This window comes from Athene noctua, chromosome 1 (assembly GCF_965140245.1).
Source record: "Athene noctua chromosome 1, bAthNoc1.hap1.1, whole genome shotgun sequence".
NCBI lineage: Eukaryota > Metazoa > Chordata > Aves > Strigiformes > Strigidae > Athene > Athene noctua.
In genome coordinates this window covers 122,482,846-122,591,425 of record NC_134037.1, presented here as the reverse complement: position 1 = coordinate 122,591,425, position 108,580 = coordinate 122,482,846, and the positions used below count along the sequence as shown (strand labels likewise).

Genomic DNA, 108,580 nt, shown 5'->3' with positions numbered 1-108,580 from the left:
GGACAGAGCTGTCCCTTCTTCACCTTGCTTTCTGCTTCTTGCTTCAGTTATTAACTTTTTCTATGTTTGTGTACCTTGCTGGCAGCAAGTCAGTGTCCTTGTGTATCATGCAACCATTTACTTGTACGTTTCCATCATATTTAATTCTTGTAAATCAAAATATCATGGAAGTTTTGGATGCTCTGTGAATCACTAGCTTCATAAAAAAACCTGACTGCTTCACAGTGTTGTACAATACATAGAGTGGATTCTTAATCCTAGAGAGTTTTCACAGGACAGTGGCAGTTGTTCAGAGTATTTTTGTTTGAGGGGATGCAAATATTACAGAGCTGATATGGACTTGCATCTTCTTTGGTTTTCAGATTAATTTTACTCTTACCTGTGTCACTTTGTTGACTGAAGTCACATGTCCTAGATAGTTTGCCGTTAAGTAAAATGGGACTGAGGAATCCAGTTTCAGGCTTAATATTGAAACTAACTAGTTTGCCTTGCTGGGTCAGGACTGAATATTTAACTAGCACTGTCAGAAGACTTGGGAAATAAAGAATAACAAACGTTCTGCTTAGTGCTCTGTCATGATTTCCTAAAAAACATAAAATCTCTAGTCCTGTCACCCTCATCTTACACTTTCTCTGCATTCAAAAGATTTTCTGTATTTCAAGGGATTTGTGGAAATAATTTTGAAATTATGTTGGTGTTTCCTACCTGTCATGGTATTCAGAGCTTCAAGAGTTTGTCTTAGGCAAAATCTATCAAACTGAGTATTTCCAGGCAGTACTGTATAGGGGCCAGCCAGAGGTAAAGTACACCTTAAGGATTTCTGTGGTGGCTACAACCCCACTCATCGTTTCTCAGGTTTTCCTTATTATTTTGTTGGACTGAACTCTAAATGACTAATAAAGTCCTTTTGTTGTTTTGGACAGTTAAGGGTGAAAATCAAAGCTGGTACATAGCAATGATATTTTTTTTATGTATGTTACTCCTTTAATAATGAGCTCAAATCTCAGCAGCCATTCTCGCTTTTAAAACTCTGCAGAAGCACACTCTGTGTGTTGGACCATGAATAGCAGGTGGATTTCGGTTAGCGTAGGATGTCTTGCATCACTGCAGAGTCTTTAGATAGCCATGAAAAAAAGAACTGCGTTCACTCAGACTTCTGCACTGTCAACACGTTCGCCAGCCAGACTCAACTAAGATGAACCTTTTATCAGTAGAGATGACTGAAAGAAGATAGCCCTCTGCCAGTTCAGTTTCTCCCTCCAACATATGGATACTGATTCTTGATCAAACTACCCGAATACAGTTCTTTTTCTATAACTACACCTTTGTGTGTCTTCTCTGCTGAGTCTGTAAGCTTTTTGGGGTGGCGAAAGGCTGTGCGTGCCTGTACCAAAGGGATGCTGACTTCAGTAGGAGCCTTGAGGTGCTGCTGGGATACAAGTGCTGTTGGTGCAGAGTATTTGATGGGCAGGGAGAACATCTGGCTGGCACCTAATGCGTAACAAGTCAGACACTTTCCTGCAGTAAACTGCTACTGGCTTAAGCTGAACTAAGGTATTTTTAGTTCTCCTGATTGGCTTTAAATGGAAGTATTTTAAAGGGAATTATAACCAAATATTTTGAATAAGTTGTCAAGATACTTTGGTAGAGTTTTCTCCTTCCCCCAGATTGCTTTTCTGGGTTTAACTTTTACTACCGAGTATAATCAGAACTATTCTAGAGTAATTTCATAATACAGTAATATGCAGTCTATAGGTTTCCAACTTAGTATCAACTGAGCCCCTGATCTTTGCTCACTCACGTAACTATCCGTGTTTTCAGTGGTCTCGGCTATCACGTCCTTACTGTCCATCCACTTTCTGTGTCTTTAAATGAGGTGACTGCAGAGCAGAACGCTATTGCAGGGATGTGGCTTGAATTCCCCATGTCCTCACATCCACCCCAGCAGCTCTGCTTCATGATGTGTGTGTTTTATTGTGTCCATTTTCAGCTTTGATTTCTTGACCTCTGCACCCTCCTCTGGCCTCAGCCCTTTCCTTTTCTCCAGATGTCTGATTTACCAGTGCTTCTCATGTGTGTTTAGGGGTTTAAAACCTAATTATACTTTAGTCTGAGGGCAAATAGGCTTTCTCTATTTTTCACCTCAAGGCCCACAGAGAGTCAGTGAATATGGGTTGACTTCTGAGGGAAAGGCCGTAAGGATTGCCCGAAAGAAGCAGCAGTTCATTAAATTTTATGTTTCTGGTTAATTTCCCCTCATCTTCTAATTTAATCCAAGAAACAGAAATGTGTGATGGCCAGTGAAAATACATTTTCAGATAACGGCTTAAGGCTGAATATTAGAATTACAGCTGCCGTTTCTTCAAAATTAGCTTTTCAGCCTGTGTTTTCATGGAGTTTATAAACTGACTCTAGAGCCACCTAAGCTTTTAGGGGTCCCGCAGAGTATCAAAAGTAGTTAATAAAATACTGTCATCAGTTGGATTTATTGTTGATACAGTAAAGTCAGAAGTATTGTATAGTAAAGTCAACATAGGTAAGGTTTCTTAAAGATACTTTGCTCGCGTTTGCGTGCTGTTGGTTTTAATACCCGAGAATACCCTTAGTGCAGTGGGATTTATGCATATTCATGCTTTAGAGGTCTAATCAACCCCCCCATGAATGTGGTAAAGAACCATTTTGTTCCTTTTAATGAACTTTTGATCAGAATTTGGATAGAAAACATGCTGTGTTGTAAGCAGAACTTACAGCTGCTTGTATTTAAATTAACACTTAGCAAATTAATTTAGGACTGCCTATAGTGAAGATTACTAAACCATTTCAGATATAGTATTTAATTTTAACTTTCTTACACCAACTTGAGTCATTCTGGATTTTAGATTAAATAACTCAGCACTGGATAGTTGTCCTAGGTGGGGTGAGGGAAATTGCTTCTTCTGCCTTCTTTTTAAAGCACAGGTTATAAAAGCTTCAGTTAAGAGAAAAACAACAACAACAACAACAACAACAACCAAAAAAAAAAGGAAAACCAAGCATAAAAACATTTCAGTAGTTTTAATTAATTAAATTTGGGGTAGAAGGGAAGGAGAGTTGTTTTGCCTGTGTGTGAGGACTTCTGAGTTACTGCCTTCCTGTGCTTGTATGTCTGTCCTCAGCTGTCCAAACATCTTGGTTGCATCAACCTACAGAGACATTTTAGATCTTTTTGGATAGACAATCCAAAAAATTCCCCTGGCAACACGCATGCTGCATTCTGGGGGTGTCAGGGCTGAGCAAGACTTTCTTGCAGGCATCCCTCCGGATGACACTGGCACCATGCTCAGCTATGGAGTAGAAAGCAGGAGGCTGTTTCTTCTCTGCTTCTCCTGCTGAAATCGTGGAGGAGAGAGCCTGACTGCAAGCCGAGGGGTGGCAAACATGCAGATGGAGGGATGTGTGAAGCAAGTGAAATGAGGGACAGGACTGAAGGCAAGCTAATTCAGCACAAAAAAAAAACAGCAAGGGAACAAGCAATTGGGTGCTGTGAGATGTAGGAGGGAGTGAGGAGAGCTGAGAGAAGCCAGTGGAGAAGGGAACAGAGGTTCCACTGGAGTAGAAGGGTGGAAGGAGCTGTGGTCTGGTAGATGTGGAGAAAAGACAGTTCAAGTCTGGGACTCTCCTATGAAATACCACCCCACCCCACCCCAGCACTGTTTTTAAACAAAGGCAGCAACTGAGCCCTGATCCCCTCGTTACTACTTTTCACTTTCAGCAGACAGCTGTGAAGCCTACCAGGCAAATGAGCACCCCCTCCATCTGCTACCCACTGCTCAACCAAATTGTTTATTCCACTATGTGCAGGTTTTGGATGGGCAACAGTGATCTCAGAATAGATCCTGAATGTGTGGGAGTCAGCATGGTCCCACATAATAATTTATTTTTATTTCCTTCACGGCTATCTTGTGCGGTGGGGTGTTTTTTGTTTTGTTTTGGGTTTTTTTTAATTACAGAAAAACTTTTGAAAGCAAACTCATTAAAACTGCTTGGTATTTTATAACAGAAACATAATCTCTCTGAATGCTGTTACAGAGAGGATCTGACACTATATGTCAAGTGCTTTGCAAAATAAATCAGCTAGAACCTACCCTCCTCACCCCCATCGAACCAGCCCAACGCCCTAACATCTCAGCAGGGTTTATCTCCCATGTCTGCATTTCTTGTAGTTATTTGCAGGTTTTAAAATACTGTGTTCTACTAACTTCCAAACAAATTGTCCTCATCTCTCTTTAGAAAGGCAACAAAATGGCTCAGAAGACAGCAGTCACATCCTGCACACCTACACCCACAGGCACACATAGCAGCAGTGCCTATATTTAAACTGTCTCTAATACACATAATTTGCCTTATTACTAGGTACTCATCTCTTCCCTTTTCAATGCCTTTACAATAAAAGCTTTATACACACATATGTACACACAGGAGAAGAAAGAGGGAGGAAAAAAAAGTGTAGGAACTGATCCATCTGCCTCTAGATTCCTCAAATAAAAGTCTTGAACGATCTCTCCAGATTCAAAGCCAAGGCCTGTGGAGATTATCAGTTACTCATGTGACACAAAGTATTTTGAAGAATAGTTGTCATCCATATTTCTAGATATAAAGTCTATCAGTAATAATTGTGTCATGTGGCACAGGCATCTAAGAGGGTGCTTTACAGTTTGCCATGCAAACTTCTGCGTATTTAGTTTTCTTCAGAAATAAAAGTTGTGTTGTATTTAACCTATGTGAGCTAATAAGACTCCTGTAAAAAAAAAAAAAAAGGCAACTCAGAGTTGTTTTTTAGAGTTATCATTTTCTGTTATTTACTTTAATACCACCAAAGCTTCAAGGAATATTCATCAATTATTTTTCACTCTGTACCTTTAGATCAAGTCCATCTGCTTTTCGTAAGATGTTCTCTATCAAATCACAAGGTGTTGTGTGTAATCTGTAGTTTCTTGCATTTTTGCCAATCTGGACAGCTGTAACACTCTATTTTGAGTTTAGAAGCTGTGTGCTTATGCTAAGGTTGAAAATCATTAGCATCCTGAAAGTTTTAGTGTTTCTTGAGATAAGCTACCTTGATATTTATTTAGCTTTTCCAGTTTTCTTTCTTAGTTTCTCACTGCTGAAATCAAGCCAGGTATTTAATGAAGGTGATGATTTTTTAATATTTTTTTTATGAGATATTATACTACTTAAGAATTATGTTCTGTTGAGGAATAACATTCAAATATCCTTCCTTGGGATTATTTTCATATTTCCATTTCCAAGATAGTCTAGGAAAGGAGAAGAATGCATGATATGAAAGAACTTATTAACTGTGGATTTGCAGAGCTCAACAGAAGTTTGTCCTTTAGTTGGACTACAGTTTTTAAGCAAAATTTTAAGTAATTCAACTAGGTAGTACATTCAGCTGTGGCACTTGAGAATATGAAGAAACCTTTTCCCTATGACCACCTCAAACCAACTTGCTGTGTTCCAAACTCTTGGTGAAATGCCATTGAAAGTTTAGAAATAAGTGATACCTCATGAAGCTTTGTGTCTTTGAGCACCCTCACTTTTTCCTTTTTTTTTTTCTCTCTCAAACCTGGATTTCTAGCTGCTACAGAGATGAAAGAAATTACTGATTGGAAAATATAACACGTTCAAAGGGAAATTTCTTACCAGGAAAAGAATGCTTAGCCTCTAGAAAAAAATAGGTGTGTTTTTTTCCGTGATCAATGTGTCTGTTTTATCTTACAGGAGTTGTAATTCCAGCTCCTTGCTGTGTCCCTTTCCTTCAAGTGAGCCTTACCCCAAAAGCAGGTTACTGAGCACTATGCTTGTTCAACCTCAGGAAATGCCTGCAATATATCATAGGAAACAGGGGCTGACCAGAGGGGGAAATATGAAAAAAAAAGTAAATGCCACATTTGAGGCAATGTTCTGTCTAAAACCTCTGGGGTTTTTTGGTTTTTTTTTCTATTGAGTGAACTGCTCTATCAGGGATTTGGTGTGCACTAAACAACCAACAGAAGCGGATTGTCCTAATAAAAAACTGCATGTGGTTGAGCCTTTCTTGAATTTTGAGATAGATTAATCCTAGAAAAGTTAACTTTCAAAATCATCAGAGAAATGCAATATATTAAACTTATTTACTTAAGTCATTTTCAGCCAGGTCCTGAGAAACCCTGCATACGGTGGAGGAGGATACAAAGATGAATGTAATGAAACATTTCAATATTTCTATCCTTTGAACTACCCATTTAGCAAAAAGTTCTGGCAGTTTGCTTTTTGATCTTTGTTCAAGACAGAAACAGATGTCAAAACATAGTGATTTCCTTCACAGCAATGGCTTACATTTTTGGTCAGTTATAATGATTTTTGAAGCATGATCTTCTTCAGATAGGGTGTGTTCTTGTCAAACAGATGGGAATAATACCTCCATTAATATCTTCATTAGTTTCTTACACATTTCTTGCCCTTCTCAAATATCCTTATATTTTTATGTTCCCATATTGATGCATTTTCCAGTACAATTATTGCCCTCCTTCATTAGGCTTTGACATTGCAGAATGACAGTGCTGTCACAAATACTAGAATCCCTGAACGAACAGGATTGGAAATGGTCGGTAGATTAAAGATGTTTGCTTGAAGTTTACTCTTTGATTTGAAGTAGTGGGGGAAAATATTTTGCATAAATTAATTTTTAATAGATACTAAAAATAAAAGGCTGCTAAAGAAAATATAGCTTGTCTACATTATCATGCGATTATAATTATGCAAGCATTTATGTTCTTTGTGTATTTTGACTTAGGGCCATGTGAGACACATGAGTGAACTGTCACTCATGCAGAGTTAATTATAGTTTGTCCATATAGGGAAAAAAACCCTGGGAAAATATGATAACACTTTTCATTGGCAGTAAACACTAGTAGTCGTTAGTCATTTGAGAAAATTATTCTTAGCAGAATACACAAACTCTGTATTTCAAAGTGTTCCCTGAAAAGAGGTGTACTAGCACATGGCTAGATCCACTACAGGAATAGATTTTTATTCTAGGGAACTGTATCCTTCTGTACCGTAACATTTATTTTATTTTTCCTTTCCATTGAACAAGAGAATATATTTTGATTCAGTGTTTGGCAATCCAAGCTGGGTTATTTAAAATAATATTCACTTGGAATGTGCTGATGTAAAATGCCATTTTTAGAGTAGTTACTTTTATACAGTATTGCAAACAGACATCTATAGTTTCCCACGTGTAACACAGAACCAGTTTGTAATGAGTGCTTAGAATTTGCTCTTCTCCTTTTCCCCAGATAAGTGGCAAATAACTAGTTAACAAATGGATAAAGCAAGCATGGATTCTGAGATCTATAATTTTTAATAATTTTTAAACTAGCTACAAAATGTCAATCACTTCACAAACTGACAGGAGACATAAGGAATTTCATATTACATGCTGTAAATTATATTTATCTCACAGTTTATCTAGAGTTCATTCATTTAGGTTTTTTTATTATTTTTTAATTAAGTCAGCTACTAAACATCTCAGCGATTTGGTGTGCATAGCTCTAGGTAAGCAACAGAGAACTGTACCGATAACAAACCACATGGGGATAGCGACTAGTAAGAGAGAGCCTTATAAAAATTAAATTTCTTTGCACCATTTCATATGGTATTCGTTTCCTCCAAAAGATAGTCTTCAAAAGCAGCAGACAAACCCAATATATTACACTTATTTCTTTTTGTCTTTGACATATTTTCAGCCAAGCTTTTATTTTGCTGGCAATGGCTAAATGGTGAGTGCCAAATCCCTCTTTTTTTCATAATTAAAAAAAATGATCATGATTAATAACTATATATATATCAACAAGAAAAAAGTGGCACAACTGCAAACTTGCTGGTATAACATAGTCCCAAAAGAGTCCGAATACTGAGCATGCTTTTGTTGTCATTGTTGGTGTGCTACTGCCATGGGAAAATTCTTGTTTAAGTAGGAATCTAAAAGTCTATTTATTCCTCATGCATAAATGCATAAATCACATCACTTTTTAGTGCAATGCTTGTTATAGTAATATAATTCCACATTGTCTAATCATGAAATCATAACAACAGATAATGGCAATGAAGAACTGAGGACAGCAGGTTTAAGTGCTTAAACATCATGATACCCAAAGACAGGAGCATGGCAGTAGCTCTGTGGAATGTCACAGTTTTACAAGAACAATACTGTATATTTAAAGGTTAACAGCACGTTTAGCATTCCAACAGTGTTGTCATTCAGCAAACATCATTAAAAAAAAAAAAAAAAAAAAAAAAAGGAGAGGGGGAGAAAGGAAAGGAATCCAAAACAGAAACAAGGAAGGGAAAAATCCCAAAAAACATCATAGTGAGCTATAGCCATCAAATCAGCACTATGTACAACCTTTGGAAAGAAAGATATCTAGAAAAAAATAATTACAAGTATCATTTTTGGAAAGCTGACAAACTACACAGGACAACATTTACAATGGGGCTGATATGTGCATGTGTGCAAACCTAGTAGGTAAATACCATGATAAAAGCATGAAGGTACTGCCCTGTTGGACAGCATTAAAAGGAAATGCACTTCACTGCATTTAACCACTGCCCAGCATCTTTGTTGCACGCTGGTTGGCTTCATCAATCCTGGTTTTGTTGGAATCGGCCTAGGGAAACACAAAGGAAAGAAACAGATTAATACAGGTCAGAAAGAGAACATCCACAACACGTTGTGGACACTTCTCTAGTGTTGGCTAGGTCAGGGGAAAAAAGAAAGAAGCTTGAAAATACCAGAGAGCTGTTTTTTGTAAGTGGTGTTAGGGACCCAAAAAGAGATTACAGATTTACTGGTTTTGTGAAACTTCAGATAGCCTTTGGGTAGAGCTTTTATGTTTGTATTCAGCTTCACTGAACTCTTGTAAATGCTGTGCCAGACCTGTAGCTGGTGCTATTGATACTGCTAGTGGTATTGATGGTAATGGATGACAGGATGAGAACTGATGATGTGCACCTGGATTTCACTGGTGAAAAGCTTTAGTGCTCTCTGAGATTCAGTGGACCTATGCTCTGTTCTAATTTAGATCACCAGGCATGCAGGCAAAACTAAAATTTTGGTCAGTGTAGAGAATTGCTGGAGCAGGGGAGCTAAATCACCTGATGTGGGGAATGCTGACAAAGATAGATTTATTTGAAAATACATTGGTCTGGATCTCTTTGTTCTACACGTGGAAGGAAAGGAATAGGTAGGAGTGATGCCATTATTCGTCTCTCTCAACAAAGTTCACCAGTGTACTTGCAAGAGAGAGTAACCTCTCTCATTGGGCAGCAGCATAAACAGGAATTAAGAAAAGGCAGGGATTCTACCATTACTTGAAGCAATCAGTTTAGTCCAGCGTAGGCCGAACAGTTAACTTCACTGTCTTCTGTGGGGTAACACCATGATTACAAAATTCTGTTAATAAAATGGCACCAATTTGGAGGTTTAGCTGTTGTCTTTGAATGGGAAGACGCTTTGACCATGGCTTTCTGTAGCTCTGCAGAAGTCAGTTTTGGAGACTAAAGACATTGTTTTAACTGACAAAAATCGGCAAAGCTCCATTCAAGCCCATGTTGCTACACCTACTTATGCTAGCAGAGGGACTAGATAGAAAATGTTTTCAATTTTTTAAAACAGACCTGTGGGAAAGGTGAGAATTATGTTACTGCTTTAAAAGCATGAACTCAAATAGCAAACTCTTTTCTGTGGTTTGACGGCTCCATTTTGTTAGCTTTGATGATTGTTCCCACTTCTCTGGGGTGTATCCAAATTGTACAGCTTTATTTTAAATCTCCAATTTGCAAAAACAGAATGGTGAAGCAACTTTCTTACACACCTTTAAAAACCCTTTAAAAATGGTTATACTGATGTGCAATAAATCATTCTTAAATATCTTGGGCTTTTCTCCATAATTATTTTGGCAAATGCTATGTAGATGTGTATTTTTGGTACAACAGCATGAGCCAGATCTTCAACAAGAGTAAATCAACATAACTACTCATTATAAGCCACACTATTTTAGCCATGAGTTTGACCTTGTCTACCACAGCACAGTTTTTTGTGCTTTTGCCAAAAGTCTACCTAAAAAATGTTTGGAAACAGTTACGTTTGTCATGACATACATGAATATTGATTGAAAATTGATGAAACATAATGTTCCTAAACAGGAATACTAAGGTCTAACTCTGGTGGATGATGTTGCATTGAAGTCAAGTGGGAGTCTTTGTACAGATCTTCCCACCTAGGTCAAGACAGAATGTTTTGAGCCCCTCCTACTTTCCTCCCAGACTCCTTTTTAGGGACAGGGTCCTCTGATGATGATGTCTGGGCCATTTGACCTACTAGTCACATAATCATTTAGGTTTTGTCCTGTCTCTCTGATCTGTGGGAAGGATAAAGCCTTTTATTCATTGCTATCACTATTACTATGGATAGATCAGATTACATCCCTGCATTATGAGATTGCTCTGGTTTGGATGCATGCATCCCGTTTAACATAAATGCTTTAGGAGCATTTGGGTTAGCTTTGTGACACATCCCAACTTTTGCAACATGTGCCAGCCCAGAATCTTTCTAATGATCATAATTGACCAAAAGCACAGTACTCCAGCTGGTCAGGAAAAGAAAACAACTCTAGCAATGCTGTATGCCCACTGCCAGCTAGGGACGATGGTCTCTCGGCATATTTCATTCCAAAAGGGGTGTGTATGCATTTGTGGTTTCAGTATCATCCAGCTAACTGTCATTTCTGTCTCTTATAGAGGGCTTTCCTAATATATTGTGTTTCTTTTTCTAGTATGTCATTACTGTGTGTCCCTATTCTGAGAAATATGTCAGATTTTCACTAAGACTGAAAGCTGTCTTGGTTTCGTGCTTCTTTCATGTCGATTCCTCTGTGTACACTGCAGGTCCATTTTTCAGAAATGTGTCACTGTTCTTTAGCCAAGGGCTCTGCCTGATGAGGCCTGCCTGTGAGGCTGGATTTAATGAATCACATTAGCATGCAATGTTGTTTTTCTCTTGCTGCTTGAAATGCCTAACTCTGTTAGAGGACTGCATAGATGTGGAAAGCCAGTCCCCTCAGTTAACCAACTGCTCTCAGCATGCACCGCCTAGAGATTTGGCCCATGTGCTTCATGTCCGCACAAGGCCTGGTCAATGTTTTCAAAATCTAGATGTTTGCAAGCTTGAACCGATAGAAGAACAGTCACTTGTTAAGCTTGCTGTGCTTTGTGATAGTATCCTGCAGGCACAGATAGGACGCAGCTGATTTCCATCCACAGGGCATGTTCCTACCACTACGTTATATCATGAGTAGGGTAGCTGGTAACATGTAGTAGTGCATGTCCCCATACTTGCTCTGAGAAAATAACATATGTTCTAGGCTTCTTATTTAAAGGTAGTTATGATGGTAGGCTGTATAATCTTCCAGTCCCTTCTTGTATTGTAAATAGATGTGCTGCTTTCTCGTGTTGAATAGCAGCAGTAAATTCTTCCCCCCCAATGCTCCTATTTTCCCCAGAAATCTGAAATGCTGCAGATGGCATCACAGTAATACAGTGTATTTTCCAACAGTCAAACTAACAGATGCAGCTTTGTAAAACAAAACTTTTGACCAACGCAAAGCCGTGTGCTCTGCCACGTCATGTGACTGTCTGTCTGTCAGAGTTGAACTTCCCATCTTTAAGACAACATATACTTCACCCATTTCTTTCAGGAATCAAACTCCAATAAGGAAATCTATCTGAGTGAATCTCTCAGGGCAGTATTTTCTTTATTTTTTTTCACTAGGCTCTGATGTAGTTAATTCACATGAAAAATAGGCATGGGCATCCTGCTCGTGTGAGAAGAATGTCTAAAAGGGTTCAGGAATACAGCCTCTACCGCTAAAGGTCATCATTAAGTCTAAGCAGGACATATAAGTCCCTGGGTTAGATCCTCAGGTTGTGTAAATCTCAGCTGAAGTGTTGTATTGATTTTACACCAGATGAAGATTGAGCCTCTTATGCCACTTCAGCCTGGCTGTGCCTGTGCCTGGAGCTCTGCCAGTATGTATGCAGATGGCTTACAGATCTTGGGATCTGAGGATGGCAGTGAGTTCCCTGCTGGCTTTGGAGGGTGCTGTTATCTGCTTCAGAAATCTGCAATGCAGGTCTGGCACTGGAACGGTGCTCTCTGCCTTTTTAGATGGTGATTTTGCTACAGTAATGCTGAGCCCCAGTGTGTGTGTGTATCTATATGTACACATATACACACGCACCCCAAGAGAGCTGGTAGATCTCTGTAAAAATGTGGTTATAAGTAGGCAGCGTGACAAGGCTGGCTGCACTCTTACCATACAGCAAAGCCTGGCTTAATAAATCCCTATCCTCTTCTGAGGACTGGTCTTCCAAACAGGTGATCCAATTCTCAAGCACTCGTGGAATTTCCAAGGGAAGGAAAGCCCAAGAAAGCTGAAAACTTGCCAGGAAGCACCAGGGCATTCAGACACAAGCCCTGCGATTCTGCACAGCTCAGGGTATTTCTCCTTTCCCAAAGCTGTTGCAAAAGGATCCTTGATTTGTGCTAAGGGGTCCCCTCACTAGCTGTGTGGATTCAACCCGACCTACACCAAAGGTTACTGAAGATCCACAGCAGCACGCTCTGCTGTGGCCCAGTGATTGGGAAGGAGGAGAGGAGCTTTAGCAGCTATTTCTGTCCCTTGTCCTTCTCTGAGCTGAAGAAAAATGACAGCATGCACAGCCTGTGCTTGCAGAAGGGAAAATGCAGCCCCTTTTGTGGTCCTCGTAGAAATGTCATCGCTTACCTTCTCCATGATCCTGTCAATCTGGCGATTCTGTGTGTCAATCTCGTTGCCCATATCCAGGGCCATGTGACGTAAGTTGCCAATGATGCCGCTGACCTGCTCGAGGTTCTCATCCATTTCATTTTCCCGGGCATCGTTTGTTACCCTAGGATCAAAAAACCAATTCTTTGAAGCAGAGACAGAGGAGGTTCTCCCTGAAACTTTGATTCACCCAAAACCTCCCCTGCGTCCTCCTTAGCTTGTCACCTGAGGAGCATGCTGCTGTGTTTAGCTTTGAGGAAAAGGGATTTTCAGCTAGCCTGAAAAACATTAATTTTTTGGTTGTTGAGACTGTCTGCATTCATCACTGCTCTGTTTATACTGCTCATGTCTGCTGCTCCTAGAAGTGTTGCTGTCTGAGCTTGTTTGTACCACACATGGCACCTCTCTGCTGGTCATGGTCCTCAAACAAAGAATGAAAAGTATGTGGGAAACGCTGGAGGGTGGTGGAATTCAAGCTATACCTGCTCCCCTCCTTGAACTACACATAGCTAATGGATACTGTCCAATCCTTGTACACTTGGGGCTCACTGAAATATTGAGGAAGAGCTGCCTCAGCTGTGAAAATCCAGACTTAACATCCTATTTAGTTAAATGTATTTCTGGTAAATGACAGAAGCAGCTTCTCTCCGATTTACTGACTTTAGTAAAGATTCTTTGTCTCTCATTCCTAGCACCATTTTTTTTCAGTTACTTTTTTTAGTTTTTAGAAGAAAAAACTTCCGCTTGAGCCAAGACCCAGTTCAACACTCCAGTGGCTGGAAAAGTATATGGTGACTGAAACTGAGAAAAGCAAGGTCCATGGGTTCCACTCAGAAAATCACTACCTTAAGCCTCTTGTGCAATTTGGGTTCACGTAGGTGCCAAAAGGGCGCTACAGTCTATTTGCAGAACGATTATGGTGCAGCATAACTTCCTTCTCTGCTATTCTGTTACCATGCCCCAATCTTCATTTTGGTGGGGCTGCTATCCAGAAATTTAAAAAAAAAAAAAAAAAAGTGAATGGCAGACCCAGCAAACTTAAATAGCAACTCCATCCCATGCTCCAGATTGCATGACAGTATTGTTTCTCTCACACTGATTTCCCTTTATCACAGCAGCCAAAAAAATAAGTGGATAATAGTTTTTGGAAAGATAATTACTTATTAATCCAGTGTCCTTAATCTTCAGAGATCAAAGCTTTGCCTACTGGTATGCCTTTATCCACTCAGCTGATAGCATTGTCATCTAAATACATGCTCTATAAGCACTGTAATCAGTATGTACTTATTGCTGGATCCCTACATATTGCTGAAAGTTTGCAGTTTGGTTGCCATTAGTAGAGCTGTGTGTTTCAACTGGCTTTCATTTGAGTGCACAGGGGTTGCCACTAAAGCATCAATGTTTCTCCATAGTTGTGGCTTTACAGCAGCTGAGGAATAGGGCATCGTTCCCCATTCAATGAGGTTTTCTGGACAGTCACGAGCAGGGAAGTAGTATACCTCTAGTTAAAAGTGTGCTTCTAGTTCTGCACTTGGCTCGGTGCTTTGGCAGGGACCCTGAGGCTTTTTTCTTTTTGAAAAGAAAGGAAGGGGTGCTGGATGCTTTGGTACATCTTCTGGCAAGGATGGATAACGTGCACTACATATCTTGAGATGTAATAATAATAAACTCCTGTTTATCTGACACTTCATTTCTGAAGCATTTGACAACGGTCATTAATGAGACCCATAATAAGGCCCCCAGGAAAAGTGCATTGCTCATGCCAGGAAGCTGGAGTGCAGAGGACAGTGCTGACTGGCCATGACAGTCTGCAACCTCACATTGCTGCTGTGAAGTAAATAAATAGATATTATCTCTATTTTATTATTGCCCAAATCTGGGCAGTCTTAGGGAGGAAGGCTTAGGGCCAAGTTTTCAAGCATCTTCTGGTTCTCAGGGCTAAGATCCTTACTTCCATGATTTCCAACACTGTAACCATCCTTTGCACTAGCTCAGGTAAGCACCCACAGGATTAGGGGAAGTCAGAGGACACAGTAAAGCCTTTAGTACCTGTCTTAATCACCATCAGGCTATGAGCACCCGCCACACTGGAAAACACTGGCTCCATCACAGTACCCAGCACTACCGAAGGAGTTAATGAGCATCACAGAACTCATGACCATATGGAAGAAATCTAAATATATCAGTGACAAGGAGAATAGAGAGAAAACAGTGGATAAAAAGGCTCACCTGCGGATAAAGCCACCACTGATGGCCATCTGCTCCCGCTCATCTACGACACGTGCAGGCTGGCTGGCTACAACACCATCCTGATTATTGCCCCAGGCTTTTTTGTAAGCATCACTTGATTTAAGCCTATGCAAAAAAGATGATGAGTAACAAAGCATCAAGTGGACAAGGACAAATGCAAAACTCTTTACTTCTCCAAGCTAAAAGCTGAATCAAGCAAATGAGTTTTCAGATAGAGGGTCATTGTTTGTATACCGATATATCATAATCCTGAATAAAAGGAGGGTTTTGGGTTTTGGTTTTTTACTTTACTGCCACAACAACTGTGATGGTCAGAGGTTTTGTTTCCAATAGGGTGAATTGCAATTGTCAAGTCTACAACACTGCACACAGGTTCTCGGATGTTGACTTAGTTTTCAGAAAGAAGGAAAAAAAAAAAAAGTAAAAAGAAAAAGAGAAGAAATACAGATAAGTAGAAAACATTGTTTCATTTCAGTGACACATACGATTTGACATCAAACACAGAGAACGTACTGGCAGACAGACATAAAAACAAAACTGCCAAGTATAGTGTGTACATCACATCACAGCAACACACCCTTAGAGATAGACTGATTTGGCTAGACTAACATTTTACCATGCAGAAGATTGGGTTTCTGTTGATATTTTTTTAACAAGTATGTGGCATAATAGGCATTTAAAGCCACTAACCTTTCCCAAAATGATTTGGGGATGATTTTATCATAAACTTCATAGGGCTCATTAGTTTTTTCAAATAATATATCGGTACTTGAAAATAGTAATCATACATCGACAGTTGATGTACAAACCTTTATCCACAGAGACAAAAAGTAAAATAGGCAGAAGTGAAATGAATGCAGGAGAAAAGAGAAGATACGAGCAATCTAGCATCAGAAAGGGAAATCTTTCTACATTTTTCTTCATGCACCAGCTACAGGCATGAATAAGAAGTGAAGCATTCTCACTAAGCACAGTTGCCCCAATAGTTCATCATACTCTTAATGCATCAGCAGTAACAGCCTTCACAATAAGCAAGACACAGGCAAAAATGGATCATCACTTCCTTCAGGAGCTTTAAACCACAGGACTTTAAAATAGCCTATCAACTTGTTACATTTGTTGTTTATGACAGTTACATTCACTTTCAGAGAGCCATTTTTGACTGAGCTGCCATGGATAGAAAATTAAAATCCAGGCATACCTTCAGTGGCAGATTAGCATGTGCAGCGTATTTAGGGTTGCTGTCACTGGGGTTGTCAGATGAGATTGAACACTTCAACAGGAGAGTGTGAGTGTTTAGGGTCTGTAGGTATAAGTTCTTGATTTTATTCTGGACATGGAGCAATTTCCAACAAAGCTGTTGGGAACTGCAAATCTCCATGGTTCCCCTGTTCTTTGATCAGCTCCAATCAGTCATAGAAACAGCCCTGTGGCTTGAATTTTGGGGGACAAACTGAACGTGCTTCTGCAGGATTTGGAAAGGACACAACAAAGCCATCCCTGATGTTATGTTCTCTCCATGCCCCCTGAAGCAGCTCAGCTTCTATTGAGCCTGAAGATGTGTTGCATGCTCCAATATAGAATTAAAACGTGGATGAAAAGAGGATCTTTCCTACTCATCTTTTTTGTTGCTTATTTCCTACTAAAGTTTGTGAAGACTTAATAAGATGATGGTTGGCTTGTTTGTTCTTAGTTCTCTGAAACTATACATCAGCTCTGGCATTTCTAGAAAGGAGTAAAAGTAGTTCTCTTGCTGCACATACAGCTTTAGACCTGTGCAGCTTTGAGAGTGAGACAGTCTCTGTGTTTGAGGTGAATGATTTTATACACCCAGAATTTGATCTCTGTTTTCTTGTGGACTTGCTATTAAAGTCGACAGGTGGAGTCTGGGTCTGCTCATGGTCAGTAGCAGTTGTCTTTTGAATGCAGCCTGGTCAAAGTTTCATGCCATAGGCATTTTGGGTCTCCTAAGAATGTAGGATCAAGCCTTGTTGTATTTACTCTGTGTATCGTAGTTATGTGTGAAATGGTTAAGCTTTTAAAAATATATGCCATTATCCTACCACCAGCCAGAGGAGCATTAGGGCACCAGGGTGATACTGATGCCCAGAATTGTATGGATTTCTCTTCCTCCCATGCTTCACTTCTCAGAATATCATCTTATTTGTACCAGTTGAGACCTGGCACAGTGATTCAAGGAACAGTCTCTAAAAGCATTGTTCATTCATACTCTGTTTCTGAACACATTGACTGATTAGCAATGATACTTTAGGAAATCTCTCTGCAGACTGCAGAGGTCAGAATACTGCCTTAAAGCAGGGAAGAGACACCTTTAAAAGTGCACGCCCCCCACATCGAATGTGTGCAGTATCCTTCTGTTCTTGCATCTATTGATTCTCTGATACTGCAATACTGTGATCATAGTGAATGTTTCAAGACCATGTGTCAGGTGCTAACCTCATCCATGCCACAGGTCTGGCTGTCAGTTCTGAGCAGCCTTTCCTACAGTACAGAATATTAAAGCTGCTCTAAAAAGTGACAATTCCTGGAAAATACATCAGAATGTTTTGTACTTCAAGGGTAAACTTTTAATGTAGGCATTATGCCAGGTTTCTCCAGGAGAAGCAAGCCAGGACAGTGTTCCTTTTAAAGTCACAACACTCTTTTTAGAGTGTGGGAGATGTAAAGTTTCCGTGGTATGCTCTTGTACCTGCAGCACTTTTCTGCACTGGGTCCTCTGGTGCAGGATAGCAGGGCTAAAGCCTGTATCGGAGCTGATACCAACTGCAGGCAGTCCCACTGACAAAGGCTCTGTGTGTGTGTAGCTCTTTCCATTCCTCCTTACCTCTCCCATTGTGCACACCAAGGCAGTAGTACACCTACTCTGGGCAAAACGTTTACCCCAGCAAAGTGTTCATGGCTTGGTACACAAGAGCAAAATGTATTTTTTTAAAAAAATGTTTTAAAATTTTTTTTTAAAGCCGAGGCAGTATCTTCATTGTGTCCCAAGGGAATTAACTTCAAAAATAAATGGTGACTGATGAGGCAGAAAGCCAGTCCTACTATTCCCGTTTCTGACAAAATACCCACTGAACTCCATGACAGCTCTTTTTCCCTGGGACTTGATCATCATGGTAGAATCAGGCCCTGGCTGTGAAGACAAAGTATCTGTGCCACGCAGAAAGGCAGTATTATATTATGATACTGCAGAACCACTGCACTGCTTTGTTTCCTGCAGTCTCTGGCCAACCATTTATGATTGTTTTCACTGTAACCTAGTTGCATGCCTACTCCCCTGCCCGCTGGATTTGCCATTCCTCAAGGACTTCTGGTTGGTCCACTTTGTCCCCCATTTCCTACACCCACATAACCGCACATCACATTTTCATTTGGCATTTAAAACAAGCTTTGCATTACTTGGAGGACGGTTTCGTTCAAGTGTGATGGCATGCAAGCAAATCCAATGCATTTCAACATTTCTGCTTAGTGTACGTGCTACCCAAATGAGAGAAATTTGGCATGTTCAGATTTTCTCCAATTTGTCGCCTATGGCAGGATGAAAACCATTTCAAGTTGGGTTCCAATTGTGAAACGTCATTTCTCTTTCAAAATCTTGTCAAGGACTATTTCTGTTGAACAATGAAAAAAGGTGTGATTTTTTTCACCCATAATTTTGAGTACTGTTTATTAAGACCTCTTCTGCATTTTTTTTCAACTGTTTTGTTTATGAAACTTGCTTGTGAAAATATGTTTCAAAATTTAGGGTCTCCAAGAACAAGGTAGCCCCAGTGGTTTTGTTTGCTGGAAAATGGAACCAGTCAGTACACTTTGTGTAAAATGTTGAAACTTTTACCATTAAAAGGTGTCAACAGTGAAGCTTTCACTGCAGTATGCCTGATTTTAATGCATCTACAGTAATTCCCAGTCAGTTGTCTATGCTATGAGATGAATGCATTTGAACCAGAATCGTTCTTTCTGCATGCCACATGCTCATCCTGTCCATGTGCCTAGCAAGGATGAGCTTCACAAGGCCTTTGGGATCAGCCTTAAGTGCTCAAAGAGATGAGGCAGGCAGCACCTACTTGTTACATGGACAGACACAAAGACCACAGAATTTTCCTAGGTCCGTCAAATTCTTTTCTGCTTCTTTCATGTCCTTATTGATTTGGTCCATTCCCTCTTCGATGCGTTCCAGTTGTTCTGATTAAACACAAGTATTTTATCCCCACAGAATGAAGCAGATGGAAAAGGACAAAGAAAAAAAAGACAAAAACTTCAGACATTCACTGTGACAAAAAACTGGACACCACATAGCAGAGCCGGTACCCAGTACCTACTTGTTACAAGGACATATGAAAAGGCCACAGCATTTCCCTAAATCTTTTAAATTTTTCTCGGCCTCCTTCATGTCTTGGTTGATATGGTTCATGCCTTCTTCAACACGATCGAGTTGTTCTGGTCAGGACAAAGGGATGACAGTGTGGAATGAATTGTATTTTTGTTTTTTTGCTTTTGTCTTCAACAGAATATGAAAAATGACCATGTAGAACCGAGTTAAAAATGACATTACAATGCATTAATCTGAACTGATGCATTGTTGAAAGGATGTATGCTGCACGAATGCCAAAGATGGTTTTTACTAATATGGGAAGAGTAAAACAAAGGAGGAAGATGTTTGAAATATATTAATTTAAACAAGATGTAATGATGTAGAAAGGAAGGGTTATAAACTTCAAGGTCTAGAAACATAATACAGTACATCCACTTACTAAGACACCAATGACATCCAAGAGAAAGAAAGATAGTGTTATTATTTTGCATTTATGTATGTTAATACAAGAGAAAAGTTGTCCTTCCATGGAAAATACTTCAGTTACTTACACTTAGAAATGCCTTGGAATTAGGTGATTTAGGACAGCATAATTGCTTCGATTAGTAAGTGAGCGAGCTTGTGGTAATGGTACTAGAGATGGAGTGAGCTGTTAAGATCTGTGTCCAAGTACTCATTTTTCCAGAGGCTGAGGAAACTGAGACCTGCTACTTTGATTGGCACTGGATATTAATCTCTAATCTGAGTATGGCCTCAGGGCTGGTTTTCTTACTGGTATGGATACTTCAAATCAGGATTAACCCCAGTGAACACAGAGCAATTGCAACCACCCCAGGAGCCTGATGCTCACTGAAAGAGGACGGCTGGCTGTGACATTCATTGCCTCTGTCCCTGAGGGACCTTATAAAAACAAGCACTGGGGGAAGACTCCTGTTTTCAGTGGGGTCACTTCTGCTTTGCTCCAGGACAAGTTACAAAGCACCAAGCCCAGTAACCAGCCGTATATAGACACCATCTCTCCGCTGGCATCAAACAGAATTTGGCTTATTTTAGCCTAAGGCTGATGATGATGTAGGGTTTTCTTAGTGACTTGGTAGCTCAGAATAATTTAATGTGTTAATTTTTTCACTGTTGAAGCTGGGAAAAACAGCCTAGAGAAACAGAATGCCACAATGTAAAACTGTAAACGTATGTAAACAGATATGGATCCAGTGGGATCAGGGGTCTTAATGTGGAGTCTGCAGTATTGACAGCATTTTATAAGCCTCACCATTTCTTTCATGAAGGATATACCCAAATAAATATGACACAGGATGAGAAAGTTACTTGGAGTGGCATTTCAATCCATTAAAAATTGTAGCTGTACCTAAAGAGGTAAAGTAAAGCAATCACAGTAAAACACAAATACATCCCTATTCCCAATATTGAATAAAAAAAAAAGAAACACAGAATTAGACCTGAGAGGAAAGGAACTAAGAGAGTACTGGTTATAGGAGGAATTTAATGTCATCCCTGATGTTAACTAAGTCCAATCCAGAAAGGAAAAGAAAAAAAATAGAAAGGTATTTCAGAAAAACAGTCATGTGCATGTTGACATCACCAAAAAACACCTCTTGATGACTTTGGGAACATGAATAGGCCTAATTTCTTGCTTGGGTTTCTAATAACAAATGAGTTTTAGATTTTCAAAGCTTTCTGGGGGATTTGGATACCCAATTCCCATTAAAATTAATTTTATTTAATTAATTTTAATGGGAAATGGGTATCTCATCCCTTGAGGGTCTTGAAAATCCTGGCCTAAATTATTTAAGCTGAAATAATTTGACTATTGAAGTTGTGTTCTTTGTTTAATTCTTGCATGAGGCTGGGCTTTGAGAAGGAGAGGTGCCATGTCAGTATTACAAGATGCATCTGCTTTTCAGCAGTCAGTTCTCATTATCTTCAGCTGGATGTGGCTCCTGACACCACAGTGGTTATTGATCCCAAATTCAAGGATACAGTTAGAGGATCAGAGTTCCCTGGGGCTATCCTCTAAAAGGGGCACGTATAATGTGAGCAAAGGATTGCGGAGCTAATAAAGAAACCTGAGAAAAACTGCTGACCCAAGAACAAGAAATACAAGGTTGGATTGTTTTAATGCACGTTGTAATTTTACGTTTTGGTTGGGAGGCTTTAGCAGAAGCTTTGGTTCATGTTTGTAGCCACAGATTGTCAATCTCATCAGAAATATGAGTACGTGGTAGAAGGTGATGCTCCTCTAAGTGCTCCTGCTGCTCGCTCACTCGGAGTCCTGCCTGCTCCTGTATAGTGGGGCAACACTTGCTCTGGGAAGCAGCTGTAGGAGTATAAGCTGTTTTTTAAGCTGGTTCATGCTGCAGGGGGGGGATTGCTGCATTTCTGTTGCAGATTCCCACCTCCTGCTTGTGAGGGCTGTGTTTGCAGAGTCTGGCTGGTTTTCAGGGGTCTCAGTTAAAAGGAAGTTATTTCCACATGGGTATTTTAACACTGGGAGGGACAAGAGGTACTGACCTTTCTTCCACTGATTTTGTTGCCTGCTTTTCTCTAACCTTGGCTGACCAGTAGAAAATGCCAGGTGTAGACTGCAGGCATCAGTTCTAGATCTGGTACCACTGGTGATTTTCAGTCTAAGTACGTTTCCTTGCTCAGATGCACATTCTCTGAAGCCAGGTATGTAGTAGGGCCTTTTGAACTTTCTTTCCCTGTTTCCTATTCTGCCTGAACAGATGAGTGCTAATTGAAGAGTGTATTTGACATGACTCAAAGACTTTCATATAAATTATAGCTCGCTCCAGGAACCTGACTTAATTTATCCTGCTTCAGGATTTGTGTGTGATGCCTGTGCTATTTCTGAATAGAAAAGGGAACCACAACTAATTTATCTTCCATTAAAGGAAACCTCATCAGTGTAAAAAGCCCATGTTGTATTTGTAGCCCACAAGTCTAGACAGCTGGCTGCTGGTCCTAAAACCATTTGCTAGTTGCTAATATAGTGGGCTGGATTGTTAACTGGTTTAAACTGGCATGGTTATGCTGGCTTCATGGAGCAACACCAATTTACACCCGTCAAAGATCTGGTCCCACAGGCAAGGAAATAGATTCATGAGTCTAACCACAATTATCGAGGCATAAATATGATGGAGGAATTAACTTAATGGGGTCACTCTGGATTTGTTTTGGTGTAACTGATATTAAAATCTGGCCCAGAATTAATCATTGCTGGTAAGAAATCAGATGGCTATCAAAAGGTTAATTTAATGTCTGTTTTCATAGACCTTTCCTGTTCCAACCATGCGTATTGTATTAAAGGTTTTAGGGAAGACAATCTGCTGGCATACACTGCCATGAACCTACACAAATTCACACTTGCAGAAGATCATGTCCTTTATCTCCCATTTAAAGAAGCACTTCAAGGTCAGAGTATAAACATCTTTTGATGGTTCGTAGCAGTATTCTTGGGATATACTACATCTATATGTACATTTATATCTCATCTATGATATATAAGAGGATTGGCATTGTTTGGAAGCAGAATATATATCAGTGCTATGTTTCACTGAGATTTCCTTCATCTTTTTTTTTTTTTTCCCAGGAAGCTCTGCTGATTATTAGCCCTTTTAGCAAATCAATACCCTTTTACATCTGAGAATGCCACTTTGATTCAAACACAGTGGCCATATATCTTCCAGATCTTACAGCAAACATGGTATATCTTAGGATATAAACAGTTTTGACTTGTATTGTTATACTTGTGAATTACTTCTGTATTAAAACCAGAGACAACTGAGGGACCATGAGTTAGCCCTGTTAGTTTTACCATATCATTGTGGCCCTTTGCCAGTGGGTCTTTGCCAGGATCTTCCATAACAGCCTGGCAAATCCCCACTCTGTGACTGATCTGGGGAAGTGGCTGGGAGAGGGAAGGTGTAGCACAAGTATCCCATGGCTGCTCCTGTGGTCTTAACATCTTAACACAGCGTTGTATGCAGGACCAGGGCAGGGCAAGTATGGAGTTGCTCCATCTTTGTATCCCCCTCTGTGATTTATAACAACTGTTCCTCGACTAGTGTCCAGAATCTGTGGCCTGTGCTTGAATGTCAGTTAAATGCCTGTGGAGAAGGGAACTTGCTCCTTTGCCTGGAGTATTGTGCAATGAAGCAATTTCCACAAAGGACAATTTTAATTAGAAGGAAAAAAAAAAAAAAGTACATCTCAGAACACATTGTAATCATAATTGCATACAAGAGGGCCGAATCTGAAAGCCAGTCAGCAGATTAACTACTTCCAGTGATATTCAGTGATCCCATTTTCCATAAAGGAGAATCATATTGGAGCACAGGACATTTCTAGGACAGCCTTTTCAGAAATCCTGAGTCTTGACCTAGCTCTGCTCTGAAAGGCATTGCTGAGCACAGGTACGAATGGAAGAAAGCTGGCAGGGAGTACCCATGAGCCCACGTGTAGCTGTGCTAAAAATAACAGTAGACGAAGCACAACCTGCTTTTGTGGGGGGTTAATTTGTCTTTTCCTCTGCACTACACTTTCAACATAATTAATACCACTTTCTCTATAGAATCTGGAATAGTTGATGGTTACTGATTTTGTTGCTAATTAGCAAACCATTTTTTACTGTGATCAGCTCAGCTCATAGGTGTTGTTGGAGCACCTCTAGCAGCTCTGCTTTTGGCATCTCACTGCCTATCAATTTTTATGATAGCTGTTGAATAGGAGATAAGCTGGGGAAGGGGCCTATGCAAGTGGCCATAACTTTGATGAAAAGGAATGGTAATTATCTTTGTATGTACTACGGTTGTTTCTCCAGTGCCATAGAAACAGGTCAGCCGTAACTCATACAAAGCTAAAACTTGCAACTCCTTCAAAAACAGTAGAGGTCAGTTAGCATGGGTACCATCACACAGTGCCAACACTTTTGCTTGTGGGGTTGCTCAGTTATTCCAAAGTTTTGTCTCCATACTTGATCTGGAGTACAGATCTGCTGGGTAGATTAAGCTGCTCCCAATGTTCACTGGCATTGCTGGCTGTGCATTTGCTGTTGCTGTAGTGCAGGGAGAAAAATTCAATTGCATTGACATTTTCTTTGTGGCTTATCAAAGTTGTGGCTCTATCTTGTCTTAGATGAAAAATGGCTGTACTGCTACTGTTATTGAAAAGTTTCTCAGCTCACCCTGTTTTGAATACAAGAATGAAATTCTTCTGTAATAATCTGCGTGAGGACATCATCACACCAAAAAAAATGTCCTTGAGGGTCCAAGTCTCTCTGCCTGTTGATACTCCCAGGTGATGAGAGTTTACTTTGGATGAAGAGAGATACCACTCTGGGACCCCTCCTGTGTCAGAAACTCAGGTTTATCTTCATAGCCCCACTTTGTACTATCAGTTTAATTTCTAGAGGCTGCTTTGAACAAACATGCATCCAAATATTAACATTTTTCTAAGTTAGCATGTTTCAAAGACATATTCAACAAACCAGAGCAACAGCCACTGCTCAATAATCCTTTGCAGCATGACATTTTTAATCTAAAATGTAAACATTTTAGTTTAAAGCATTATGTATACATTTAAATATAAATAATTAATTAAGGAAGCTTGACTTAAGGCCAGGTTTAAAAAATCGTAAGCATTATGGATGCACACGGGGTCTGGGAAAGACTTCTCACTGATGGAAAAAATCTCAACAAGGAGAATCTAACGCTTAGCTCCTTCCTGTGGGCTTCCTAGGGGAAGAACTGTGTTGAATTGTTTTGGGTAGCAATACCTGCCTCAAAAAAATAACAACTCTTGGTATTGCAGAGGGACTACTGCAAAAGTCCCCTCAGACTCCCAGTGACTTCAAAGGGCACTGGAGGAGGTATCTAGTTTTTATGGCTGTCCCATTCTCTGTGAAACAGGAATAACGAAACCTCTTGTGAAACTCTACATCTCTGTAGGGTCATAACAGACTCTGTGGTCCCCTGCGCAGCCAGATGTCCTAAACATTTAAGTAACAGGAGCTAGCCAGACTGGCTTTACTGTATAAATACCTAGTATTGTAAAATTATTTTGACTTATTTCCTTTTATGATCCCAAAGACTTCTGCTTATTGATATCTGGAAATGAGTTCTGCTTTGCGTTACTTAGATTGAGATCGGCTCAAAGACGTTTTTCTTGTAAGGTCTGTTTAACTTCAAAGCAAGCAATTTTGTAAGGAAACCTAGAAATAGAGCTTCAAGCAACTGCAGAGATTAGATATTCTGCTTGCCACCCACTGGAAAGATCAATGTCATGTTTTTTGTATATTTAACACCTAATAATCTTAAGTGACTTGTGCAGTCAGCTGAAAGGAGATCACGTGGAATTGTTAGCAAATTATTTCCTGAATCTGATAATCTGCTGAGACATCCCTAAATTGCACACATTGTGCTAATTACAAAGGGTTCAAAGTCATCATTAGCATATTTTGCCCAATAATATAATGTCTTTTATCACTAAAATGAAAATAATCAGGAATTATTAGCCCTACATATGTCTAAAATGGACAAAACTTAATTAAACATTTAGCATAGTACAGTGGTTACAATATTCCCAGGGTTTGTAGTATTGTTAGGCTGTTTTCCTTGAGAAACCCATACTGTATAGTCACAAACTAAATTTACTGAACCACTTAAGGCATGACCATAACCAATTTAAAGAGGCTTTTAAATTGTCTAATTCTTTCCTGCAAGTATCGACTACCTGCATCTCTGGCCATACAATATACATTTCAGGTTTCACTGTCGATAAGAGTTTAATACTGAGTTCCCTGGACTCCAAAGAGGTCTCAGATCCAGTCTCAGCCCCTCAGCTCACACAGACCATCCTTCCTAGCATGACTAGAGTTGGTCGGACAACTTTTGTGTACAGGGGTTTAGCAATAATAGAATGCCAAAGTAAAAAACAAAATTCAGGATTAAAACCAAAATGAAAACACCCAGTAATCTGTAGAGAAATAACAGTTAAAGAATGGAAACATACTTTCCCAACACTAAACACAAGGGAAGTTACAGGAACCACTGAAGTTTTTGCTGATCTGCCTGTGAATTACATTGCAAGACACACCTGGGTATTTATGGACTTCTTTATTTATGGACAATATTTGTGATTTATTTTAATTGTATAACTCACTTCTAAGACAAAACACATTATTTAGGCAGGTGCCATATCTGTTTCAATATGAGTAATTTCTGGTTTTCTGTATTCAGTGATAGTTCTTTTATTGCTGTTATTCAGGAAAAAAAAATTTTGAAGACAAAATATTCTCTCTAATATTTTTCTTGTCAAGAGAAATTGATGTGACAAAATTTGGTTAGGTTAAATTCTTTTCCCTAAAGGGGGAGGTTGGGGTGGAAGCAATGAGACATACATCAAAAAGCAAATCGGAGAAAATACTTTCTGTTTAGGTCCTGTTTCATTCATTTTAGTGCCAGAGAGGCAGGGACATTACAGATGAAAAAGGCCTGTCAGGTTCTGCAGTTCGTTTCCCAACAATGCCATACCTTTGCTTACAATCGTTGTCTGGGCTTGATGAGTAATACAGCATTACCTCTGTAGAAAACACTATACAGTTTTGTATCATGCCACATAGTAAATAATAACAAGGGCTTTTGGGGCGGGCAGTTTGATATAGAGAAGCAGAAATTTGTACTCTGTTGATTTAACTTCTATTTGTAGACACGATTTTGCTGATGCTGTGGGTCTGCAGTAAATTAAGATTTATTAGTTTTGTTGGGGAGGGGGCGGGGAAGCTACCTTCTTTGTAGTATTACGAAGGACAAAAATGTAATTTCCTGGAATGTATTGCATATATCTAGCTCTGGCTTTGTCACTGTCATGCACAGACAGGGACTCATCTAAGCTTGAAAGCTCCTATATGGTCAATTGGAACGAGCTGATCGTTTCATAGCTTTTAATGTTAAATTCTTGTTATCCTCACTGACATTTCTATACGAAAAGCAACTGAAATTTCACAAACTAGACCTGCTTTACCTTCTTTTCATATGCATTTTATTGCATGCCTTTGCCTTGTGGCTAAAACAAGTGAGAAAATTACATAGCACCTGTAAATAATGTTGGATTTTACACTTAAGGAGGCAAATCTTCTCATCGTGTAGCTGGATCTTGACCCAAAGCTTGCTGAAAAAAATGATGATTTGGATGGTTCAGGCTGCAGAGCTCTTTGACATTAATAGGATACAGATCAAAAGAAGTACAGACTCTTATGCAGTTATTGTACGTTCCTCTGTCAGACAACGAAACTAAAGACAAAGAGGTATGGGATTTCTCATGCACAACCACACATATTTTATGGCCCTCATTTTCAGGATTGCACACAGTTAGTACAGTACTTTGAGAATGGTTATACTTCCTTACTGAAGCAATCTGAACTTACCTCCTTGCTCATCCAACATAACCAAAGTCCTGATACCAGCATCTTTACTCTACATCCCAATAGTGGTAGCAAGGTAAGGACGGAGAGGGGGAGAAGAAAGAGAGAGAGAGAGAGAGAGAGAAATCAGTGAGGGAACATTCAGCCCTAGGTATGGGACATAGGAAGACAAAAGAAAAACAGTGAAAGGAATGACAAGGTCATAGGGGCTGGTGGCATAGTCCTAAGACCTTATGTGCCTGGACACTGTATAAGGAACTGAATACCCTCAATTGTACCATCAAGTCCTTCAGGATTCACTGGGTTACTGAACTACTTCAGAAAGCACAAAATCCTGGACCTTGAGATTAAAATAATCACTTTACACAGTAGTAATTTCTAAAAAGAGAGGGTTCATCTGTGAGTTCTTTGAAGCAGAAGGGAAGAAGGGGGGTGTTGACATTGCAGGTGTATCTTTATCTCACAGGAGAAATTCCCAAGGAAAATAGATATGACACAAACATGTTTGGGAAGGAGGCACGGTAGTTAGTACACAGCCCTTGCAACACAGAAATCAGAAAGCTTATGTACTTGGGAAATAATTTTAAAGCAGGCTAATATTTAATAGGATTAAGCTATACTTTTTGGCTCAGAGATCTAATAGATATGGGTTTGAGCCAAGTTTTAATTCAGCCAACAGACACCTTTATCACCAACAGACTTTGGACCGAGCTTGAAGGTAGGGTTTTTAAAACACCTTCATGCTGAATGTGCCCCTGCACCCACAGGTTAGTGGGAGTCTTATCACCTTTGCTGGATACACAATTTGAGCAAAGCTGAGCAATTCAGAGCTCCCACCTGCCTAAAGCAGCAGCCAGGCACCTTTCACAAGTACAATTTTCGCATGTGTTATCATCACTCTGGGATGTGATCAGGTGTCTCGGGTTTCTGGGTGCCTGTGATACTAAGCTACATCACAGATCAGATTAGCTCCTTTTTAATTACGAAGGGGAAACTAGCTCCATTCTGCTTGGAGCAGTGATAACATCTGTGAATAATTAATGGCCTGAACGATCTCCTGACTGATGCATTTCAGTAACAGATGAAGTAAGTCCTCTGCAGCCTGACAGCTTGCCAGTAGAGTCACCTGGACATGTGCAGCAGTAATTTAGGTGCTTCCATGAACATAAAACCAACTATACCCCTGTGAAGCCGATAAAGTTGGTGTCAATTTTGGAGAGGGCAGGGCAGATACCCACAGTTGCACAGAAATCTGAGGAACAGAAACCTGGAGTCCTGACTGATCTCATGCTTTTCAGGCCATCCTCCCCCAGCTTGAGGCAAATTAAGGACTTCATATTATCCTTCCTCCCACCTGCCCTGCTCACTGCCATGGCTCATCTCTTCTTGTGGGAGCAGTGACGTCTCTCTGGGTGTCAGCTGCCCGGTCTGTGCTTGCAGGGTGCTCCCAGGCAGGCTGGCAGCACGCTGCCCACATTGGCTGGGCTACCAGCCTGACTCTTGCCACACTCAAGGGCTGTCTGGCTGGTGCAGCTGGTGCTTCTCCGCTTTGCTTCAAGAGGATCCTGCTCAGCTCAAGAGGGACGCAAGATACCTCTTGTTATGCTCTCATCTGCCTCTCTTTACACTCCCATGCTCATCTTGAATGTCTACGTCACTGCAGAAACTGGGAAAAACATCAGATGTGTGCAGCCTGGTTCACTCCCTTTTCTTTAAAAATCCCTGTGTGTGTTGCCAGGTGGAGAGAAAAAGCCTCCTGCCTCTTCTCATGGTCTGCTGTGCCCTACTGCCCTTGGGTCAGCTATCTACCAGGTACCCACTGCTGCTCTTTCCCTTCAAGCTCATACCACATTTACTTTGTATCCCAGCTGACTTTTATTTTTGCAACCTTTAGAAACTTAGGGTCCAAGGGTCATCTTAGTTTTGACTTTTTAAAGTAAGGAAATCATTTTTAATTATCTTACATCTTCTGTGAAGCAGGTGTCAGAGCTGCTAAACACTGGATGGGCAATAGCTTTTTATTGTGCTCCTGGTACCCAGGAATATCTTACCCCAGAAGATTTATATGTATTTTAAAAAACATACCTCATGCAAGCACGAGAAGGCTGCTTGGGTCCTGTGTCATCTTGTGTTTGAGTAACTATGGTGCAGTCTCACATGGGACCTTTCTAAATATTTGGCTCAGAAATCTACAGTCGGTGGTGTGATAGTTGGTGGCTTTCAATGAGCCAAACATAGTCAGGCTGAGAAATGTTTACTGCCCCTTAACCCTCTGACCTTATTTTCCTGCTGTTTTTAACATCTGAGCAAACCGCCTTTATGCAGCTAAGATGTACAGTGACCTGAATAAGACCTATGCTGAGAGACAAATTCAGCAATTAGATCTTATGGTTTGTATTTCATATTAAATCCTTGCACAGAGTGAAAGAAGTGCAGTTTTCTTTTACTTACCTGACCATAAGTGCCATTAATTTTATCAGGCATACTGTATCTGTTAAGAGCAGCCTGGCACAGTATTAATACTGATGTGAAAATATTAAGGTGTGTGCATTGAATATACTTGTCTGCATCTGAGGTCTAATCCAAAGCATATTGAAACTAATAAAAAGATGGTCACTGACCAAGATGAGAGGTGATTCAGACATTGTGACAATCTCCTCCTGTTCCAACTTTCTATTAAGCATCAAGTTTCTGTTTTATTCACAAAAAAATTATCTTTGTAAAGCCAATTTTTTAAGAAAATGACATTTGTACATTTAAAACATATTTAGACTTTCCTAAAAGTTCAGTATTTCCATTGTGACTGACCCTTTAGATAACTCAAAACCAAACATGTCTGTAAGACTGAACTATTCTAAAACTATGCTTATCATCCAGATGTCTGAGCAGGAGAGAAATGCTCAGTAACTGACCCTCAGTGACAATGGACTGTGGCACCTCTGGAAACTACAAAACCTCTTAATTTAAAGGAATATAGAAGAAGAAATGTGCCAAAAAAAGTTTGGGGTCCAAACACAGACAACGTTGGCATTTTCTGCACTAAAAGTATCACAGGAACTCCTCTTGGTCTTAGCAGGAGCAGGTGTCAGCAGACACACTTGAACTGGTTGCTTAGAGAGTGTGTTAACAGGAGGTGATGAAAGCTGTGTTTGTCAAGTGCCAGCCCAGAAGAGTATGTTTTACAGCAACCGATGATCATAAAACCTTGATAACAGGCTCCTAGAAAAGCCACAGTCACGTGAGGGGCCCAGTGACCAATGTTTTGATTTGTCTGGTCCCGAGGGCTCAGGAAGGGTTCCCACCCACATCCAGTGCTCACCAACATCAGTGAGATCCTACGTGGGGAGCCATGAATGGGTAGAACTAGTGAGGTCCATCTTATTATGAAAACGTGCTAACAGTACACTTTCCCCAGGATTAAAGCCTTCCTTTCTTCCTGTGCAATGGAGGAATTTCTTAAGACCCTAAAGTCTTGCACAGGCAAGCCTCTGTTTAGCTTCTAGCAAAATAAGGATTCTCAAAAGATGGGATGCTTAGGGTAGTTCAGGCCAGAGAGAAGAAAAATGCAGCTTTTGTATGACCCTACAGAGTTCATGGAGCACATGCCCCTTTAATGCAGCTCTTAAATCTTTTACAGCCTTCTCTCTCCAGAGTTACTTCTGACTCTCCTTGTCTTCTTGTTGCACTTGAGAGGAGAATTTGGACTGCTGGATTTTGCCACCGTATAGCAAACATCTCACACTCTTGCCCTTTAGAAGAAAATAGCACAGCATGAATTGCTTTTGTTGAGGCATTAAACTGACAGCTCTGAAATTCCTCAGTTTATCAGTAAAGTAGGTATACCACAGATAGTAAAATATATAATCTTTTCCACTCAGCCATGACTCTAGGAATGAGCAGGTCAACTGGCATGTCCCCCTAGACTTTGATTTTCATGGAGATTGCTGTGGCTTGCCAACTGTTTTTCTAAAAAAATCTGCTCAACTTTGCATTCAAGATGACCCCTTAGAGCAGGAGGCCACCACTTTTGACTTTAAAATCAATCACATTAGGTGAAACAGCACAATGAATATAGACCCCATAAAGTTTATGAAAGTCAATGTCCTTCAGCCTTTCAGTAGTGCTAAACTCTGGTGCTGAGATAAAAGCAAACCAGGAATGAGTACTAATTTGGATTCAACATGTTTTCTATGAATCATATGCCCAGGTTCTCCACTGGGCTGCTGGCTAAGCCACTGATCAGAAAGCCAGAATATATGATTTTAAAACTCTGGGCTTAATTCAGCTCTTAGGTATCTGTCAGTGCTTCAGTGAAGCCAGTTTAACCACATAACTGGGAACCCTTTTGGAGACTTTAATGTATATTATCCTCAAGCTTCTGTAACAGCTTTTTAAAACCTTTTTTCTTATGAGGGTCTCACTCAGGACAAGGCCGCAGCAAAAAGTTCAATGAAATTTGCCCAGCACTTTCAAGGGGAAATTCATTGCTCTATCATTTCTTGTTACTGCTGTTATGTCACTTGATTTCCCAAGGTGGGATTAAAACTAGGAAGAGAACTGGGATGGGTTTTGAAAGGACCCAACAGTCCCTCCAGGAACGCAGTGTGTTGTGTCTCATCCATGCCTGCTACAAACGGCAGCTGCTCCAACTCTGATTTAGCTTGAAGGGTGATTTTCGTAACAGTATAAAGGAATGATATATCAGAGAATCTAAATTTTAGAAATTGCTTTCTCTGCATTTCAGGAGACACCCTGAAAAACAGATACACACTCTCAGTTATGTGAAGAACACATAAACTTCCACTTTGATGAAGAATTTGGCTTCAATCGATATGGATCATAGAGTTTGTTTTGAATAAATTAATGCAGACAGTTATGTATCAGGACAGTCTGACATTGCTAGCACTTTCCAGAGATACTGAAGAGAAGTGTCAACACCCTAAAGACAAAAATGTGTTTTACATAGTCAAAGGGGTCTAATCCTGCATAGGAAAAACTGAGACCAGAATTATGAAGCACATTGCCCTGTGCCAGATATGTATTTCTGTGGAATTAAATATATTAAAACACTCTTCTGAATAGAATAGTTCCAATAGCTAATGATGTCAAGTTAGATTTGACAAGCTTTGGACCAAACCCTAAATTAATAAAATATTTTTTCTTTTATTCTTCAAACTAAGGAACATTTGACTATGATACTAATGTCAGGGGAAACTCACTTGCCAATCACAAATGAAGTTAGTTAGTAAAATGGCCTATTGCATGTTCAGCGTCCTGCGTAGAGCAGCATCGTGAGGTTATCAAACATTTATAGCTTTCCTATTTCAGCTTTGATATGCTAGTAAATTTGACTCTAACCCCCCAGCATATGAGAGGAGAAGATAGTCCTGTCTGGTTTTAAATGTACAAAACAGCCCTTTTGTCTGTACATGTTGCTAAGTGCTTTCTTGCTGGGCTTTCTGCAGTACTGATCCTGTTGATATTCTTTCCCTTGCTGCATCATAACTAGAAACCATCTTTTTTTTTCATCCTACAATGATAAATTTAAAGGCCATGGTGGTTCCACCGGAATATGGTATTAGACTCACTACTTCTTCTTGCCTTACTCCTTACCTTGCAGATGTTATTCTGTATTTCACAAATTTGGCTCAGAGGTAAAAAGCTTGAACAAGAAGATAAGAAGGTCAGCTACAAACTGTGTATTTAGTCTCCCTTCTTCTGCCTCAGTTCATTTTATGTTTTGGCCCAAATATTGCACAGCATCATCATAAAATACAGGTATTTATAGCACTGTCTAGCTGAGTAGCTCAAATGAGCATTGCTCAGTGTAGACCTAACTGTGTTGCAGGGGTATGCTGAGCACCACAGAGCAAACTGATTTTTGTAATCTGCCATCCCAGTACGTAGCTGCCTTGGGGCAAAGCAGTGTCTATTTTGCAAAAAGCCACTCACCACGTCTTCTTGCTTCGCCTGTTGTGCTAGGACTGATACAATCAGCTTTTTGAAAAGTTGGGTTATAAAAATAAGAAGCAGTAACAGATTTGGTTTTCCTTGCTGACGTTCCCTGGGAACAGCACCAGGGCTTAGTCCCAAACTCAGACTAGTCTTCTTGGGTAAGGAGGGCACTATCCTTTGGGGATATAGGTTTTGTCCCCCAGGTGATGACCTACATTTCAGCATTACAGTTGCCTTGTACTGCTGTAGGGCTTCCCGGGTGGATAGCACTCTTCTGTCTCTATAGTGGAGCCAAGTCAGTCTGTTTATTCTGTATTTTCCTGCTATCTAACAGAGCAGAGCCAACCATAAGATTACATATATATGTATGTAGTAATAATGCTTAAACATGGATGCATCCTTTTCCTGAGTAAGAAGTAACAGATTTGCTGTATCAAGAAAACAGAGTAAAAAGCATTCTTTCACTGGGAAAGAATATTTTCTATCTCTTCCCACTAGACAGGTTCTGCTAAGCAAGAGAGTCTAATTGGATTTTTTGGGTCTATTAAATCAGAGCAGTGCAAGTTCAATTTCAAAGACACTCATAGTTTGTCTTTTCAGTATAAAATCTCTCACTCCCTAAATGCTGCATTCTTTTAAAAGTAGCTAGGAAATGGGGTCAGAATAATCAACCAACTGTTTAGACCACAGAAGAATTTTAAAGGTCTTTTGTAGTCACATTAGTGAAAATAATATTCAGTTCATTTTAGAAGAATTCCCTTGACTACTTAGTGCTAGTTTTAGAAACTTCTCTATTTGGACAGGAAGATATTGTAGCATCTGAATAAAAGCCAGGTCCGGAGAGACGCTGAGCTCTTCCAAGGAGCGCTAGAGTCCTACATAAATTCACTGGTAAATTCAGCAGTCCCAGTTCTCCTCCCACTTTGCCATTTGCTGTGATTTAATACTGAAATTCCAGTGGCATTCACAATATGCTAGTTCAATATGTTAGGAAGACTCAAGCAGTGCATAGGTCACACAAATACGGCTCAGGAGAGACAGGGCTGATATTTACTGATGGCTTGGCCCCGAGCAAATCGTTTCCCTTTCCCGCACCTCTCTTTCTTCCCACTCATCATCTGCCTTGTCTGTTTAGATCACAGGCACTTTGGGGCAGCAGGCTCTCCTGCCTTGCGCTTGTGGAGGTACCCATGTGAGACTCTCTTCCATGTCGTTGAACTGATTTCAGCAGGGTCTGCATCCAGCATAGAGTTGACATAAAGTGATGGTTAGAAATGGCATGTCCAGGGAATTGAACAGCAAAAAGGGACAGATTGCTTGTGAGACAAGAGCATGTTTCAGCTGCAAGGGGCCCAGATCTGAACTGTTTGTGGAGGAGAAGAAATGCTGACTATGCTCAATGACCCATCTGTCTGTCTGTACACAGAAATTTAATTTTGTCTCCACTGGACTCCATTGATCTCCACATTCATGATTGATTTCAAGGCCATGAAGCCTACGGCTGGGCTTGTGCTTGTTCCTGAATGTGGGACCTGATGAAATTTTTTTCCCGTTGTCTCTGCTGGACACTCTTCTGGTTGTCAGGAGTACTGGCACTGTCAGCGCTGATGACCCTGATTAAAAATGTCACCAGCTCCAGAGCCAAGGCTTGCATGATGTCTGAAAATAATATATCCTGTCTGAAAATAATATATCCTGTCAGGCGGGAGCAAAGTCTGCCACCACCTGATGGCTGAACACTAAACCAAACTGAGTTTGGGAATTTCCAACTTTTAAGCCCCTTCGAGGGTGAAATGAAGCCTGACTCAATTGTTTTTTCCCTTCTGGCAGTGACCCCTCCAGGTAGGTATAAGCCATGAGGACTGAGCCTGGGTCCTCTTCCTTAGCACCATAGAAAATCAAAGGACTTCCCTTCCCAAAGCTGTTAGTCTAGGACATCTCATGAGCCTTGAAATCCTAGTAAACCTTTCACAGATACATAAAGAAGTGGCATTTAAATGCTGTGGTGACTGATGCTCTATAAATAACCGCAAGCGTTTATGGAGAGGGAGGTATTTAAAGACAACACCTTCCCCACTTGCAGTGTTATGGCAGGGACATCAGAGCTATGTCAGCTCAAGGCTCCAGGAGCTCTGCAGCAAACTCAGCCATTTGTCCCTGACTCCAAGTCACCTTCAGAGCCAGTTTCCTTGGTTTGTCTCGAATAGCCTCTCTCAACGGATATTCAGGTATGGCAAAACAGTGCTGCAGCATCTGCCCTGCAGTGTGACACTTGGCAACTAGGGCACAGTGTCTTGAATGACCCTCACAAGGGGTAAGGATAAAGGGGGGCAGAGTGGCATATAAAGCCATGGCCATGCCCTAACAGCCTGAGTTAAATAAAAAACAACACACTTCCAGTGTCAGTCTCTCCATCACCTTTGCTTACAACAGAAGTGCAAATAAAATGCAAGTCCTTACCTCTTCAACAAGCTGCAGCATTCGACGGGTGCTCTCAAGGGACTGAGAAAAACAGAGGAAGAGACACTTAGATTTGGCAAGATACAGTTTCCAACACTAATGTGGAGGCTCATGCTGACAGTATTATTTTTCCTACGCTCTTTGCCTTCCCTCAGAATCAAACATGAGCAGGGTACTGGTGATCTCTTCATCCCCAGCTCTCTGTTATGGCTTGCGAATGCAGCAGTTCCCACCCCATCTCAAGGCAGCTGCAGTCTCTAAGGCTTGTGCTCCCGTTGCTCACACACTGTGGCAGTGGTGCTTGGAACAGCTGCTGTTCCACTTTAAAAATAAAGTCTGTGGTTTTCAGCTAAGACTTTTCAGAGACCTAATTGGTGGCTTTTAACATTTAATAGGTTTGGCAAATTGAAGGAATCCTCAGAAAATATTAAATTGCTGCTTTTTTTCTCTGAGGCCAGTCAAATTGATGCAGACTCTAATACCTAAACCAAACTCACGATCAATAAATGCCTTAATCTAGACTAAACATGACATTAAATTTTACCCCGGCTCATTTCTTTTCCAATTCTGCTTTCAGTGTAAAGCTGACAGAAAACAGAATCAGCCCTAGAAATCCTCTGCCGGATCAGCTCGTACTTCTGGATGTGTCTCTTGGGCCCACCCCAACCCCATGTTTCGAGTTGAGCTATCAGTCTCACTTCATCAGCAAGCTGGTCGGCACGCCGCTGCATTTCTTCCAACTCATTGCGCATATCAGCGTCTTCCGCCATTTTAGCTGTGGGTGTGTTTGTGGAAGCTGCAGACCAAGGATTTGCGCTTAGCTGCTTGTGAACCTGGAAGACAGCGACAAGGGAAAGAAACAAGTGTGGTTAGGCTCCCTGACTCACTGAATTGTGCTTAAATGTCAGTCCCACAGAAGTGCTTTTATCACATGAGTGCCCTCACCCAAACTCTTTTGTTCTGGATAGCAATTACTATAGAGTAGAGAGCACGTAGGATTGTTCAAGGTGGTGCTTTATTCCTGTATTATTAATCACTCTTGAGGAACCAGGATGTAGCCTTGTCATGTTCTTGGAGGAAAATCCTTCCTTTTTTCTTAACTTTTCAGATGCTATTCATATCGAAGCTGGAGACTCAGGAGGTGTTAATTGCTACCAGAAACAGTCTTGAGACCAATTCCTTCTTCTCTAGAATTAAAGGCCTTAACATGAAGGAGGTCAAGGTTAAGCCTATGCCACTCATGTCCTGTATTTCAGCTACATCACTTGGAGGGCTGGACCCTCAGCTAATACATCTGCAATGAAATTAAAGACAATGAAACTTTGCAGATTTTTATCAGCTAATGACTCGCCCACCATGCTATAGTTTAGACTCTAAAATAATAGCTAGACTGGGAGAAGTTGTTTACCTGGGAGAATCCTTCATTTCAGAGGAAGTGACAGCAGGACCTAACTGGTATTTTCAACTTCTCCCCAAACTGGGTCAGATTCTGATTCTGGTTATCCCTATCAGTACAGAATGACACCACTGAGCTCATCCTAACCAGAGACCAGGATGTAGCCCATTAATCCTCACTTGGGTAGGGTTTGTTTTTTGTTATAAATTCATGCTAGCTCTGATTACTGAGCATGACTTGATTAAGAAAGGTGGGTCCTCCTACCATCTGTCAGGTCTTTATAATGACAACACTGGCTTATTTCTTTGCTTGATTCAAGCATGGCACGTAGCAAATTACTGCTCACTGAATGTTAGATTTGTTCATTGCAGGAAAACCTAATCCCAGGTGCATAGGAGGTGGGGAAGTTGTGGGGGACTGCAAATAAACAGCCATAACACACATGCCATCACGCTCAATTACAGAAAGAGGACAAAAGCAGCCCCTTTCAGCAAAGCTGCTCCAAGAAGACAAAATCCCAGGGACTGTTTTCTGTCCTGTCTTTGTGATACGTGTGGCCTTTATGAAACAAAATAAGTCAGGGCAGAGCTTGGCTCTAACATTTTAACAATAAAACCTGTTTAAATGGAAGTTGTTATCTATCGGCGATGAATCTGTTCCTCACTTTGACAGTGCTCTTCATCAGGACATCAGGAGTATGGGCTGAACAGTACAGCTGGGTGGCAGGGATATTTCCTGGATCACACTCTGTTTGCTTAAAAAGGCATAAGGAAAGCAGACAGCCTCTTGCATTTCCTCTGCAGCTTCAACATCATAATTGCTGTTTTTTCTTATCTAAGAGGGAATATGTGACCTTCATGCTTTCACGTTAGCTGTGCCTTCACTCATGGCTGCTTTTCCTCTTTGAAGCTACATCAGGAAGAAATCTGTCTCAGAGAGTCAGCCCTGCAGCTACTGGCATGGCATCGTACTTTCATCACTGAGCACAACACCACATCCTTGTCAGAGGGATACTGGCATTTTGCGATGGGTCACACACATGTTTAGGAGCCCAAATCTATGCTGGAGTAGAAACCCACCCAATTCTGCCAGCTGCATGGTCACAGCAGCATGAAGGATCAAGCTTAAGCAACTCATCTGCAGCCTCAGCTGATGCAAACTCTGAGCTTAATTTCATGGCTAATATTCAGACTGATATCAGACACTTCAAGGATGCTCACAAACAGCAGTAAATAAGCTTTATAAAAAATGGCCCACTCTGAGGTTTAGGAGGAAAAGATGAACCAGGACTTGATCTTCTCCCAAAGTGCATGTGAAAGTGTGGGGATACTCTCAAGGACACCCCAACCTTCTCACCATGCTGCTTGGCACTCATGTTGCCCTTTGTGGCACATCACGCTCCAGGAAGACAGTGCTTCTGATCAGCAAATGGAGCATGCTCAGCTGGGATTAAAAGAAGTTATTTTGGTAAAGAACTGTTCTCTGAACTACCGCCCCACCTGTCCCAGGCTGGCACTAGCATTGCCCACCGCTTCAAAAAATGTGGGGTTTTTTCCCAGATTGAGGCAAAACTCAGCATTTAAATATTTCTGACACAGCCTCTGTGATGGAATATCAGGATTAAGACCATGAACCTAGTTTTAGAATATCTAGTTAAAATATTCTCTTCTGCCCGGATCTGTTGCTACACTTGTTCTGGCAGAACAGCAGCACTGAGCTTTAGCAAAAATCAGGATAATTTAAACATGGCTTTGGTACTCAGCTAATCAGTATATACATCTAGCTGTGAGGGGCAGGAAGCTGGTTCTGTGTTATGTCTATCTGGTAGCATCTTACTAGCTGTGAAGTGGGAGGTGATGCATCAGTGAGAGGATGTGATGCTAACAGGGGATTTGGTTCAGTCTCTAAGCATATCCAGTGTGAGCAGAATGATTACAGAACTGTAAGCGAGAGAAGGAGAGATGAGCACTTCTATTGACAATAATGAATAATAACAGTCTGTTTGTCAGTCACTGCAGATAACAAAAACTGCACAGAAAATTCAGTTCTCAAGTAGATTCCAGCCTGACTTTTGATCTTTTTACTTATTCATTTTTGATCATGAGTTGGTGGTACTGGGTGGTGCAAAAATGAAACAAAGTGGAGAAACTGGTGATTTTTTTTTAGAGTTATCCTTCTCAGTTAGTTAGAACCATCAGTTGGCATCTTAGTGAGAGATGCATCCTATTTTGCATCAAACTAAAAAAATGTCAGAGGTTGTAACTGGGGAGTGTTTTGTATCAAGTGATCAAACCTGACAGGTTTATTGAGATTGTTTGGTATTTGTAAAGCACTTAGAATGGATTGAGAAATAGCAAAAAGCATTCTATCAGACAAGTCATTTTACATCAAGTTTTAGTCATAAATAAAAGTGCCCCGCAGCAGTGCTGATTCAACTTTATTTAATGGAAAACTATGCGCAAAAATCAATAAAGGTTACTGATATGCACACAGTATGAGAAACTACATATATTTTGCAGATAGCTGGGAATGGGATTAATTTTTTTGCAGATTTTGCAGTTTAAAATATGGAATATGACAGATTAGAGATAGGATTTTCCTTGAAAAGCCCCATTTAGGCTGAAATTCCATTCCAGTGTCATGAATTTCCAACAACAGGCCTTCTTATTAATAAAATCCTGTAGGGAGCAGATATATTTAGGGAAATATTTCTCTACAGTACAAATGAACAGTTCTCCCTCTATGGTGTTTCTGAGAAACACCTATATATAGTCCTATTGATGTATTAAAACATTAAAACTGAATGATTACAGGAATGGCCAAGAAAAGGTAAACCATAACAAATTTGCTCACTGATTACTGGACAGACTTTCAAAAGCGTAAGGTGTTAGTCTGTCTTGGGCCCACTGAAACCTGCTCTTGTTTTAGGAGAACGGGAACAGGCCAAAGATACTCTCGAGGACTTCAGTTAATAAAGTCCTTGTGGAATTTATATTTTTTATAATAGTTGATATTTTGTATTCTGTTGTCATTCAAGCTGATTTGAACAAAGTATCAAAATCCTGTAATTGCCTTAAGAACCTCTAATATATCTTAAGAACCTCTAATATCTGGAAATAAACTCTTCAAAATGTACTCTCTACTTTCAATGTAAACTACGTTTTATTTTGCCTGCAGAGACGACAGATCAGAAAACCAAAAATGTGATGTAATACATTAAGCTCTTTAGGTCCAAAACTTTGATTAAAAAAAAAGAAAAAGTTGTTACAGAAGTTACAGCTATTTGCAGACACTCAGTCAATTTGTGTTTATACTTGCAAGCTCAAAATTTCACAGGGAACTTGGTTTTTCCATTTTAGAAAAGGGAAAGGAAATCCTCTGGGTTCACACACAAACATACACGGTGCTCTCTTAAAAGGAGCCAAAAGTCCAAATGTTGCTAAAAAAACCCTGTGTACGTCATGTACCAAGCTGTGCTCTGTGTCTTCTAGACAACACAAATAACTTCAGGGACTTGGGTGACTTAAATTAAATTCCCTGCGAGCCAGTCTTCTACGTTACACCAGTGTTTGTACAGAAGCACAACAGACCAAGGGTTAAAGAAAAATACAAAAAGACTGGCTAATGGAAATGCATTGCCTATTATACTTTGAATTCTGCATCTGCTATTTTAGTAGTGCACAGATGCCATAAAGAATCTCATAGTGAGAACATTATATATCCTCATGGAGTTACACTGAAGTCTAAGAGAGACCTACATACGTCCCCAGAGGAAGAGAGATACGAGTGACCTTTGAAAGCAAATATTTGCTTCACAGTGATGAAACACTTCAATGCAATAAATACAGGAAAATGAAAATGCTGCAATTTACTGTGATGACGGCAACACTGCAATAAAATGTTCTTTTTTAAGCACTCTCCCTGTTATTAAAGGACACATCTATTCTTCCTGTGGATATTTGTAGCCAGAGGATGACTGCATTGGCGTATTCTACTAAAAAAGTCAGAGTCGGTCAACACCACACTTTATGCTTCTTACTTGTAGGATTGAAAGAGCATTACCACAGTGGTGTGGCATTAGTAGAGCCACAGAAAACCCAAAGAGAGGCTTTGGATCAAGCATCTTGGGATGGATGTTGAACCATTTGTAGCTGGAAGTTGGGTTGCAGTTATTCTCCTTTCATTTTTAATCTGGTCTTTGGCAGAAGGAGAAACACAAACTGTCAAAGGGGGAGATGAAGTTCAGGTACAGATGAAGGGGGTCATCCTTGCTCCCCAGTATTGCCTTGTAGCCATTCAGTTGGCTCCCTGAGCACTGTGCAAGGCATGTTCAGCTTCAACGGGGCCAGGCATAAGGTGGCTCTGGGGCCGTATAGCATCCTCCTGTCAAGGTGCACACCCTTTTCCCTGCTGCACCTCCGCACCAGCTATCACTGCTACCTAGAGCTCAGCTGCCCAGCACATTGGTTATGTCTTTCACCGCCTTCACCAGACTTCCCTAGATAGGCTTTTTGCAGCTGGGTTATAAGAAATGCGCTGGTGTTAACACAAAAATTCAGTCTAAACCAAAACCTGCCTACTACCACCAGTAGGGAATTAAATGACATCAAAAGTGAGAAACTGTTGCAAAAGGATGCTTAGATACCAATAGCTGGGTGTGTTGCTGACACCAGCAGGTTCCCTCTGAAATTGTGTTGAGGATGTAGTGTTCGAAGGTGGATCCCAACAGAAATCCAAGAAAGGCATGTGCTGCCCACAGTTGGTGTGACAAACAGCAGCTGGTGAGAAATTATTTGAGGGAGTTGCGAGCATAGTTTTTATAGATTGTGGGCCCTCAGCAATAGCCTTCATAAGCTCTAACTCTTCTGGGTTTCGACTTCTGTCATCTCCATTTAACCCAGAGCTCATGACAATTAATGCCATCTATAACGGAAATGTTTCTTGCTTTTGCTCTTATTGTGTTTTAATTGATCTGAAAGCACTTAGAGAACAAATCAGCTAATTTTGTAATGAAAAATCCTATTTAAAGATTTTATGCTATTGCATAAAATGTAACAATGAAAAGTTACTCAAATTTGTTATTTAGATTTAAATTTTAAATAGCTCTGAAATAAAATCTTGAGGAAAGGCTGCTTTTTGTATCAATTCTGCAGCACAGCCTATTGCCTGGATCTAATTTATTCACAAGATTTTCAGCAAAGTTCTCATTTCCAAAGAAACACCTTTGTTTGGTTTGAATCACTGATTGAGCCAAAAGGCTGCGTCTGTGTTTCTGAAGGGTATGTTAGCATTATCCTGCAGCACAGACACCTCATCTCTCTTCTGTTGCTGTCCCACAGTGTGCTGCTTGTAAGCCTTTGGGCCCAGCTTCGCAGCCCAGGCTGATGGAGTACAGTGATAACCAATTTCACTCTGATTTTTCTCTGATATTCAGTAAAGAATAATACCTACTGGTGAGGGTTTGTTGAGGAGTGGCTTTGGAAAAGACAGGGGCTGAGATACTGCAAATCTGAATTCAGGAGAAGCAGGCAATTCCTAGTTTGTCACTGTCTTCCTGCATCACCTTAGACAACTTATTTTACTCTCAGAGCTTGCTTGTGTTGCCTGAAGATAGATCTCTAGAGCTATGTGAGATGCTGTAGTTATTTGGTTTCCTGCTGCTGGCTATATCTGTCAGTGTGCAGAAGTCTTAGATACCCATTGATGGGACTGCTTGTCTGTATTTAACAACTGAATCTGTCTCACCATCTACACCATATGGATAAAATTCTTCTCCTTCCTCCCTTGTTCTTTCTCCCCCCTACTTAAATTGCAGGTGTTTCAAGGCATTTGCCAGTCAGAGAGGCACCTGGAGGTGTTGATCGACAGCCAGATGAACATGAGCCAGCAGTGTGCCCAGGTGGCCAAGAAGGCCAATGGCATCCTGGCTTGTGTCAGCAATAGCATGGCCAGCAGGGACAGGGAAGGGATCTTACCCCTGTACTCGGCACTGGTGAGGCTGCACCTCGATTCCTGTGTTCAGTTTTGGGCCCCTCCCTACAAAAAGGACATTGAATGACTCGAGCGTGTCCAGAGAAGGGCAACGGAGCTGGTGCAGGGTCTGGAGCACAGGTCTGATGGGGAGCGGCTGAGGGAACTGGGGGGGTTTAGTCTGGAGAAGAGGAGGCTGAGGGGAGACCTCATCACCCTCTACAGCTCCCTGAAAGGAGGGTGCAGAGAGCTGGGCATGAGTCTCTTGAACCAAGGAACAAGCGCCAGGACAAGAGGGAATGGCCTCAAGCTGCACCAGGGCAGGGTTAGACTGGCTCTTGGGAAGTATTTACTTCCAGAAGGGGTTGTTGGGCATTGGAATGGGCTGCCCAGGGCAGGGGTGGAGTCCCCATCCCTGGAGGGGTTTTTAAGAGTCAGGTTGATGTAGGGCTGAGGGATCTGGTAGAGTTGGGAACTGTCAGTGCTGGGTTAACGGTTGGACTGGATGATCTTCAGGGTCCTTTCCAACCTAGATGATTCTGTGATTCTGTGAACAGCACTTGGTCTGGGGATGCGTGTGGTGCAGGACAAAGGGGGCTTTGGGGTAAATGCTAGTGAACGTGACATCAGAATCTCATGCTACATCTCTGTGTCAGAACCCACACCTAGCTGGAACAAGAACTCTCCAGAGCCCAGTTTTCTTATGGGCTTGCGTTGCTATAATAACAAAAAGCTCAATAAAATTATTTCTTAGTTTGAATGCAATTATGCAACATAAATGTGCTACCAGGGGAATTACTTCTTGTAAACGTGGGCACCTCAACCCCTGGTCATTAGTGAGTAAATGAGCATGATTGTGCGTATACACAGTTGCGGTGCAGCAGACAAGTTGTGTTGACACAACTGCTCCCTGCCTCCAGTTTCTGCAAATAGGGAGGTTATGAGCAATACATCCCACACTTCTCCCCCAGACACTGCAGCCAGGGGCAATCGCAGGTGGAAAAAGTTGCCTTTGAGATCTTAGAGGAAAAACAGGCAGGCATAAAAGAAATGCCTGGAGCCACCCCATCCCAGTATAAAGCAAGTCATTGTTGTCCTGTCGGCTGTCAGACAATACCGCTGTTTTATGAGGCTCCAACGCGTGCACGTTGCTTTATCAGGCTCCTGCACAGAAAAAAATAAAAGCACGGAGCAGCCATTTTGTAACAATTTCACTTCAGAGCCATAACAACTTGACTTTCTACCCATTTTGCTGCTAACAAAACCGCTTTAGAAAATAAACCTTTCAATGTGTTATCTCTTTGCAGTCATTTCTACAGCTATGTACCCACACGTTTTTCCTTTTTTTCTTCCTTTCCAACAGCAACAGAAAAACATTGTGGGCAAAAATGTTTGTTTTGTTTGTCTGGGAAAGCAACCAGCCAGAGTGGTGGGGGGTGAAGAAAGAAACCCTCTGTCCAGGAGTGGGGATCTCATCTGGAGGGAGCTCCCAGCAGCTCCGAGGGCACCAAGCAGAGGCCTGGGCTGGACAGGCTGGTTGGGAGTCTGTTATTACAGGTAGCTGCTTCATACAGCTTCATTTATAATTTAGCAAGCTATGTCCTATGATTCCATAAGTTTATTGTGTTCCCAGTAGTTCTGAGTCCAGATCCTTGCCTCTCCAGTATCCAGAAAATATTTCACTTCTAGCACAAATTAATTCACAGCCTGAAAATAGCAGCTTGTTCCCATGCCTTGTCCTGTGGCTTAAATAGTTTCTCTCCTTCCCCTCGCTCTCCTCTCTCTCTGAGATATATAAACAGCAATCATAGTCTTTCACAGCATTTCTTACGACATGAAAGATCAGACTCGGTTAGTCCTTTCTTGGTAGATGGACTGTTTGCTGCCCTGATCATCCTAGCAGCTGTTGATGATCCAGTTTGAATTAGTCTTCTCTGGAAAAGGGTGGCTGGCATTTCACAGGGTATTTTAAATTATTATATAGGCTTTGCTCAAAGGGATTAGTGTTTCCCCATCCCTTCAGGAGGTACCTGCTCCAAAATATCCTATAACCTCACTTGCCATTTGTATAGCTGGATCTTGGTGGCTCAGGACAAGAAATCCAGGTATTAGTAGAGAGGATTAAAGAAAATGTCTTGACTCGTAACAAAGCTATTTACATTCTGTGGCCAGAACCTGGGAGGAAAACAAAAGGCATCTGCTTAGCTGGAGGATGAGATTTCTAACTGTGTCATGATTTTCAGTGAAATTCACACCCTAAATTTGTTCAGGTCTTCCTCAAAATATTCACTCACCATCACTGCAGCAATGACAGGCACCCAGCCTCTCTTCTCTCTGATTATATTCCAATTATATTCCATTATATATATATGCTGCTCCTAAGACATTAAATCTGATTAATGGCCAATTTTAGAATCTAGGGGTGAAAGTCACACCACATTTCAAGTTGGAGGAAGTTTCACTGCTGCCATTAGTGGGGTCAGGCTTGCAGGTGGGGCTACCTGCCAGAAATGTGCTGGTAGATGCCAGCAGTGTGTGGAGAGTGAACAGCAGAGCATGGAAGGGGAGGTTGTTTGTGTGCAAACGTAAAACAGGAGTGCTTGGCGTCTTAAATGCTTTTGTTCCAGATTTTCCTGGGGCTCCACCTGCCCCCTTCTGTTTCGCTTAGAAAAATAGATGGATAGAATAAATATAAATATAAATATAAATATAAATATAAATATAAATATAAATATAAATATAAATATAAATATAAATATAAGATAAAATTGAGTTACTGCAAGACATTTAGTGAGGGATTCAGGAGACAGCAAGAAATAAGAAAACTGCATGGCAGATTTTCCTGGGGAGCATAAAGGGCATTCCTACCAGACTGTATGAGGCCTGTTGCATTTGCTGTTCCTAGCTTTGTAGAAAGAAACTGTTCCCTCTACACGGTCTTCTCAACTGCAGAGACCTCATGGTCCAGCCCCCTGGCTCCGTATACATACCCAAGCCTCTTCCACATCTCCTGATTTAAGTTAATCGTCACCTCTGATGAGCATCCCAAATCAAAATGACCTTTTAGGGTGGGGGCAGGGTTCAAACCTGTGATGGGGAAACCAATGTGGGGCAAAGGCAGGCACAGATTTACCAGGAAGCTGACTGGGACCTGCATCCACCCCCAGCACCAAAGGTGTTCAGCACCCATCTGCACCAAAGTGTTATTGCTCCTTTTCCACACAGTTTAAAAGTTCCTCATGGATCACGACTGCGAAGTGCTGAGGTTTTGCGGGTGGTATGAGGCACCTACTTTCAGTGGGCTCCAGGAAAGGGGTCGGTCACAGCCTGGGAAGTCAGTGGGCAGTAAGCAACAGCCTGTTCTCTCACATGTCTCCCAATGAGGCTAGGTCAATCTGATTCAACCTTATAAAGTCACTGTAATACAGAAGATTAACTGTGTCTGTGCCTGTTAACTATGAGTGAGTGTTTGTGAGGCAGAGGTGCTTCAGCTACATAACAGGTAATGCAGCATGAAAAAATTACAGTAACCACCCTGTCTGCTCATTCTTTTGCTTAGTCCTGCCAGTGGGGGTGTCTTACATATCAGTGCGGTTGGCAACCAACTGGCTGCTGTTGGTCTGTGTCCGTGGGTGAAGGGTCTCTCTTGGTACCTTCATAAATCAAGAGGAGCAGACCTGGTGGCAACAGAAGAAGCAAGCTGAGCTTCTGCAAGAGACCATTAGATATGTGTAGTTGTTCAAAAGGCCTTACTCCACATTGCCTCAACCCTTTCTAAGTGTTCTCTGCCTTTGCAAAGTCAGTATAAAATGCCACCAAGTCAGAAGTTACACACACCTATATTACATGCAGATCACATTAATGGCAGAAAATGCAAGCCAGTAGAGATCACCCTCGAATTTTTTATAATGATCCAAGAAAGCAGACAGACAACTGAAGAACGACTTTTTCAGGCTAAATGAATGATGAAAAGGAAACCCACAAACTGGAGAACGATTTTTTTAGGCTAAAAATATAGAAAGGAAACCCACAATTATTACAGGAATAAAAGAGAGCACATTTGCATTGGCCTCTGTCACAAAGTAGAGATAATTTCTGCTGCATTTTGTGGAAGTCTGCAAGTCAGGAGGAAATTTTGTGGTAACTTTATTTAATTTTAAAGGTTGTTTTTTTTTTAATTGAATGGAACAGTGAATAACTGTTATTAAAACAACTGTGAAACTCTTCATTTGTATGTTAAAAATTGGTGCTATCCCTTCTTTACTAATCCTGATGCTTTTAGGACTGACTGAGACAATCTGTGAGTTTAACTGGCGCTTTTACAAACTTAGTATGGAACGGCTGATGATTCTGGTAGATGGGAAAATACAGGAAAAGATTTTGTGGCAAAAGAACTATAACTCAGTATTTTAGTTTAAAAGATTGGCAGTGACATAGTTAACACCATCAGCATCAATTTTGCCATAGCTCTGATTGCAAAGGTGTTCCCCTTATGATGTTTGTTGCGGGCTGTCAGCAGACTCAGGCAGACAGCGTTTCATTTCTTTCTGTGTGCGTTTTATTTGCAAGATTTCTTTGCAGTCCAGGTCTCACACCTACCCCTGCCCCTGAGCTCTATTACACCAGTAAGGACTTATTTTTCCCATGCTGAACAGAACGATAACTGTGCTTTTGTTGAATTGAACGATGCACAAGACCCACTCCTTCACTCCTTCTCAGTGTTTGGTCTTAGTTTTATGCTCTTTTTACCCTTCCAGCACCACCTTGTAAGTGCAGTATTGCTTTGCCAGCAGAGCATGCACACGCTTGGCTGCTGGGCCAAAGGGCTGTGGCTTCACTGTGGCTTTTGTGGGCAGGTTTCATGGGCTTTCAGCACATTTGCGTGGGCACTGAGGCAAACGTGCGATGCCAAAGGACACCACCTTCTATCAAGAGTTGGTCGTGTAGATTCTGGCTTATACAGCTGTGACCTTAACTTTAACAGAAATGAATGAAAGACAATTAATGCAGCTATTGCTACATATAAACATTTTAACAGGAGAGTAAAATTCTATATGCTACAATCATGAGGGTAGAAGGAATGTAAATAGAGAACTTTCCCCTACTGACACGTATTTGCAGTAAACAGAGTAATTAATTATGTCTATAATATTCATCCTTTCATTTCTGCCTGATGGTGAAAATGTGGCCATGTTTCAATCAATGAAGTGATATTTTTAGCAGAAATCTTCTTTAACTAAGTCGCCAGAGTCAAATCAGCAGCTGACAAAATATAAGCGCTATGAAACTGGGCTTGTGGTGTTATTTGTAGAATGGGATTTTTAGCTGAAGAAGGGCAATATTTTTCAGCTATGAGGGACAGAAAAAAAGATGCTTAAGAACAGATCTCATTGTTTTTGAGAGTCTTGGTTATCACTGATTATTCATGTTATTTTCTTATCCAAATTAAAGAGCCTTATCTTTAAAGAAACAATTTAATTATCCATATATCCATATATCAACTTGTCTGTCTATCCATCTTTCTGTTCATTATATCCTACAGTGTCTGAAGCAGGTAGAAAGAAGGAAGGGAGCTTGTCAGCTTGAGGTTTTCCCTTGTGCATGCAGCCATTTGTGGTGAGAGCACTGTCATGTGGAAATGCAACACCATAAAGAAAATAGAAAAGGCACAAGAGATTATAGGCCTGTGTCAAAGCGCCGTCACCTCAAGGATCTGCTATCCAAAATGTGTCTGAAAGGAGCTCAGGAGACCACCTGCACCTCCTCACTACTGCCAGTGGATTTTCTCTAGGGCAACAAAGTTTTAATAATGGATAAGCAAAAAAAAAAAAAAAAAAAAAAAAAAAGATTGACCTTTCTGAGGGCACTCCGAGCTATCCCTGAGGACCAACAGCCACGCTTAGGGCTCAGGGCTCACTTTCTGCACTGTCAACGGCAGCCCAGCCCTACCCCTGGTTCCATCCACTCTACTTTGTGCTGTAGTCTCCACTGGGAACTTAAACTGTGGAAGTAGGACTTAAAGCTGAAGAAAGTGCATGATCTTTTGAAAAACTGACTTCCTTTCAAAAAAAGAAAAAAAAATAGCTAGAGCCACATTATAAAAATAAAGGCCCCTACTTGGTTTTTAACTACCCTAATTTCCTGTTTATATATAGGTGATGCACAGATAGACACGTGAGTACGTAAAATGCAGCTGGCACAATATAAGGACACAGCGGAGTATCTTTTTTAAGTGCTGTTTATATGGCAAAAAGGCCCAGGAACCCAATTTTAAATGAATAAACCTTTTCAGATCTAAATGTTATTATTTCAAGGCTCTTTTACAGAGTCACAATGACAAAAAATTCTGCTGCTATTAAACAGCTCATCTTCCTGAAGTGAAGCTGGACCCTCGACCAGCACACTCCCCAGAACCTGCACTACTGCAGATGCTGTTCAGGGAAGGGAGAGCATCTGGCTGCTCCCTTCACTGGGCAAAACTGGGAGATTAAATAGGAAGATCCTAGTGTCGTATCCACTGTTCATTACTGGTGAATATTTATACCAAAACCAATAAATTTGGAACGACTGTTTAAGATGTGTACTTACAATGCACTTACCCTTGTACAAGTCAAATATTGAAAGCATCTGACATTTCTAGGCTAAGTAACAAATTATATTAGCCACAGGAATGCATAATAGCACCCCACGGATATGCAAAATTTATTCAGTCATTTTCAAAGGCCACCACTGCTTTCTGATTCACACCTACAACTAATTCCTGGCTGCTACTCATTTCCCAGGAATCAGTAATACAAATTCGAAGAGGCCAATGGCACATATGCACCTTGGCTTTCCCTGGTGCAGGGTATGAGAACTCTTCATTTTTTATTACAGGCTCACGAGACTGATTTAGAAACCTCTCTTTCTTCTGAAGTCCATTTCAGCCTTCACAGGCTGATGAAAAAACACCCAGCATGCTCCTCCAGTGAACATTACCCAGACTTGCAGGCGACGATTTGGCTGTATTAATACAATAGCACAACTTCTATTCTTATTTTTTCTCCTTTCTTTTTTTTGTTGACCAGCCAATTCAACAACAGGCTAGATAGTGCCTCAAGGGCATCTCTTCTAACCACGTGATCAACAGATTAACAGAGAGGCTGCAAAATCCTTTCCGCTCAAACTGTTTTAACAGAGGATCAAAATCTTTCTCTCTGCATGGGGATTTGTATTTAGCTAGTTCTTTTTATTGTTTGTACATGTTTGTGAAGGAATTAAGGCCTGCAAGGGCAAGTAAGATGGTCTGGTTTGGTTTCTAACCTTTTCCTTTCAATTTTTGTATGGGAGTAGAATATTTTCCAGTTCCTTGTGGGAATGTTGCCCCTTCCCTGGGTCTTACGGTTGCATCGTCATCGGTTGAATCTCATCAGCCCACAGATGATGGGCCTGAAAGGTCAGAACTTAAAACATTATGCAAAAGCTCCCCCTTTTCCCTGCTGCAGTTTGTGTTCTCATTAAGGGAGATGGATATATTGAAATAGGCTGTGATACAATCTGTAGGGTAATGGTTCGGGAAAGCCATGAGCTGGGTGGGCCCTGTGGGGTTACATGAGATTTACAGAGCTCTGCTGAACAATAAAACGTGAGATTAAATTTGATTACATAAATAAAATAAATAGCAACTGACTGATTCTTGGCCCCAGCAGCCTGGCTACTGGGAAGCTGATGTGCTAACTACTTGCAGCGTAGAGGTATATGGGGATTCCTGTTGAAACTCTTTAATGCATACTCTGAGGTATGCAGGTACCACTACTGCTGATGGCAAGTGGGTACATTCACTGTTGTAGCCCAGGGGTGTTTTTACTGGAGAAAACAGGACTCAAAAAACCCAAAACAAAATTGCCTTATATTCATCTAGGGCACAAAAGCACACCTGGAGCTACGTACCTTGAGACGATCACACATGAAGATCTACACACAACATGGCCAAGAGACAAAATTAACCTGCTCGCTTAGCTGCTGGACAATGAACCACAGCAGTGAGCTGAGATGAGAGCAATTCACATCCTACCAACAGAAAGAGCAAGAATAAACTCAGAAAAAAAAAAAAAAAAAGCTGACATTTGAGAGCAATCACAGTCTGGTCACGAACAAGTTGCAGACTTCAGCAAATAGAGGATTTCCCCAGAACTGTGCTTGGATATTCCCACAGTCTCACTGTCGATATCCTACAGCTCCAGATTTCAAGCTGGAGAGCAGAGCGTGTGCTACACAGCTGAGGGCAGAAGGATTTTGCCTCACTGCTGGGCAATGAAAGCTTCAGTTCTTTTTTCATTTAAATCCCTAAACCTTTTTCTGCCATCACTGGGGACCTACATGGGGTGACTTTGGGCCTTTAAGACCAGAGGCTTTATAAAGAGCCATGCCAAAATGAAGGAATAAAATATCCCTTGCAGTGGATGAATAGTGACAGCCAGTCTGATTCTTCTAAACATTAAAATGGTACTTGTTTTATATCAGAAAAACAGGATTTGCCTTCCAACCTCTACCTTCATGAGACTCTCATTTATTTAGGCACATCTGCATTCATTCACCTGAGCATAAATACAGAGAAATCCTGGGTTTCAGCTGAGACAGCCTGCTTTTCCGATCCTTTATATGAGAGCACAGCTTGTCCCAAGGACAAGTGACTATCAGCAGTGCTGCCTCCAGAGCCTCACAGAGATGACTCACCCAGACTCAGCCCCCAGCAGACCGGGAGCAAGAGCCACCACTGCTTATGAAGCTGCAGTATGATAAGGACCCCAGGGCAAAGCCTGTGATGAACCCCAGCTGTGGGTGTCCAACTCATAACACTGAGCACATCTGGCCCAGCATGGTCTGTGACACAGAGGAAATACCTGAATAAGAGGGATGGCAGCAGATGTCCTCCTAAAAGGCATGTTTGGCAGTGGTAGGTAGCTTCTGGTGATGTCCCCAAATGGGAAGTTAAGAGTTGGTACACTGTGACGCCTGTGAGATCAGGCATTGTAAAATAAGGAAACTCTACCCCACAAGGTGCTTTTACACTTTTAAGCAGCCAAGAGGTCAGTGTTCAAGGCCAGGTGTCTCAAGCAGATGGTGCACCCAAGGATTTTGCTGGAGCTGTTCAGCAGTAAATATGTCTCTCCTCTGAGACTCCCCGGTAGAGACCCATCTTTTCAGGTTCTGGTAGAAATGTTCTGGTCTTTCAATATCAGCCAAAAACCCCTTTATTTTTTGTCAGGTTTCAGTTTCCCTTCACTTCTATCCCTCCTGCAAATGTATGTTTGAGGATTTTTAGAAATGGGAATACTTTGAAGACAAGAACAATACTTGCTAATGAAATAATTTGTTAGTAATATAAGTTCCAATCAAGAATATTGACATGCTTTACTATTTATTTATAAATACTACTCCTGTAAGTGAAGACAGCAGGATAGGGCATGAACTTCATTTGAATGTAATCCAATTTAGATCTAAAGTAATCATTGATTTCTTGTCTACTTTATGTAATCTAAATTCCTGGATGAAGAACCAGAGAGTCTTCATTCTTGACCTAAAAATAATGTGGGAACAATTCTATCTCCGATACAGAATTTGTAAACAACATTGCCCAGTTCAGGTGTTTCAGACTGAACTGCTTTTGTGGTGCTGACACTTATTTCTCACAAAAAAAAGTATGAAAAGGAGATGACTCCTTCCTTCATGAAACACCAATGACACACAGAGCAGAAAATCCATGCCGTGTAAGAGACCTTGTAGTGCAGCTGCTGCCTTCACACTTAACCCAACGGTAAACTGAAGACCACAGATTTAAATGAAGTTGCCCTCTTAAGCTTTGAAAATGAATCTAAAGAGCACATCTCGAGGACATATAGCCTGGACCAATCTGGCAGACTAAAAGCCCCTTGTTCAAGCAAATGAAAAAAAAAAAAAAAAAAAGAAGCCATTGTTGAAGAAAAAAAGGACTATTTGTGTCACTTAAATCAGTTAATGGCTTAAGAGAGCTTTGTAACTGTATTTCAGCCGCTGTAAGCACTGAGCCCTGTGACTGACAGCCAAACTGTTGCCTGAAATGTCCCAGGCTTAGCCCAGATATAACAAAGACAGCAAGCAGGTCTGTGGTCACAGCCCTCAGGCTCTCTGGTCTCCTCCTTCGTGTGGTGAAATGCCGTGTTAGTAAAAAAGCTGCACTTCCAGGTGACCTTGAGCTGAAGAGAATAGGGCAAGAGATTTATTTAAGGAGCTTGTGGGAGGGGCATGCTCTATTTTTAAAGAAAAATAATCCATTTTGGGAGTTTATTGCACTTTGGACCTGGGTGGCTGCCAGACAAAAAGGAGGGCCTTCCTCCTTAGAGGGACGTATTGCAAACCCATCGTGAGCCTTCTACAGCACCTGCCTGTCCTCACTGGGCTTTTCTGCTCCAGAGCAGCCCCATTAGCAGTGGGATGCCTTTCCCCATCTCCCACAACTCCCAGCTGGACCCACAAGTCCTCCTTTCCCAGGATGTCACCTCCTTGCCCTCAGCAACATCCCCTGGTTCCTGCAAACCAGAGGGCACTGCAGTCTGTGCAGTGACTCTGCTGCAAGTGCTGCTTCCAAGGTTGCAGTGAAGAGGCTGAGAAGGAGGCTTCGCGGGTGTTAAATTCGGGGAGGAGTAAAGCAGGGAGGGCACGCTGCAGTATCCATGTTAATATTTGATGCAGTGAAGTCCTCTGCCTCGGGGATTTGCTGTCAGCCGCTGCAGCGTGCGCAGTCTGCTGCAGGATCTGGCGCTGCAGCCCTGCAGGAACCAGACCCCAGGCAAGGAGAGGGGCAGGTAGCTGTTCGCAAAGCTTCATGCTCTGTCCTGCTTTTGTTCAAACCCCAGGTGAAGAGAAGCACAACGACAAGCTGACAAATTACTTATTTTCTTCCCTTCTCCCTCCATTCCCCTTTCCTCACCATCAGGCTGCCTTGAATCCAGGTTAAGTAATGCAGGATAGCAGAGTCACAAAAAAAAGAGTAATTATTTCCTCAGGTTTCATTAGACATCAAGGGTAATTGCTGGCTGAAACTTCAGACGGGCCCTGGATGAACACGAACAATCATCAATGCCCAGTAGACAGCCGGCAGCAGTCTGTGAAGCAAATTTAGCTTCAATCTGAATTTCAGGCAACCCAAAAATACAGGCCATGATTGAAAACTTTGTCCCAGCATATGGAAATAACTGTAGCTGTGGCTGAAACTGGCAAATGAGGAAAATTAATTTTAGATTAATTCTGTATTTAAGAGAAAAAACGCCAGCTTGTGAGGAAGGACTCTGCACGCCTCTTTTTCTTTACTGCTGGAAAGCAGTGAAGTGCCTTGGGCTGGGTGAGCTAAACTATCACAGTGGGAAGGATTTAAAATCTGACTCTTCTGAGGACTTGGCCTAAGAGCATGGAACGGGTCATTCTCTTTAATGAAATGCTATAAAGATCCTTATCCCTGTCAGGCTAAGGTGAGAAAGAAACTCCTGCATAATTTTTCTCAGAGGAGTTCATCTCACTCCTGATGAAACAATGAAGTCTTCCTGATGAACCCAGTGGTGGCAAATTTTAGCTCATAAGGCTGATGTTATAGTAGTTGATACTGACTACCTTGTCTTAACTGCAGATATCTATTCATAATGAAAAATCAATATTTATTCATATTTAGTAATTGTTCTTTGAAAGCAGAGGTTTCCCCTGCTTATCAATATCAAGTAATACCCCCCTTTGGTAAAAGAAAGTTCTCTGCGACTTACACGTGACACTTCCTATGCTGTATCACAGTATGAGTCCACTCAGTCCGCTCACCCATCTCCATCATGATCTGTGCCATCTTCATCCAAGGAATGTATAAAATTCTAATTATTCCAAACAATAGACCAACCCATCAGTCCACAGTTAGGAGTTGATTAATGTCAGGGGTGATCATCCACTAGAAAATTTCTTCCAGTTATTTTATGTGTCTGAGCCAGGTTAGTGAAAATTTTGTGACATGGGAATCCTAGTTCTATGGCAAGCCTTGCTACTTCAAACCTCCTCTGACTTGAAACAGGAAAAAGAATTTTAAAAATCTATCCCAAAGCTTAATGAGGCATCTGTATTTGCAGGACATTTCAACAGGCCTTAGCTCAGCACTAATACAAGCTCACAAATACTACCAGCACAGGAAACGCTATGTTTTATGACACAGATATGGAGAACAGAATAGAAGCCACATATCTTCACCTCATTGTGTCTCAGTGCAACAATAAAATTCATATGAAAGCTCATTCCTAGAATTAATAAACACATTGAACTGCAGCGCTGGGAGCATTAGGTCAGGAGCAAATTAATGTCATTGAGCCAGTGAAGCTCGACTAGGTAAGGCATGTGCCATGTTTGGACTGCTGAGAAGTCTCCTTCGTTCCGCTGCTGATTAACACTTGCCCTTCGTTAGCAGATGTGGTGATGATAAGATGTGAAGATGGTCTGTCAAAGCAGTCTGCCTCCTGAGTCAGCACATGAAATTGTTATCAGAGCCTTTAGGGGTCCCTGCCCAATAAGTTACCAAATCCAGAACAACATCCACAGCCTGGGTTGTGTCACTTATACCCGTTTAAGAGAAGAAGCAATGAGTCAATAAGTATACTCTCCCCTTCCCACTCCCTCAGAGTAGAGGTTTGGCCACTAGGATTTACTGTCTTAGGTCTTGCGGACATACAGACCATAACCACCAAGGAGTGGCATCAGCCACGCACTAAAGGTATGTGGGTGAATCACCAAAAGTCCATGGCACAAACAACTGCTCACAGAGACCCAGGAGCGAAAGTGGATACCAGTCCTCTGACCCTTAGCAGTCATCCAGTCCCAGGCTAAGGGCAATCTCTAAACATGACCAATTCAAAAGCTAGACAGAAGGAGATCACAAAATACGAGCCTTTTGGGTGTCCCCAAAATCACCTCCCAGCAAGTGTCTTGGCAATCTTCCCTGGCTGATACGTAGCCTCAGACCCTTGGTGGCCCCACCCAGGGCCGCTAAGGAATAGCAGTGCCTATCAGCTTGTTTTCTTTTAAGACCCCCCCAAGGCCCACAGGAAGAAGACGCAGGGAGCACGTGGAAAACCAGGAAAAGGAGAGCAGTGTGTTAAGCTTTCCCGGCTCTTGTGGTGGGTGATTTTGTCCCATGAGAGCCTAAGACCTGAGCAGGTGCCCAGAAGGCACCATAAGGGATCAATTACAAGTGTATGTTGTGATACAAGTACAGAATTCACTAGGATACGAGGATTAAAATATGATTTCTCCAGCTATTCCATTGTTTTTTTTAAAAAGATACTTCTTTATGAAACATGGCCCAGCATTTGTTACTTGAGACAATATAAGTTTCAAAGCCATACATTTTATGCCTAATGCTATTTCCAGAAGAGACGGGAGCCTGCATTAGAGGCTGCCAACCACAGCTTCCATATTATCCCAGACATCTGATGCATCGTCTCCAGAAATGGCTCAACCATGGGAAGCCCGATCAGCCTTCATCTGCCTTCATCTTGTCCAAAAAAGAGATGTAAACATTTCCCACTTTCACTACATTTCTGATGCCAAAGTTATGAGGCTAGAGCAGCTTTTTTAACATCCCCAAAGCACAAGCAAAAACACTTTGTCCCCTTCTCTCTCCAATTCTGATTGTATATCAGTATTTCTTGGCTCTGAAGTCTATAATCAGTCTAAATGTGTTAGGGGGTTTTGGACTAAACAACAGTACAAATGTCATTCATCAATATAGACTCTGGCAGGAGTTGAACTAGACTCATCCCAGACACATAGATAGATAAAAGTAAGCAAAGAAACAGAAAAAGTTTGCCATTTCATTAGAAATGAGAAATATACTGATTATATAAACTAATCAAATAATGATCAGAAAGCTTACTAAGAAGATTAAAACTCCTCATTTCTTACATAAATGGAAGCTTTGCAGAAAATCAAAAAATGTGCAAGTATTATTTCTAAAAATTACCCTTATCCTTTTCAAAGCTTTGACAAAATGTATTCCTTTTCTTTCTGCTAGCAAATTAAAGGTCCATTTTCACTGCCTAGGGATCTGGCTACCTTATCACTCTTTCTGTACCCATACTTAGTTAACCAGCTACTAAAATAAATACAATATGTTATGTTGCTTATGGAGGGAAGTGCTGTCCTCTTTGGTATTGAAATAGGTAGAAAATGGATAACATTTAAAATACTGAATTTCCCCCAATGTTTCATATTCTGAGCTCTCAGATTGTAACATATAATTGTCTTCATGTGTGAAATACTAAGTCTGAGCAGTAATGGAGACATTTATTCAGAGTGAGGTGGTTGGATTCTGAAATAAGTTAATTTCAACAACATTGATTAAACAATGTTTTTATATTCTTTGCTGGTCTGATTTATTAAGCAAATTTATTAAACAGTATGTTTCTTGGTGACCCATAGTTAACACCTGTATGAGGACACCATTCAACAGCACACAACAGCAGCATCCTGGTAGTTTACTCAAAAATCTAATTCATCACAAGCAATAATTGTATCTACTAGAACAAATATTTATGTTTTTACATGCACAAAACTGGCAATAGTGGTTTTCACAGTGACAAATAATTGCAAATTTTCTTCAGTTTGTCTTTTCTAGTACTAGAGAACCTCATCCTTTAACAACTTACTTCCGTAGTTCATTGTTAACCTCTATAAAGTTAACTCTTCACGTGGTTTTACAATGTGCTTCCCATAAAAACCGGTACTTGTCCTTTGCTTTTTTATGAGTTCTAGGCAGAAAACTTCAAGAAAAGTCAGAGATGTTTGCAGTAATGGCCAACTAAGCTGCCATCTGACCTAGAAATGGAACTTCTTGAATCACAAGCACAAGTAAATGGCTTAATTTCCTATGGCATCTGCAGTTACATCTGGACATTTCCCTTTGATCCCTCTGTATTTGGCAGTCCTGCAGTGTGTATAATTTGCTCAGAGAATGCCAGATTGCTGCTGACCCTTACAAGTCCACATGTATGCACCTTCTAAGAGAGACAGGTCCTGGCAGTTCTGTGAAGAAATTTTAAATAGTGGAACACATGTCTCTATCTCAGCTCAAAGTAATCCATCCCTGGCTTGAGATAGATGCTTTTTTTGATCTTATGCATCTTGTTTGTTATGTCCTGTCTCAGAATGACCACCAGGACATGAGTCTGTGGAAATGAGACTGTCACCCAGACAGCAAAAACTTTTTATATCTCACTGGTTTAAAACCAGTTTCACGGCTCGTCCCTGTATTACTACATACAGCAGTAGAGAAAGGGATTTTCTAAAATTCAGGTTGAATACTCTAGTCCCAGCATTCTCTGCAACTTGCTTAGGATTTTTCATATAACTGTATCGTGCTATATTAGCCTTCCTGCAATTGCTATTTGTTCCTCTATTTTACTCATGGCAGACCTGAATAGCCTGTCATCTTCCTTTAGGAGGGCTTTTAACAATGTTGAAGCATCTATGAGGAACGTTATAATCCAGACAAGCTAAATCACTGTCCTAGATATTCTTCTTCGCTCAATGTGATTCTCTGGGGGCTGCATCTCCTGTGACTGTTGCTAGTGACAGTTGCTGTTTCTGCAGAGGTGAAGATGAAAGCTCAGCTGAGGAAATGTGACCAACGTATATCCAGCTGCAATTCTGCATTTTTAATAGCCTTCTCCTGGTGCCTCAAAATAATATTATTTTACATGCCACTGCTAGGATCCTTATAAAAGATCTTGCGAACAAAATTACTGGAAGTAATGCTTGCCAAAACATCGATTCTTGAAATGTTTAATTAAGAATATTCACAGAGAGCAAATTCTGGATTCGAAACACAAGCTTTTCACTTTACCTACATCTGTAGCCCTTGCACACACAGTAAGGGAGCAGAAAGCCCTCTGTACAAAATAGAAGGAATGCAGCACAGGGTGAAGCTTCAAATGTGTGCAATGAGCAGTCTGAAGATCTAGAAATTCTTTTGTCAGAAAAGATTCATCAAAATCATTTCAGATGAAGAGGAAGTAAAGAAAAATCAAAATTTTTTGGTGAGTATTCCCAAAACACAGAAAAATTACGGGGATTTCACTATATAATTGATTTGCTGGGAATTGTTCTCTTGCTCCTTCAACTGAGTCATACCTTGAAGGTGTCTCAGCCATGTGATTACTGAGGTGCTAATGAGCCACTTCTCTCAGCCTTGCCCCTGCTTTGGACTTAAAGAACTGATTCAGTAGAGGTGAGTCAGTTCTGCTGTGCCGTGCTGGAGAAAAGACTTGACCAAGTTCTCCTTTAAACATATGATGATTCATAGCAAAATTCCTATTATGCTCAACTGATTAAGTGGTTCATACAATAGTCTGTGTTCTTGCCTCGTAAAAACCACCGTGGGTTTGTATATAAGCAACTTTCTGCCTAGTGTCTCAGTCAGTGACTTAAATTATTATTAACTATGAGATTGAGGCAGGGGTTGCACTGTTGGTTCTTTGTGGTGTGCGAAGGCCACAAGTGCAGCCCCTGTTTTCCTGGGTCACATGAGAAATGGCATTCAATGCTTCCTGAGCCTCCGTCCTGCACTGTGCCCTCCACCAACACTCTGCTCTTCCCTTGGAAAGGAGGAGCATCTCCACAGCTTGTCTTCTTCGTAATGCAGCTATGCATTATTAAAGTGTTTGCACTTAAGATTTTTTTTTAATAGGCTCCTTTGTTACTGTCTCCAGAGAGTTAAAAAGTGATTAATTACTGCCAAAAAGACCTTCCTCTTCCTCTTAAAGTGTGTTTTTCAGTCAGTGGTTGTTAGGATCTCCACATGGTGCCAATCAGGTTTGCTCTTCTGATTGTAGTGGTGCTGTACTGGTTTACCCCAGCTATGCATCTGGGACTAAATACTCAGTTGAAAGGGGATGCATTCTACCACTGCAACAACTTCCTTTTCTTGTATCTATTGTTCCCGTTATTTCAGCTCCATAGGATGTCTTGCTACCAGCATGGTACATCAGCTGGAGAAGGGCTACCTATGGCTGGTGGGACCTGACCATGGCAGGTTCTTAGCCATCCTGTTGTTAATAGTCTGCACCAGTGTTTCTGTCACATGCTTATACACTTTTATACATCAGGACACCCCTAGTCCAAGTGCTGGTCTAATAGACTTTGCAAAAATGTTCTTGCCTAGTTTCTCAGGATGTCCCATTTTGGCTGAGGACTTGGCATTTGAACATTTTTCTATAATCCTTCCTCATTATTTTTCCTTGCCCTATTCATAATTAGCAAATGTGGTTTTTTTCTTTCCCTTTAGCCAGTGAAAGTGGGGATGAGACAGGAAGAAACATTCTTCCTACCCAAGTGAAACATAACTGAAATATTTTGGGAAATACCTATATTAAAGCACTGCTTCCTCAATGTAAGAACTGCCATTTTTCAACAACAACACCCTTAAACCTGGAATTTTTCTGACAAAGCTCCCTGTTGCTCTGGAAGCCGACCCAGTTAGTGTTGTCCCAGCTCAACAGCCTGTGGTGAGTTGACCTTGGTTGGATGCCAGGGGCCCACCAAAGCCACTCAATCTCTCCCCTCCTCAGCTGTACAGGAGAGAGAAAATATAGCACAAGGCTTTTGCTTTGAGATAAGGACAGGGAGAGATCACTCACCAGTTAGAGTTATGGGCAAAACAGACTAGTTTATTGCCAAATCAGAGTAGGATAATGAGAAATAAAAAACTAAATCTTAACACACCTTTCACCCACCTAGCCCTTCTTCCTGGGCTCAGCTTTGTTCCCAATTTCTCTACCTCCTCCCCACCAGCAGTGCAGGGGGGCAGGGGACGGGTGTTCAGGTCAGTTCATCACACATTGTCTCTGCTCCTTCCTCCTCAGAGGAAGGACTCCTCACTCTCTTCTCCTTCTCCAGCATGGGCTCCCTCCCACAGGACACAGTCCTCCACAAACTTCTCCCACATGAGTCCTTCCCACAGGCTGCAGTTCTTCATGACCTGCTCCAGTGTGGGTCCCCTGTGGGGTCACCAGTCTCACCAGGAAACCTGCTCCAGTGCAGGCTCCTCTCTCCACGGAGCCACAGGTCCTGGTAGGGGCTTGCTCCAGCACAGGCTTCCCACGGGGTCATAGCCTCCTTCAGGCACATACCCCTGCTCCAGTGTGGGGTCCCCCACAGGCTGCAGGTGGATCTCTGCTCCACGGGTGACCTCCGTGGGCTGCAGAGCATGGCTGCCTCACCATGAGCTGCACCACAGTCTGAAGGAGAACCTCTGCTCTGGCACCTGGAGCACCTCCTCACCCTCCTTCTTCACCAACCTTGGTGTCTGCAGAGCTGTTTCTCTCACATTTTCTCACTACTCTCTCTGGCTGCAGTTGCACAGGGGTTTTTTTCCCCTTCTTGAATATGCTATCCCAGAGGTGCTACCACTATCACTGACGTGGGTAACAGCGGGTTCCTCTTGGAGCTGGCTGGCGTTGGCTCTGTCGGACATGGGGGAAGCTTCTAGCAGCTTCTCACAGAAGCCACCCCTGTAGCCCCCCCCCGCTACCAAAACCTTCTCAGGCAAACCCAATACACAGCCACATTTATTTGACTGATCTGGTGAGCTCCCCTGTTCTGGCAGCTGTGTGCCAGCCCAGGAGACAAAGCTCTATGATCTTTAATTGTAGCTTGTGCTGCTGGACAGCTTGTCCTGAGCAAAGCAGCAAACTATGAGACATGATCAAAATGACTGTGACTTTTTTCCTTTCTTTCCCTCACTCTGGCCCATAAAACCATTCATCTGAGTAACTGCTTACAAGCATGAGCACGGCATTCACAAATCCCACCTCGCAGTGGGATCTCATCACTTCTGGTGATACCCTTTTTAGAGTCTACCACTTTCATTCTCTCATGTCTTCAGCTGTGAGGCAGTAATTTAACCCCCCATCTGGCGCTATTAATTTGCACTGATAACTTCATATCTCTTCTAAAATAGTCTTCTATTTCTAACACACTTGAAAAGAGTGCCTTTTTTAGTCTTTCTAGCTAAAAGAAAGGAGTCTGGGTTCCACCTTGTGATATCACAAACACTGGTTTGCTTTTATTTTCAATGTAAGTGCTGCAGAGCAAGTGTGTGTCTTAAATACCACAGTGAGTAGATAGCAGTCATTAATGTTTTGCTCAGTTATTTGTCTCTGAAACACTAACTACAGGGGAACAGTTCTCACAAATACTTCCATCCTGGTCTCTTGGTGTCTGTATATGCATCTGTAAGACCTCATCGTAGCTAAACTCTGGCTGATTCTCAATTTTTCCCTTTTCTGGCACAGGCTGGTTTTTAGTTTTCCCCTTTTCTATTAACTTGCTGCAACCCTTAAGAGTAACAGGGCTTGAACACATGAAGAACATGTATTCACTGCACAAAACAATGCTGTGATGTGTCTGTGCTGACCCTAGATGTCATGCCAAATTGTAGAGGCCTGCATGTGAATGCCACCCCTCTGCTTCCCTCCCTAGGGTCTGCTCTTCCTCTGTCTGGCAGCAGGACAGAGGAGGAAGAGGACAACACCCTGCAGCCAGGTCTTTCCTCTCCCCATCTTTGCCCACAGCCGGCAGTGCAGAGAGCTTGCCTAAAGAGTCAGTCAGACATGGGGTTATTAAGCAGCTAAAGTGGCTTTGCTTTGTCATTGGCCTGGCTTTCTTGCTAATAGATTGCCAGAAAGACTGGAACTTGAAGAAAGTAGCCAGCAGTAAAGTTTAAGGTAAAGGCAAAGACTGAAGTGTGAGCTTAGGGTGTGCTGCCCACTGGTCAGAGCTGCTCTTTCTCAGTCTGCAGCAGTGGTTTGCAGAAATGCCTTTTATGTTCTGTGCCCACCAACCGGTATAGGTTTTCTTCTCTTAGTGAAAGAAGTAGAAGTTAGACTTCATGAGATTAGGAGTAAGGGTGCACTTCTGCACCCCTTCTGCATTTTAAAATGCAAAGATTGAACAGAAGGTTGTGTCTGCTAAAGTGATGCAGACTGGACACCAGGAATGAGAATGTTTAATCACTTAGGGCACTTTTAAGATGCTCTTCTACTTGAGTAGTGAAGTTTACTTTCTAAGTCTAAGTAATTATCACTGGCATGCTGACAGTAAAAGAGCAGCAAGAAAGAGAATTAATCAAAGAGTCCATCTTGTCCTTTCTCTTATTTTAGTCTGCCTGGGTTTTGTCTTCTTTTGTGTTTGTTTTGGGGTTTGGGGTTTTTTTTACCCATTCCCCTAGTTATTTTCTTTTTTTTAATTCTCTTGTCCCCTTCTTCAGCCTTATTGGTACAGTGGACAATTGTTTGGGTAAGATACAAATAACTCTTCTAAGCCCAGGATTTGGCCTACCCTGTTTGACAACAGTGGAAAGCCTGGTTAAATTTTGAAGGGTCTCTCACTTTACATGGAAGTAGATTGTTTTGGGAAATAGATGCTGCAGGCATGAATGGAAGAGCTCTTTGTCTGGAGAATAGCTGACCGTACAACACATTTCTTGGAAATGTCAGTAGAAAAACAGTCTAGACCAGAAAAAGAAGGTAAATAAATCTACAAACAGCTTGGGAATCTCACATTCTGTGATTGAAGGTCTAATCTCCAACATCATGGAGTATGTCCTGGCCGTTGGATTGGTATCTTATCTCTTCACCTGCCAGGCTGGGGAATCTTTTAAAAGATTTGTGAGTAATCTCCTAAATGCAGGAAAAGGCTTTCTAGGGGCAAGGAAGGAACAGAAGTATAATGGGATCCTGACTGGGAAAGATTGGAGCTCTCAAGAATATGAATGTTAAAGAGGAAAGCGAGTGTTACTCCATAAGGGAACAGGAGCAACCATGGGAAAAACACAGTAGGGCAGCAGCAGAGCTGCTCGTCAATCTAAGTAGCAGTTTAATAACTTTGCAGATAAATGGTTGCAGCCACAATAAAATATTTATTGGAATTCACTGTTCAATTAAAAACCATATATTGTCACATTCTCCACCATGGGCAATTTTGAAATCAAGACTGGATAATTGCACTGCTGGAGAAACAGTTAATACAGAGAAGCCCTATAGCTTATGGGATGTTCTGCTTTACAGGGGGTTCAGCTCACTGATGGGTAACCTCTTCTGGCCTCTTAATCAATGAACCAGTCAAAGGAGAAGGAAGCACTGGGATCCTTGTAGCTGAGGGTGCTTATGTAGCCATCTCCACCTGCACTGTGTTCCTGTCTTCCTACTCCTTCCCCATTTGTGGGAGTAAGGTGGCCCATTGAATGCACTGCCTTCTCTGTCTGTACCAGTACACCAGGACCCCTGTCCTGAATGGGGCTGACATGAGTCCTTCCTTCTATCTCCCTTTCTTGAGAGGGTGGTTTCCCTCAGAGCGTTTGGGGAATACGAGGAGAGCTGAAAGCTGAGGCTGGGTAAGGTGAGGTGGGAGTGGGAGAAGAGCCCAAACTCCAAGAAACAAAAAGGTGGCATAATTACGGAGGCCTCCAGAGGACGAGAGGTGCTGCTAGGCTCTTCTGTCACGTGCTAGTATTTATCAGCCTGCTTAATACTGTAACATTAAGTACCTTGGGCACTAATCTGGGAACTGGGGTAGCTAACACCTCTTTTGTGATGTCTGCAGCTCTCTTGCATTATTATTTGTCAACTGTTAGAAACGCACACCAGTTCTTGTTTGCCAGGCTTAGAAAATGATCTTCAGAACCTGAAGTTGCTCCAGGAGCAGCTATTTTGTACTATTTAAAACAGTTAATTAAGAAAAAGGGACCTAGACGATGCAAGGACTTAAAAATGCCTTGCTAATACTGAAAATTTGAGGCCTGCAGATGGCCCTACTGTTGTGTTATAAAAGTGGTCTAGAGCATTTTCAATTATACTTAGTGTATTCCTGGCGCCTCGAGGGTTTTTTCCACTGTCTCTTTCTTGACGTGCTCATCTCTAAAATGAACTAAACTGACAGGCCTTCACCATAGCTGAGAGCCATGTAGGCCTTTTTTTTTTTTTTTTTTAAACAAGAAAAACCTCTTAGGAAAATCAGACTTGAAGAGACTGGCTGCCTTATCAAGTCTAGTCTCGTGACCACCAACAGCTATGTTGAGTAATGTCCTTCATGAATTCATCAAGCGCCATCTTAAAACCCTTTGCTGCTGTTGGCCTTCCTGTCTCTCGCTCCTCTTGTTGGTATAATAAAAGAGATATATTTTCAGGAATTGCAAAAACAGGTACCATATCTCAAGAACCTGTTTTTAATGGCAAAAAACCTGTAGGAAATCCTTCAAAAGGCTAGGCAACGAGTACATGTCTCCATACAGCTGAGCAAATAAAACAAATGCTTCTCTGGGGAGAATGGCTGTTAGAAGTCAGCAGTGAATTCAAATTTAATTGGGTTCACATACCTTAGTTTGTTTCTGGAGGGCTTTTCACATACTTGAGTGTCACTTAGGTGAATACTCTCCGGAAAAGCAAATGTTTGGCCGAAATACTCAAATATTCACAAAACGTATCCAGGTTGTATATTCAGCTGTCATGTTACCGGTTTGGAACCGGTGCTGTTGAAGAGAGAGGATTCAGTCCCACTCTCCTCCTGCAGCTTAATGCAGTTCTGACAAAACGCATGGCTCTAGCAAACTCCTTGTCTTGCGTTATGCCTGGCCACGAGAGCACGATCAAATGCATGAACGTCTCATCTGCCTTCTGGTCTGGGATCTCTTTCTTCTCTTGCTATCGTGAATGTAATACTAATAATCTGGTTTATGTGGCACCTTCCAGCCAAACCTTTTACAAACCCAAAGGGGACAATCACATGTAACACCCCCTTGAATGCTAAGTAAATGATAATCACCTATGTTGGGAGGATGTTGCATTTTAGGGGTATCAATTTTTACGTCACCAGCCCCAGGCAGCGGAGACTGTTATGCCCTAATACACATAAAAATATCTTTCCAAAGCTACAAAATACTTGTCCTGCATCTGATGCTGAGGAATGCAAACTAAAAGTTGTTTTAATCTCAGTTCTTTCTTCTGTGGATGGAGGTAATTGAGGTACTTGACAAAGGTTACATTTATTTAGTGTGAGACACTTGCACCCGAATCCAAATATTCAAGGTGCAGCCCCTGCGCTTTAATCACTAAACCACTAAATATCTGAAGCTAAAGTGACTGTTACCGAACATCTCTAGTCCAATAAATTGCAATGGCTTTCTTACTGTTTTCTGCAAGAACAAATTATTCCTAAGCGATGGCTGTGCCTAACAAATAGAGAACAGAAATTTGTCTCCTAACAATGTCAGTCACCTATGGGGTCAGCACTGTGCAGCACAAGCAACCCCAAGCTCGGAGCGGTGTGTGTCCGTGTGTGCATACGTGGTGCAGAGGCAGGAGCAGGGCTGGGCTGAATCAAACAGCAATTCCCTGATGCCTGCAGAAAGGCAAGCTCGTCCAAATCCTTCTGATGTAAAAGGTGAGGTGGCTAAGGATGTGATTGAGGACCAGGCTGAACCAAAAAATCCTAATGCGGAGGGGAGAAAGAAAACTTTAATTTGCATCTAAAGCAGGGTGAAGTTAATTTTAGTACCTTTTCTTTTAAAAGATGCTTAAATATGCATGGAAGACTTCTGTTCCCGTTTAAAAAAAAAAAAAAAAAAAAAAATCAGCGAATGGTAACACTATTTTGACAGATAAGCTCTTCTGAAGAAGTATACTTTTGTTTCGTGACATTTTTTAGAGTAGCTGGAGGAAATATATTTACCTCCGTAGAGTGGATCAATGAACTGGCATCTGCACAGTTCCACTGTGAGCTATTATTTCCAGAAGAGGGGAAGGAACCAAAGGAACAGTTGGCACATCTTCCAAGTAACTGGTTTATACGAAAGAAAAAATAAATTACTTCTTCTGATACAACTGTATTGCAACCCAGAAACAGAATTCCTCTCCTTCAGGTGGAGAGAAATTATAACAAATACATCATGACAAACACCATAGCTGTGACGTGATCGGAGCCTTTAGTTTTCAACCCGCTCCACGCTAGTCTTCTAGTCTTTTCAACAGGCTAGTGACTGTGAAAGCCTTTGGAGATTTGCTGCCAGGGATTTTTAGCAAGGATATGCTACTGAGAAAATGTGGGAGATGGAAGCGATCAGTGTAAAATTACAAATGTGCCCTACCAAGCACTCTGCAGTGCCTTTGTATGGGCACCCCCCTGCTAATCGGTAGGTTTTGAGTAAGAAAGAGCAAATCTTGCGTTAATTTCAAAAATCACCTACATGAAACATCCTTTTGTAATGCCTAGGATATACATTTTAGTTATTAGCACTGACAGAGCTATGATAACTATCACTTTGCTCATTGATTCTACCAGTAAACTCTGGCACAATAAGTTCATCATATTAAAAGCACAATTAAAAACTATAATTAGTTCTTATAATATAACTAATATAATCTTATAATATAACTAATAACCAGTTCTTCTCTTTCTGTTTTGGAAATGTGGACAGTGAAACTTGACTTTGCCTTTCTTCTCTTATACTTCTGCTCTACTATTAATATGTCTGAGTAGTCAAATATTAAAAATATTACCTTAAAAAACTTGGTGGAAGAAGCATAATTTTCCTGTGCATTTATTGGAATGCAGGAGAACTTCCTGCTACTTCCCAATTTGGAAGAAAAATGAATGGCTGCAGCTAAGAAGTGCAGTATTTGAAATCAAACTGCGCTTGGACAGTGCAAGTTTCATTTTGTTTCACATCCACTTACAGAGTTCTGACTTTTCGACCACACAAACGTGCCTCTAGGAGAAACCTCAGCTGTGTCCTGGGTTTTACACCATGTAAAAAGTTCTGCTGGTGTGATGTACCAGCAGAGTGCAGCAGAACCCAACCTGAAATACAGCCATAACGCGCAGTATTCCTCCTCCGCTGCTTCATCATTGCTCACTGTCACCATTTCTGAGGCAGACTGACTGCGTGAACCTTGCCTGTGAGAATCTGCGACAATGAAACCAGGTGGGTAAAAAACACCGTTGGGTGTGGGGGAGATGGCATTTCAAGTTTATAGAAAAGCCTGATCCTTCAGCAACTATACCTTTTTCTGTTTTAAAACAGGAACGACGAGACCCAGCTCTGGAGCTCACCAGCCTGGAGTGTAGCACGGCACTCAGTCATGCTAATTCACACCAATTGATAATGTGGCCCAATAATAAGTTAAATCCTATTTTAAAAAAATGTAATAGAGCATCATTAGCTCTTAAAAAAATAAATAAATAAATAAATCTTTTTTCTTTTAAGTAGCCAGACAGAACCAGATCGGTCAGCCTTAACTTTCCACTTTCAAAGGCCAAGAACAGCCATGATTAATTACTTAGTGTTTCCTCCTTCTCCTCCTTGTGCTTGTATTACAGTTCCGCTTTCTTCGGTGGGTAAGATAAGATACCACATCTCTCATTATTAAAAGGAAAGAAAAGAAAAAGGTTGTAATGCAATGATTGAATTCTCTTTAGAATTACAGCATGGCAGTATATTTCAGAGGGTACATGTATGCAGCACTTGTTTCCTTTGAAAAACCTAAACTTCTACATGTCGCATGTCAAAACAATGCGCAGGATTTCCTCTTGGACTGAAGGGCTGATCAATACGCACCCAGTGCTGGGAGTGGAAAGCCTTCCATACCCTGCATTCACCTCTAGCAGCACACAGCCTGACCAGCAAACATTTTTCAGGGCCCCATGCAGTCTACGTCACCAGTGGAAGGACTAGACTCCTTGGAATAATCAAAATCAGAAGTCCACGCTCATCTCCCTTCACATCAGGGTCCTCCTAATGCTTTGCCCAAGTTTGTGTTTCTTTCATCATGGTGCTCTCCAACACTACTCCAAAGAGGATTGAAGGTGAGCATGAAGGTGAGGTAAACGATGAAGATATAACAAGCAAACCCATTGAAAGATGCAAAGGCCAAGCTAAATTTCCTTCTAAAATAACAGGGCAAGTGGTCCAAGCACTTCCTCGAGGCCACTCTAACCACTTTTGAGTCTCGCAACATCAGCCATAGAGCCACTGTAAAGCAGGAAAAAGCAGTTTTGAGCCTATGAAGTTGACTTGTCTTCATGCTTGGTGGAAAGGAAAGCCCTGGAAAATTCAGTGGGATGTGGGACAGCATATTGAAAATTATTATCTGATGAGCAGCAGATTTTGCTGGTGGGAGTGTGCATCTAAGTGCTTGTGGAGGGAATAACAAAGGGGTGATTGACAAGAACTAGGAATATAACTTGTGTGTTTTGGGGAAGTGCTCATGGCAATACGATGCAGCAAGCTAAATCTGCAAGGTCAGTAGGGAAGAAAGCCAGTTTATTGAAGCTAAGGGAACGGATATCATTTAAGGCTAAAAAACAATGAGCTAAAAAAAAGTTCACTCTTCTTTGACAACTAATAGCCTTGCCAAACTCTATCCAGCCCTCCCAGGAGTAGATATGTGAGCCCTGGTGCCTGCTCCGAAGTCCAGCTTCCTAGAGGTAATCGTGGCCTGCTAGAGATCTGCATCCTGCTGCAGCTCTCAAGCAACACATTATTCTGCTCCCTGTTAGATGCCCTAAAACGCTTGAGCAAGTCTATTGTTACAGATTGCCTGGCACTCGCCCAGCCCAAAGGTGACTGCATTGGTAGTGGTGGGGGAAACTTTACAGATAGAAAAATGCCCTCCTCCCAGTGAAGGCTGCAAAGTCAGTCTACATTCCTTGTGGCTTTCCCTAGCTCATAACCCTAGAAATCTCTAGTGAGTGTGTGTGTGTGTGTGTGTGTGTATAAATATGTGCAGATGAAATTACTGTGCTTATGTTATCAAGAGTTATGGCAGAGATTCAGAAAAAAATACCAGAAAAAGAGTAGTTGTGTGACAACTAGCCAAGGCAAAGGTAAACCAGTTTTTTCTCTTCCTAGGCTTCCTTACATTCCTGAGAGAAGAAATTATTAACAAAGTGAGCCCTACACGGTGCCATATAGTTCCCATTTTTCCCTGAGGGTTGCTACATATGCAGAAGCTGTAGCCTTGTGACACATCGCATAAAAATTGCTGAAGTTGCTCACACTGACAGGGAAGTACTTTGTTTTGTTACCTTGCTTAGTGCAAGTATTGCTTTATTTCCCTTAGCATTTTAATCCTGCTATTTGTTGCCATACCTAAAGCACATGGAGACAAAGAAAAGCTTTCCGTTGACCTGAAAAGCAGCTCCCACCTCCAGTGCAATAAATCTGCAAATTGGAGCTGCGTCTCGTTAGATGTATTCTGAGGGGTCGGTACTGGCTGGATTCTGCTGTTCTTTCTTTCACTGCCCTCATGAGTTCAATGGACAGGGAGCCTGGTCCTGAGTGCTCTTGGAAATGCCACTCTAATTTTCTAGTTAGCTGTAGAAAGAAAGTTAAGCTGTATTTCTTTGGGGGTTGCTATTTAGCTGCATTTTGTTTCATAACACGCTGAGTTTCTGCAACACCTCTTGACTTCAGAGGCAGGCTCCAGCTCTCGTTTGTGCAAATCAGGCCTGCTTACACCTTCAGTTTGGTCACCTCCGTTGTCTTTTTGGCACTCATCCTAGCTCTCAAACGCTTCAGTGGTCACCTCCTGGCTGACCCCTTCTGCACTATGCAGAAGCAACGGAAAACCACTGCTGATTTTTTCCTAGACTGGTGTCTTTGCCCGCGATGCAGGGAGATGGGGGGCCCCGGAGAGAGTCGCTTCCCCAGCCGTACTCCTCGGAGCACTCGTCTCCTCCCCTCCCTTCCCTTGCCACCCGCAGGGATGGGTGTCCCACACCGTCCTCGTCTTGCCACGGTCGATAGAGAGTTGTTCCATGCCCAGAGCTAGGACGGGGTGGGGGGTGCAGGACATGCACGTCCTTGCGGATGCTACAGCCGAGGCTGGCAGCGACCGCTTATGGGCTGTGGGGCTGCTCCACCACCCCCGGGCTGTGCCGCAGACCAGCCCTCCCCTTTCCTCGCCACCCCCCCCAACCCCCCCCCTCGGCTTTTCATCTGGGAACGAAACCAGCAGCAATTATTCAAGCCAAGCACGTAAACCTGGCAGATCCCGCGGCCCTGGTTTGACGCAGCTACGCAGCGCAGTGTCTGGACGCGCAGCCCGATCCCCCCTTTTCTCCCCTTGTTTATTTGCCCCGCAGAAAGCAGCGAAGTTCCCAACTTTAGCAGCAAGGAGCCGCAACCGAGGGCTTTGGGGAGACCGGGGAGGACGACTGCGGGGGGTGCGGGGGGCACAGACCGTCAGAGATGGGGGAGCCGGGTCTAGGCGTGCGGGGTGGCTTTGCCGTCGCCCCCCGCACCAGCTCGGCCGTGACGGGGCAGCCCGGGCGGCGCGTTACATAAGGCGGCGGGCTCCGCAGCGCGGCCGCGGAGGGCGGGGGAACGGACGGACGGACTCCGGACGGAGCTCAGCCCTCCCCATCTCACGGTTCGGGGAGCCCCCTGGCCCCCCCCTCCCTGGGCAGCGGTGCCCGCGGCACGTTGTGCCTGAGAGGCCGGAGGGGCAGCGGCGCTGCGAAGCGCCGAGGGCCCGGAGCGTGGAGCCTCCGCGGGCGCGGGGAAGCCCCGGGGGGCTGCCGTTGGTCCCCGCGGGCAATGCCCGGTGCCGGAGGGACCCCGCGGGCTGGGCGTTACGTAACCCCCGTTTCTCTTACACAAACACCTCTCCACCCCCGAAAGGGCAGGGAGAGAGGCCAAAGTCCTGAACGCCGATGAATTTCAAGAACCGAAGACTATTTGCCTTTTTTTTATTTTTAAATTTCCCCCCCCCCCCCATTTCTCCCTCGTCGCATTCTGAGCTGTGCGGGGGACCGCGTACAGCCACCACGGTTCCTGCCTGCGGTCCTGTCCTGGAAGGAGCCGGCACCGCCGCTTTCCGAGCGGGGAAGGCGCTTCCCGTGCGCCATGGCGGGGTCTCGCCGGGAAGGGCAGCCCGGGGCGGGGAAGAGAAGGGGGCGGGGGGGGTGTGGGGTGCGGAAAGGCGCGGATCCGCAGGGCGCTGCAGCACGCCCGCCCCCACGGCGCGCCAGCCCCGCGCGCCGCCTCCGCGGCCGCGCAGGAAGGCCCTCGGCGCTCTCCGCGGTGCTGAAACCCGCCCCGCGGGGCGGAAGGGGCCCGGCCGCTCTCCGCCGTGCTGACTTCGCACCCCGCCATCCCCACACACACCTTTTAAATTTTTTTTTTTTTTTTTTCCTTCCCCCTCTGTCCGCGGTGCTGAAGCTTCGCCGCAGCCGGCGCGGTGTGTCCCGGCGGCCGAGCAGGGCAAATCGCCCGCAGCTCCTTCTTTCCGCTTCGGGGAGGGGGGAATGGCGCTGATTCCCCTTCTCCTCCGGCCTCCAGAGAGCGGAGAAGCACAACCCGGCGGCTCTCCCTCCCCGGCTCAATTTACACCCCTCTCCGCGCCTTCCTCCATCCGCGGAGCAGCCCCGAGGCTGGAGACGAGAAGCCGAGCGGGTCCCTCTTTAAACAGATCCTTTTCTCCATTTCCTTTTCAACCAAGACCGCCCCCTCCGCGCCCCCCCACCGGGCACACACACACCCCCCCCAACCCGCGCAGCCGGTACCCGCGGTGGTCTCCCACCCTTACCTGGCCGGAGCGGAGCGCGACGCCGGGCCGCGGGGTCGGTGGGTCGGTGCCGCAGTCGGGAGGCGAGGACGGCGGCGTCGGCTGCTGCTGCTGTTGCTGCTGACCTCCGCGGGTCTCCTTCTTCAATGGACCGGGAGCCGTGCCCTCATCAAAGATGGCCGGCCGCTCCTACGTCAGCAGCTTTTAATAGCCCTCCCCGAAGAGGGGCGGGGGAGGGGGGGGGGGAGAGAGGGCCGGGCGGGCTTGAGTCATCGTCGCCGCCCCGCTCCGCGCATCGCGCACCGCCGGCGGGGCGCCCCCCCCCCCCCCCCGCCGCCTCTCGGCGACTGCCCCTCCTCCTCCTCCTCTCTCCCCTCGGCGCGAAAAGGCGCGGAGCGGGGCGCAGGAGCCGGAGGGGGGCTGAGCGCGGCTGAGGGTGAAGCGCCTGGGGATGAGGGGGGGGCGAAAGGGGCCTCCTTCAGCAGCGATTTCCTCCGCCAAAGGGGTGGTCCGAAGAGGGTATCCCTCTGAAGTCCCCGGTACTCCATATATGGCCAATCTACGTGGGCTTCTATTTTTATGTGTGAATTCTTCCTTCTCTCCTTTTTATTTCTCGCAACATCCTGCCAGGGGTCTGGGTGTCTTAATCTGATTATTCCCCCCTCTCGTCCCCCCCTCTCCTAAGTAAGAGCAGCCAAACACAAGGAAATCCACGGTTAAGGACATGTGTTCTAACTGATCATTTGAGGGACGTGTTCAAGAAAGAAAAATTAATAAAAAAAAAAAAAAAAAAAAAACCCAACAACAAAAGTCTGGGCGCGTACACACAGCAGAGTGAGCACGTCCCACTGCTGCCGAGGAGGAAAACTCTGTTCCAGGAAAGAGTCTGCCTTACTTATCATGGATTAATTAAAAAATTCATTCTGAGCGTACCTAATTTGGAGCAAATGGAGCTGTCTCCAGTGTGATTTCTAATGGGGAGGAAATCCTTTCATTTCATACAAAACGTTGCATTCTTGTAAAATTTATCTCTTAATGGGGATTTTAATGAAGGATGGGGATTGCATCTGAAGTGCAACGCTCTCTTTCATAACCTCGGTCCTCCCTTTCTTTTCATTCCACAAGCCTTCGCACGCTCGTTTGTGGAACCATCCAGACATACAGACGAGTGGCAATGCCTCTCTCTTCCCTGCCTGAGCCTCTCTCGTGAGCAACAACCGAGCACTGGCTGTATTTAATTCCAACACCGCGTGTACAGGCTTCTCCAAATACCCTGCGGTTGACACAGAGTCAAAACATCAGTCCCACGTTAGTGATCATTATTTCTTCACGGTATTTCCAACCCCCCCCCCCATACCCCACACCCCTTTCTGCCATGGCAAGGAAAACCAGAAGAGAGGGAAGGCAATGCAGCTGCATTTTGGAGCTCGTTCCTCCGGTGTTATGGTTGTATGGGGGTGGGGGAGGGAAGGGGAGGGGAGGGAAGGCGCGGGGGAGAAGGAGAGATAACTGCGGGTGATTCCTCCTCCCCTGCTCTGTAGTTCCCCACAGAAAAACGTGACTGTAAATCGTGCTTTGCGATTCTCACCCTCTCCTACGAAAACATGTCCTTCAGTCTCATTTGGAATGAAGCATTCAAAAGTTTGCTAAATATACGACAAAGGAATTCTCAGGCAATAGGGGCTCCCTGCTGCATTAGAGTTTCTAATGAGCTGTGCACATGAAAACTGTGGGGAAAGAGAACCTGCCAGGTTTAAGGGCTGTAAATACAGACTAACAGCGTAAGATTAGCACTGTGCAGACCTCACACCCCCCGCACCCCCCCTCCCCAGGTGAGGGATCTGGCACAGCAGCCTGATCAGGAAACAGCTTTAGCATCACAGATGGCAGTTGGAGACAGCAAACCTCTTCTGACCAGCTTATCAATGGGTTAATAGTACCCAGCACTTCAGTTAGGTGTGCACTGCAGATGGCAAGAGGAATCCCAGAGTGAGTCTTGGTCTGAAACCCAGGCTGTCCACACGCACGCATTGTGCTTTGCAAGTTCCTAGCACACATGGAAAGTTAAAAAGAAATTTTCAGTCAGATGGTTTGTCTGATAGGTGGTTTTGAAATGAAGTATGGTTTTCAAGAGAGCAATACTAGTACTTATTAATAATTCATATTAACGGTAGATAAGGGAAGCAAAAGAGAAATTATAAACTGTTGTTTTGACTAAGCCACCAGCACTGCAAAATGCTGGCTGGGTTTGGATTCGGCCCAAGAACGCCTTTGAGAAGAATTTCAGTCTATTGGATACCAGCAGGGATGAATCTGGCTCCTTGTATTCAAAGCCAGGGAGGAAAATGCAGTGAAAGCAAAGTAAAATGTAGCATAACTTAGTGATAAGGGGATGGTAAAAAGAGGGATAAGAGATGGTAAAAGAAAGAGAGGGGAGGGTGGCAGTGGGAGGAGGATGAAAGGTGGGTTTCCGGTGAGAAAATTAGGTTCAATTTAAGATTCATCTTCAAGCTCTGCTGCAGCAGAAATCACGTAGTTTAATAAAACAACACAGGGTAGAGTCATTAAAGAGATCATGAACATTGCCTGATAAGCTTAGGAGGAACAACTACCTTTCCTACAGTTATTCTTAAAAGGAGCAAGGGAAGGGATATATTCTGTGTCATTAGGAACGCGGGAGATGCAGAGGGGGGCAGCCTTTTGCACCGCAGCACTAGCATTTCTGTCGCAATAAGTGCTACTAAGCAATTTTAGCTGATTCTCTAGCATCTTTTAAGGATGGGGTTTTTTTTTTAAAAAAAAACCAAAAAACTAAACCACAACACATAGGGAGTTTATTGACTCTATCTGATAGTATTTAAACACTCCTTTCACACCGTGTACGGAGAGCTGTGAGGAGTGAAGCCTAAAAATGAAGTAGGAGGAGAGAACTGGGATTTGGTCTAAGAATGATTCAGCTCCCTCCTAATTACTCAGGCAACTATTCAGCAAGCTGAACAACCAGTACCTGTGGGCACAGCCCATGAATAATGACACAAGGAACATGCTTTCCTGTATGTGAGTGGCATGATATCAGTGTGTTCCCACGTTACCAGCCAGGAGCCGGCAAAGGGCAGAGCAGGCAGAGCCTGCAGCAGGTTAGCAGGGAGGAAATGACAGCCCTTGTTTTGTCCACGATTTGAGGTCTGATCACGGGCAGGGGAAGCTTTCTGGCTGCTCGCAGAATCACCTTGAGCCTCCAGCACGCACGCCTGAGTGCTGCAAAGCCGGGCTATGAGACGGCTAAGCGAGCGAAACACCAAAACGTTAAGCAGTGCCACCACGTCCTGGTTATTAATTCATGGGCTCTCAAGTTGGTCGTAACACAAAGACCACCTTGATTCCCTCCACCTTCCTCAGATGTTTCCTTTTGTTTTTCAGCAGAGAGGGAAATACCTTGTTTATCCAAGTGCTGCTCATCTATGCCTCAAGTATGTGGCTGGGAAATAAATTGAGCTAGGGCAAAGAGAACAAAAAAGAGAGAAAAAATGTACCTGCTTCAGCACTGAACATTTCACAGCCTCTCTGATTTCTGCATTTTCCAAGGCTTAGATGCCAAGGCATGCCCCAGTCTGCTAAGGGCTGTGTGATCAGAACAATTTGAGGATCGGGCCCTTTATGCTAAGACTCCTAATTATTTTGTGTCATTCACTGCTGTTTGTGTAACTACTGAATTTTGACCATCAGCAGAACTTGCATCTATGTGCCCTAGGCTGCATCTGATTAAACTTGAGGAAATAGCTAGGCCTAAGTTTCATTTCTTCACTGAATTTTCAGGATCTCTAGATATACAGTTAAGCTGTGCTCTTTTTTAAGGATGCTCCAGTTCAAACCAAGCCAAGATTCCTCTGAGTCTTAAATTCAAAAATAGATTTAAAATACGATTTCAACATAAACTCTCAGAGATGAGTCCCCACCGATTTCCGGGTTACTCTCTTGGATGTGCAGAGCCAGATCCCCAAAGGTGTTTTGGTACCTGATTCCCGACTCTTTCCTTGTTAAAGAGCAACGAGGACTTAAATATTCAGTGAATATGGGTCTCTACTGCTGACCCCACCTCCCCCTGCCTTGGATGGGTGCCTTCCCACAGCTATGCAGTCTGGTTTGACGGTGTCATTTCCAGCGATGCCAGATTTTAACATTTATTATTGGATGTGTAAAGGAAAAGTTGTATACAACATAATCAAATCTCTAGGGATTATAACCTGTCGTGGAGGTGTGACTGGACTGAGGTCTCCAGGAGCCTTGCCAGTGGGAGTTTTAGGCCAAGCTCAACTGCCATGAGAAGAAGGCTCTGCTCAAGTCCCACTAGGCATGGAGAGAGTCACAAAAGTATTGGACACAGAGGAAGGAGGAATAGGACCATTTGGTCTGTTTTTTTATGGAGGAAAGGGGATATAGGCACAGATATTTTAAACTGCAACAGGGGAGGTTCAGACTGGGCATTAGGAAAAAAATTTTTCACAAAAAGAGCGGTCAGACAGTGGAATAGGCTGCCCAGGGAGAGGGTGGAATCATTATCCCTGGATGTATTTAAGGGTTGTTTGGATGAGATGTTGGGGGATAGGGTGTAGGGGAGAACTTTGTAGAGTTGGGCTGATGGTTGGACTCAATGATCCCAAGGGTCTTTTCCAACCTGAATGATTCTGTGATTCTGTGATAATGGCTGCATGCCTGTGACAGACAGCAGGTAAGGGTTAAACTCCATTTTTCATTGAAAACTACCTCTGCTTGAATAAAATAAACCATCATCAGATTTGAATTCTCCTTCTTGTGCATGTGACCCTATCTTGGGAATCATTTAAAAAAGTTGTCTAAAAGCAGAATTGAAGAAAGGACAGAAGTCCCACAAAGCAGGACACAGGCTGACCTGAGAAGTGGGAGCATCAAACCATGGGTAAAACTCATTCTGGCTGCTGTGCAGACCTAAATCCACCTAAAGGCACCAGGCATTTTTGTTTGATCTTAAAATACCCAACGCTTCTTCAGCTACCTTTCTGGGCATTGCTGGCGCTGGCTGGGTAAGGCCTGTCTGGGTAAAGCTATTGCCAACTAAGAGTTACATTCAAGCCTGGGAAAAGGAAGGCCCCTGGAGCCCAGCTCAGAGTGTAGAAAATGCAGCAACAAAGATGTGGGATAATACTTTGAAACATGCATCTTCAATTTTGTCCTTTTAAGGCTTCTTTAATGTCCCATCACTGTGAAATTTTGCAGCGGACTGAGTAAAATCAACCACTGGTGCTGCAGTCTCCAGTTCAGTTTCTTTTGCCTAACGTTTCCACGAGCATGAAAACACAGTAGTGCACACCAATATATTAGCAGACAATGTAATATATTTGCAGTTCCCTGCATAATTTTGGCCATATAGTCTGGTTGACCACTAAGCTTTAAGTAATTGCAAATTCAAGTGCTGGTTAAATCCACGCTTAGAATGAGGTTATGCTTTTGGGGGGTGTTGCTTGTTTACAGGAAATACGGTCTATTCAGAACTGCAAGCAGACTTTCGGAACTGAGAAGTACAATTCCCTCTGTTTGCAGGCTTTGTGGAGCTGTGATGAGTTCAACAAGCTGGCTTGTGATTTTTAATAATCCACCTGGAAATGAGAGTATGGCTAGTCCTTCCTTTATGGTTATAATTGCCACCCACATGATATATGTATTAGTTATGTTACTTATTTCACCATTTTTGAGCAGTGTGAAATGATGCAGAGTACTAACTTCATTCAAGTTGTGCCTGATTATACCGAGTGAGGTAAAATATGGTTTAAGGAAGGGAATAGAGACACCATGAATCCTGAAGGAAAAGACGGAAATGTAAAGCAAACTAGAACACCCCTTCTCCTCCTAGATATTGGTTTCTGTTTAGAAGATAGACAGCTCTTGGACTCCCATACAGAGTTATCAGTTCAGGGCTATCAGTTGTGCCAGCAAATGGTGAAAGCCACAGCAGATGAAGCTGCTGGCCCAAATCAGTATGAAGGCTAGAGCTGCCATGTCAGATCATGCCATCAGGTCAAGTGATTTCCTCTGACATTAACACATGTGATGCCCCTTGCTGGGTCTTTCACAAGGAGAAAGATCTGCCATTTCCCCGGGGTCTTGATGTGGCTCCCACCCCTCACCTGTGAGGGAACCTCAGCTAGTGCAAACTGGCAGAGCTCTTTTGACCTTCATTCTTAGTACCTGGCCCTGATTTGCTGCATCCCGACCAGGACACCTTTTGCTGTTCCACCCCTCCTTTGCAGAGATAAAGGGCTGATGGGCAAAGCACCTTCCTTTGTGTGTTGGTTTAGGCCCTGCTGGGACCGGAGACCACGTTGCCATTGTCCCTCCCCCACCCGCGGACACAAGTAGGGCCCAAACCCCGGGTTACAACAAGACGAAATTTAATACAACAGTGTGATAAACAATCTGAACAACAACAGTAGCAATGATAACAACAATAAACAGTAATAACAGTAAACAAGACAAAAGATACACAGAGAAATACCGCAATGGTTACAGACAGCTCGCTCGCGATGCTCCCCGCCACCAAAGCCACAAAGGAAAAAGCTTCACACGCTGCCGCACCGGACCTGACATCAGCATGGTATGAATAACCCGGCTGGAGATCCCTTCCCCCTCTCTGATGGGGAAACTTAACCCTACCCTAGCTGAACCAGGACACTTTGCTATAGAGCTTCCCCTGAGCAAACTTTGTCCTGGAGGAAGGAGTTTGTAGCATGAAGAAGTGCTGTGAGCACTGAGTTTGTTCCTCTCCTATGCTGTTTCCTTTCCTTAGAGTGTGTGGGAAGGTGCTGACTGTTAGTAGGTCTAGTTCCTGCTCTTCCTTTAAACTGGGTTACCGCAATTTACCCTCCTACCTTCTGTAACGTTTTTTTTCCTTGTCTCTTCCCTTTGATATTATCCTTCTGCGACTCTCCTTCTCCTCCCCTTCTTCCTCTTACCCTTCCCCCTGCTTCCTCCTTACACTGAACAAGAGTAAAGTGGGTCACTTCATAATTGCTCTTCTCTATTTCAGAGAAACCCAGAGGCATAAAACAGAACAAACAGGTAAGTGTCACCGATTCAGGGGAGCTTTAAAGATGTTTTCCTCTTGGCTGTCTCCTGGGCTTGCTTCACCTCCTCCTTTCCCTTTGCTTCCAAACCCCTGATGTAACAGCCAGTGCCACTGTCTGATTGTGTAGTTAAAATTCAAGTTGAGGCTAAGTGCCTTCGGAAGCTGAAAGTAAGGTTGTTGGATGTTTTTTTCTCTCCTTGTTGTATTTTTGATTCAATCAAATGATAAAATTTTATAAAGGGGATGGGTTGTGCTTAGATATGCAAAGGAGGAAGTGATTTAGTGTTGATGCGATAGTTTGCAATAATCTCAGGCACCCACGGAAATTTATCCAGAGAAGGAAAGACTTCCTCACTTATTAACAGTCTTTACCAGGGAGCTGTTTGCCACACAACAGGACTTGAGATCATCCCTGTGTCAGGGCTGTCTCAACCTTTATCTGCTGCTTTCAGTGAAAAACTTGATGTTAAGCTCAGTCCCTCTCTGTCAGAGAGAGAATTGGAGTCTGGTTCCAGGCGTACTGTTAGAGGACTTCCCGGGTTAGGAGATTCAAAAGCTGAGGGTGATGGATTTGGTAGAGGGGCATAACTTTTTATTTTGAGATCCAGGTTTTACAGATCCAAGGACTATACTACTACTCCAGATTAATTAGATCTTCTGTATGTCAGGCAGGCTGGTTTACTGTTCTTTATAGATCCCACAAGTGTTTGCTGCCCATCAGAATGAGCTTATTGTGCATACTTGGGTAACTCCCCTTGATCCATTTTTCACTGTCCTGTGCAAGAAGTGATGGTTCTCAGCTAATTCTATTGTAATTCGCTGAGCCCTGGCTGGCACTGTCCTTGATGGTGTTTTACAGAATATGCTGCATTGATACAGCTGTATGTTTCTCTTCACCTATTTAAATTGGGGCTGAATCTGTCTCAGCCTCTGTTCCTGTTGCCTCCGGCCCCCTATTAAGATGGTAAATATTTTCATCTTCACCTATTGTTTACTGTATATCTGCCTAATGGGACCTGGTGCTGCCTCTGTCATTTACCTCTCCAAGGAGAGCCTGGAAAGCCAACAGGGCAACTGCCTGGAGAGCAGGTTTCTGTTTCTTAGGTGAAGGGAAGACGTAAGCTTGCTGAGCCTTTTTAAGGCTTGTTTCTGTCAGTAAGGGCTCTTGGGAGAGCCTGAAGTGTCTGTTTAATCTCTACCCCAAAAGGGGACTACATCAAACAGAAAACCTACTCGAGGGGAAATGGCAAGTGCTCCTCTGGGCCATGATGTCAACTTTCCGTCATGTGGATGTGCATCTGGATTAATTCAGGTGACTCAGAGGAGGCCAGGTTTACTCTACATAACAAAATGACTGAGTTTGAAGATAGATCAGCCAGATATTTAGCCCAAGGTGTTAACCCTTGTATTCCTCAGCTTCCATAGACATAGCAGTAGGTTTAAAATTACTCCTGGCAGTATTCCTGCAACCAGTTTGAGGCAAAAAGGACTCACGCATCATCAGTCTAACAGGAAGACTATCTCTGTGGATTTATGGGTCAATGTCTTAATATATCTCTTAAATGGGAGTGAAAACTGTCCTGGAAACTTCCTGAGAGTTATTTCAATTTCCCCTCCTCCTTCCTAGTGTTCTGCAAATGATTTTTCTTTAATGGAGAAACTTGCAGAAAATAACAATCTGTCAAGAACTCCCCAATTTCTGAATGTGGAATGTGTTTTTTCCTTTCTCTCCGGAAACACTAAAACATCCAAAATAATTTGAAGAACCAGAGTTCAGCTGAGGAAAACTGTACTTCTCTCAATCTAATTATTGCCACCGGTGTTTTTAAGGTGTTCTAAGGAGTGCTCTCTGACCTGCCTGTTTCTAAAATATGCACAATATGGACTCCTCTTGAGTAATTAGCAAGCCTTGCTCTCACATGAGCTATGTGAATAAAATGAAGCTGAATCAGAGGATGTCAGCTTACCACCTCATCTACATTTTTCATGTGAGCACCAAACACTCAAGTGTGATAGCACTTGGCAACCTGCACTGCTATGAAGCCCAGTCCTGGCTTGGCAGGGGGTTGTTAAAGGTCAGGTTTGGGTGTGTTGCCATGCTGAGGGGAAAGATTTCATGTTGGCTGATCGAGGTGTGCTCTTGCAAGTGTAAGAAAACAAGAAGAAAGTACTGGAGAAAGCAGAGGCCTGATCTAAAATCCAAAGGAGTTTTCCTGTGGACTTCAACACAGGTCTGTGGACAGCTTTGGATTGAGGGATGGTATGGATTGCTGTCGGATCACTTAAAAATAGTTCCTTACAGACTGTTTCCTAAGCAGGAAAAATCCTCATTACTTGAAGACTGTCTGAGCAACCACCCACAAGTCAGACTGCGGCTCTTACGCTTGCCAGAAAAAAAAAAAAAAAAGAGACCCTTGATTAAGTGGAGTCTCCCAGAGCCTGCACAGACCACTGACAAACACCCCCGGGTGAACATGATGCTGACCACTATTAAGCCCATTACAGCCCTTACCAGGCTCAGCTGCCTTCCCAGCTCTCATCTGTGCCCACAGCAGTGCTGCCTCTCCTGCTGTTGGCCTCGGAGCAGGCCTGTGGTATTTTCTGTCTCTGACTTGTGTCAAAAACGTTTGTGAAAGATGTCCAGAGACTTGAGCTTCCTCACTCATCTCCCAGCACCTTGCCGAAGCCAAGGGATGGAGTTAAAAGATGACTAGAGAAATAATAATGTATTTTAATTATGCATTTGCCTTGTTACTTTAGTGTTGCTACTACAGCTGAAGCAGTGGTTCCTAAGCCATTGCTCATGAGTAATATACTGCTCAACTAGGATGATCCTGATAACAGGGAGATCAAAACAGGCTGTGGCCTCTGGCACTTTTCTTGCTGTTATGGGCTTAAGGAATGCTGAGGAGGGTTCTGCTGGGAGCTAGGCTGTTACTTTGACTCTTCAGCTGAGTGGAGGAGATGGAACTCCTCGTGTGTGCCTCTTCAGGCAATGTGAGTGTTAGCGGAAGAAAAGGCACAAGGTAAATGGAGTTGAGATCCCCTCTGTGGTAGCTGGCTTAGCAAAGAGACTGTGGCCCTTTGTTGGTCACCTGGGAAGTAAGAAGGGTGATGTGGGCCTTGGAACACCTCCAAGGCACAGAGAGCTGCAGAGCAGCTTCTTTTCCCACACCTGATCATGATCTAGATTTATGTTTTGCTATTTGACTTTTCCTACATCTGGAGGATGGAGGTTAAGCCTTTCTGTTGACAAGTTATTTTTTCCGCTCTTAAAGGAAGGGCAGAAATGCAGGGTTTAATGTATAGGCTGAGTCTTAGCTGCTGGGTGATAGACTGCCTCTCTGCTGCTGTCTGACTTGTCTGCTCAGCGTAACAGGCTGAGGGTGAGTTTTGGTGTGCTGGGGAGCATTTAAGAAAAGGCAGGAGGAGATGAAGAATAGAGGCTGGAAGAGAGCCTTGAACAAGCAACTGTGAGTTGAAGCTGTGAGGTCTGTCTGATTGTAAAAGGACAGCTAATGAGAGACGAATTGTTCTGGTCTTTGTGATGGCACAGTGGCTGGGTGGGAGGGGTGTTGCTCAGGGGCTTAACCCTGGAGTGCTAATGCTACCTCACTGCTCAGCATTGCCTACAAGCCACCGTGGGACTGTCACTCAGTACCTGACATGCTGCAGTGTTGGCTTTTGTCTTGTCCTTACCCCAAAGTTTGTGAACACTTACTCATCAGGGGTTCTGAAGCAGACACGAGTTGTTTATGAAAGTGATTAATTCCTGTGGGGTTTTCAGTCACACAGTACCCATGCAAACAAGATTAAGATGTGATGAGGTTTACATCTGACTCTTGTTTGTAATAGGTCAAGGAGGACAACAGGCGAAGCTTCTGCCTGTCCTTGAAGCAGGTCAGACATTCAGCTGAGCAGTGCCTATTTCTGCTCTCCTGCAAGAAGACATGCAAATAGCCTCCTTGCAGTTTGCCTTTCTCCCCTCTTAAGCCAAGATGCTCCTCCTGCCTCTCCAGCCGTGCCCCAGTGTGGTGCAGAGCCCCTGGGGCCAGCAGGACTGTGGCTGCTGTGCTGCAGCAAGGAGCCGAGCTGCTCTTGTTCCCAGTGGTCAGGACCCTTTGAAGGCAGTGAGCCTTTCTTGAGTGTGGAAGGTCTGCAGGGAAGGCCCAGACGGAGTAGTTAAGCTCTTTTATTTGGTTTCTGAGCGTCCGCTTGTTCTTGTGAGTCACCTGGCACGTGGCCCTGGTGCCTTGCTACGTGCATTGCTTTCTGTCCTAGCACTGGAGTCTCTCTGCAGAACGTACCCTTCAGCTGATCCGAGATCTTCTGCACAAAAAAACCCAGCAGGTTTGCAGAATCGATCATGCTAAGGCAGAAATAGCTTTGTGCTGGAGCCAAGGTCCTTTCAAGGCAGGAATCATTCATTTGGGAGATTTTAGCAGCACTGGGCTTGTTAGTAATCTCAGCTATTTGAATTCATTGGGAGTCCAGCCCCAAATACACAGTACTCAAAGAAATTAAAACTGACCCCTTTGGAGCACACTCTCTTTGCTTTCTAGCTTTCAGCTATTTAAAAGCTGGGCTTACAGCACTTACACCTCCAGCCACAGGGGGTAGAAAATGGACCGAAGATTGCAAAAGTACGGAGCTTGCCAAGGTAGGAGCTGCCCTATTGGTGTCAGGGGAGCGGGATCATCTGCTAGGCTTCCTGCCTGATAAGCTTTGCGGGCTCCTCCCAGGAATTTTTCTTGGCTTCTCCATTTCTTTCCCAACTCCCCACATAACTGTGCTTCCGATAGGAGCCAGGATGTGACCCTGCATGGATAGGGCAGCATCGCTGTGCACTTCTTTTGGTTGGCACAGAGGCTATCCAAAAAGTCCAACTGTTACTACTTTATTGCACAGGTCATCATTCCTTGCACAGCCTTATTCATATTAAAAGCTGGAGAAGCTTCTGGGTGTGAGCAAGCTATTGGAATTTGACTCTTTTAAATTGATCTGCTTGGTGATATTGATTAGTTTTGTTGGGGATGGGGAGGAGTGGGGGAAGGATCAAGGCTCTGTATGATTTGCTGTTTTTATCCTCCCCCATAAACAGAAAACAACACAGCATGGGCTGAAGGGAGAAGCAGCCTGTGTATATTAATATCTGGCATGAATTTTCCTTTTAGAAAAGGAGACGCCTCCAGTTTACCTGTATGAAGAAGTAGCACTGGCACTGTTTTTTTCCTGCATAGAGGTTGGGACTGCTGCCATCCTATGCACCAGTCCCACTGCTTATTTGGCAATAAGCTAGCAAATCCTTGCCTGATACTGGGTATGAATCCACAGTAGGGAGGAATTCTCCCACACGCTGCCAGGGAACAGATTTATTGCCACATATCCACACAAGGTACTGAATTCACCTAAGTATCTTCTAATGTTCTATTTTAATTGCTCAACTCAGCCAGCTAATAATAAATCCCTGCTAAATTTGCAGTGGGGATTTGGGGGGTAGAGTTTGAAAGAGATTTTATTGATATTATTGCAGAAGGTCCCTTCTATCTTTTCTGGGTAAAGCAATTCTATCTTTTTGGTTGTATTAAAGACCTTTCAAAACCAATCTGCTAGCAACCCACTCTGCACACTCTGAGCAATTGCTGTGCAGACTGCTGCATCCCTAGCCAGCAAAACGCTGCATGCTGGCTGGAGCCCGCAGCTCCACCTGCCTGCACTAAAATCCAGAATGCAGGGAAGAATGAGAGGCTTCCAGCAAAGCTGGGTTTTGTTGCAAACCATCCTACAGAGCTAAACTAGTTTTGCGCTAGTAAGTGCCTACAGGACAGCATCTAAAGAGTAACAGAAAAACAGTGTGTGAAGCAGTTTTCCCTCTGTTTCAATGCAGGAGCATTCAGCAGGCCATAACCCGAATTTTAGAGTTACAGTTCAGCTACTGAGTTTTAGAAGTTGATTTTTGTTTTTTTTTTTTAAACACTCTATAGAAATCCTGGATTTTTCTTTCCTGGTATATAACACTTTCCAAGAGGTGTAGCACTGGGACTCTTGGGAGAGGTGGGTGTATCATAATTTGAATATCATGTTGCCATTATAAATGAACATAAGAGTGGTGCCTAAAGCAAGATTCAGCACAGCTTCTCTTGTGCCACATGCAAATATAATGACTGAGATACTCCATGCCCCAATGAGTTTGAAGTCTAAAATAGGTGAGACTGGCAAAAGACAGTAGGAAATAGCCACTTCTGGTCTATTCTTTTCTGCTTTCAGTAGACTTCCACGTATGCTGAGAGCTCCAAGGCAATAGTTGTTATTTTTAACCAAAGAGACCTGAGAGGTATTTAAACTGATATGCTTCAGGTCATAACTCAACCTCTCTCTGAGGAAGAAATGGTTCCCTGATCTTGACTTTTTTTTTTTTTTTTTTTCTTTTTTCTAGAGATAGTCTTGTAACTGCCTAATTGGGAAAGCAATGGGAAGATAAACCACTTCATTGTGTCTTCTCATTACACTTCCTACTTGGCATATTAGGCCAGACTGCCACCAGCGTGGTCCAGCACAGCTTTCCTGTGTGCGTATGTTGTTGTATATAGAGCGTATAGAGAGTGTTCTGTGATAGGAATGCTTGGCAGAACAATGTAGTCATTGCATTGCTAAACAGTCATGCAAACACAACCCAGAAACCAGACATAATGCTCACCCAGTATCCCATAAGCTCTTAGCATCTCATTGCAAGCTGTATGCTCTATGCAAAATGCAACTGCACATAAGAATAAGACTTCAAATAATAAAACGGCCCTGTGTTAGAAGTTTTGTGGTGGACACTAGTTCAGACTACAGGATAAACACCTGAGGACTACTTTGGGAAACTCCCAATGTCCATTGAACCTAAAATGTCATATTTAAGGAAGACTGAGCCAATGGCTTCGGGACCTGAACCTCTGGAGTGCCAGCACTTCGCTGTGGCAACTCTGAGCCAACATTCAGGCTCAAATGCCTGGTCTGAGTGTCATTATCAGTTTGTTATTAACTTTGGTGGTACAAAAGGCTGCTTACATGCATCACTGGGGTCTGGCACTCTGTAGATATGTATGTGCAAGTAAAGTGTCAAGAGCTTACTTTAGATGAGGGAAAGGAAGGGAAGACAATATTCAGACTAGGTGAGCTTTTTATGTAGTAAAAGCCCATATTCATAAAGGCATGAGCTTCATTCACAGTTCTCAAACTATTTGCAGGAACCTGGTTTGGCAGGACAAAGCCTGTGTTTCGTTAATGTAACATCCTTTCCTAATTCAAAATATTTTTCCTTGTTAGGTCTAGCATTTTCTTTATATAAGCCTTCTTAGGTACCAGTAGTCAAACAATGTCGATGAAATCCTGAATTCTCAATGTTTATCAATGCTGACAAAGTGAAAATTCTTTCTGATGGCTCCCTTACTGGCCCAGTGCATTAGGTCAAGAATGGGTTCAAAACTACTTTCGTTCCCTGTGGAAGCTGTGAGGAAATGGGGAGGAAGGAGGTCATGATATTCCTGTTCTGCTGCAATAAGCTTTGCAGGTAAATCTCCCTACCTGTGAATTACCTTTTGTCATCTGAGAAATGGGGATTAGATTTCTCTCTCAAGATCTAAAGTCTTTGCTTTCATCATGCTGCACGTCTTGGCTGGAAGTTGAAATACCTGATCATGTGTGCTCATGTGCAAGTGAAATTCAGAGCTCCGTTTTGGAGAATCCACCTATGTACGGCCAAGTTCTTAATTTTGTTCTCCCAGGACTACTGGTTATGATTCAGTAGCCACAGCAATTATTTCGTCTTTAATTTTTAAAAGGGTTGAGCTAGTTTCCCTGCCTGTTCAGTTTCCATTTTATGCAGTGAAAGGTGAGGGCTCTTGAGGACTTGCCAAGATATTAGGCAGGGTAAAAGCAAGATGGGGAACAAAAATATGTCATAGAAGGTGAAATGTTAAGTCATGCTTTGGGTGGGAGGAGCTAGTCACGTTTATTGACTGAGTATCTTCTAGTTTCTCTGAATATAAATCTGGATATTCACCTCCAGTTATTTTTGTACAGGAAAATACTGGGTTGGGGAGGAAAGAACAGGTGAAGTGGGAACGCACTCAATTTTGTCTCCTTAGCCTTCATCAGAAGTCAAGCAAAATGTTTTTTGTGATATTTTGATATTGTGATATTGTGGAATCATCTTCAGATCTAAAGAAAAAATATCAAGGATGTGTGCATGGAAGGAGAGACTTTGGGGGATGGGGAAGTACTCAGATGTTATCCCTCAAAAGTGGAGGCAGAAATCAGCTAGGACAAATGGTTGTTATCTTTGCTTGGTGACATGGCGGTACATTAAAAAGTAGGTAAAATTGCTGTTTTGGCCTTCAGAAGAAAGCAATAACCCATGAGGGGTGTTGTGCCATCTGGGCTTGCTACTTGTTTTGAGTGCAACCTGGGATTGACTTGACCCTTCATCTTCAACCAGTTTTATCAACTTTTGAGACAAAGAGAATCCAGTAAGAGAGGAGCTGGCTGAGGTGCCTTATCAGGCCATACAGCGATGGGGATGGTCCTGCTTGGGCAGAGGCTGCAATGTACTCCTTGCAAAGGAGAAGTAGTGGGATAATGGTCTTGGCTCACCTTGGTGGGAGGCTGGAAGGAATGCTGAGGATGTATTTGTGGTGAGCTGTTATAGTTGCTCCTGTACTGTGAGACACAGCATGATTAAAGAGCAAAATATTGCATTGCCTGGCACTTGTGGATACTGCTGTTGTGTTTCCATGCAGAAGGCTTTGGTGCATGGTGTTTGATAGGAACTGTAGGGTATTTCCTACAGTGCTTCAGTCAAAAGTGTAAGGGAACAGTGATGGTTACAAGACCTGAGGTTGCTTGGTGGCTGGTTGCTTGGTTTTGAGTGGTATAGCTTGCTCATCCATGGGTCAAAACTAGCTAGGAATATTAGATTGAAAATATCTTGAAGTCTGCTGCAGGGAACATGCTGACTTCTTCATAAGATACAAGGGTGGTCTAATGAGAAATGATATCAACATTAGGTAGCAGGATAAAAATCCTGGTGGAAATGAGCTAAAGAAAACCTTAACTTGCCCAATTATCCTCCCTTCACTTCCAAGGCATAATTTATCTGACAGAAGAAGTCCCAGTGCATTATGTTTGCCATTCTTGGCAAACATGGTCCAAGACTGGTTTGTTGACTTGTGCTGAGGGAAGGGATTGACTCCAGTGTAACCTGTACTGTAGCAGCATGGCCTAGCCAGCATCAGAACTCTGGTCAGAAGAAATAGGACTGTGGCCCTGATGTCCTTGTCACTTTTTTCAGAAGAAAGTACTTTTCAGAAGCCTGGTGAAAATAAATCATAAAAAGGGGTACTGGGATCAAGAAAAATAAAATAATCACTCCTGACATTTTCATCTAGGGATACTTGAAATATCACAAGAATCTGAAATCCACTGAGGGAAATGAGTCTGAAATGACAGGGGTGTGCAGGAATTGTTCTGAGAACTGAAGGAAGACAGAGCTAAAAATAGGAAAAAAAAAAAAAGTCAAGGGAAGATGCTGCAATAACTTAGCCCACTCTCTGTATTGTTTTTGTAGAGGTGTGGGGGAGATGGCAGGCAGCAGTGGCTGCTTCAGAAAGCCTATTTTTATTAAGTCTTGCAAGTATTCAGAGGAAAAGACAACAACTTGAAAAAGCTAAACAGTCAATATTGGGTGAAAAACCTTTAAGATATCTTCTGATGGTGGAACATATATTTTTCCTCTTCCCTTGCACTTCCTGCTTCAGCAGGAAAGAACCCAAATGACTCTTCCTACAGCATCATCTTTCTCCAGTCCTCCTTAGTTCTCAATGTACACAACATGTTGCTGAATCTCCCATTCCCATGGGAGAAGACAGTTAGAGATCTGACCCTGAATGAATTCTTAATTGCAGGTTTCAGTCTAGTATGAAGGGGACTGCTGTCTTTATTTATTTAGCCAGGAAGGGAAAAGCACCAGTACCGGCACCAGCTTGTAGTGTCATTTCTCTGTGATGGTGACAGCTAGTTTTCCCAGAAAGAGTGGGCGATGGCAAGGCTTTTAATGAGGGGCAGGTGGCTGCTTGCTGTGTGCAAACCCAACTGCACTGGTTTGCCTATAGTAGACTGTATGGGATGCCACGTATATATTTGTCTTCTGTCCATTTTTAGGGGCTCTGCAGCTCCTAGCTGTGATCCCACACCAGCTGTAGGAAGGTGATGCAAAGGGGGGAAAGTGCTTCGTGCTCTCCTTGTACCCACAACAGGTTTGTGTAAAGATCTGTGGTAAATAGAATTTAAATGAGCTTTCAGGAAAACCCCCTAGCAGTTACTAACTGGTACTGGGGCAGGATTACTATTAGCTTACTTTCTGGGGAAAATCCATCATGACAGCACCTATTTCTGTGACCCCTATTTTTAGCAGTTTCCTATTTGCTTATGTTCCTCTCTGAAGTGCTCTGAGTCTAGCTAGCAGAGATGTGTTTGTGTTCCCTGTGGTTCAGTAGAGCAGATCACACAGATCTCTTGCAGAGTCCTCAAAAGGAGCATGGTTTGAACAAGCCCATTGCTTTGTTCCCTGTTAGAACAAGTGAAGTCCTTTAATCATTCAGAGGATGCTCCAAAGCACACAGAGTATTGATGAGGGATGGCATATAGACAGCCTAGGGAAAAGATGCTCAGGAAGGGAATAATCTATCTCTTGAGGGAGGGATGTGATGTTGGTTCCTTTGTTATCATTCTCTGTCAAGGTGTCTTATCCTTGTTCTTCTCAGTCCATACAGTGAGGAGTTCACTTCTTGCATCCATTTGGTATTTGGCCTCTCCCATAGACAGCTAAGGAGGCAGCCAAGGCAGGTAATGAATATTTCTGTGGTGTGAATGTCTTTCCTCTTGACTATCTCCAGCTAATTTTATCAATTACTGAACGGACATCAATGACCTTGGACAGACCAAAGTATTGTCACAGGTGAGAGATCCCAGTCCTGTTACCAACTTCCTTCAACAGTTGTTTCCTTTACAGAACACCCCTATGTTACAATTACATGCAATATTAGTGCCCTACTGAACAACAAGAATGAAGGTGCTAGAATAGTTTCTCCACCGGCTTAAAAGTTGCTGCACAGGTGGCATTGGAGGTGGGGTGTATTGTGCCCTCTGGGAGAAGGGACTTGGTGGCTTGGCTCCTCATCTGTGTGAAAGCCCCTGTGCTGTGTAGGGTACCAGAGTTGTGTATTTGCTTACATACAGGTTACCTGAACTGGCCCAGTCTCCTTTTGCTGAGCCAGATCTTAATTTATAGGCCAGATCATCTGGCAGACCAAAACCAGTCTTGGCTACCAGCAGAGTAATAGTATCAGGGTTTGACATCCATCCCTTTCAGAGAAGACTGGTAAAGTTGGAGCTAGCCTGGGCCTGAAACAACCCAAATCCCTGGGCATGGCAGGCTAGTGAGGCTGAGCTTTCCAACTAGCCTGGTGGTTTAAACCTTCAAGCTGGCTAAATCTATTCTTGAGTCTAGTTTGGCAGAGGATCTCAGTGTTGGTATATATATGTGAAGGTAACTGCTGTCTGGTCTTCTGAAGCTGTCTACATTCTGAGGGTCTGTGACTCTCCTATAGAAAGCAGAGTACCAAAGGAGACTCTGATAACAAATGCCTTAAGTGGGCTACAAGATGCCTTACCTCATCCTGCTCCAAGCAATGGCTTGAGGGTGAGGCTCAGCAGTGCCCCTTACTGCTCACCTGGGCACACGTAAATCATGAGTGTGGCAGGTGAAAACATCAGGCTATGAGTGCACTTATCTAACAGTCTTTCTCTTTTGCCTTTTTAAAAGTTGTACTTGACCTGGAAAAGGGGTGGGAGCGGATACAGTATTTTTTCCTTTTGCACCCTTACTCATCTCTTCCCATGTGTTGGAGCAGCTGTCCTGTAGGGTGGTGAGAATGCATGCAGGTAAATATTGATCATCTCTTTCTTTGTAGTAATTCAGCAAGGACGTTTCTCTACTTTTCACCTGAATTGCATCCCTTCTCTCAAATGAATGAGTTACTGAGAAGTATCCTTAGGAGGAAAATCCTTACATTCATGAATGAAACAGGCCTTTAAAAGAGATACAGAATTTCTAAGTGAACCCAAGAGTCCTATAACCATTTTGCTGTCTTCATTAGTGCCTAAACAACAGGGGAAGTCGTGCAGAGGAAGGAAAAGGAGGTGGGAGGCAGCTGATGAGAGGGGCGATGTACCCTGTTAACAAAATAACTTGTTTGAATTGATACATCCAGGACCTCTGTTTCTTTTCAACTGCCTCATTGTGAGCAACCTTATTAAGAAAGAAGAAAAAATAAAGCTGTACTAAACAGAACCCCATGGAAAAACAAGATACCTATCAGCAGAGCTGGTGCTGCTATGTGTGGGGAAAACCCACATGACGCTGGGATTATTGCATCGCTGCCATGTGGTAGCATCTATTTGCTGCAGCCCTGGCTTGGCACTTGGCACATGTGCCAGTGCTCCTTTGCACTGCCTTTCCTTTGCTCCAGTGCAGTATTCAGCAGCAAGCACATGATTTACTTATTTTCCTAGTGCTGAGGAAGATAAGCACCGCAGGAGGGGGAGGAAGAGCTTGCCTTAGACACCAGGTATGGGGAGATGTGTGGCATTTCTGGGAGAGGCCTCAAGGGATTGTTACCTGTCCGTAGGGTTTTTCTTATTCTCTCCAAAGTGCAACAATTTCTCAGGAAGGAGCTAATCCTGGCAGACATCAAGGGCCACCATGGCACTGACATGTGTGAGTGTGTTTTAAGGCCAGCAGTGCAGCGGGGTTCACCAGAGCCTCAGCTCTCTCTCCCTCTCCTTCCACCCTGTCCAAGTCAAGGCTGCTTTTCCTGCAGCACTGCCCTTCTGGAAACTGTACTGCTTGACATAACCTAAGTCTATCATCTGAGGATGTAGTAGTTTAATAACAGTCTGAGCTTCTGCAAAACAACTGTGGTAGTCCTTCAGGCCACGAATGCTGCTTAATCCTCCCCCAGGGCACAAAGGAGCAGGTGCAATGGCTGACTTTGAGGACAGCACTGTAAAAGCAGCTCATAGAGTGGTCAGCAGGCTTCAGCTTGGTTGGAAACTGCCTGGTCCTGCATCAAATGACAGTGTAGGGGAGGTGAATTTTGCAAACCAGGAAAGTCCAGGATAAATGCTTCTGTCTTGCAGAGGAAGTGGACATGAGGAAAAGACATGGGATCTTCCTAACTGAAAATCAAGCAAAATGGGGATGCAGTTTTAACCTAGGTCTCTGGCTGTTATTCCCCACGTCAGTGGTCCTTCCTCATGAGGATTTTTCCATCAATCAGTTCTTACCTGCAAGCTTGTCTACAGGAGGCAGACATCCTCTTCCTGGTGCCTGTGATGGAATTTGTTCTGTTTGCACCCTGGGGATGGTTTCCCCTCGGGTAGAGTACTGGCTTCCCTGCTTCCCTAAGAACAGCTTCTGCTTGCTGCTTGTTTTCTTTCCTGAATGCCTCTTTCCAAAAGGAAAATTTGGTTATGCTCCAGTCTTGCCAAAGCCCTGGTGAGGGCTTTCCCTGTCCTTCCCAAACTGTCTGCTGATGTGGACTGCACACAGTGACTGCTGCTTACACTAGGTGTTTTGTGGGGCTTTCAGGAGCAGAAACACTGTACCATAAACTCCAGCAGAATATGGGATGTGTGTTGAAGTAATCAGCATCCTTGATCTTCTCCACTGAGACCCAGCAGTGAGCTTATTTGCGCCCAGTTGTAGTGAAAATACAAAGTTACGAAGAAAACAAATATGAAAGACTCTCATTTAATGAACTCTGGAAATGAATAATGAATGCATCATTTTAAGTGGTTCTCCAGTCTGCTGCAGAGCACTATCCTGAAATATGAGAAAGCATGAATCTCAAGTAATATGAAGGAAGACAGTCATTTAGTTTCTGAATGAACATATCACAGGATGAATGGAAGAGCTAATTGTGTTTTGAAGCAAACTTTTTAGACCTTTGTGCATCTAAGAAGAAAACTTGGCAGTGTGCTGAACCTTAATTTTTAAACACAGTGAAAGATGGCCTTGAATTCCAGTTGCTTTGAGTTGGTGTGATGCCATTGACTTCAACAGAGAATTTACAACAGTCACATATCAGCTCCACGGCGATTTGTTGGAACTGCAATGAGAAATGAAAGACTAAGCAAGGTTTTGCAGCAAAATTCCAATTTTCTGGAAGATCCCATGGTGACAGAAAAGTAGAATATATGTCTGACTTAAAGTGATTTGTTACATGTCCTGTGTTAAATACATTAAGTATCTCAGCCATGATGTCTGAGTTTAGGCTTTAGTTAAAAACCAAGGAAGCTGTTTGGGACCTTCACCTAATTGAGAGAGTGGCTCACATTTCAAATAAGTCATACAGTGTTTCTTCCAAGACCTGAAAGATTCTTACAGGTTGGCGTTTGATTATTGCTTATATCTCAAAAGGTTTTTAGGATAGCTATTAATTTTGGGTTTGGCTTCCCTTGAAGTCCTCTGTGGATAGACTCATGATAGCAAAAGCACTTTATGGATAGATGACTCAAGAAGTGTTTCCTTTTTAGAGTGTCTTTAAAATAACTTCCTTCAAATTATAGAATCTGAAGGATTCTATAAAAATGTGAATGTGTATGTAAGCATGGTATGAGTGTAAAAATGCATGGATAAAGGCCGATTTAAAAATTAACAATCCAGGAAAAATAAACACTTAGAGTTCCTATAGCAAAGGTGCAATATTGTCAAGTTATTGACAAGGAGAAAATGTGTAAGTAGCAAGCAGCTCAGCTTCATCAAGGGGACTATTTATTGTGAAGTCATCTTTCTAACCTGTGACTTGCAGACTTGTCAGGGGGCTGAGAGTGTTGATGAGTGGTGGAGGTCTAGGAGCCTTGGCGAGGATCAGAGAGTGCTGCCTGTGTTAGTCTGCATAGCCCTTTCTGCCTCACCCTCATGGTGCTATGCCTGATGCCCATGATGTGATAGCTATCTCTGGAGCTTTGGCAGGCAGTTTCCTATAGGAAAAAAAATCCCTTACTGAGGCTGTTTCCCATTTCCACTCAATAAAGGAGGCATTGGTTAGATGTTGTGGAAGTAGGAGCCTCTTGGAGGCTTCCCCGCCAAGATTCCTGGCAACCAGATGTTAGTTTCAAGGGAGTTTAGGTAAAGTAAGCCCTTTACTGAAGCACACGTGATGTGAAGAAACTTTCACTTGGTCTCACACTTGAGAGTCTATTTACAAATAAATTCTTTGGCGTAACATGTGGTTGTTATTGTTGTGTGTGTGATGTAGATATGGTCAATAACATTCACATTAAGGTTTGCATCTTGTTTCAAGGTCAAATTTGTTTTTCTTAAATCACTCTGATTGCTCTTATAATGCTTTTCCCCAGCCTAAAAATCAAGGGTTAAATCTGTGTATTGTTACATGTGAAGACAGAGGAATTTAATTTTTAAAACATGTCAGACATCTATTTGAAATTGGGAGTTAGGTCCCTAAATATCTTTCAAAATCTGGAGCTGTGCACCAGATGGAGAATCTGCATTTAAAGAGTAATTTCACAAAGGAAGTGGAGCATCTTAGTGAAATTATTTCCTTTAGCAAACACTTGCACAGCATGAGGAAAGAAAGCAGAGCCAGCATCTTGCACAGGGAAATCATGCTTAGTCTCCTTCTCAGGCCTCTTTTTCTAGTCTTTTTTTTTTTTTTTGCTATAGGTACACCCAGTCTGTATCATGGCACTATGCACAGAGCATACCAGACTAGGCATCTGCTGGGCTCTTGTTGGCACCATGTGGCAGGTCAGAATGAACACTTTGGTGTGTCCCACGAAAAGCTGAACCCTTCCTATGTCCTTAAGTGATTTTTTTAAATGTAGATATACATGTCATAAATACACCGAACAAGAGTTGCTGGCCTGCAGAATTAGTCCAAGATAATGTCAGAGGTTCTTTAAAAGCAGATGGTTAATAGGAAACGTCAGGCTCATGTAACTGGATGTTGAGCCCTGTTATCTAAGGTTATGTGCAAATATAGGGGCTGCAGTTGGGGTCAGTACCCCAGGAAATGGACAGAAAAATCCCATCAGCTACTGATGTCTTGAGTATCAAAGACTGGTAGCCCACCTGGTAGGGAAAATTCAGTCCCTGATCATCTTTCAAGACACTAGTGACACTGCAGATTCTGGGCAACATGTAACAAATCAGTGACAGTCTAAAACACATCTCCCAAATTTCCTGATCCTGGATCCTGGGAACATGTGCAATGTGTAAACAAGTTTGCAGTGTCTTGGACGGAGAGGAAACTTTCCAGACAGGTGGAGCTCATCAGTTTTTGAAAAAATGTAGCTTCTGCTTAGAGATCAAACAACTGCCATATGGTGCTGTTTTCCCTATAGCACCAACATACTTAGTTCTGCCAGCGGAAGTCTGGGGAACTGATTCTTTGTGGCCATGTAGGATACGGCTATAATTGGAGTAAAACACTACCAAAGCACAGGGCAGCTTTGGAGAAGGAGGATGAATAGTAAGCACAGGAGGGAGTGGTGCAGTGGGTCGCTGAGGGAAGGAGGTTCTGCTGAATTTGATCTCTGAGTTTTAGTTTCTGAAAGCTTGACAGCTGCAAAGATAGAGGTGTAAAAAAATAAATAAATTTGTAGTGCTCTTTATATAACTAGGCTCCTCCAAGCTCTGAATTGACATTATTTCAGTTTCCAAAAAAAAAAAAAAAAATTGCATGTGACTGCAATTATTCTCTGATTTTCAGCTATAAGACCAAATCTCGTTAGGAGCTGCAATAACAACACATCTAGCTGAGAGCAAAATATGGCTTGGAACCCTTTCACTTCCACAACACCCGCTTTTCATTTGAGTTTTCAAAGTTGCTGCAAAATATATTTTTTAAAATTAGCTATTGACTACACACTAGTAATTTTTCTAGTGGCAATCATTGCATAGTACATCTGTACTGTAATGAACTTTTTGTGATACCTTAAATTTGTCTTGTTATTGTCTATCAAGTCTTGTGAATGCTAATCTTGTTCCAGTGCTGACTCAGTTGATGAGCATAATTTTGTGATGTAGGCAGCCCTAATTTGTGATCTTCTGGGGTTTCACAGAGTATCCAGAACCTTCCTCAAAAGCCATTTTGCAAGTGACTAAGACAGTCATGGAAGAACTTCAGGCTTAAGGTTGCTTTATAAATGCAAAGTAGTGTTTATTATTTGGGCATGACAAATGCAGTTTTAATTTTGGCTTTATCAGTACTTCATAAATGAAGTGATCCACGCAGGAACCATTTGTTACTCTGTGTTCCTAAGCAGCTTACTGTCACATTAGGAAACAAACAAACAAAAAACCCAACAACAACAACAACAACAAAAAAAAGGCAGCAAAGCTTATAGCACTAAAGACTGCCTGAAAAGTATTTTTTTTCCTTTGCCTTCTTTCAGGCTTTCTGCTCCAGTAGCTCATATTGTAGTCTTACTATACTTCAAGTGACTTGAAAGCATCTGTAATGCTGCATCCCTGGCACTGTAAGCAAATAGACTATTTTTGTGCAGCAATCTGTAAGCTGCACTTCAAGAAACATTTCCTATCTGCTGACAGATACTGAGGAAGGCTTAGCAAGGACTGAGCAGAGAGGACACTGACGGAATGAGGAAACTTGCCTCATCTTCCTTTATGCATTAAATTCAAAGCAACTGGAGGAGGGGTCTAATGGCAATAGGTTTTCCCTGTCTGGCTATCAGCACTTTGAGAGCGAATGGTTCTGGTGCTATACAGAGCTGCTGTTGTCTGTGGTTTGTTTCTGGGGTGTTTGGGAAGAAGCAAGCCGCGAAGAGTGCATGCAAGAGGAGCAGGGAAAAGCAGTGGCCTTGCAGGATGGCTGGTACCCATGGCAGGCATATGCTAAGACAACCTGCTAAAGTCTGTGAAACGAGGTGTTGCGGGATGGCACCTTGAAAAATAACTTAATGATACAGACTCCCCAGACTTTACTTGGTTTTCAGTAAGTCCTGTTCCAAATCTCCTCATTTAACAAGTTAATTTTCCCTTAACGCAGTCAAGCTTTGAACTGAAGAATAAGTTGCTTCCCCTCTGCCCCTTATATCATCTCTGGTAATAATTGTGGTGTGTGGAGGCCTTCATGACTTGCTGATGATAATGCAGTCAGTGAGGGCTGGCAGCAACTGGCTCATCCCTCTGGAGTGACTTGGCACCAAGATTAACTGCACAGAGGATGTTAGACGCCTGCAAGATGTAACCAAGGGCAAAGTGAGCTTTCACATAGCTGGTCGTCTTGTCCTTAGATCTGGTTCATCACGGGAACACAGCAGAGTCTGCAGAAGGCAAGTTCGCTGAACTTATGTTAGAGCTGGCTTTGCTGGCACCCATGGGGAATTGATATCTGCAGCATCTTGCAGCTTAATATATGGGCTGCAATCAGAGGTATGGTGTCCCAGTTAGCTTCAGTTAATGTATGAGAATAGTGGTACTATTATCTAGGATAAACCTACCCTGCATCCTATAAAAAAACCCCAGCAACACTCCCTCAGATGAGGAAAAGCCAGTTTAGGCTGAGATCTTTTTAATGGTCCTGTTACACTGCTGACTGCAGGTTCTTGGAACTGGTTTGCACTGTAGCCTAGGAAGGAGCTTAGAGGTGGGGGAGAGCCTCCCTCCCTCCCAGCGTGGTCTGCCTGGGGTGGAATTAACCTCTTTGTTCAGTGTAGAGGAAAAAAAATTCAAAGCACGTTAGACTTGACCTACATTTGATCCTTGCTACATGTGAGTTCTGCTTCCTGAGTTTTTTCTTGTGGTGACCTTTTGTTCCTAGGAGGTAGATAAGAACTACTTTGAGGCATCACTGTATGTTTTGTACAGCAAAACTTTGCTTCCAACAGCAAAGGATAATTTGAAGATTGTTATTTCAGTTACAGGAAATCCCAAAGTCAAATTAAAAAAAGGAAACTTGTTCTTGTGAAGTCTTCAAATATCATACGATTAAAATCTCTCTTTAGGTTCTGACATTACGGATGAGATGATTGCCATTGATATCTCGTATGTGCCGTATGCTTTAGAATAGGATATTTTGTCAAAAGTCTCTCTTGCTACCAATCAAATCTCAGTGTGTGGGGAAAGAAACTTAGTCTGCATCGAAACTGGCAGGGTGATGGAAGGCCAGGGTGCTGGTGTTTGAAATGTCAGATGTTATGGCTGAGAAAAGGATGGCTATTTTCCTCTGGTATTTTGCCACATGTGAGGGAGCAGAGAACAGGAACTGGTTATTGAGAGGGCAAGAGAAGAGATTCATAGTAGCATATAGTAATCGAAGGCAGAGCTGTGCCAGTGCATTATTTCTATTCCCCTCCCCCAGCCCTCTCTTCCTTCTGTTTTCTGGATGAATGAAGGCATGGGTGAGGGAGGGTTAGAGGAAAGCTCTTTGGGGTTGAACAGGACATCTGACCTGAAATATAATCTCTGCATTTATCCAGTGGTGAATGGAGGCTTAAAGAAATTAGAAGAGCCATCCACAAGCCCTAAGTGATGACTGGCTCCTCTGCGTGCTCCCCACCCATTTCTTAGCTGCCACTTACTCCTAAGCTGCTTTGAGTCTTTAGTTGATGGAAATAAGGGTCTGAAAGGACCCTTATTTAAGGGGAGCACAGGCATCTGCCTGAGGTTGTGGGCCTCCTCCACGATCATCGTAGCTAATGGTGCTGTGTTTGACTTACTCAAGGGCAGTACTGTGCAGTACCTCTTGCATAGCTCATACAAGAGGCACAACTTAGTATTAGGGCTTTGCAGGGATGTGGTCCACCAAGCAGTGACTAGGCCTCTTGATGCTTATCTTCTGTGAGTCAACACGAGAGAAGGATGTTCTGTGTTGCTCTGCAATTACGTGTCCAAGGATGTATTTGGTTTATCTTCTCAATGAAGAAGATGAAGGTGCACATGAAGGTGGCAGAAGTGGCTATAAGAAGGTGCATGTGAAGGGGGCAGAAGTGGCTATAAGAAGGTGCATGTGAAGGGGGCAGAAGTGGCTATAAGAAGGTGCATGTGAAAGTGGCAGAAGTGGCTATAAGAAGGTGCATGTGAAGGGGGCAGAAGTGGCTATTCCTAGCAGCTGGCCCACTACAAAATCAGCTTCCACAGCGTATGTGTACTAGCATCATGGTGTTCGCAAATGTTATTGGTCACAGCTGATGCACTCCAGAGGGACGCAAAAATATTATGTGCAAAACCCAAGATGTCTGCAGGCAGCAACATCTTCAGAAGGCTCCAGTTGCAGCAGGACTTGGCCATAAAGCTGAGCTGACCTATTTTATCTTGCTGGCTCCTGACATAGACAAAATGCTATCCAGTCACAAATTATTTTCATAAGGGCACTCAACGCCTTTTGCCTGGGTTTTGTCAGTCAGCCCTTTTCCTATGCAGTCTGCCCAGGTGAATTCATCTGAGTAAATACCTCGGGGCCAGAGAGCTGCTTGACCTTATCAGTGGATCTGCCCCTTTTATTTGAAGGATGCTAAGGTTACCAACTGAAAGATAGAAGATGGCAAATGGTGTTTGCTGGAGCAAAACATCAGCTCCTGCCACGTTGCTGCTCCCACACGCTGAAGTGAAGCAGGGAGACATGACCAAGGCAAGGGCACAACTGTACAACTCAAGGTTTTGTTATAATGTTAAGAGGGCTGAGTTAATGTTTCCTGGGCAGCCTTGCTTCTGGTTCATCCCAGCTTCTGAGAGCTTAACTGCTAGGTTTCCATGTCTTCTCAGTGTGCTTGTTTAAAACAAAAAAAAAAAAAAAAAAAAGGATGGGAGGGAATTGGGAATCAATAAGCCTCATTGTGAGGCATTGCACTTAACACCCACAGAGGCTGAGACCTTTTGATTACCTCGACTTTTTATGGACTAGCAGAGCAGTAAAGTATCAAATACCTGGGCCAGGGAAGCGAGGGTAGAGGGTCTTTATCAATGGATTTTTGTGGCTACAGGGTGACTTTTTTGGTCAGTCTCTGTTTCCATTCCAGGACCTAACGTGATCCTGCAGATTAAAGAATCTTTCATATCTGATCCTTTTGGGACCAGACATGTCCCTGTCTGTTCCAGGACTGCTGCTTTTCCCCCTTTTCATTTCCTCTCTTGCTGCTTGTCTTATCTCAGGCTTTTAAGTCCTGCTGGTCCCATGAAGGTGGCCCTGAAAAGCTTCCCTTCATTTTACGTTCTGGTCTCATTTAGTTTTTTTTTCTCTCCATAATACCTCATGTTTCTGAGCATCTGTGCTTGGATCTTGCACAGTGCCCTTCCTGTGTCCAACTCCTGCTGGATCATGAGCGGTCAGCACAACTTATTTGTTGCAGGACATGATTTGTCAGCAGATTTTTCTCCTTCAACGTGAAAAGGCCAAATCTAACACAGACAGTACTGCCACTAAACTTTGCACTATAAACCCTCCCAAGCAGTGATTTGCACTTTCAAAGTTTCTCCCTTTGTCCCTCTCTAGTGGCCAGTACATGAACAGAGATTTATGAACTTCTGTCACCGAAACACTTTGCAAAGTAGTTGGGTTTGCTATCAAATGTTGTGATTGCCCCTTGATGGTAATAAACCAATGTGGAATATCAAGTTATGGCTGCAGAGGAAAAGCGAGTCAGAGCCTCTGTTGATATTGGTCTCTACAATCCTAGTGAAGGCAACACAGCTACACCATTTCACACCACACACGGTGTGTGTCAGTCTTTATCTGGCATCTATAGCTCTAATAGGAACATACGCTTTGCTAAATTAAGAAGGAATATTTCCGTGCTTTAGTGCAAGCATACTAACAATTCTGGCTTATTTTAAGAATGTGTCTTACAAGCATTAAAAGAGACGTAAAAGAAGAATATATGTAATTTACCACTGAGCAGACTGTCAAGTGTTGTCATGCTACTGCATTGTATTTAATACACAGGCTGCCAAGAGGCATCACTAATAGAATTTGCATTAATATACACAGCTTCTTTAAAAATTAATTAGCTAAAGTAGAGCATCATGTGCTGAGACTTTCAAACAGGAGAGAAACATCGAAGCAGTAGTGAAATAAGCAGTTTTGAAGCCGCTTGGAAAGCTAGGGTGGCTAGAAATATCACCCCAGCCATTTCCTCCTGCCCATTGCATCATGATGGGGATGCAGACATAAACTGACAACGTGAAGCATTGCTGTGGAAAATTTTGAAGGAAATTGTAGATTTGGACTGGGCCCGGAGGCTGATGTGCTGCTGCCAAAAGCTGTTGTGGTGCAACTGTAAGCTGGAAAAGCTGTGAAGAAATACAAGGAACTCGTTAAGTCACTAAAAGAAAATGTGATCTTTTATAATGTTTTCCTAGGTGCTGGGAGGCACCAGTGGTCTGCAACTTATGCAACACATGTAAGCGTGGGTCACGTGTTTATGCTCGAGCGTGCACTGAAGACAAATATGTTGCCGAAGATTTGCACAGGTTGAAATATCCAAAGGCAACAGTGGGTTGTTGTGGAGTTTATCAAGGAAATATGTGATAACCCTCACCCCAAAGTCAATCTCCTTATTTTTATGTTCTTACATCAGCCTGCAAATGCATTGGCAGACTAACTTGGGAGGCTGTTTACTTGTCCGATTTAATAAATTGGTGGTGGACATGCGCCTTCAGTCTCCAGCACCTTGGGTTTCTTCGCGTGCTGCAAAAGTCTGGAGATGTGTTTGGCTACTCTCTGTGGAGGAGAAAAAGCAAACTTTTACTGGTTACGTGTACTGGATACCTTTTGTCAGAAGCTGAACAAAGTTCACGTCACGGCATTTCTGCCACCGCTTTGGCAGGTTGTGGCCTGCTCTGCTTTTGTACTTTAGCCCTGTTGGGTTATAAGTCTGAGCTGTGATGTGGCCATGAGGGATCTGACCTCGTTGCCCACAGGCACCCTTTATGTCAGCTGAGTGAGGGGCAACAGAACCATCGGGGCAGTGCCGTACCTGGGTTGGGCAGAGCACTGCTAACCAGGAATTTTTCTCATTGCTGAGCTTTTCCCAACTTTCCTACCAAGAACTTCACCCAGCTATAGATATTTTTCTCCCTTACAGCCTGTAAGTGAATGCTCTCTCTAACTATCTGTTACAATTATGAATAATTCCTAGCCTTCTCATGTACTGTCACCTTGAAGATATTTATAAGCTGTGATCCTGTCCCTTTTGAGACAAGGCAGTGCCATTGTTTCATTGCAGTCAAATATCTCATCCAACATCGGGGTTTCTAACTCAGCAGTGGAAGTTCTGTCTGGGCTGGAATTTGAAAAGTGGAATTTTGGGCTGTGAGCAATTAAAAAAAATTTTTTTAACAAATCAAATACAGCTATTAGCTGTTATATACTTCTGGAATAACATGGGAGATGAACTTTTTTAGCTGCAGTTCTGCTGCTTTTGGTAAGTTTTTGTAAGTCTAATGAGTTTCAAGTGGTGCAACCTTCCTGCTTTTGCTGCAGCTGCTATCCCCTCAGCATCTCCATCTGCACGATGCATGCACGCAGCCTGAGAAAGGGAGCTCATGTTCAAACTCTGCAGCAGTCTTGGTGGGGAGGCAGCTCTGGGCCAAGATACTGTAGGCTAAAATATAACTGAAGACCGTAAAAGCTGCCCCTTTTAGTACAAATCCTAGAGTTTCTCTGAATCCAGCCCCAGTAGGCTCTTCTGCTCTCCAAAGATGGAGAGAAATTCTAGATACAGACTCCAAGAGTAGGGTTTTTTGTTTGTTTTAAAGGAGGTTGTTACCATGAGGTCTGACTTATTTAATGAGCTCATGTTTTTCTGATCCATCGTTTTAGATCTGTGTGTATTCATACAGTGATCTGGATTACCTTCCCTCTCCACTCCCCAGGAAATCATATTAGTGGTAAATGCTCAGACTGCTGGTAGCATCTGAGGATTCACTGCACAGAGCGAGCTCAGGGGATGTGAGTGTCCCCTTGAGAGGGCTGAGGGGGTGGTTGGCAATGAGAAAACACCTACACTCAGTTCTGCAGCAAAATGAGACATAAATCAAATGTTTTCTTACCAAGTGGAGAACCTCAAAGGGCTCCTTTGCTGACCAGATGTGCTGAGTAGCAGAAGGGGGAGGCAGAGGTGGGGGTAGTATGTCAAGGGGTCCATTGATTTCTATCCAGTGTGGGATGAACTGGTAGCTGGGACATGATTAGAAGCCATAAAAAATGAGGGATGTTGGAGGTGGGTTGAGCTGGACTCCAGCTCTCAAAGACAGGCTGAAAGCACTGGAGTGGGTCTGATGAGTGAAATGAATCAAGAAGCTCTAAATCTAGGAATGTTTTGCTTTTACATCAGAATGAAAATAGATACTTTTCCTTTCTTTCTCTGCCTACGCTGGTGGGAATGCCACTCTGGTGACTGCCCTGAGGACCTGCCCTCGCTGTACTACTTCACTGCCAGCCTGCAGCCCTGGTCCAGGGCAAAATGGGATGAGGGAGAGCTGGTTCTCCAAGGTCCATGCTCCAGAGGTGGGAACTGGGGCTGCAATCAGAGTTTGGGGTTTGCTGCCATTCCCAGTTTTTGGTGGGGGACACCCCTAGGTCACTATTGGCCTGTACATCTTCCAAAGCCAAGATCCAGAAAGTGCAGGTAAAGTGCTGGCAACAGTGGGCAATTTCTACCTAGAAAGTGATGGACCTGTCAATCTAAGGCAGGAGGATTTTGGAGGACTGCAGTGAAACAGGCAACTGAAAACATCCAGTTATGTGGTAAGAGGGTGAAAGAGGGCTGAGACTGAGATGCTGGGGAGGGCAGCATGCTTTCTCTGTGAGAGAAAGATGAGACTCTCGGGATGGGGTTGCACATCCTCAGTTGCTCAGTGCAAATCACTGAGGATAAGCGGTCTTATGGAAAGGGTGTCGCGTGCAAAGCAGCTTCTCTGTACTAACACAAAGGATATTTGTCTTGTTGGTGCCTTGCTGTCTTTGATTTCCCCAGAAACAAAGTGAATCCTGTAAGGCATTTCTTTCCTGGCCTTCCTCCTGAAACATGATTATTTGAAGGGATACAGGAATCAGGTAGTTTAGGAAATGCTTCCTATGGAAAGCAGCTTGCAGAGCTGCACCCCAAGACCGAGTCAGGATCACACTGGGAAATACTGATCTGATGCTGTGTCAAGTGCCTGCAGCTCCATGGTAGTCCACGGGGATTTAAGCCATCAGAGGGTCTGAAGCAGCAGCAAAACACAGTAACAGAGAACTGAGGGTGTAGTGACTGAGAGGTAAATCCTTGCCTTCCCCTCTGTTTCCAGTAGCCTCACTTGTTCAGCCTCAGATTTCTCCTGCTACCAAGTCCTACGTTCAGCCAAGATGTGGGGTGGACCTGCCCTGCTGGCAGCAATGGAAGTGTGAATCCGAGCCAGACTTCACCCTACGTCTGGAGCAAAGCCGCTGAAGTTCTTGGAAAAATCCCTGCACCGGGGCAGCAAGGCCTCATGCCTTGGGACTGTTGCAGTATGATGAGGGATTTGGCAGTGTGATGAGCAGGAGAGAGATGGGATCCATGGAAGAGGTGTGTACCCTTGAATTATTAGATGGTCCTTAGTTATATTAAAATGGAGGTCGAGTATTTTTATTTTTATCTTTTTTTAAAAAAAATTCTTTTCCCTAGGTCTTAGTAATGCTCTGCTGCTTCTCCTCCAGGCAGCTGGGGTCTGCGTGACCCTGGATGTCCCAGGTCCTCCTGTCCTTAGGAGTTGGCAGCAGGCTTTGCAGCTGGGACTTAAATCTATGTGCAAGCCAAAACCCTAATAACACTTCCCTCTGAGTCAGTGTCTCTGTGGGAGCATTCTCCAATATAACTTTGGTACTGTAAATGCTAGAGATATTTACCTTCTGTTTCAGGGGAGTGAGAGCTTTGGTATTCCAGCATGATATTTATTTCCTTAGCTTGGCTTAGCCTTTATCCTTACAGGGTTGTTGGACAGGAGGGAAGGGGAGCGGTAGTGGATTTTTGCTCATTTTCTCCAAGGTACATGAGGTATCACACATGCAAGCAGATGGCTTTGGAGGACACAGCCTCCAAGGAGCACTGCTGACATTGGATGTGGCAGAAGTCACAGTGCAGAAATATTAGCAGCAAAATCACGTTGCAGATGTTATCCTCAAACTCACCATCAATTTCTTCCCTCCAGAATGGCCTCTCTGATTAATGCTTGTAGCATAAGACAGACATACCATAATACATAGATCTCATCAGCAGAGAATTTGTCAAATGCGAGCACTGCCATTGGGGCATATGTTGACACAGAGGCTTTTGTGGCTGTTTATAGAGTGATGGTCCACTGCTCTCACGGGTCGGCACAGAGCTGGAGGTGGTTAAAGCCAGACAGGGGATTGTCCCAGCTGAGGGCAGGGCCAGAAGAAGAGCCTAGAAATCTCTAGATTTCCCATGGCCTTTTACATTTTTTTATTTTTTTTTTTAAATATGTTCATCAAAATCTTTCCATTTTCTATAACACATTTTCAGGACTCACCAAGCAATATATGGATCTTTGGAAATTAAATACTTTTTTTTTAATCAAAACTCAGGTATCTTTACCATCTCTCCTCCCTTCCTAGTTTCCCATTGGAACTGTAGAGTGCTTGGAACAGAAACTAAAAATACTATTAGATTTTTTGTTTGGCTGAAAAGGCCATTTGTTTTGATCCTTATTTTCATCATTATTTAGAAACAGTTGCCCAAAGCACAAAGTTTAAGCCTGGCCTGCCCACACAACATGTTACCATGCTGATCCATTAGTCCTGACTATCAGTGGCCACGGAGGTGGGTGCAGGCTCAAGTGTGATGCTGCAGCATGTGATGGAGACATGCCTGGATGCCACAGACTTTCTCATCCTGACCTGCGCCCTGAAAATTTCTCCTGAAACTCATGGCTAAATCAAGATGGGCTCCTGGATGGTGAGGCTGAGGTGTTGCACAGACACTGGGTGATTTACCCGGTCATGCAGGGAGCCAGTGGCAGTGCCAGAAAGTGAGTCAGGTCTCCTCTGCTCCTTAAATTTAGACTTGTCAGCCTTCATCTCTTTCCGCAGCTTTGTGAAGCGTAACAGGATCCAAGGTAGTTACAAAACAATGTCAAAGGTGTTAAAATGATTACCATAAAAATACATCTGTTTTCTGCAGTAATGCCTTGAAATGTTAGAGAGCTTTTGAAAACCAGAAGGGTGGCACCCGGCTGGGCTGCTGGAGCGTCTATTATGTGGACTTGGAGAAGTCTGCTGAAATGGTAGGATTTTTCTTTCCTTTAAAAATCATTATTGTAGGCAGTCAGAAAAAAGCAATTCTATTTCCCATGTGATGCAGATCTCAATCTAGCTTCTAAATCCCTCTAACCTGATTAAGGCCTTAAGAGTTTCAACTATTGAAAAATGAGTTTTTTTCATATAAATATCTTAGATTAATGTCCCCAGTGCAGCAAATAAAATTAGGTGCCTAAGTCTTATCTTGAGAAATTCAAATAGCTCAGCCTGTAGGGATCATTCAGCCCTACCAAAGGCTTTAGCATATGTATGTATGTAAATATAGTTTACATGTATAAAGCTTACATACATATATGTAAATGTAGTTTATGTATATGGCAGTTTACAGCCAATCTTGAGAAGGGATTTTCTTTTTACCTTTTTATAAATGTGTGGTTGGGCAAACAGAGCCTGATCTAACCCAGGCAGTTCTGACATGTTTGTTATCTTTGTCATCCTTTGGATCACACCTTTGCTAAAGGGAGGTGAAGCTCCCAGCATATGGATGGTGGTTGCAGAGCTGCATCTTTATCTATGGTAACGTTTACTTTATAGCACATACTGGAAAGGGCGCTCGTACAGAAGACTACAGAGCTACAGGGCTCTGATAAACGCACATGGCATATATTTTCCATTGGAAGAGATTGTTGCAATTTCCAGCTACAGTTACTGTGTTTCTGTGGTTCTCCAAGTCCTCGTGTGCAGTTTGCCATGTTCTGCTTTCTCAGTACCACACAGCAAAGGGATATGTCCGTCTCAGCTCCTCAGCTGCACTGTGGCAGCCATGGGGCTCACTTGAGCTCCAGAGCTGTGTGTCCTCTT

General features: G+C 42.9%; 1 protein-coding gene across 2 annotated transcripts; it reads right to left on the bottom strand.

Moving 5' to 3' along the window:
- Window positions 1-7,365: 7,365 nt before the first annotated feature.
- SNAP25 (synaptosome associated protein 25) lies at window positions 7,366-73,480 on the bottom strand. 2 transcript variants are annotated; one of them, XM_074915187.1, is made up of 8 exons: window positions 73,313-73,480; window positions 37,021-37,155; window positions 36,323-36,364; window positions 27,911-27,959; window positions 19,475-19,592; window positions 15,117-15,242; window positions 12,867-13,011; window positions 7,366-8,690 (listed from the first exon to the last, which is right to left on the bottom strand). In XM_074915187.1, the coding sequence occupies exons 2-8, from the start codon at window positions 37,090-37,092 to the stop codon at window positions 8,622-8,624; spliced, it is 621 nt and encodes a 206-aa protein (XP_074771288.1). In that variant the 5' UTR covers window positions 37,093-37,155; window positions 73,313-73,480; the 3' UTR covers window positions 7,366-8,621. The 2 variants fall into 2 exon arrangements, with proteins under 2 accessions (XP_074771288.1, XP_074771203.1); XM_074915102.1 differs by lacking the exon at window positions 19,475-19,592 and adding an exon at window positions 19,220-19,337 and having other exon boundaries at window positions 73,313-73,479.
- Window positions 73,481-108,580: the final 35,100 nt, after the last annotated feature.

Bases quoted from the DNA above. Each gene is read 5' to 3' on its own strand.
- SNAP25 (XM_074915187.1), bottom strand. From the start codon at position 37,092: ATGGCGGAAGACGCTGATATGCGCAATGAGTTGGAAGAAATGCAGCGG. The intron at 27,960-36,322 runs GTAAGGACTTGC...ATTGGGATGTAG, and splicing joins TGCTGCAGCTTGTTGAAGAG to AGTAAAGATGCTGGTATCAG. The intron at 8,691-12,866 runs GTAAGCGATGAC...GTGTTTCCCTAG, and splicing joins TTGACAGGATCATGGAGAAG to GCCGATTCCAACAAAACCAG.